Source organism: Chiloscyllium punctatum, chromosome 39 (assembly GCF_047496795.1).
Source record: "Chiloscyllium punctatum isolate Juve2018m chromosome 39, sChiPun1.3, whole genome shotgun sequence".
NCBI classification, from domain to species: Eukaryota; Metazoa; Chordata; class Chondrichthyes; order Orectolobiformes; family Hemiscylliidae; genus Chiloscyllium; species Chiloscyllium punctatum.
In genome coordinates this window covers 31,746,747-31,859,934 of record NC_092777.1, presented here as the reverse complement: position 1 = coordinate 31,859,934, position 113,188 = coordinate 31,746,747, and the positions used below count along the sequence as shown (strand labels likewise).

The following is a 113,188-nucleotide window of genomic DNA, read 5'->3' as shown; positions in this document are numbered from 1 at the left end:
TAACATGGTCTGAAGGAATGCCTGAGATCTAATGAAATGAGAGAAAAACAGGTGCTGGATATATTAAGGCTTAATTGGGTGCAAATTACATGTAAAATTATGGGAAGCCATTAATGGGGTGTGTGAATTTTATGGAGTGCGGTTAGTGCGATTAACAAAAATAAAACTCACTAAAAGTGTGGACTTGGACAATCTTCTATTGTTTAATTACCAGTCTGAATGAATTGACATATGGATATAAAACCATCAGCAAATCCAAAATAGAAATAGTGATAGATTTGAAGGGTAATCTTTGACTGCACGTAACACAGGAAAATCTGAAGGAGAAGGAAAGAAAGAGATGGGCAGGTGGATGTATCCAGCCCAAACCTAAGAGGTACTCTGGCATTTTCTCCAAACCTTTAGAAATGAAGTCACAATAACTAGGTGAGGACTGAGCAAGTACCTTGGACCCCCAAGCCTAGATCAGATATACTACATCAATTCTCATGATCTACCTCCCACACCCAATTGAATGCTCCAATGCCCAGGCCCAGGCCTTCAATTCCCTACAGTTCTCTAATAACCTCTTCTCAACCTCCCACATCGAGGCCACTATTTGACCTAGCACTAAAGTTTTTGATTTGGATGTTTAGGAGCTCACCAATATGCAGAGGTGGAGCTTGGAAATCATAAGCTGAGGGCCACTTCTCAAAAGCCTTCCATTGTCCTAGAATTTGCAAGTACAAATAGCAAAGAAAGTTAGCACCACCAAACCTGGGTTGGGCAGGCAAGTGCATCAGCCTAAGGAGGGGGCAGTCTCCAAGGTGTCTACAATATGATGAGGCCCTACAGAGGACAGTAATAGCCATACACTGCAGAAGAAATACACTTGTAGGATCCCTTATGTGTTAGCTCACTATTCCAATACATCTCTTTGCCCTAAACATTGCTGATTATTTCACACAAGACCAACAGCTTTGACCACTGAGGCCAGTGAAGAAATTCTCTGGAGAAAGGATGGCTCACTAACTGAGTTCCTTATAAATGCAATGTTCACTTTGCCTACAAACAGCGCAGCAGCTTCTCCAGTCAGGCCTTGCTCCATTGTGCATCATGTATGGAACAGGATGTCTCACCTCATATTGTGACAGTTTTATTAGGAATTAGACAGGGACTCAAGCAAAAAACATGTCATAGCATATATTAACAAACATGAGGCTTTATTTACAGAGAAATGACACCTATGCTATAGGCACGCTCTCAATAAGTTTTCTTTTTGATTCACTTACACGAGGAGTGCAGGTCCAGGTTCTGCTGCCTGCCAAACAGTATATTCTGTTGGCCTTACAGCTTTGGATACCTGTAGTGAGCTCAAAGACCCTCATCTCCCTGTGACCTTGCTATTGGTGATGAGGATCAATGGCTAGGATGATGGAGTGCAGATTTCTGACCCTGAGATTGCTGGACTGGGCTCTCCATGGAAACTGCTAATCTGTCCTTGGTCAGACGATTGCATGGCTGAGGCACAGGATCCCTGTGGTGTAGCTGCAGTCAGCAAAGCTCAAGGCTTTGAGTTTGATGCCTCTCACGTACCTCTCTACTGTTCCTATTTCTCCTTGCACAAGTTCCAGGTTTGCTGACACCAGAGGGCCTCTCCTGTCTGGGATTGAGACACCTGGTCTCCAGCCATTCTCCAAGTGACAGCAGTCCTTGGCATTTCCTCCCTGGCCAGTGAAGTGGTCTTCACTTTGATCAACTGACTCAAATATCCCTGTTGTACCAACAAAGATGTCTGTATTTGAGCAGGTGTGGCAGAATGCAGCCTTATGATGCTTTCTCTAGGACCTCTGAACTCTATTCCTTACAGAAGCTGGAGGCTCTGTCTTTCAGGACAGGCTGCTTGACTGCTGAGACCACGAGCATTCCACTTGTACATGCATGACATTAAAAAAAAGGTGTTGCAGCCAAAGAGTAAGGGTTGTATGCAATGAATGACACTGACAGTGGGGTTAATGTAAAAACTGCACTAGAATGAAGAATAGCATTTATAGTACATGGTTTGCAGGACATGGATGTCTCCATATCCCTATAGCAGTGGTCTCATCTTCTCTTGCGAGTTCCATGATTCTCTCCTTGTAGAGGGTGAGGAGCCTAACATTGGGCACCTCACTACCCACTTGGATCCTTTCTGCCTTATTGTGAACTGTTTATTCCTAGAATGAGACAAAGACAGTAATTGACAGAAATGAAAAGGGGTGGCACACCTGTTAATATTGGTACAGATGAGGAGAAGATGCTGAGGTCTCCTGAGTAAGTAGGCAGTGCATAGAGCATGAAGGGTCAGTAGTATGGGAGATAGGGGTGGGTAGGAATAAGTGAGGGTTGCAACAGTGAGGGTGACAGACCATGATGTGTAGAAGTGTCTCCAGCTGCAGTTCCTGTCTGACAGCTTGACAAATCTGGAGCTGCAGCTGGATTCACTTTGGAGCATCCGCGAGGCTGGGTGAATTGTGGATAACAGGTTCAGTATGTTGGTCACACCACAGTTAAAATTACTGAGGAAGAAAGGAAATAGGTGATGAACAGACAAAGGAAGAGTGGTAAAGCAAAGCAGGGGTCCCTGCGGTCATCCCCCTCCAAAACAAGTATACTGTTTTGGATACTGTTGGGGCAGATGGCTCACTAGGGGAATGTGGTAGCAGCCAGGTTCATGACACTGTGGCTGACTCTGCTGCACAGGAAGGCAGAAAAAGGAGTGGAAGAATTATAGTGATGGGGATTCAGTTGTAAGGGGAATAGATATGCGTTTCTGCAAGTGCAAATATGAGTCCACGATGATATGTGCCTCCCTGCTGCAAGGATCAAGGCTGTCTCGGAGCAGCTGCAGGACATTCTGGACAGTCAGCCAGCTGTCATGTGCATTTAGTCCCTAATGATATAGGTAAAAAAAACAGGAATGAGATCCTACAACCTGAATTTTTGGAGTTAGGAGTTAAAAAGTAGGACCTCGTAGGTATTAATCTCAGGATTGCTACAAGTGCCACGTGCTAGCCAGGGTAGGAATGGCAGGAAAGCTAAGATGAATACATGGTTTGATGGATGATGCAAATGGGAGGGACTTAAATTCCTTGGACATTGGTACCGGTTCTGGGGAAGGTGGGACCAGTCCAAATCGGATGGTCTGCACCTGGGCAGGACTGGAACCAATGTCCTCGGGGGAGTGTTTGCTGGTGCTATTGAGAGATTTTAAACTAACATGGCAGGGGAAACCACTGCAGGACGTCAGAGGAAAGTAAAATGGAGACAGAAACAAAGGACAGTAAGGAGAATACTGAAAGTGGAAGGCAGAGAAACCAAAGACAACAATCAAAAAGGATCACAATTCACAATGATTCTAAAAGGGCGATAAATGTCAAAAAAAAGAGACAGAAGGTTCTGTGTCTCAATGCAAGGAGCATGTGTAGTAAGGTGAATTAATTAATTGCGCAAACAGTGATTAATGGATATGATGTAATTGGAATCAGAGAGACTTGGCTCCAGGATTATTCAACTTTCAGGAAAGACAGATGGAAAGGAAAGGGAGATGGAGTAGCATTGCTGGTTAAGGAGTTTTTTGCACAATAGTAAGAGAGGACATAACCTTGGATGATGTGGAATCAGTACAAATGTAGCTGCGGAACCAAAGGTAAAAAATCATGGGAGTTGTGTACAGACCACGACAGTAGTTGTGATGTTGGGAGACTGTATCAAACAAGAAATTAGACATGCATGCAGTAAGGATGCAGCAATTATTATGGGTGACTTCAATCTACATATTGTTTGGATTAACCAAACTGGTAGCAATGCAGTGGAGGAGAATTTCCTGGAATGTCTGAGGGCTAGTTTCCTCAATCAATATGAGAGTGGTGCTGGAAAAGCACAGCAGGTCAGACAGCATCCTGATAAAGGGCTCCTGCCTGAAACATCAATTTTCCTGCTCCTCGGATGTTGCCTGACCTGCTGTGGTTTTCCAGCACCACTCTAATCTTGATTCTGATCTCCAGCATCTGCGGTCCTCACTTTCGCCTCCTCAATCAATATGTTGAGGAACCAACTAGACAGCAAGCCATCCTAGACTGGGTATTGTGTAAGGTGGGAGGATTAATTAGCAATATTGTGATGCAAAATCCTTTAGGGAAGAGTGACCATAATGTGGTAGAATTCTTCGTTAAGATGGAGAGTGAAACAATTAAACCTGAAACTAAGGTTCTGAACTTAAAGAAAGCTAATTTTGATGGTATGAGGCATGCATTGGCTAGGATAAACTGGCCAAAGATACTTAAGGGATTGACTATGAAGACATAATGGCAGACATTTAAAGAACACATGGATGAACTTCAACAGTTGTACATCCCTATCTGGCGTAAGAGTGAAATAGGGAAGGTGGTTCAACCATGGCTAACAAGGGAAATCAGGAACAATGTTAAAGCTAAAGAGGAGGCTTACAAGTTGACCAGAAAAAGCAGCAAACCCAAGGAATGGGAGAAATTTAAAACTCAGCAGAAGAGGATAAAGGGTTTAATTCAGAAAGGGAAAAATAGAACACGAAAGTAAGCTTGCAGAAAACATAAAAACTGACTGCAAAAGCTTCTATAAATATGTGAAGAAAAAAAAAGACTGGTGAAGACAAATCTAGTGAAGACAACACTACTATTATAGGACAAGCCAAACAGAGAACAGCCAGGGAATTCCTAGAGGCATGGCACTCATCCACAGATTCAATCAATAAGCACATCGATCTGGACCCAATATACCGACCACTGCAACGGACAGCTGGAACTGACAACCAGAAGCGACAGATTCAAACCACTACAAATGCTGGAGGAAAGATCACAGAAGCGCTTCACAGGAGGCTCCCAAGCACCGAGGATGTCACCTAGACAGGGGACGAAACATCTGCAACACAAATTCCCAGCTCAGCGAACAGAACCACAACAACAAATCTAGTTTCCTTGCAGTTAGATTAATTCATAATGGACAACAAAGAGATGGCAGACCAGTTGAAAAAATATTTTGGATATGTCTTCACTGAAGAGGACACAAATAATCTTCCAGAAATGCTAGGGGACAAATGGTCAAGTATGAAGGAGGAACTGAAGGAAATCCTTATTAGTCAGGAAATGGAATTGGGGAAATTGAAGGGATTAAAACCTAATAAGTCCCCAGGGCCTGATGCTCTGCATCCCAGACTACTTAAGGAAGTGACCCTGGAAATAGCACGTGCATTGGTGATCATTTGTAGCATTCTATAGACTTTGGAAGAGTTCAAATGGACTGGAGGGTAGCTAATGTAACTCCACACTTTAAAAAAGGAAGGAGAGAGAAAATAGGGAATTATAGGCCATTTAGCCTGACATCAGTGGTGGGGAAAATGCTGGAGTCAATCATTAAGGATGTACTAACTGAGCATTTGGAAAGCGGTGCCAGAACTTGTGCAAGTCAGCATGGATTCACTGACGGGAAATCATGCTTGAGAAATCTTATGGAATTTTTTGAGGATGTGACCAGTAGAGCAGACAATGGTGAATCAGTAGATGTTGTATATCTGGACTTTCAAAAGGCTTTTGATAAGGTTCCACACGAGATTAGAAAGCAAAATTAAAGCTCATGGTATCAGAGGTAATGTATTGACATGGATAGAAAATAGGTTAGCAGATGGGAAGCAGAGAGTTGGAATGAATGGTAGTGTAGCAAGCAGTGACAAGTGGGGTGCCGCAGTTTCCAGTGTTGAGACCTCAGCTGTTCACAATATACATTAATGATTTAGATGAAGGAATTGAATGCCATATCTCCAAATTTGCAGGTGACACTAAGCTAAGTGGCATGTGTGCTGTGAGGAAGGTGCTAAGAGGCTGCAGGGTAACTTGGACAGACTGGCTGAATGGGCAAATACTTGGCAAATGCAATATAATGTGGATAAATGTGAGGTCATCCACTTTGGTCACAAAAACAGGAAAACTGATTATCTGAATGGTGACAGTTTAGGAAAAGGTAAGGTGCAAAGAGACCTGGGTGCTATGGTGGAACAGTTGCGGAAGGTTGACAAGCAGGTGCCATGGTGAGGCCACACCTTGAGTATTGTGTGCCGTAATGGTCTCCTAGTCTGAGGAAGGACATTCTTAATATTGAGGGAGTCCAGTGAAGCTTCACCAGACTGCTTTCTGGGGATAGCAGGACTGACATATGAAGAAAGACTAGGTCGACTGGGCGTGTATTCACTGGAGTTTAGAAGAATGAGGGGGGATCTCAGAAACAACGAAATCCTGATGGGACTGAACAGGCTAGGTGGGAAGAATGTTCCCAATACTGGGGAAGTCCAGATCAAGGGGTTACAGTCCAAGAATAAGGGGTAAGCCATTCAGGACTGAGATGAGGAATGTCTTCACTCAGACAGCTGTGAACATGTGGAATTCTCCACCACAAGAGGCTGTGGGGCCAGTTCATCAGATGTATTGAAAAGGGAGCTGGACGTGGCCCTTGTGGTTAAAGGGATCAAGGGTAAGGAGAGAAAGCGGGAATGGGATACTGAGATTGCATGATTAGCCATGATTGTATTGATTAGTGGTGCAGGCTCAAAAGGCCAAATAGCCTTCTCCTGCATCTATTTTCTATGCTTCTGTGATCCTTGATCAGAAGTGGGCCAAGCAACAGGGATGGAGTGAGTGGGAGATAGCAGAGAGGGAACTTATCCTGATGGACCGGAGATGGTCGTTGTGGCATCTTAGGCTGCACTAATCCTGGTGGCAACCTCTCTCTGCCACACAGACACTTTCACACATTTCCAACACACCCTTCCACCTGGACTCGTTCTCTGGCATTTTACCTGCACATGATCCCTTCATTGAGAACTTGAGACTTGAAAGGGTTCAGAAAAGATTTACAAGGATGTTGCCAGGGTTGGAGAATTTGAGCTGTAGGGAGAGGTTGAATAGGCTAGGGCTGTTTTCCCTGGAGCGTCGGAGGCTGAGGGGTGACCTTATACAGGTTTATAAAATCATGGATAGGATAAATAGACAAAGTCTTTTCCCGGGGGTGGGGGAGTCCAGAACTAGAGCACAGAGGTTTAGGGTGAGAGGGGAAAGATACAAAAGAGACCTAAGGGGCAACTTTTTCACTCAGAGGGTGATACGTGTATGGAATGAGCTGCTAGAGGAAGTGGTAGAGGCTAGTACAATTTAAAAGGCATCTGGATGGGTATATGAATAGGAAGGGTTTGAGGGATATGGGCTGGGTACTGGCAAGGTGGGACTAAATTGGGTGGGATATCTGGTCGCCATGGACAAGTTGGACTGAAGGTTCTGTTTCCATGCTGTACATCTCTATGACTCTACTAGTCACCTTAATTTCACTGCTCCCCTTACCCTCTCTAACCTGTCTCCCTCTGAACTTGCTTTACTTTATTCTCCAAGTCCAAACTTGTCTTAGTTATCAAAACTGTCATTAAGGGTGGTGTTTTTACATGTGCTGACCTCTACTTTGCAGAGATTGAGCACCAACTCTCAGACATTTCCTTGAATATATTTAATATTTTGCTGGCCAGAGATGAAGTGTCAGATGACTGGAGGATAGCTAATGTGGTTCCTTTGTTCAAGAAGAACAGCAGAGATAGTCTAGGTAATTACAAACCAGTTAGTCTGGCATCAGTGGTAGAGAAACTATTTTTTAAAGTTCTGAAGGACAGGATTGCTGAACACTTGAAAAGGCAGGGATCAATCAGGAACAGTCAGCGCAGGTTCATTACAGAGTGATTCTGTCTAACTTGAGTTTTTTTGAAAAGGTGACAAAATACACTGATGAGGATAGTGCAGTTGCTCTGGTTTACATGGACTTCACCAAGGTCTTTGACAAGGTCCCACAGTGAAGGCTAGGCTAAAAGGCAAGAGCTCGTGGGATCCAAGGCAACTTGGCAAACTGGAACAAAAATTGATTTACAAATAGGAGGCAAAAAGCGATGGTGGAGGGTTATTTTTGTGATTGGAAACCTGTGATCAGCAGTATACCACTGGGATCAGTGCTGGGGCCCTTGCTGTTTTTGTACATTAAAAGCTTAGATGCAATTTAGTATAATTAGTATGTTTGCAGATGTCACAAAACTTTGGTGTTATTGATGGTGAGGAGGATGGTGTCAGGCTACAGTCTGATATTGATCAGCTGGCAAATTGAGCAGAGCAATGGCAGATGGAATTTAATCCTGATAAGTAAGAGGTGACACATTTTGAGAGGTTTAATCAGGAAAGGATAGGATCCAAGGGAATGCCATGGGACAAAGGCACTTTAGTGTACAAATCCATAGATCCCTGAAGGGATCAGTACAAGTAGAAGGCATAGAAAATACTTACCTTCATTAGCAAGGGAAGCAAGGAAGTCTTGTTAAAATTTTATAAAGCATGGTTAGACCACAGATGGAATACTGTGTGCGATTCTGGCTGCAACACTATTGGGAGGATATGGTTGCACTGGTGAGGATGCACAGGAGATTCACTAGTTTGTTGCCTGGAATGAAAAGTCTCTGTTATGAGGAGAGACTGCATAGGCTGGGTTTGTTTTCCTCAGAGCAGAGGATGCTGAGGGGGTTCTGATTTGAGATAAATAAAATAATGAGAGGCAGAGGGAGGGTAGATCATGAGAATCTTTTCCGCATGGCAGATGTATCTCAGACCAGAGGGCATAAATTTAAGGTGAGGAGTGAGTGGTTTAGAGGAGATATGTGAAAAATGTTTTTCACCCAGAGTGTGGTAGAATTATGTTATATGCTGCCTGAAAGAGTGGTGCGAGTAGATACTCTCACAATATTTGAGGAGCATCTGAATGAGTACCTAAAATGCCAGAGACTATGGACAATGTGCAGGCAAATGGGATTAGCATAGTTTAAGGTTTGTTAATTGGCATATACTGGTGGGCCATAGGGCCTGGTTCTGAGCTGTAGGTTCTGTGAATCTTATCTTCAGCTGGATCATGATCTCACCAATAAATATAAAGCTGTTATTTCCAGGACTGTCACTGACCTAATCTGCTCTGAAGAGCTCCCCGCCTGAATTGTCCTGCATCAGGAGGAAAAGAAGGTGGTCTTGCCCTATTAGGAAAGAAGGAGACCAGTGTTGCAATGAGATCAAGACATGAAATTAGTCTGGGTAGATATTTAAAAACGCAAGGGAAAGAAATTGTTTACCCTTCCCTTTGTCTAGAGTTAATTTTTAAAATGGCTTAAGCTGTTTCCAGTCCTGTAATAGTTCATAGTTTACCTAGAGTGTGGTAGAATTATGTTATATGCTGCCTGAAAGAGTGGTTTGTTTGTTTTTGTTGGAAATCGATTTAGATGGGGATAACGTATTAGTGTCTCCAGTGGTTTCAGGAAAACCTGTTGAATATGTTGATACTCAAATTGTACAAAAAAGTCTGAGTGACTTAAAAGAAAGTGGGAATTGATACTGTAATTAATTATGCATTCAAAAAGCCAGAAACTCAGGCTAATTTTAAAAAGGTATTTGAACATTAGGCTATCTTTTAAATTAGCTCTGGACAAAGAAATGGATGAACAATTTCTACAATCTCCCCATCAATATATTTTTATTCGGCAAATGTTCTGGAGAAAAATTAGCATCAGCTGCCAGCATCAGTGACTGTAGATGCTGGATCTCTAAGAATCCGTACCTTAAAAATGTTTTCAGCTTTTTTCAATTTGTAAAGACAATCAAAACAGATATATGAAACAGATATGCAGAGTTGCATGGGCTTGTGCATGATACAAAGTTTGCAAAATATTTGACATGAGGTGCCTGACAGCACCAGGAATTATAGTTCGATTCCAGCACATTCTCCACGTCTGTGTGGGTTTATCTGTGTACAGTACTCCAGTTTCTTGACGTGCAGGTTAGGTGAACTGGCCATACTAAATTGCCCATAGTGTTCAGGTATAATCAGGCTAGATGGATTAGCCATGGGAAATGCAGGATTACATGGGTGGGGTGGATCTGGGTGGGATACTTTTTGGAGAGTTCGTGTGGACTTGATGCACTGAATAGCCTGCTTCCACACTGAATGAATTTTAAGGAGATGTTGGTATGTTTTAGAAAGATTGCAGATAGACAGACACAGCAGATAAAATTCAATGTGGAGCAGTACAAAGTAATGCACTTTAAGAGGCAAATAACGCAAATTTGTCAATAAGGTACAAACAAGTTTGGAGAAGTACACTCTCTACTACTACCGCTCACAACATATATTTAACTCATATATGCACAGTTAGTGATATGCCTATTTACAGATTAAGTTACAATTAAAAAGAATCAATCAAGTTTCTGTAATGATTAACAGATTTATCAATTTATTATGAAAATAAGACATTTGACAAAGATGCAAAACTGAAATGAAATATTAAAAATTAAATGAAAATGTTATATGAAACTCCAAGACAATTCCAAATCACCACACTCCACAGTTATAAATTCAGACATATGATTTCCAGCTAACAATTCCAAACAGTTAGTTTAAGACATGTAATTTCCAGGAAGTGTCTGAAAAAAATGTGTTCAGTGACATTAATACAAACAGGCCCAGCTATCACCTTAAAACTTTAAGTGATCCAACTTTCACCAGCCTTTAAACAGAAATCGTCAGTAAATTAATAATGAAGAAGAGCTGGTGGCACAGTAAGTTGAAAGGATTCTTCAATGTACAATCGTTAGTTGGACTTATAAATACAGAAAGAGATTATAGAAACAGGAATCATGTTAGCACTGAAAAGAATCACTAAATTATGACCGATCTTCAACTGGAATACTTTGGGAAATTCTTTACAAAGTGACCAGAGAAGGTTCATCAGGATCTTACCAGGAATTCAGAGACAAGAGTGTGGTGCTGGAAAAGCACAGCAGGTCAGGCAGCGTCCGGGGAACAGGAGAGATATCATCAGGAATGAGCCAGGGATTCAGTTAAGAAGATCTCTTGAAACAAACTGTTGAAAATAAGAAAGTTAGGAGCTGATGATCTGGGTAACAGAGCCTTTTTTTTAAAGATGATGAAATATGATAACTCGATATGGAAGAAGCATTTCGTTGAATCAGGCGTTATAAATTTAAAACAAAAAAAAATCACATGTCGAAAGGGGAGAAATCTGGAAGCGATTTTATAATTTAGAAGGGGGTTAGAAAGTAGTTCAGGATAAGAAACTTACGGAGTTATGGATAAAAATCAATCGCAGATGAAACATCAAACAAGACTGCTTTTCTAAGGGCTAGTACATGTGCTATGGGCTGAACGGACCCCTTCCTCTTTTTCTGCTTGGCGCTGAGCTTTGTTGCTAGGTAACGAGTCAGGCAGGCGCATGAAGGGCAACTAAGGGTCTTGAGCACCTCATTCAAGATGGCGGCGACCGAAAACCGGAGGTTGGCATAAGATGGCGGCGGGTGGGAGCCCCTTGGTGATGGGGTCGGCGGGAAGGCTTAGGCGCTGCTGCCTCAATGCTTGGATACCCGGGTGAGTGTAGGACTCGGTTTCTGCCCAAAGCTGGGACCAGGAGAGCTGTCGGGGTCGGGAGTGGGGGTGTGACTTGGAGGGAATGGGGAGCAATATTGGTTTGGGAGACGGTAAAAGGGAGAATGGTTTTGGATGGGGGTTGGTTGAGGGGAAAGGGACTGGGGTGAGGTTTAGTGGGTGTGAGAGGGAATGCACGTAGGTGAGGTTGAGGATGGACGTTGGATGAAGGGGATGAGAAATGAGAGAACGTGTCAGACTACTGGGTGTTAAAGGAAATGGAGTGGGAGGTTACCGAATGTGGAAAGTTGTCAGTGGGTGGTTATGTTGTAGGAGGGATAGTGTGGAGCTGCATGGGAGATGGGAGAGGTGTCAGCACAGTGTGAGCAAGAAAAACATTAGGCTGGCCTGGAGATAAGCGGAGAATGTCGTGGTTGACCTGAAGGGGATATGGGGAGGTGTGTCAGGGTGGCGATGCTAGTTCCTGAAATGTAATTAATTTCTACTCCTTGCCCCTTCCCCCCCACCCCCCCAAAAAAAAGCTTGGTTCCTGTGCGTGGGTCTCGGTACAATCCTTATTACCTGGAACCTGAGGTAAACAAGGAGCAGCACCAGATCCCAGTTACTGAACTTGGCCCAGAGGAGACAGCGGCCCTGGAGCTCAGGACTACCCGACCCATAAAGGCAGCACTAAGTCATCAGAGCAGTAGTGTCTTTTATGACTTCTTGGTCAGGTTAGTGAATTGCCTGAGTGTTGCCCCAGTGCCTATCTTAGCCTCGTCTGATTATCTTGGTCTGTGCCAGTAGCTGTGAACACCTTCATGGTTAAAATGTTGATTCTCCTGCTCTTCGGATGCTGTCTGATCTACTGAGTTTTTCGAGCACCACACTTTTTGACTTTGATCTCCAGCATTTGCAGTCTGCACTTTCCCCTAGTTGAACACCTTTTGTGATGTAAACTGGAGAGATTGGTGTACTTGACACTGAGATAGTAGACCCTGAATTCATGATGCACCCTGTTGTAATATGGACAACAGAAACTGGATTGCAAATTTGTTCTGTTTGTTTTAAAAAGCACAAAAAGGCACATTTTAGACTAGAACTACAGGTTAAATATGTAGATTAATTTTATTTGCTGCTGAAAATTTGTTGCTGGAAAAGCGCAACAGGTCAGGCAGCATCCAAGGAACAGGAGAATCGACGTTTCGGGCATCAGCCCTTCTTCAGGAATTCCTGTGCTTTTCCAGCAACACATTTTCAGCTCTGATCTGCAGCCCTCACTTTCTCCTCGTAGATTAATTTTATTGTCATTCTAAGGAATTGATAATACTGTAAGTTACTGCCTTTGCAGCCTCGGGACAATAAAACTAAATGAGGCCTTTAAACCAACTGAATGTTCTTCTGCATTCTACTCTTTGTTAGCTTGAGGTAATCTAAAAGTCTGCTCATGTCCTAACTCTCACCAAGTCCTATTCACTCATCATCACTAGTGCTGAATGACCTACATTGGCTTGTGATTAAACAATTTCAATTTAAAAATGAATGCTTGTGTTTTCAAATCCCTCCATGGTCTCCTTTTTCTTTTCTATAAACTCCCAGAACCACAGCCTTCTCAAATACCTTCTTCAACTGTAGCCTTTTCATGCATCCTTGATGTTACTCAACAACTTGGTTTATGTAGCACCTTCAGCCCAAGTAAATGTCCCATGAGGCTTCCTAAGGACATTTTAGCCTGAGCTGCACCATAATAGTATAGATGAGAAATAGTGTTTGAGTGTCTGAGAATAACAGTTTATTGAGGTCGAAAGTATATGGGAGATAGTCATACAGCACAGAAATAGAACCTTCAGTCCAAGCTGCACATAATTCCAAACTAAACTAGTCCCACCTCAGTACTCCTAGCCTATATCCCTGCAAACCTTTCCTATTTATGTACTTCTCCAAATGCCTTTTAAATGTTGTAATTGTGCCCACATCTACCACTTCCTTAAGAAGTTCATTCCACATGTGTGCTGCCCTCCGTATAAAACAATTTGCCCATAACGTCTTTTTCTAAATCTCTCTCCTCTCACTTAAAAATGTACCCCCAGTCTTGAAATCCCTATCCTAAGGAAAAGATACCTACTATTAACCGGTTCTATACCCCTAATTTTTTCTATAAGGTCACCTCTCGATCGCCTTCGCTCCAGTGAAAAGTGTCCCAGCCTAATCAGCCTTTCTTTATAAATGAAACCTTCCATACCTAGTAAATCTCTTCTGAACCCTCTCCAGCTATTTAATAATATCCTTCCTATAACAGGGTGACATAAACAATACTGCAGAAGAGGCCTCACCAATGTCCTGTACTGCTTCAACATGACTTTCCTATACTCAAAGGACTGAGCAATGAAGACAAGCATGCTAAATGCCTTTTTAACCACCCTGTCGATTATGTGATTTGGAAAATGAGGACTGCAAATGCTGGAGATCAGAGTTGAGTCATGTGCTGCAAAAGTACAGCAGGTCAGGCAGCAACCAAGGAGCAAGGGAATCGACGTTTCAGGCATAAGCCCTTCATCAGGAATTTTTTTTTTCCTCCCCTGCTCCTTGGATACAGCCTGACCTACTGTGCTTTTCCAGCGCCACACTTTGACTGTCAATATGTGATGCAGACTTCAAAGAATAATGTACCTGAGCCCTAGGTCCCTCTGTTCTACAAAACCACCCAAGCATTAATTATATAGGTCCTACTCTTGTTTGCTGTACTAAAATGCAATATATGTCGTTTATCCATTTTGAACTACATCTGCCATATTTTCAGCTCATTGACCCATTTGATCAAGATCCCTTTGTAAATTAGAAAACTTTCTTCACTGTCTACAATGCCACCAACTTTGGTGTTGTCCGCAAACATACTAACCATGCCTTCTATATTCTCATCCAAACAAAAAACACCCAGAACCAATCCCTGTGGACAGGCCTCCAGTCCGGAAAACACTGTCTCCTGCCGTTAAGCCAATTATGTATCCAATTGGCAAGTTCATCCTGAATCCCATGTGACTTAACTTTACTAATTAGCCTACCATGTGGAAAACCTTGTCCAAGTAAGCAGAGTCTACTGCTCTGCCTTCATCAATCATTTTGGTAACTTTCTCAAAAACCTCAAATCAAGTTTGAGACATGATTTTCCTTGCAGAAAGCCATGCTGACTATCCCTAATCAATTTTTACTCAATGTCCATAAAGTCTGTTTTAAAATCACTTGCAACAATTTACCCGCAAATGAAGTCAGACCCACAGGTCTATAGACTTCTGGTTTCTTCTTACAACCCTTCTTAAACAAAGGCACAACATTAGCCACCCTCATCAGGAATCTCACCTCTAGTTCCTGAAGATACATATATTTCTGCAAGGGGTCTTGCAATTTCCTCCCTTACTTCCCACAATATTCTGGGATACATTCTATCAAATCCTGGAGGTTTATCCACTTTTAGTTTCTCTAAGACCTCCAGAACTTCCTCTTCTGTAATGTAAACTCTTTTAAAACATCAGAATTTATTTCCCTGTGTTCTTTAGCCTCCATTTCTTTCTCCAGTTAAAAACTGATGCAAAGTATTAATTTAGTATCCCTCCCATTTCCTGCGGTTCAACACAGACAACTTCCTTTACCTTTCAGAGGCCCTACTTCTCTCTAGTTATCCTCTTACTCTTAATGTACTTGTCGAATCTCTTTGAATTATCCTTAACCTATCTGCCAATGCTATCTCATCCCCTCTTTGCTTTCCTGATTTCTTTGTCTAGTTTTACAAGCATTTGTTCTCTTGTTTTTTTTCAATTTGACAGTACTCTTGAGAAAGTAACATTTTTTCTTACTATAAATGCTTTCAGCAAGTTCACCAACATGATGATGCTGAAAGGTCAGAAATTACTGTCCAGATCGATCATGAGCCAGGTAAAGTCTGCTTGTTCTTCTATCCGAAAAGCTGTAGGATTTGACCTATGATTCTGGGGAGGTATTGGGACTGTGAATAGGAATACAGAAAAGAATCTCTCTGGGAATGGGAACAAGGGAACATCAGTGATACCTTGATGAATGTTGGCATAATAGTTGTCACACAACCCTAAATAACACAATATATTACTACTTAAACCAAGATAGTTTATGTCCTTTATGTTGGACAGTGACATCTTCTCTGTCTGCATCCCTGTCCACTGCTATTTAATAGGGACTGGCCCCACCATTGGTGTACCCTGTTTTATATAATCTTTCCCTACCAGCACTTACCAGTGATATCCAGGGACAGACCTGCAACTCACAATTACATGTGTACACAATCTAAACTGTGGATAGGTCTCCTAGTCATGTAAATTGACCTCCTGTATTGTAACTTAATGAATTGGGAGTGTCAGATGTGCTGCTGCATAGTCACTGTTTTTGTGTTCATTTATCTCAGAGAAAAATGTCATGAACCTAGAAGCATTGAATAGGATTATCGATGTTATGGTCTAATGAGGCAGTTGTTTCCCTAGACTTTTGAATCAATTAAACGGAAGCAAATTGAAAGTTACCACAAAGCATCAGAGTCTGAGAAGGAGGCCATTGAATGTAATCCATACAAGATCTTCCACCAAGCTTTAGAAAACTGTAAACCTGTCATTGGGTTGACGAGCATACAACGTGGTGGCAAATCCTACCAGGTAAGACATGACAGCACTTTTCATCCTGTTTTTGTTTTGTATTGAATAAGCAGATCTTTACCTCACACTCTGTTCCCTATCTGCTGACATCAGCCCCACCTACCCAATTCTCTCTGGCAACAATCTGAAATCAAGCCGACCTGCTCACAACTTTGATGTTTGATCCCCAGATGAGCTTTCAATTCCATTCATGCTATTATTAAGATTGCCTACTTCCACCTATCATCAGAAACCTATGTACATGACTTTTTGAGATGCATTTAGAGCTGGTCTATAAAATCCATCTGTTGTAAACTTCTTGTATCTTATAGGTAGCAAACATAGATGACAAGAACAAGACTTGTTACATGATCAGTCAATCAAAGTGTGAATTTTTTTAAAAATCCATTATTCTCTGGCCTTGCTTGTCTTTCTCTACACAATCTCCTACAGCCTACAACCCTCCAAAATACCTATTAATAAAAGGCCATAACTAGGAGGTGGTGGCAATTCAGCTCCTGTTCTTTGGTGCATTAACACGCTTTCACCTGTTACTGTGTACAAAGATTATTTTTGGGAAGCTCATGGGTGAGACTTGTGGCTTCACTAGTGAACCAGCTCATCTTTATTTTGATACAGGTGCCAACACCTCTTACTGATAATCGCCGACGTTTCTTGGCCATGAAATGGTTAATTACTGAATGTCGTGAGAATCGGCACCGCCGCACTCATATGAATGAGAGATTGTCACAGGAGTTGCTTGCTGCATTTAACAATGAGGGTAATGTGATCAAAAGGAAGCATGATCTTCACAAAATGGCTGAAGCAAACAGAGCCTTTGCTCATTTTAGGTGGTGGTAAGGCTTTACAAGGGGAACTTAGGATCTGGGATTGTTCTATCTGAAGCAGCCTGCAAGCTAGCCTTGAAGGTAGAAGACAAAGATTCTACCTCCTACCCTTGACTTCATCTCATTTTCTTTTACTGTTGCACCAGAAAGTGAACATTGTAAAATAAATCTTCATCTTTGAAACTCTGTCCTGAGAATAAGTGGTTTTCTCTGCTCTCACCATAAAGGTTGAATGGATTGTGTGTTAATTCACATTACAAACTTCATTTACAACCCTAAAACACTAGCTAGCGGAAGAGTGTAGTCTGTTTAGTGCATAAATAAAGGCTGTGGATATAAAAACTGCTGTCAGATGCTTTCTATCCTCACTCACTAACAGTCATGCTCTTGTTGTTGTACGTATGCAGGTTATTAGTGAGAAAGGATGAATTAAAACTCCAATCTCAAGCAAACTTTTATTTGCATCACGAATCATTCCAATATACCAAATACAAAGTTCAAAATGCCAGAAGTGAGGCTGAAGTCACATGAAATACACAAACATACTCAATAACCACATCACAGGGAGGAACCACTTTCATGCCTTTCCCAGCAGGCCTGATGGTTGATGCACTCAGATGAAACAGTGAAATGTAAAGTGCTAGTCCAAAAACAGTAGGGCTCAAACTTTGCAGTTCATAATAAAATTAACATTTATTCAGTTCTGCAACTCCGATAAAGTAGTAAGTGGTGGGTTTATCCCAGAACAAGACTGGAGACCCCACCAGGTGGAATTTTTCTGGGTCGAAATGGTTGAGCAGGTGTTACAGGGCTGGGTGGGGGTTCTTCCTTCATTCCCTGGGCCACTTCTTGGTTTTCGGTTTCAAGGTTGCCTGAACAAAAAGCACAATTAAATAGAGAAACTACACACACCCCCTCCTTGGGCCAGAAATCAGCCAAAGCAAGTCTAAATAACTTACCATTAGATCATAGCATTGTAAAACAAGACATCTTTATTTTTTTTGAATGCTCAGTATTTAGAATGGGAACTGACTGCAGGCAGTTGAAACTTCCACTTGCAGCAGCTGGCTTCCTCAGCAGCTTGGAGAGGAACATCAATCTCAACTCAAGGATTCAAAGTTTGAGAGAAGATTTGTAGCTAGAGTGCTCATTATTGTGGTTCTGTTCGCCGAGCTGGGAATTTGTGTTGCAGACGTTTCGTCCCCTGTCTAGGTGACATCCTCTGTGCTTAGGAGCCTCACATGAAGCGCTTCTGATGTTTCCTCCGGCATCTGTAGTGGTTTGAATCTGCCGCTTCCGGTGGTCAGTTCCAGCTGTCCATTGCAGTGGTCAGTATATTGGGTCCAGGTCGATGTGCTTATTGATTGAATCTGTGGATGAGTGCCATGTCTCTAGGAATTCTCTGGCTGTTCTGTTTGGCTTGTCCTATAATAGTAGTGTTGTCCCAGTCAAACTCCTGTTGCTTGTTATCTGCGTGTGTGGCTACTAAAGATAGCTGGTCGTGTCGTTTCGTGGCTAGTAGGTGTTCATGGATGTGGATCATTAGCTGTCTTCCTGTTTGTCCTATGTAGTGTTTTGTGCACTCCTTGCATGAGATCCACTCACTCATCGACAGATTCAATCAATAAGCACATCGACCGGGACCCAATATACTGACCACTGCAACAGAGCTGGAACTGACAACCAGAAGCGGCAGATTTAAACCACTACAAATGGCGGAGGAAAGATCACAGAAGTGCTTCACAGGAGGTTCCCAAGCACTGAGGATGTCACCTAGACATGGGACAAAACATCTGCAACAAATTCCCAGCTTAGCGAACAGAACCACATCAACTCAAGAATGCCTAGGATATCAAGTATTCTGATGAGATGCTGAACTGGGTTTGCAGTTCAGACATATCAATCAGACCCTCCCTTAACAGAAAATTTCATAGTACTAGCACTACATCCAGTGCATTTCCACATTTTGCCCATTGGGGCAGGGACTGAGAAGAATGTTAACATTGTAGTGCAATAAGAAAATGTTGGAACTAACAAAGAAAAGGTAGCATATCACCAATCTTTCTGGTTACATCCTATGAAAACACTGCTTAAAGTGTGGTACCGGTAGTCAGCCTGAGTGGATCACCTCTCACAGCAGTACCTTAGATCTTGCATAATAATGTGGAATAGATTTGATCATTTAATGATGGACCTGTTCCACACAGTGCCCAATATATTGATCACACGTAAAAACAAAACACTAAACTTACCTACTGGATTTACCTACCTTAAATTCACCATCTCTTCCTCCTTTATGAGAATCAGTTGGTGGGCAGCTTAAAATCACTTATTACCAACCCCCTGAACTAAACCTTTCCATCACCCATTTCCCCTCCCTGAGCAGAACCAGAACTCCACAACCAAAAAAACCTTTGATTTCAGTTTATTCTGTTTCAGTTTAATGTAAATTACATTCAGAGACTATTAAATGAAGATGTATCCAGCTAAAAATCAGGGAGGTATGATAGTCTGCTATTGTACAAAGAAAGTTCTAAAGTGAAGCACAGGAATCAGTAGATTGTTCCTTGTATTATCAGCTGGAAAAGAATCATCACCTTTTTAATGTGGTCCTAAAGATGATCTCACACGAGACCAACAGTTAAACCTGGCACAGCTCAAGTGAGTGTAAACTGACCATGCAAGATTATACTCAACTGCTACTATAATGTCCAAATTTTTATTAACAATTCTAAGCAGCAGCCTGGAGGAGTACAACACAGGGGAATTACATAAATCAATTAAGTCAAATAGCACTAGCAAATAATTTTTTAGTCATGTTTCTCATCATTTATTCTCATTTCTTTCTAGCTGAGGTGTCTGGAAACATCATTTGTTGTCAGGGACTCAGCTGGTGAGTGTGCCTGTCATATTCTGGTTACTGCAAGGAGCATCAATTCATATTAATTAGGTTAATGCCTGTATTAAAATAGGAAACTATACATTATACAAAGAGGTTACATGATTACCCATCATCAACAAAAGTTACGACCTCCTCAGCATCTCCCCATACAGCAGAGGAAGTCTGTATCTTGGCTGGGATTTTGTATCGTATTTTGTTAATTGATTTACGGAAGAGGATATAGAACACCCAAAAAGGAAAAAGTGGCCAGTCAGCTCCTCTAAACTTTGCATTGTGTTGGTAATAAAAGGAGGTGCCCCAACCATCACCAGTGGCTATACACAGTTAAGGATTTTCCCTAAAGTTCCTGGCTTTTCCCAAGTTAGAGCAAATTTCATCTTATCTTGATGATATCTTATCTTAGGTCCAATTTAACTTTTGGTTAAACATAGTGCCCAAGCTATTATTGCTGGGAGGTTGTTTGGGAATTTGCTTCGCATTTCTACCATAGTTTTTAGTCAATTCAGATGTGGATTTTGGCCAAGTCTTGCCACAGATTGTTTGACTGAAGGTCAGGAATAGCTGAACATTTGCAGGTTACACAGTCAGAAATGACGACAAACTGAGGATTGTGAAAGATTGTTATCTATGCTGGCATATGGATAGATGAGGCAAATGCAATTCAGCATAGGAAAACATTTGGAAGTAGAAATGAACTTTTAAATGAAAGAGAGCATAAGCCATAATGTGCAGATGGCCAGTCATTAAAGATGGAAATACATCAATAAACTCAAAAAGACAAATTTAAAATCCTTGAATTCCTATTTTAATATTTCTTTGTTTTATACTTCATATCTTGAAGGTCTTGCAGTATGCCATAATTGTGTCCAATACCACTTAACTGTTCAAGGTATATAAAACAATGGAAAAGGTGCAGTGTCACATCACTAACATTATCAGTAAGGGATTATAGACAAGAAGAGTTGAAAGCCCAAGAAATATTAAAATAGGAATTCAAGGATTTAAGTTGGTCTTTGAATTTACTGATGTATTTCCATCTTTAATGACTGACTATCTGCACATCATGGCCTCTGCTCCCTTTCATTTAAAAGTTCACTCCTACTTCCAAATGTATTTGTTCCTATGCTGACCTGCATTTGCCTCATCTTTCCATATGCCAGCATATGTAACAATCTTTCACAATCCTCAGTTTGTCGTCATTTCTACTAACTGTCATCCTTAGTAAATATCACTGTAGTTCCATCAGTCTCAATTTGTGTTATTTCTCTCAAATGAATATCCAATTGAAATACTAAACTATATCAAAGAGAACGTAAAGCCAGTATCTCGAGCATGACTACAGCTTTTTTTTTTATAATTAATTCTGCCCTAATGTTTAGTGGAAGAAATCACACTGCTGGTAGCTGTGGAGAGAAGAAAAAAGATGTAAGGCAGCAAATTAGGCCTTTTACTAAACCATCTAACAAACCAGAGTAAATTTGATTAGGGGAATAAATTGATGACATCTCCAGCACCTGAATAGATCAATTACTTGTTTACTATATAATCACTTATCTCAAACCTTAAAATGAAGTGCAACTGTGGCTGCTAACTTGTTACAAAGTACTGCATGAGGGAGATTGGGTAATCTGTTCAAATAGCTAATTCAGTTAACAAATCTGCTTTCCCAATGACAAATCTAATGAAACAAAGTGCATCTTAAAATGGTGCATTGAAGCTGCAAAGTTATAAGAGTAAACTGCATTGGCTGTGGTCATGAGAGGAACAGAAGTTTAAGCCATTTTGCCCTTCAAACCTGTTCTACAATTTATCAAGATCACAGATCAGCAATAGTCCAAATGAACTTGTCCCATCTCTCAACAGCTATCTTTCAGCTATTACAAGGGGGCATAGCTTTAAATTAAGGGGGGGTAGATATAGGACGGATGTTAGGGGTAGGTTCTTCACTCAGCGAGTCGTAAGTTCATGGAATGCCCTGCCAGTAGCAGTAGTGGACGCTCCCTCTTTATGGGTATTTAAGCGGGCATTGGATAGGTATATGGAGGATAGTGGGTTAGTGTAGGTTAGGTGGGCTTTGATCGGCGCAACATCGAGGGCCGAAGGGCCTGTACTGCGCTGTATTCTTCTATGTTCTAACATCTAATGTCTAAGAAATATTAATCTGAGATACAGTCAACAATTTCACATTATTATATAGAGAGATTTCCAAGTGGCTATCACATTCTGTGTAGAAGTTAATTTAATTACTAAAATATTGCCCTGGGCTTTAAGATTCTGACCCCTAAATCTTAGATATCCCAATCAGCAGACAGTTTCTCCTAATCTACTTATTGGTTCCTAACAGGTTTGAAGATCTTATTTTTGCTGGACATTGTCAATTGATAAAATCCAACTTCAACATGAGTAAATTTTAGACAGCCTAGTGACTTCTGGCTTTTCAATTGCTTAAACAATTTAGCTGGTTCCATCTCCCTAACAAGGCCAATGCTTTCCTGCCACCGATTCAAAATGCAAACAACTGGAACAAGGAAGTCTCATTCTGCAGTTCATCAAAAGCAAAGCAAAATCTTTCCATTCTCAAACTTCAAAATCCAGGACAAACAGGAGACAAGTTCAAGTGTACAGTTTGTGCATGCATTTGTTACCTGACATTCCTACTGGTCAGTGCGAACTATAAGGAGAAAGAAAGGAAGTTAGCAAAAATGGCAGCATTTCCACAATTCTGAAATTTTTTCATGCAAGCTCCAGAAGTCTGAAAAGAAGTGTCAACCAGTTTGAGGAGTGGCTGTGGAAATCTTCAGAGGCCTTTTACAGAATTCTAGGCTTCTCTTTTTAGTCCAAGTAGCCTCATTTCTTCAGTTAGTGTTCATTTTTAATGACATAATTCAATTTAAATTGTACCAAATTATACCTGAATAAAAGATCATTGCCATATTGACAAGATGATAATCTAACTTGAAAAAGTTTTAAATCTTTGAAAATAGGTCATTAGCAAAAAAGTAATATTCTTCTTCAATGACACTTCAATAAAAGTATTCATCGTTGTCATCAAACCACTGCAACTCCTGCCTTGAAAGTCAAGGGCTGTAACACTCGATAGCATGTCTAATTTTTATTTTATTTAAAATCAATGTTCAGAAGCTAAAACCTGAACCCTATAGAAAAGTCATACACAAACAAACTAGGAAAGTTTGTAAAGAAAACATCTTAGATGTAAAATGAAAAGCAGTCACTTCAACTTCCAAAATTTAAAACAGTGGCTATTACTAACAAAAATTGTTCACAATGGACCCATTTCTGAATCAATGTTAAAATTAAATTACAACTCTACAACAATTTGGAATGAAATGCAAACCAATCCAAGTCTGATGTGAATGCCTTAAATATTTATCTACTTGACCCATAATGTGTCAAATCTAAATATTGATTAGGGTTGTCAACATATACAAATGATTGTGTTGTCTTTGTTGAACAGACAACAGATGTAGCATTTGGGATTACCCCAAACTGAAGTTTAGGAGAGGGGAAAGTACAGATCGTATAGATTTAACAGTCTTACACAGGTGATAAATCTAAAATAAACATAGTTAATTATACAAGGAAGGTGGTCCTACTTCAGTTAAAAGGAAATTGACAAGACCACATTGCAAATACTGTGTGCAGTTTGGGTCCACTTATTTTAGAAGTGAATTTAATTATCTTGATACCTCGGATGACGGGGGTTGTCTTATGAGGAAAGACTGGACAAATAGATAGTCTTCAGAACTCCAGTGGGAGCAGAGGGGTGAGTAGGTTTAGAAGATCCTGAACAATTTTGACAGTATGGATGTGAAAAGAATATTTCTTGGTTTATGGGTCAGTCCAGAATGAACAGACACTTAAAAATGAGGGATTGCCTTTTAAGGCAAGCAAGGAAATTTTCTCTCTCCCTACTCCCTGCTTTGGAATCCTCTGCTTCAAAAGATGGAGGTAGGGTCATTGAGTATTTTTCAAGGCAGCTGTAGATTGATTCTAATAAATGTTATGGGGGATAGATTGGAATGTGGAATTTGGAATACAGAGATTAGCCACGATCCTATTGAATGGCAGAGCAGACTTGACATGTTAATGTCTGATGATACCACAGTGCATATAGCAAATTAAATAGCAATTTTAAAAATAATAAATGCATTACACTAGGGAATATTCTTACTGGCTTAGTTTCCTCTCGTGTTCCTGACTTGCTCAAAATATTTGCATGCAAATTACTTTAATCTGAAATGAATTCTTCATTTCAACATGCAGCATTGCTAACATAAAAGTACTTTAAAAATCTTTTTTCAATTCCTTTACTTTGACATTTGCAGCATAAGCTTGAGTAAAGACCAATGTGTATTCTGTACCTTAAATTATGGCCTCCAAGTCAAATGACCTTGCGGTCATTCTAGGTCATTGTTTGGAAGATGCTGCTGGAACAACTTTAGTGAGTACTAATGATCTTGCAGATGGCATTCACAGCTACCATTGTACAAAGTTTGAGTATATTTAAGGTAGTGGGCCAATTGGTCCTATATATTAAATGAGGTTAGTGTTGTTGAAGCTGCACCAATCCAGGCAAATGTTCCATCACTTATGCCAAAGTGGAGAGGCACTTGCCAGAGATGTCCTAGCCTTTGACTTGCTCTTGTAAGGTGCCACATTAAATTATAAGGCTGGTTCTGTTTCTGTTCATTGTTAATCCCCAGGATATTGATAATGGTGCATTCAGTGACACCAATGCCACTGAACATCAAAATAGACAATGGTAAAATTTAGTATTGTTGAAATGGCACTTGATGAAAAGTAACATTTGCATTGTATCAGCTCAAGACAGTTTATTTTAACAAATGGTTTGCTGCACATGGATACAGGCCTCTTCAATACTCAAGGAAGTATGAATAGCAGTGTTGAATATAGTGTAAATTGTTAGTCAACATCCCTACCCATGAACGTATATGGGGAGAAGATTATTGACAAAGACGATAGGAGAAAGTGAGCACCACAAATGCTAGAGATCAGAATTGAAAAATACAGTGCTGGAAAAGCACACCTAGTCAGGCAGCATCCGAAGAGCAGGCGAATCAATATTGAGTATAAGCTCTTCATCAGGGAAGGAAGATGGACAAGTAGGACAGTTCAAGGGGGGGGGGGGGGGGGGGGTGATGGTGGGTTGGAAGATTGACTCTGGGACAGGTTGGGGTTGGGGACAGGCGGGGAATGAAGAAACCAGAAGATGATGTGTTTTTCCTCGAGGCATTGGGTGGCTGATGTTTGATTGTGGAGGACTTGCATGTCCCTAGCGGATTAAAAGCGGGAGTTAAAGTGTTTCAGCCACAGAGCAGTGGGATTTTTGTTTTTTTTTTTAAGTGTGTGCCCCAGGGATGTTCTCTGGGGTGTTATCAAGTAGGCATCCTGTCTCCCCACCGTACAGGAGACCATACAGAGCAACGGACACAGTAGATGATGTGTGAAAGTACAGGTAAATCGGTCAGATGTGTAAGGATCCTTTAGGGCTTTGGACAGTGGTGAGTAGGGAGGTCTGGGTACAGGGTTTGCACTTCTTATGGTGCCAGGAATGGAGGGTGGAGTGGTGGGAGCTGTGGACCTAACAAGGGAATGGTCTCTGTGGAACACAGATAGTGGTGAGGAGGGAAATATACCCGATGGTGGTGTCTGTTTGTAGGTGGCAGAATAGATAGAGGATGACGCATTGTCTCCAGAGGTTGGTGGGGTGGAACATAAAAGGACCGGGGTGGGTGGGGGTCTGTCCTTTTTGCGATTGGGGGTGGGGTTCAACAGCAGAGGTGCAGAAAGTGGAAGAGATGCACTGGAGGGGGGAAATTGCAATCCTTGAAGAAAGGAGCAATCTGGGATGTTCTGTGGAATTGGTCCTCCTTGGAGCAAATACAGCAGAGGCTTTGTGAGTAGGGGATTGTGTTTTTACAGGAAGCAGGGTAGAAGGAGGTGTAGTCCAGGTAGTTGAGGGAGTCTGTGGGGTGGAAGTAGATGTCTATGTGAGTCTTTTGCCACAAAGAAAGATGGAGGGGTCTAGGAATGGGAGGGGAGGTGTCAGAGATGGTCCAGGTGATCAGTTCAACCTCCTCACAGGTGCACTAGGTGGCACCAATACAGCGGAGGAAAAAAGGTGGGGGAATATGTCAGTGTAGCTGTAGACGTTGGACTGTTTCAAGTACCTAAAAAGGCAGGCATAGCTTGGGGCCATGCAGGTGCCCATGGCTGCTCTTTTGTCTGGAGAATGTGGGAGGATTTGAAGGCAAATGGTTGAGGGAGAGGACCAGTTCAGCCAAATTGGAAAAGTGGGTCAGTGGAAGGGTAGTGGTTGGGTCAGTGGGGGCAGAAGAAAGAGGGGGCTTGGAGACATTTGTCATGGCAGATGGATATGTACCAGGACTGGATGTCCATGGTGAAGAGGAGACATTGGGGCTAGGGAGACGGGAGGAGGAGGAGGAGGAGGATGATGGTGTCCTGAGCATGTGAGAGAAGTCCTGGGCCAAGGTGGGCAAGACAGTGTCAAAGTATGCAGAGATAAGTTCGGAGGGGTGGGGCAGGAGCAGACTCAGACAATGGATTGACCAGGGTAGTCAGGATTGAGAATTTTAGGGAGGTAGAACTGGATGGTGCAAGGTTCCTGGACTATGAAGTTGGAGGCTGTAGATGGGAGATCCCGAGGTGATACGGTTGTGGATGGTCTAGGGGATGATAGCTTGGTGGTGGCAGATGACATATCCAATTGGCTGAACTGGACTTCACCCTGAACAATTTCTCCTTTGAATCCTCCCATTTCCTCCAGACAGAAAGGAGTAGCCATGGGCACCTGCATAGGCCGCAGCCATGTCTGCCTCTTCGTTGGGTTCGTGGAACAGTCCATCTTCTGCAGCTACACCGGCACCATTCCCAACCTTTTCCTCTGCTACACCAATGACTACATCGATGCTCCAGTGAGGAGGCTGAGCAGTTTATCCACTTGAACACCTTCCACCCGGACTTCAAATTCCTCCCCATCTTGATTTCTGGCAACAGACTCAGCATGGACATCTACTTCAAAGCCACCAACTCCCACAACTACCTAGACTATGTCTCCTCCCACCCTCCTGTAAAAATGTTATCCCTTACTCAAGGCCTCTACTGCACCTGTTCCCAGAAGGAACAATTCCACCACAGAACATCCCAGATGACCTCCTTCAAGGCTGCACTTTCTCCTCCCATGTGGTCAGCAATGCCCTCCAGTGCATCTCCACTTCCTGCGCCTCTGCCCTTGAACCCCCATCCCTCCAATTGCAACAAGGACAGAACCCTCTAGTCCTCACCTTCCACCCCACCAATCTCCAGATACAACACATCATCTTCTGTCATTTCTACCACCTACGAACATCCTTCACCACCAGGGTGATATTTTCCTCCTCACCCTTATCTGCATTTGCAGAGACTATTCCCACCATGACAGCCCCCACCAACCCACTCCCGGCACCTTCCCTTGCTGCCACAAGTGCAAAGCCTGCATGAACAGTTCCCTACTCACCACCGTCCAAGGCCCCAAAGCATTCTTCCACAGACAGATTTACTTGTCCTTCCACACACCCAGTCTACTGTTTCTACAGCTGTGTGGTATCCTCTACACTGGGAAGACCGGATGCCTACTTGCAAAACATTTCAGAGATCATCTGTGGGATACCCAAACACTTCAATTCCCCCTCCCATTCCGTCAAGGACATTCAAGTCCCGGGCCACCTCCACTGCTAAACTCTAGCACCCCCTACGCCTGGAGGAAGATTGTTACATCTTCTGTCTTGGAACCCTCCAACCACACAGGATCAATGTGGATTTCACCAGTTTCTTCACTTCCCCTCCACCACCTTATCCCAGATCCTTGTACATGGTGTCCAACAGGATAGAAGTGCAAATGAATACTTTTTGTCAGTATTCACACTAGACAAAGACCGGAGGAGGAAACTGAGATACAGGCTACTAGCCTAGACAGGATTTAGATTGCAAGGAGATGTTAACAATTCTGGAAAGCCAGGGAGGAGATTGCCCAGCCTTTAGCTTCGATCTTTTTGTCATTATCTACAGGAATAAATGCCAAAAGACTGGAGGATAGCAAATGTTGTCTTTATGTTCAAGGGGAATAGAAACAACCCTGGTAATTATAGACCAGTGAGCCTTACTTGAGTTGTGGGTAAAGTGTTGGAAATGGTTACGAGAGATAAGATTTTATCATCTGGAAAGGAATAAATTGATTAGGGATAATCTCAGTTTTGAAGGGTAGGTAGTGCCTCACAAACCTTAGAGTTCTTTGAGAAGGTGACCAAACAGGTGAATGAGGTTAAAGTGGTTGGTGTGGTGTATATGGATTTCAGTAAGGCTTTAGATAAGGTTCCTTACAGTAGGCTATTGCACAAAATATGGAGGCATGAGATGGAGGGGTATTTAGCGGTTTGGATCATAAATTGGCTAGCTGAAAGACAATTGGATGGTAGTTGACAGGAGATGTTCCTCCTGGAGTTCAGTTATTAGTGGTTTCTTAGCTTTTATTGGTAGAGGGATTGAGTTTCCGAGCCATTAAGTAATGTTGCAGCTGTACAAAACTCTGATGCGGCCGCACTTGGAGCATTGCATACAGTTCTGGTCACCACATTATAGAAAGAATATGGAATCTTTGGAAAGGGTTCAGAGGAGATTTACTAGGATTGGGCCTGGTATGGAGGGAAGGTCTGAGGAAAGGCTGAGTGACTTGAGGCTGTTTTCATTAGAGGGAAGAAAGGCTGAGGGACTGGAGACTGTTTTTGTTAGCAAGAAGGTTGAGAGGTGACTCAATTGAGACAGAAGATAATCAGAAGGTTAGATCAGGTGGACAGTTACAGCCTTTTTCCTCAGATTGAGGGGTGATAGATATAGGACAGAGGTCAGAGGTAGTTTCTTTTCCCAGTAGTAGGGGGCAGGGCATTCCCTGCCCCCAACAGTCATAGACACATCAAGTTTAAGGGCATTTAAATAGTCATTGGATAAACATATGGATGAAAATGGAATGGTGCAGGTTAGATGGGCTTCAGATAGTTCAACAGGTTGGTGCAAAAAGCGAGGGCTGAAGGGCCTATACTACGCTGTAATGTTCTATGTTCAACCTTCTTGAACTGTCTGTCCATCGTCTTTACACTTATCTGCTCTACCCTACTTTCTGACCTAAAACCATCACCACCCCATCTCAATGTACCTATCACATTCCCAGCTACCTTCCCCCCTTCAATTTATCTCAGCCCCCTTAGGCCTCACCCTAATTCCTGATCAAGAGCTTGTGCTCGAAACATCAACTTGCTTGTTTTTGTACAGAATAGTTCTATTTCTTCCTAGAACTGTTTCATGATGGATCCAATTATAAATCAAGGCCAGACCTATACTCTTAAATGGTAAGATCATGGAAAGTGTTGCTGAACAAAGAAACCTTGGAGCGGAGGTAGACAGGATAGTGAAGGTGATGTTTGGTATGCTTTCCTTTATTGGTCAGTGCATGAGTATAGGAGTTGGGGCACGGACCCAGGTTCGATTCCAGCCTCAGGCAACTGTCTGTGTGGAATTTGGACGTTCTCCCAGTGTCTGCGTGGGTTTCCTCCAGGTGCTCCAGTTTTGTCTCACAATCCAAAGATGTGCAGTTCAGGTGGATTGGGAAATGGGTCTGGGTGGGTTACTCTTTGGAGGGTCAGTGTGGGCTTGTTGGACCAAAGGGCCTATTTCCACACTGTAGGGAGTTTAATCTAACTACCATACAAATATGGTGCACCACAAAACAGAGCAGTTTTAAAAGACATAGCGGCCCTTTTGAAATTATGGACACAGACTTGTCGGCGATATTAACCAAAGCTGTGGTATAACACTGGAAGTGAGATTGTATGGCACATGGGGCCCCAGCAGGGGGAAACTGGTGCAATAAGTGGTACTTCCAAGGTTGGGAGCTTCAGCAGAAATGCTGTGAATGAGCTAGAATGGTGTAATTTAATTTAAGTTCATTTGAATTCAACTTAAACTAAAAACTTTTAATTTGATTGGAGTTTAAGTAGATAAGTTTGTTCTGATATAATAATAAACTACCTACTATTCTTAGTACTGTGATATGACACTCTTGTACTACCTCTTTGTATTCTGGTTTTTTTAAAATATATAGTTGCTTTTGTAAAACATTTGAAAAACTTATTGAAATTTTTTTTTTAAAATGGCCAGCATGGATAAGATGGGCTGAATGACTTTCTTCAAATGAAGAGAGAGATTAAGTGATAAAAGGGGTTGATAGTATATGTCTTTTTTTCATCAAATTTCTTGATTTCCACTCCATCCCCTTACACCACCTCTATACAGGTGAGGTGCAAAATGACAGTAATAGAATTAGGTTAGTATTTCCACTAACTAAAGTTCAGTTTGGAGAAACTGAATGATCATAGTTAGGTTCACATGACCGGTCTTAAAAAATCTCTACTAGTCATGCTACACAAGCTCTTTACATTTGAGCTAGCCTGTGTAAAATTATTTTAATTCTGAAAAATGTTTATTAAATCTTAAATAGATTACAGCAGCTGCAGAATTAGTTAGCCTGGTATCCTTCAGGGAGAATAAGCATGAGTATGGGGGTAGCTGCAACATTGCAAGTAACAGAAATCTGTTTAATAAAAATAGATTTAAGCCCAGAGGGGTCCTGGTAATAAAAACTTCCAAAGTGTTTCCCAGGAATCTGTTTGACACTCACATGAAAATGATTGGATATTATCACTATTCTTTCTATCCAAAACTACAGAAACCAAGGTGGAATTACAGTACATGGTGCTAATTAGAACAAGTTCTGAACAAAGTGTGTATTGTGTTTAGAACAGTGTGTACACATTCTTCAATGATTGCACATGCATAATGGGCCACAGCTGCAGGTGTCAGCTCACACTATTGTAAAACGAAGGTCATTACAAGGGTTGAATCACTTCAGCCACCATTAGTTGAAGTATCAGTCCTCTTCTTTAAAAATGGTGTTTCATTGAAGTGGACACAAACATGAAAACAACAATCATACTGACACACTACCTGCCTTGAAACTGGTTGCTGTTTGTCAGCTCATGTTACACTTTGTATTACTGATCAGGATCTTATAGGCTGTCATGCTTGCTTTAGTTTCAAACTTGAGTGAATAAAAATATGAAAAAAAGTTATGGACAATCACAATAGGAATTAAAAATAGAGGCATTAAGTTACATCATGCATGAGAATGATGGCAATGAGCTTCATGCCCAAGTAAGCCAGTTTTCCAAAACAAAAAAGTATCAGTCCTGACAAAAGCTTCACACATTGAAGCATAAGATACATCAAGCAGGTTAGATATTTAACCAATCTGCTATTGAATCTAGGTGTAAAACATACAAAGGTGCTCAAAGATTACAAAGTCTGAAAAATAAAAATCAGGTGTATTACCAGTTATAGGGCAATGGCATAGTGGTGATTTTCACTGGACTAATAATCCAGAGCCCCATGTTAACATTGAGGACATGATTCAAATCCCATTATAGTCGATAGTGAAACTTTAATTCAATAAACCTGGGATTAAAACCTAGCCTAACAGCAATCACGCCACCAACCCACTGCTGTCAAATAGTTTTTAAAAAATTTTAAAAACCATCTACTTCACTAATGGCCTTCAGTGAAGGAAACCTGCTGTCCTTGCAGGTCTAGCCTACATGGGATTCATGGCTGACAACTGCATTCTGGGCAATTAGTTGGGAAATATATGCTGACACGACTGGAGATACATCCTTTTGTACATGGGATTTGGATATCAAATTCCAGATGTTAAATGAGTACAGTTCAGTATTGCTAATAGTACATATAAACCCCAACTACAAAAGGCCAGCCCTTCATTGACACCGGAGGGTTTTGAACTTGAATATTTCCTCTACTCTAGCAGAATTTATTTTTGCAACACAAAATATTCAGGGCAGCACTCTCCCTAAACCAGAATTTTTAAAAAAGTCAAAAAAATGGTTGCATCAGCTCATAAGCACCTTGTTGGGTTAGATGTGTATGATTAGGTTAGGCTGATTATTTCTCATGTTTTAAATTGTGGTGAAAGACAAACTGAAAAAGTGTATGAACCACAATTACATTAATAGCTGTAAATATCTGACCACTTGTCAGAATGTGCATTTAACGAGACTAGAGCCAGTATTCTTAAAATTACTGGTATGGTCACTGATGCAACCTTAAGACAGCATTAAGTCACTCAAGAATTTTTAGGTTCAGCAACGGAAGAGCGGTTTAAGGATCTAAACATGCAAAAGTCAGCAATTCCAGTCAAACTATTGTACAGCACAAGTAAATTTGTTCAACACATCAGCTCAGATCCAATGTCAGTTGCTTTTGTTACAAGCCCATGTATTTAATCATGGCCTTCACTATTGTGAAGAAGAACCCACTCCCCTATTTGGACTCCTACAATGCACTTATTTGCCATGTCCTAAAAAGAGGTGTTAATCTCTACACTTACTGCAAAATTCTACTTGCTCAATGTTTTATTGATTCAGTTCTCAGGTAGTCAACAGCCTCAAGTTTGAGGTAAATCAAGAAACAGTGGTTAAAAAAAAATCACTCTTGATCCTGCCCACATTAGATTATAGGAGACAAAGGTTCTCTTTCAATAAGAATAGTTAAGTCAGTTTAATTATTGTCATCTTAATGTAAAACAAACTTAATTTGGATCCAGTTCTTTCACTGGGGGAAAACTGCTTTTTCCCTCACTAACACTACACAATCCCTATGGACCCAGTGACAATAGGTTTAGTCATATAAAAAAAAAGGTACCAGGTTCACTGTTGGTCTTGATGTTGCTGAATTATAGAATCCACTATTGGCCTCAATGCATGGGGGGGGGGGGGGGGGGGGGGGGGGAAGGTGTCAGGGTGGTAATTTTAATATTTGACACCCACTTATTCAGGCTTGAAATGTACATGGATCATGACTTATTTCCTACAGACTGCCAATATTCATGAATGACTACCTGAGGAACAGGCAAAAGATGGCCAACATTTGAATTATGCAAAACACTGAATTACACCTTTCACAGAGTCTACAATACCTAGTTATAGTCAGAGCCCATTTTAAGCAGGTGTACACAACCTTCCTGCACTACTAAAAATAGTTTCAGCCTCAAGCCAATGTATTTGATGCATTCATAATGTTGGCTATTCCATTTAACAAACATATCTGAATAAATCCTGTTAAACTCAATTCAAGGATAGTATTTACTCAAGAAAAAAAAAAAGGCTCTCACATTTCACTGCATAGCTTTAGTCTTTTCAAGCTTTAAATCCTGCACGTTGTTGTAGAGCAAGATGAGAGCATAGTACTTGACAGCCATTGGAGTGCTATTCAAGGTTCAGTGATTGATAATATTCCTGTAGCAGGTTTCACAGGACAGGATGGATTTCTGCCTACTTGCAAGATCTTGGCATATAATAAAATTAATTCTTCTTAGGAACGGCAATGACTGGAACCAAGCTGGCATGCTTATGCAATGCAATGTGTAGATTAGTTTTACACCAAAAGAGCCAGTTAATCTGACAGAAGTCACACTTGCTATTCAATCAAGTTAGAACTACTTGAATTCAGCAAGTTATTGCAGAATGTTTAACAGTGACGTTAGCTCATCCAAAGCATTCAGCAGTCTACAGAACTAAGGTTGGGACAGTTAGCAGTACTGCACGATGAAAGCCAGTTAACAAAGATACCAGTTTAAGCTTGACCTTTAACCCACGCAGGACTATTTAATAAACAAATCACTAGCTTAATAGCTATTTTTGAACAAAGATCGAGGGGAGGTGAAAAAGAAAAATGGATGGAATATGCTCAATATTCCAGTTACCCTAAAATCTTACTTACATGAGTCTGGGCCCTTTTCATCTTTCCCAGTTGCGAAGTCCTAGATTTAAAAAATAAATCGTTAGCCTTAAAACAAAAATCAAGGTTACAGGCCAATTTAAAATTGTGAAAACCAACAGGTGTCAAAGGCTACTCAGTATGAAGTACATTGAGCAATTGAGCATATTTTAGGCACAATTAAGCTGCTTATGAACAAGTTGCTATGATATAATCCATATGTAAACATTGAGCTTCATGGGAGCAATGTGTCAGGAAGCCACTAATACTGTACCATTACAGAACAAGACCCCAGATGCTCAAAACACTAACATCTCAAGGAGGGGGAAGAAAAGGGGAGAATATATGAACAGCCAGTCACATCTCCTCAGGTGAAGGGAATGCTTGGAAGCCAGGAATAAAAATTGTGTACATAATTAAGGAATTAAGCACAAATTGTTTTAGGGGAATGATGCAACATTACCACAAGGCTTAGGCTCGAGGAAGCCAGTAGAATATCTGTGGTTAATGGCTATTCAATACAGTGATCAGAGTTGGTAGTAAAGGACTAATTAATCTATTGGGAGCACAGAGAATGTATAACTGTATTCCCAAAACAAAGGAAAACTATGGGATTAGAAACAAAATTGCATTTCTATAGAGCGTTTGTTTATCTCGTTCCAGAGCATCATTAACAATGGAATAATTCTGAAGCTTTAGGTCCTGCAAAAGTAATTTAGAGTTAAGTAGAAAATTTAAAAAGTAGGGCCTCCATGCTTGTAATCCCAGAATTACTCCATGTCACATGCGAGTGAGACCAAATAAGATAAAATTGAATGCATGGCTAAAGAGCTGGAAAAGGAAGTGGGGGGGGCTTCAAATATCTGGATCACTGGGATTTCTTCCAGGGCAGGAGGGACTTGAAGACAGATCATATCTAAACTGGAGGGGCACCAATAAGCCTTGCAGCGAGTTATGCTAGTGCCATTAAAGAGATTTCAAAATTGTGTGGCAGGGTGGGGGTGGGGTGTGCTGTTGATTACTACTCTGGTTCCAAACATGTGCAGTGATTAAGATAGGAGGTCAAGTCTAATTGGAGAACAGACAGTCCCACCATGTTCATTAATCTGTCGCTGAGTCTGAAAGTGTATTTATTTCAATACAACAGGCAAGGCCAATGAGCTTAAAGCCTGGATTAGTGCAATGTTGTAGCCGTTAAGAGAAGAGCAGGACAGGCATTTCAAGATTCCAGGGTTGAGGTGTTTCAGGCATGATAGAGGGGGATGTAAAAGGGGTGGGGGTATTGTACATTAAAGTGGATTTCACAATCACACTAGAGAGCTCATCCAGTGAGGCCATATGAGTAGAATTCAGGAATAAAGAAAGGTGCAATCACAATGGGATTATACTGTAGGCTATAGCCAGAAGGTAAAGGAACAGATGCGTAAGCAGATCGTGGGGAAAAAAAAATGCAAGAACAACTTGCTGTAGTGAGGCTATAGACTGAGTTCCCTTAGTGCCAGGGCTGAGATGGGGCAGAATAAGTTTGGCGCATACAGGAGGGTATTTCTTTCCTTAAAAAATACATATTGTACAACAGGGAAGTCTCCAACATCAGAACTCCCTCCGGATCCTTCGCTCCACACTTCATCCATTTTTCTAACACCTTCCACCCAGACCTCAAATTTACCTGGACCATCTCAAACTCTTCCCTACCCTTCCTAGACTTCTCCATTTCTATCTCGGGCGACCGACTCAACACAGACATTTACTATAAACCGACCGACTCCTGCAGCTACCTCGATTACACCTCCCCCCACCCTGCCCCCTGTAAAAACACCATCCCATATTCCCAATCCTCTGTCTCTGCTCCCAGGAGGACCAATTCCACTACCGAACAACTTAAATGGCCTCCTTCAAAAACCGCGATTTCCACTCCAATGTGTTTGACGATTCTGTCCACTGCATCTCCTCCACTTCCCGCACCTCCGCCCTTGAACCCCACCCCTCCAATTGCCACCAGGACAGAACCCCACTGGTCCTCACCTTCCTCCTCACTAACCTCCGGATACATTGTATCATCCTCCGTCATTTCCGTCACCTCCAGACAGACCAGGGATATATTTCCCTCCCCACCCCTATCTGCATTCAGGAGAGACCACTCCCTTCACGACTCCCTCATCAAGTCCACACCCCCCACCAATCCAACCTCCACTCCCGGCACCTTCCCCTGCAACCGCAAGAAGTGCAAAACTTGCACCCACACCTCCCTCAAAGGCTCCAATGGATCCTTCTAGATCTGTCGCAAATTCACCTGCACCTCCATACACATCATTTACTGTATCCGCTGCACCCGATGTGGTCTCCTCTACATTGGGGAGACAGGCCGCCTACTTGTGGAACGTTTCAGGGAACACCTCTGGGACACCCGCACCAACCAACCCAATCGCCCCGTGGCTGAACACTAACTCCCCCTCCCACTCCGCCAATGACATGCAGGTCCTTGGCCTCCTCCATCACGAGACCCTGGCCACACGACGCCTGGAGGAAGAGCGCCTCATCTGCCTAGGAACCCTCCAACCACACTGGATGAATTTAGATTTCTCCAGTTTCCTCATTTCCTCTCCCCCCACCTTATCTCAGTCCCAACCCTCAGACTCAGCACCGCCTTCTTGACCTGCAATCTTCTTCCTGACCTCTCTGCCCCCACCCTCTCTCCAGCCTATCACCCTCACCGCCTTCCACCTATTGTATTCCCAGCACCCCTCCCCCAAATTCCCTCCCCCCTACCTTTTATCCTTAGCCTGCTTGGCACACCAGCCTCAGTCCTGAAGGGCTTATTCCCGAAATGTCGATTCTCCTGCTCCTCTGATGCTGCGTTTTTCCAGCACCACATTTTTCAACAGGGAAAGGGACCACCCTAGACTTGTACTAGGGAAAAAGCCTAGCTAAGTGATTGAAGTTTCAGTGGGGGAGCATTTTGGAATAGTGAACATAATTCAGTGAGTTTTAAGATAGTTATGGAGAAGGTCCTCAGGTAGAAGTGTAATTGGGGAAGGTTAATTACAACAGTACTTGGCAGTAACTGGAGAAATTAGATTTGGGGGCATCTGTTAGAGGGTAAAATCAACATTTGACACGCAAGAATCTTTTGAAGACCAGTTGATCAGAATTCAGGACCAGCATGTTCTTGCAAGGATAAAAGAAATATGGCAAGATTTAGGAAACACTGATGACGAGATATTGAAAGATTAGTCAAAAAGAAAAAGGAGATATAAGATTTAGGAAACTAAAAATCAGACAAGAGCCTTGAAATATAATGGAAGCAGGAAAGAATTAAAATTTGGAATTAGGATGGCTAAAAGGGGCCAATGTCCTTGACAAGTAGGATTAAGGAGAATACAGAGGCATTTTATACATTTATAAAGGAGCAAGTGGGTTGCTAGGGAAACAATAAGTCCAGGGAGGGAATTTATGCTTTATGTCAGTGGTCATTCATGAAAACTTGGCATCAATATTCCACAAGGAGGACATGAATGATGGTAAGATTAGAGTGAGGCTGAGACCTTCAGAGATCTTGATATTCTCTTTAGTCACGAGGGGTTCCAGAAGACTGGAGAATAGCCAATGTTGTTCCTTTAAGAGGTGCAACAGGGATAGCCCAAGAAATTACAGGTTGTTGAGCCTCAGTAGTAGGTAATATCGAGATTTAGTGACAGGTTTACTTGTATTACTGAAAAAATGAACTCAGCACAGATAGTCAACTAAGATAGAGATGATTTCGTATAGTGGGGAGTGGCCTTGTCTCAAACTTTTTATTTAAGGAGGGTTTTGACAAAGTGATAAAGATGATTGATGACACTAGGGCAGTGGATGTTGTCTAAACAGACTTTACTAAAGCATTACAAAGCCCCTCACAATAGGCTGGTCCAAAAGATTAAGTCATGTGGGATCCAGTGAGTTGTTAAGTTGGATATAAGTGGGCTTGGTGGTTGTGGAGGGGTGCTTTTCTGATTCGAAGTCTGTGACCAGCAATGTTCTGAGAGGATCAGTGCAGAGACTCCTGTTGTTTCTAATTTCATATAAACGATTTGGATGAATATGTATGTGGAACAAGCAAGTTTGTACACAAGACAAACATTGGAGTTGTAGATAGGAAGGAATGTTGTCAAAGGGATGCATCAGGATATTGATCAATTGGAAAGTTGGGTGGAGAAATGGCAGACAGAATGTGATCTGGACAAGAGTGAAGCAATGCATTTTGGGAGATTAAATGCAAAACAAAAGTATACTCAATAGCAGCACCCTTAGGAGTATTGATATACAGAGGGATCTTGGGATCCATGTCCTGAAAATGGCAACACATGAGGATAAGATGGTAAAGAAGGCATAGAGCATGCTTGCCTTAGTCAGTCAGACCACAGCTTTGCCTGCCTCTTCATAGGATACATGAAACAGTCCATCTTCCACAGTTACACTGGCACCATCCCCCACCTTTTCCTTTGGTCGATTGATGACTGTATCAGCTCCCACGAGGAGGTTGAACACCAACTTCATGAACACCTTCCACCCTGACCTCAAGTTCACCTGGACCATCTCACAGCTCCCTCCCCTTCCTGCACCTGTTCATCTCTAGCAACAGACTCACCTGACATCTATTTCAAACCCACTGACTCAGCTATCTGAACTACACCTCCTCCCACCTACGAAAAACACTATCCCTTACTCCCAATTCCTCTGCCTCCACTGTATCTGCTCCCAAGAGAAGCAATTTCACTCCAGAACACCCCAAATGGCCTCCTATTTCAAAGACCATAATTTCCCCTCCCATATGAGCAACAACATCCTCCAGTGCATCTCCTCCACTGAACCCCACCCTTCAAACTGCAACAAGGATAGAACTCCCTTTGCCCTCACCTTCCACCCTACTCCTCTCCAGCTAATGCATTGTATCCTCCACCATTTCCACTACCTACAAATCAGACCCCAACACCAGCAATATATTTCCTTCCCCCACCCTTACTGGCATTCTGTAGAGACCACTGCCTCTGCAACTCCTAGTTAGGTCCAAGGCCAACCCACCCTCCACTCCTAGCAACTAACCCAACCTCCACTCCTAGCACCTCCTCTTGCCACCACAAGAGGTGTAAAACCTGCACCCACACCTGCACCCTCACCTTCATCCAAGGCCCCAAAAGGATCCTTCCACATTGAAACACCACATCTAATGTGTCCATTGCATGATGTGGTCTCCTCTACATTGGAGGGACAGGATGCCAACTCATGTAATGTTTCAGATAACATCTCTGGGACACACACCAAACCACCCCACCACCCTGCAAGTTCTGGGTTGCCTCCCCTGCCAAATCCAAGCCACCTGATGACTGGAAGATGTTTTGCCTTGGAACTCTCCAACCACATGGCATTAATGTCAACTTCACCAGTTTCCAAATCTCTCCTCATCCCATCTCCAACCCTCCAACTCAGCACCACCACAACTGTCTATCTTCCTTCCGACCTATCTGCTCCACCCTCCCTTTGGACCTATCCCTCACCAACTATCACCTTCTCAGCTACCTCACCCCTTCCAACCTAGTCCCCTTCCAACCTTCCCACCTCCCCCCGCAAGAACTTTCCAAATGAAGGGCTTATACCCTAACTGTTGGTTCTCCTGCTCCTCTGGTGCTGCCAGACCGGCTGTGCTTTCCCTGTGCCATACTCCAACTGATCTCCAGCATCTGCAGTTCTCACTTTCTTCATTAAGTTGAGTAATCACATTACAGCTTTATACAGCTGTAATTACACCATATTGACTATTATTTGCCATTCTGATCACCCCACTATTGCATGGATGTGGAGGCTTTAGAGGGTGCAAAAGAAGAGGTTTTCCAGGACATCTTTTTATGGATAAAACACTCCAATCCTTCCTTTCACTGAGTGTCAGAGACTGATAAAACCTGATGGACAGGGTGGTACTTGAGAGTGTGGTGCTGGAAAAGTCAATGTCCGAGGAGCAGGAGAATGGACGTTGGGGCTTATATCTGAAACATCATTTCTTCTGCTCCTCTGATGCTGCGTGACCTGCTGCGCTTTTCTAGCGCCACACAACTCTGGTCTCCAGCATCTGCAGTACTCACTTTCTCCTCCCAGACACAATGGATAGTCAGAATTGGTTTTCCAGATGAAACTGTCAGACTGTGAGGAATAGTTTTATGGGAGAGGTGGAAAATTTATTGATGGGCAGCATGGTGGCTCAGTGGTTAGCACTTGAGTTACAGCGTCAGGGACCCAGGTTCGATTCCAGCCTCGTGTGACTGTGTGGAATTTGCACTGTAGGGATACTATAAATGTCGTGTGAGGCAAGATTTTAAAAATGCTGAGTGTGCTGGATGCTTGGAACATGCTGCCATTAACAGTGTTTAAACGGCACTTGAACAGGAAGTGAATGTTGACCATGTGCAGGCAGAAAGGATCAGTACATAATAGTATCAAAGTTAGCACAGATGATTGGTTAAATGGCTTCTTCCTGTGCTATATTGTTTTATGTTCACTCATGTTATTCAGTTCTGCTGAATTTATATTAACACCCAAATGAAAATAAAAAAAGATTGCTACTTGCATGTTGGTAAAACAACAGTTCAATAATACACTAGTCCCATAGTAACTAACAGGAAATGGTATGCCACAGTCCAGTCAACTAGAGATAACTTCAATCCATCATGTAATACAAAAGAAATATTCTGCAGCAAAACAAGCTTAACATTACATCCAGATGGTACCTGAATAGTCTAAATGGTATTTACCAGAGTTTTGGGAGGAGTTTTTACAGTGTCAAAGATGCCACTTGTCTTGCCACCAGGTGGGTTCCTCCGTTGCTTTAGATCTGGTGTTTCAGTGGTAGCAGTTCCAAAGATTCCACTGCTCTTTCCACCTAGAAAAAATAAGAATAAAAACTGGACAGGATAAACAACAGGAACTAGGCAATAAAAAAACACTTCCATAATAGTCAAGCATATCTTAAGCACCAAAAAAAAACAAACAAGCTGGAATCAAGGAAAACATTTCCTTACTGGGTGATCAGTCACACAGTATCAAAAGCAAGAGTGTTTGACCAGGCAACAAATTACTTCAAAAGGTAGTTCTCAGAGATTCAGCTCTGATTAGAATTAGTTGCACTTGGTTTGGTATTTGGTAACAGTGATACTGTCATTTGCACACAGGTTTGTCTCATGTTCCTAGTGACCACCAGTGGAAAGAATCTGAAGTTTATCTCAGGACAGGAAGGAAGCAGAATAGGCTTTTGATATTTGTGCGTTAATGCAAACAACAATAGAATACATCAATAAAAACTTCAAAATGCCCAAAAGACAAATTGTACACAAAAGAACATATGAAACAGTAGACAGTTGCTCAAACTTATTCCACTTTCAGTGAGATCATGGCTGATGTGTCTCAATTCCTTATGAATTAGCAGAATGTACAGTAAACTGACTACAAAAGTCATTCAGACAAGGGTAGTTTTAAAAGGATGGTGCAGAGACCAGTTGTCCAACATTTAACCAAAAACTTTGGACTTCTGAAATAGAAGCAAGATTTAATTAATATAGGGCTGGACTACATCAAAACACAAGACGCTAGTAAGCATGAAGAATAGACATGGAACTGGCAAAAAGTAAGTAAGCATAGATCATGCATTTTGATAGGAAGAATAAGTGGCCACCTAATCCTTAGAAAAACTGGATCAAAAGACTGCTTCTAACAAAAAATATTTACCTAGTGTGGCATTAAGGAGCTCTAGCAATACTGAATTAAATAACTGACTGGTTGGAGCTTATCTTGCACAAAATATTGTCAAGATCACTGGAGTTCCACAAGGGGGTGTCCTAAACCCAATAACCTTCAACTACTTAAATTCCTGACTTTTACGAACTGTTGAATGCATAGTGTTCAGTAGAATTTGCAAGTCCTCATATCAAGCAGTCCACGTCAACATGCAGAAAACAAATTCAAGCTTGAGCTGATCAGCAAGCAACATTTGCATTTCAGTGCCTGACAATATTAAAAAAGGAGAATCTAACACTTTCCCCATTACATTTGGCAACATTAGCACCACTGAATCCCCACTATTAAGAGCCAAGAGGTTAGCATGGACCAGAAACTGATTTGAAATAGAAAAATATTATGGCAATAGAGCAATTTGGATGTCAAGAATTCTGAGCAGGAAACACTGCTGACTTCCCAAGGTCTATCTACCATCCATAAGGTGGCAGTCAGAGGTGTATTCATTTGCTGTTGCTACACTATAGGGACAAAAAACTGCAGATGCTGGAATCCAAGGTAGACAAGCAGGAAGGTGGAAGAACACAGCAAGCCAGGCAGCATCAGGAGACAGAGAAGTCAACATTTCAGGTTGAATCAGGACTGAGGGTGGGTATAAGGGGAGCTGCAGATAAGGGAGGTGTGGGTAGAGGGGTGGAACGTAAGGTAATGATAGGTGAAGACAAGTAGAGAGGATACAGCATGGTTGTTCAATGGGTGGAATGAATCCAGTTGGTGGCTAGAAGGAAGGGGTGCTGGAAATGGAGTCAACAAATAGTCCCTTGCCCAGATACTTTCCACCTCCATCTTCAACACTAACCACACCTTCCATCTCTTCAGTAACTTGCAATTCCCTGGCCCCCAGTACTTTATCTTCACTAGGGATATGCAGTCTTTATATATGTCCATACCCCACAAGGATGGCCTTCAGGCCCTCAGCATCTTCCCCTCAAAACAGACCCATCCAGTCCTCCAACACCCTCCTCTGCTTTGCTGAACTAGTCCTCACCCTCAATAACTTAACCTTCAACTAGAGGGTGGCAATGGGGTCTCTGATAGGTAGGTGTAGCTAGGGCCTCTTTGTTGGCTACATCAAACAGTCCCTCTTCAGTACCTACATAGGCACTGTGCCCCGACTCTTCTGCCATCACATCCTTGACTGCATCAGCACAGTACCTTGCATCCAGGCTGAACTAGAGCAGTACAGACCTCATCCACAACTTCCACCTGACCTTTAAAATTCACATGGTCTCACACCTCCCTTCCCTTTCTTGATCTCTCCATTTCCATCTCTGGTGGCAGTCTACAGAGACTTACTATAAACTGACAGACTCCCATAACTATCTGGACTACACCCCTCCCACCCAGTATAGAACATAGAACATTGCAGTGCAGTACAGTTCTGTCCTTCAGCCTTCGATGTTGTGTCTTCCCAATTCCTCCACTGCATCTGGTCTGACTAGAAGACATTCCACTCGCAAGCATCTCAAATGTCCACTTATTTTGAACATGTTTCCCCCTCTGTCATCCAGACCTCCACTGCTCTAAAACCCCTTGTCCTCACCTACCACCCCACTAGTCTCCGCATCCAAAAGCATTATCTTTAAACACTTCTGCCAACTCCAACTAGATGCCACCACCAAGACCATCTTCCCTTCCCCATCCCTCTCTGCCTTCCACAAAGACCATTTACTTTCACCAATCCTTGGTTTGTACCACTCTCCAACAACCCCAAGAAACCCAGTACCTTCCCCTGCACTTGTAAAAGATGTAAAACCTGTCAGGGATACCCCTCCCCTCCAAATAGGGCCCCAAACAGTCCTTCCATGTGAAAGAGTTTCACCTGCCTCTCCAACCTAGTTTAGTGTGTCAGGTGCTCCTGATGTGGTCCTCTCTAAATTGCAGAGAACAAACTTAAACTAAAGGCATGTTTTGCTAAGCATCTCAGCCAGGCTCACAAGGGCTGACCTGACCTCCTAGTAACTACCCATTTCAATTCACCTTCCCATTCCCCTCCAACAGAACTATCCTTGGCCTCCCCCACTGCCAGTGAACCAGACATTAAATTGGAGGGAAACCTTATCTACCGCCTAGGCAGCCTCCAGCCCAGAGGACTCCATTCTCCAATTTCAAAGTCCACCCCCAGCTCCATACCTCTGATTGACCCTTCCTTCCAGCCATCAATTGGATACATTCCTCCCAGCGACCAACCAGGCCATACCCTCTGTTCACCTATCCCTACCTGACCACTCTGCCCCTCTCCCTACCCAAAACCCTCCCAACAGCCATCCCCACTGCAGAAGAAAGGTTACACTCAACGTTGACTTCACCTCCTGATACTACTTGATTTGCTAGGTTCCTCCAGCTTGTCTGTGCACGATCAGGGAGCAGTGAATGGTTGCTACTGTATTCCAAGGCAGCCACATCTGGCCAAGTGTCTGCAGGTTGAGGAGCTCCAGCTCAGGGTGTGTGTGTGTGTGAGAGAAATCAAGTTATGATAGAAAAAGATAATCTAAAAAGAAAACCAGGTAATACAACAGGGTGGTGATTTGGATCATTGTAACAGTGTGGCAGGATAAGGCAAAACTAAAAACTTGACTGCATCAATTGTCAAGACCAAAAATGGTAAATAATACATTTGTAAAATAAGTCTTTTGGGGCTTTAGTTTTGGTACGTGCACATTAAAAAAAACAGTTCACCTGTTTTGTGCAACTAGAAATAAATGCATATTAACAGAGATCCATTAGAGAGACATGCCTGCAAGATGACAAAGGTTGAGACCTGAATATTCAGGAGGAAGTAGTGAAGAAGCTCTAAAGGTTACATTAGTACAATTGCAAGAGATTACCTTAGCTCTAGGAGGAGTGAAGGTGTAGAATCAGTGTAGATAAAAGGTCAGGTGTTACTTATGAAAGTAGTTTATAAGTTCCTTAAGTGGTTGTACCGTAGAATAGATTAGTAGAAATTGGATGTGTAAGAAAGGTTAAAAGCTATGGTGACTATTTTACATACTGATTGCACAAATCAAAGTGTCAAAAGGTAGCCTGGAAGGAGACTTCCTCAACTGTATTCAGGGCAATGAACAATAAGACAATCAGCATCCTCTTTGTAAAGAATACACAAGTGACAGCAGTCATAACATGGTAGAATTTCACCTGGAGATTGTAGGAGAGAAGCCCTAGTCTAAGACAAATACTTTAAAACCTGAAAAAAATGATAAAAAGGCTATGAAAGTAGAGTTCACGGACAGGAATTGGGAAATTAAGTTAAAAAAGATAAGCAATTGGAGCTGTAGTGACAGACCTTTGTGATAGAAGTCTGAAAAAAAAGACAAATCATCCATAGCGAAATAGGATGTCATGGACAGTATCAAAATGAGAAATTCAATACTGTACTTGTGTAGTTTGTGTTAGGATTAGTGGTAAGTCAGGACATTACAAGTTCGGAAAGTCTCCAAGGAATGACAAAAAAGTAAAGTTTGAGAAACCTAACATTGTAGAAACTTTGGACGGAGTAATAATGCAAATGTTGGTCCTCCAGAGAGGATGTCTAAGGGATTTACCATGAAGAACAAAGGAATGGCAGAGGCATTGAACAGGTATTTTGAGTTTGTCTTCACTATAAAGTAGAAGACTTAGAATACTCGCCAAAGCATGTTGCCTCCCTGGTGCCAGGATCAAGGATGTCTCAGAGGGTGCAGAATGCTCTCAAGTGACCAGCAAAAGGTCATTGTACACACTGGAACCAGCAACATAGGAAGGGAAAAGGATGAGATTCTGAAGGGAGGATATAGTGTGTTAGGCAGGAATTTAAAAGAGGAGATCAAGAGTAGTAATATCTGGATTACTCCCAGTGCTGCAAGCTAGTGAGGGTAGGGATAGGAGGATAGAGCAGATGAATGCATGGCTAAGGAGCTGGTGTATGGGATTCACATTTTGGATCATTGGAATCTCTTTTGGGGTAGAAGTGACCTGTACAAGAAGGACGGATTGCACCTGAATTGGTAGGGGCCAAATATACTGGCAGGGAGATTTGCTAGAGCTGCTCAGGTGGATTGAAACTTGTAAGGTCAGGGGTGGGACCCAGGAAGATAGCAAGGAAAGAGATCAGAGACTGGGACAGTTGAGAACAGAAGCAAGTCTAACAGTCAGGGCAGACAGGGACTAAGTAGAGAACAAGGAAGAATTGATAAATTAAACTGCATTTATTTCAATGCAAGAGGCCTAACAGGGAAGGCAGATGAACTCAGGGCATGGTTAGGAACATGGGACTGGGATATCATCGCAGTTACAGAAACATGGCTCAGGGATGGGCAGGACTGGCAGCTTAATATTCCAGGAAACAAATGATACAGGAAGGACAGAAAGGGAGGGGGTGGGGGCATTTTTGATGAGGGATCGCATTACAGCTGTGCTGAGGGAGGATATTCCCAGAAATACATCCAGGGAAGTTATTTGGGTGGAACTGAGAAATAAGAAACGGTGATCACCTTATTGGGATTATATTATAGACCCCCTAATACTCAGCAGAAAATTGAGAAAAACTTGTAAGGAGATTTCAGCTATCTGTAAGAATAATAGTGGGGTTATGGTAGGGGGTTTTAACTTTCCAAATAGACTGGGACTGCCATAGTGTTAAGGGTTTAGATGGAGAGGAATTTCTTAAGTGTGTACATGAAAATTTTGATGTATGTGGATGTACCTACTAGAGAAGATGCAAAACTTGACCTACACTTGGGAAATAAGGCAGGGCAGGTGACTGAGATGTCGGTTGGAGGGAACTTTATGGAACATAGAACAATACAGCACAGAACAGGCCCTTCAGCCCACGATGTTGTGCCGAACTTCTAACCTAGATTAAGCAGCCATCCATGTACCTATCCAAATGCCGCTTAAAGGTCGCCAATGATTCTGACTCTACCACTCCCACGGGCAGCGCATTCCATGCCCCCACTACTCTCTGGGTAAAGAACCCACCCCTGAAGTCGTGGTCCATATTGGCACCAATGACATAGGTAGGAGGAGTGCTGAGGATGTTAGACAGGCTTTTAGGGAGCTAGGTTGGAAGCTCAGAGTTAGAACGAACAGAGTTGTTGTCTCTGGTTTGTTACCCGTGCCACGTGATAGAGAGTCGAGGAATAGGGAGAGAGAAGAGTTAAATGCGTGGCTACAGGGATGGTGCAGGAGGGAGGGATTTCGGTACTTGGATAACTGGGGTTCTTTCTGGGGAAGGTGGGACCTCTATAAACAGGATGGTCTGCACCTGAACCTGAGGGGCACCAGTATCCTTGGGGGGAGGTTTGCTAGTGCTCTTGGGGGGGGGGGGGTTTAAACTAACTCTGCAGGGGCATGGGAACCCAGACTGTAGCTTTAGGGTGCAGGACCTGGAGTGTAGGGAGGTTAGGAATATGGCATCAATCTTAAAGGAGGGTGCCTGTAAACAGAAGAGTGGCTTGAAGTGTGTATACTTTAATGCCAGAAGTATACGAAATAAGGTAGGTGAACTCACAGCGTGGGTTGGTACCTGGGACTTCGATGTTGTGGCTATTACGGAGACGTGGCTAGATCAGGGACAGGATTGGCTGTTGCAGGTTCCAGGGTTTAAATGTTTTAGTAGGGTCAGAGGTGGGGGCAAAAGAGGGGGGGGGGGTGTGGCTTTGCTTGTCAAAGATAGTATTACAGCGGTGGAAAGGAAGATGGACGAAGATTTGCCATCTGAGGTAGTTTGGGTTGGAGGTTAGGAATAGGAGAGGTGAGGTCACCCTGTTAGGAGTCTTTTACAGGCCTCCTAATAGTCCTAGAATCATTGAAGAAAGGATTGCGAAGATGATTCAGGAGAAGAGTGACAGTAATAGGGTGATTGTTATGGGAGACTTTAACTTTCCTGATATTGATTGGGAAAGCTATAGCTCAAGTTCGTTAGATGGGTCAGTGTTTGTGCAATGTGTGCAGGAGAGTTTCCTGACACAATATGTAGATAAGCCAACAAGAGGTGAGGCCATACTGGATTTGGTTCTGGGTAACGAACCAGGCCAGGTATTAGAACTAGAGGTAGGTGAGCACTTTGGGGACAGTGACCACAATTCGGTGATTTTTACTCTAGTGATGGAGAGGGATAAGTGTGTACTACAGGGCAAGAGTTATAGCTGGGGGCAGGGAAATTATGATGCGTTGAGGCATGACTTAGGATGTGTGGATTGGAAAAGTAGATTCCAAGGCAAGAGCATAATTGATATGTGGAACTTGTTCAAGGAGCAACTATTGAGTGTCCTTGATAAGTACGTACCTATCAGGCAGGGAGGAAAGGGTCGTGTGAGGGAGCCGTGGTTTAATAAGGAGTTGGAATCCCTTGTTAAATGGAAGAGGGCGGCCTTTGTAAAGATGAGGCGTGAAGGTTCAATAGGGGCAATTGAGAGTTATAAGGTAGCCCGGAAGGACCTGAAGAGAGAGCTAAGAGCAGCAAGGAGGGGACATGAAAGGTCCTTAGTTGGTAGGATTAGGGAAAACCCTAAGGCTTTCTATAGGTATGTTAGGAATAAAAGAATGACTAGGGAAGGAATAGGTCCAATCAAGGATAGTAATGGGAAGTTGCATTGTGGAGGCTGAAGAGATTGGGGAGGCACTGAATGAATACTTTTCGTCAGTATTCACTCAGGAACAGGACATTGTTGTCGATATGAATACTGAGGCACGAATAAGTAGAATGGATGGCTTTGAGATATGTAGAGAAGAGGTGTTGGAAATTCTGGCAAGGGTGAAAATAGATAAGTCCCCTGGGCCTGATGGCATTTATCCTAGGATTCTCTGGGAAGCAATGGAGGAGATTGCAGAGCCATTGGCCTTGATTTTTGTGTCCTCTTTGTCGACAGGAGTAGTGCCAGAGGACTGGAGGCTAGCAAACGTGGTTCCCTTGTTCAAGAAGGGGAGTAGGGATAATCCTAGTAACTATAGGCCAGTGAGTCTCACTTCTGTTGTGGGCAAAGTCTTAGAGAGAATTGTAAGGGATAGGATTTATGCACATCTGGATAAGAATGATGTGATCAAGGAAAGTCAGCATGGTTTTGTGAAGGGCAGGTCGTGCCTCACAAACCTTATTGAATTCTTTGAGAAGGTGACTAAGGAGGTAGATGAGGGGAAAGCGGTAGATGTGGTATATATGGATTTTAGTAAGGCGTTTGATAAGGTCCCCCATGGTAGGCTACTGCAGAAAATACAGAGATATGGCATAGAGGGTGAGTTGGAGGTTTGGATTAGGAATTGGCTCTCTGGAAGAAGACAGAGGGTAGTAGTTGATGGCAAAGGTTCATCTTGGAGTCCCGTCACTAGCGGTGTTCCGCAAGGATCTGTTTTGGGACCATTGCTGTTTGTCATTTTTATAAATGACCTGGAGGAAGGGTTAGAAGGTTGGGTGAGCAAGTTTGCGGATGATACGAAAGTCGGAGGAGTTGTAGACAGTGAGGAAGGATATGGCAGGTTACAGCGGGATATAGAGAAGCTGCAGAGCTGGGCAGAAAGGTGGAAAATGGAGTTCAATGTAGCTAAGTGTGAAGTGATTCACTTTGGTAAGAGTAATAAAAAGATGGATTACTGGGCTAATGGTAGACTACTTGGTAGTGTGGAAGAGCAGAGGGATCTTGGTGTCCATGTACACAGATCTCTGAAAGTTGCCACCCAGGTAAATAGTGCAGTGAAGAAGGCATATGGCGTACTGGCTTTTATTGGTAGAGGAATTGAGTTCCGGAGTCCTGAGGTCATGCTGCAGTTGTATAAGACTCTGGTGCGGCCGCATCTGGAATATTGTGTGCAGTTTTGGTCGCCATACTATAGGAAGGATGTGGAGGCACTGGAACGGGTGCAGAGGAAGTTTACCAGGATGTTGCCTGGTATGGTAGGAAAATCCTATGAGGAAAGGCTGAGGCACTTGGGGTTGTTTTCATTGGAGAAAAGAAGGTTTAGGGGTGATTTGATAGAGGTGTACAAGATGATTAGGGGGTTAGATAGGGTTGACAGTGAGAACCTTTTTCCACGTATGGAGTCAGCTATTACAAGGGGGCATAGCTTTAAATTAAGGGGGGGTAGATATAGGACTGATGTTAGGGGTAGGTTCTTCACTCAGCGAGTCGTAAGTTCATGGAATGCCCTGCCAGTAGCAGTAGTGGACTCTCCCTCTTTATGGGTATTTAAGCGGGCATTGGATAGGTATATGGAGGATAGTGGGTTAGTGTAGGTTAGGTGGGCTTTGATCGGCGCAACATCGAGGGCTGAAGGGCCTGTACTGCGCTGTATTCTTCTATGTTCTATGTTCTATGTTCTGACATCTCCCCTATACCTTCCACCTTAAATTTATGTCCCCTTGTAACACTCTGTTGTACCCGGGGAAAAAGTTTCTGACTGTCTACTCTATCTATTCCTCTGATCATCTTATAAACCTCTATCAAGTCACCCCTCATCCTTCGCCGTTCCAACGAGAAAAGGCCGAGAACTCTCAACCTATCCTCGTACGACCTACTCTCCATTCCAGGCAACATCCTGGTAAGTCTTCTCTGCACCCTCTCCAAAGCTTCCACATCTTTCCTAAAGTGAGGCGACCAGAACTGCACGCAGTACTCCAACTGTGGCCTAACCAAAGTCCTGTACAGCTGCAACATCACTTCACGACTCTTGAATTCGATCCCTCTGCTAATGAACGATAATACTCCAGAGGCCTTCTTACAAACTCTATCCACCTGAGTGGCAACTTTCAAAGATCTATGTACATAGACCCCAAGATCCCTCTGTTCCTCCACCTGACTAAGAACCCGACCATTAACCCTGTATTCCGCATTCTTATTTGTTCTTCCAAAATGGACAACCTCACACTTGGCAGGGTTGAACTCCATCTGCCACTCCTCAGCCCAGCTCTGCATCATATCTAAGTCCCTCTGCAGCCGACAACAGCCCTCCTCACTGTCCACAACTCCACCTATCTTCGTATCATCTGCAAATTTACTGACCCACCCTTCGACTCCCTCATCTAAGTCATTAATAAAAACTTTGGGGACAGCGACCATAATTCTATTAGATTTAAAATAGTGATGGAAAAGGATGGACTAGATCTAAAAGTTGAAGTTCTAAATTGGAGGAAGGCTAATTTTGATGATAATAGACAAGAACTTTCAAAAGCTAATTGGGAGCAGATGTTCACACGTAAAGGGACAGCTGGAAAATGGGAAGCCTTCAGAAATGAGAGAGAGTCCAGAGACAGTATATTTCTGTTAGGGTGACAAGAAAGGCTGGTAGGTGTATGGACTGCTGAATGACTAAAGAAATTGGGAATCGGTTAAGAAACAGGAGGAAGCATATGTCAGGTATAGACAAGATAGATCAAGTGAATCCTTAGAGTAGTAAGGCAGTAGGAATATACTTCAGAGGTAAATTAGGAGGGCAAAAGATAACTTTGGTAATTAGGACGAAGAGATTCCAAAGGGATTTTACAAATACATTAAGGACAAAAGGATAGCTAGGAAGCAAATAGGGCCCCTCAAAAGATTAGCAAGGCAGCCTTTGTGTGGAGCTGCAGGAGATACTAAATGAGTATTTCGTATCAGTGTTTATTGTGGAAAAGGACATGGAATGTAGGGAAATAGACGGTGACATCTTGAAAAATGTCCATATTACAGAGGAAGTAGTGCTGGATGTCTTGAAATGCATGAAAGTGGATAAATCCTCAGGACCTGATCAGGTTTACCATAGAACTCTGTGGGAAGCGAGGGAAGTGATTGCTGGGCCCCTTGCTGAGATATTTGTATCATCAATAGTCACAGGTGAGGTGCTAGCCGACTGGAGGTTGGCTAATGTGGTACCATTATTTAAGAAAAGGTGAGAAGGAGAAGCCAGGGACCTATAGACCAGTGAGCCTGACATCAGTGGTTGCCAAGTTGTTGGAGGGAATCGTGAGGGACAGGATGTATTTGGAAAGGCAAGGGCTGGTCAGGGATAGTCAGCATAGTTTTGTGTGGGGGAAATCATGCCTCACAAGCTTGATTGAGTTTTTTTAAAGTAACAGACGATTGACGAGGGCAGAGTGGTGGAAGTGATAGATATGGACTTCAGTAAGAGTTGACAAAGTTCCCCATGGGAGACACGGTTAGATCTCATGGAATACAGGGAGAACTAGCCATTTGGATATAGAATGGGCTGAAAGATAGAAGTCAGAGGGTGGTGGTGGAGACTTGTTTTTCAGATTGGAGGCCTGCGACCAGTGGAGTAACACAAGGGTCTGAGCTGGGTCCACTAGTTTTCGTCATTTATATAAATGATTTGGATGTGAGCATGAGAGGTATGGTTAGTAAGTTTGCAGATGACACCAAAATTGGAGGTGTAGTGGACGACAAAGGAGGTGACCTCAGATTACAATGGGATCTTGATCAGACAGGGCAGTGGGCTGAGAAGTGGCAGATGGAGTTTAATTTAAATAAATGAGGGGCGGTACATTTTGGAAAAGCAAATCTTAGCAGGACGTATACACTTAATGGTAAGGTCCTAGGGAGTGTTCCTGAACAAAGAGACCTTGGAGTGCAGGTTCATAGCTCCTTGAAAGTGGAGTCACAGGTATATAGGATAGTGAAGGAGGAGTTTGGGATGCTTTCCCTTATTGGTCAGAGTATTGAGTACAGGAGTTGGGAGGTCATGTTGCAATTGTATGGGACATTGGTTAGGCCACTTCTGGAATATTGCATGCAGTTCTGGTCTCCATTCTATCAGAACTTGAAAGGGTTCAGAAAAGATTTACAAGAATGTTGCCAGGGTTGGAGGATTTGAGCTATAGGGAGAGGTTGAATGGGCTGGGGCTGATTCCCCTCGAGTGTCGGAGGCAGAGGAGTGACCTTATAGAGCTTTATATGACCTAAGGGGCAACGTTCTCACACAGAGGGTGGTACATGTATGGAATGAGTTGCCAGAGGAAATGGTGGAGGTTAGTACAATTGCAACATTTAAAAGGCATCTGGATAGGTATATGAATAGGAGGGTTGAGGGATATGGGCCAGGTACTGGCAGTTGGGACTAGATTGGTTGGGATATCTGGTCAGCATGGACGAGGAGGACCGAAAGGTCTGTTTCTGTGCTGTACATCTCTATGACTAACTCAAAACGAGGTGAAACAGAATGGGACTTATCACTACTACAGAGATACTAAGAAAATATTGACTTGATGGCCGTCAAGTCCCAGGACCTGAAGGCATGCATCCTAGGATTTTAACAATGACTACAAAGCTAATAGCAGAAATGGATATAATCATCCAAACTTCTTGAGATTTCTTCTAGAAGGGTCCCAGTGGTTTGGAAATCAGAAAATGACATGTTCATTCAAGAGGAGAAAAAAATAATAGCAGGAATAAATAAAAATCAGACTGCAGATGCTGAAATCTGAAATTAAAAAAACTGGAGAAATGCAACAGGTCTGGTAGCTTCTTTGGAGAAAGAAACAGAGCTAAGGTTTTAAATTCAATGACTCGTCAAACTCCAAATGTTTGAATAGCCTTTGAACATGAAATGTTAACTCAGTTTCTCTACACATATGCTGCAAGATCTGCTAAATTTCTCCAGCAATTTGCATTTACTACATCAAGAAACTATAAACCTGTCAGCTAAACATCTGACAGATAAGTTACGAGAAATAAATCTGGCGTTTATAGCAGAACCATTTAGAAAATAGTAAATGGGATTGGTTAGAGTCTGTGGTTGAGAAAGTATTTGATTCATTTCTTTAAAAAGACTGGTTAGGATGTGGGTGTCACTGGCTAGGCCAGTATTTATTGCTTTGAGAATAGGGTACTGACTGCTTTAATCTCTGAAATCCACGTGGTACAAGTAGACCAACAGTGCTCTTTAGAAAGAATTCTAGGATCTTGAAAACAACAGTGAATGAATGGCAAAGTAGTTCCACATAGGACTAGTGTCAGGTTTCAAGTAGGTTTGAGTACAGAGTAGAGAAGTCATGCTTCATTATGTAGAAGCTTGGTTTGACCATATATGGAGTAGTGAGCACACTCTTAGTACATTCACCAAACATGTTTTAGGAAGACAGGACTGAGCTAGGAAGAGAGAGTAGCCAGCTGGGCCTATATTCTTAGCATTTTGAAGAACAAGAAATGAACATATTGAAACTTACTAAATATTTAGAAAAGGACAAACAGTAGATGTAGGCTAGATGTTTCCCAGATTGTAGAGTCTAGAATCAGGTGCACAATTTGAAAATAAGGGAGTTGCCACTTAGATAAGAGGAGAGACATTTTAAAACTCAAAAGGGTTGGGAAACTTTGTTTCCACAGCTCTGATCGAGAATTCCAGTGTCTAGGTTCAGGTACAGATCAATAGATTTCAGATTTCTGGTGGTGTACAATTTATGGGGGATAGGGTTTATAAAAGGCTTTGAAGTGTTCAAACAGCCATGATTACACTGAATGGAAGGGCAAGCTGAATGGTCTACTCCTGTTTGTAGGTTTCTATTTTACTACTTTATTCTGGTTCTGGTTCTCCATTCTATCGGAACTTTAAAGGGATCAGAAAAGATTTACAAGGATGTTGCCAATTTATTTTGCCAAATCACTTAACCAATCACTGAAATCTTGACAACAATTGCCCACCTATCTTTGTGTCATCAGCAAAATTTGGTTACTGTACATTGTGCTTCCATCCAAGTTATTGGTGGATTGTAATAAGATTGGTCTCAGTATCCTATATGAACCCCACACCAGCTTCTGGTCACATTTTTGACAGGAAAAACCATGTAATAACCCATACAAAAAATAGTTTAAAGTTTTGACTTCGAAGCGGATTTTATACACTACAATCTCAGTTTACCAAACAGGCCTCATTTCAACTCCAAATCCAACTTCCTCCAGACTTTTTCAAATCTGTAGATTACAGATAGTGGAGGATCATGACAAATGCATGTACAATTTGGTACATGGGCCCTCCACCATCAGGTGTAATTCTCACTCAAGAAAAATTTTTAAAGAGAAGAGGACTATTGTCAACATGCAAGGTAGAAATTCAATAATCTGGCATTTTAGCCAGCCGTTAGAAACTGAGCCCAGCAAACTTTGCAGCTGGCTTGGCCACCAACTTCTTTAGAGGACCATTTAATTCTCAGTTTCACAGTCACACCTGTTCAGATAATGCAGCTTTCTATACAAAGGCTTTCAATGCTTTCTTTTTCCTTGGTCAAGGATGAATCTCAGTTTGGTTGACAGGAACCTCAAGCAGGCCTGATCTATTTCAGATCATTCTGTTCTCACCCCATTATTTCCTCCCAGATTCACAATAGGTTGTTCACAGAAGTCAATTATTATGGTGCAGGAGGCAGTCATTTGGCCCATGCCTTCACCAGCTCTTCAAACAAACACCATTATGCCTGTATCTCATGCTCCCCCACTCCACCCATACACTATTTTATTAAAATAATCAAAAGCCCTCTAATGCCTCAGTTGAACCTGTCTCCACATTGCAATTACATAGCCTAACTACTCAAAAGTTTCCCCCTTGCTTCTGTTATTTAATCTGTCCTGCCTTGTACCCCATCACAAACCTCCTTTTTGATCTTATCCCTCATTACTCCACTCAACTATTTAGACTTCGAAGCGGATTTTATACACTACAATCTCAGTTTACCAAACAGGCCTCATTTCAACTCCAAATCCAACTTCCTCCAAGATTGGCGAGTCAATCTGAAAAGTTAATTTCCCCCCCTCCAAATGGATTCTGCCTGACTCACGGTTTCCAGCATTTTTATTTTTAATTTCAGATTTCCAGTATCTGCAATATTTTGCTTTTGCATTATATACTGTACTGCACCTGGTGGATTGCTTCTTCTAGCCACAGGCTGGTTTTCTACTGGTGGTCCAAAGATATTCGATGCAGTCTTGTTTGAACGAGGATGGACCGGTTTAACATTTTCCTCCACCCCAAATGAGATACTGGATCCACCACCAGGAGGCTGCAACACTCTGCTTGCAAAATGAAAAACAAACTTCTGTGAACCTTAAACCCGCACAACATCAAAATCAGCTATTGAATACTCCAAAGGGTATTGGTATTCAGCCAATCGTCCAAAACAAAGATGTCACATTACATTTAGCATCTTGAAAAACAATACCTGGTTACAAAGGACACTATTAAAGAAAGCCTTTTCACAATGACAGATCACATCTTCAGTGTTCTACACATTAGACTTCCATATAAAAAAAACCCAGGACAAAATATTTTTGCTTGTGCTGTTCAAAAGATTTAAACTAACTTGTAGGGGAGTACATAGAAAAATAAGTTCACAAGGGATTGGGAGAGAAGGAAGTTCTAGAAATATTTAAATAGGAAGGCACAAATAGAGTCAGATTGAGAGAGGTTAAATTAAGTTTACAAGACATGTGTAAGTATGTAAAGTTACTTACTAAGGTTGCTGAACTGCAGGCACAACCAACCACAAGGGAATATTTTGTTCAGCAATAGTGGCTGAAAGCCAAAGGAGCAGGACTGCACAGGAGCTGACAATTTGACTTCAATGATGGGGAAAACTTCTCGAAACAGTAATTCAGAACAAAATTAATAGTCTCAGATAAATTCATGTAAACTAAAGAAAGCCATTATTGATTTCTTAATGTAAAATGTATTTAACTACCTTACTGAAATCTTTGAAATAACAGAGGGTCAAGAAGGGCAGTGACTTTGATGTGGAAGACATTGAGTTTAACATCTTAACCACTCTCCATGTCAGAGATTGTGATGGAAGCAACATGGGGTTTTCAACAGAAAACATTTTCTGAGCTGCAGGGAAACAAGGGGGCATGGAACTAGACATGGTGCTCTTGTAGAGAAGCACAGCTGCAATGGCCTTCTCAGTGCTGTAACCATTCTATGGTTGCAACTATATTAAAGCAACTATATTGGGCGGCACGGTGGCACAGTGGTTAGCACTGCTGCCTCACAGTGCCAGAGATCCGGGTTCAATTCCCGCCTCAGGCGACTGACTGTGTGGAGTTTGCACATTCTCCCAGTGTCTGCGTGGGTTTCCTCCGGGTGCTCCGGTTTCCTCCCACAGTCCAAAGATGTGCAGGTCAGGTGAATTGGCCATACTAAAATTGCCCGTAGTGTTAGGTAAGGGGTAGATGTAGGGGTATGGGTGGGTTACGCTTCGGCGGGGCGGTGTGGACTTGTTGGGCCGAAGGGCCTGTTTCCACACTAAGGAATCTAATCTAATCTAAAGTATATTTTGTGTCACTGTTGTAAAGACTGGAATAGCTATCATAACAGCATTTTGGGCCAGACAGTATGAGAGATTGGAAGCTAGTACAAAAAATGAGCTCTACTCAAAAGAGTCAAATTATCTGTATCATAATAATTCTGATTCTTCATTCATGACATATGGGCACTGTTCAAGTCCTGCTGTATGTTGGGACAAAGCTTATTATGAGAAGTCCCAACAGAACTGAAAATTGCAGCAAGGCAATCTCAAGACAACAGTAAGAAGTGACTTATTAAACCACTTAAATCCACCTGAAAACCCTCCCAAATGCTCTGTCAAAGAGTTCAAAGACTTTGAACCAGCAACAAATAAATGGCAATGAAGTTCCAAGTCAGAAACGTACAAAATTTGGAGGAGAACTTGAAGGTGGTTAGCCTATGCTATCCAAGAAGGCTTTTTAAGTAGCTGCAGTGTATTGTGTTGATGCTACATTCTACAGCCAGACAGCAACAGTGGTGAATAGCTAGGTGGCAGATGGGCACCTATGAAGAGGCTACTTGAATTGTGTTACAACTACATTCATCCAAACAAGTGATGCATTTCTTCCTGCCTCTTGACTGGTGTCATAGGGCAATCACAGAAAACCCACAAAGGAGTCAGGTGGAGAGCCACAGCACAACTCCTAACCTCTGATCAGTTCCTGCATTCACAGCATTCATTTAATCATACAGTCAGATGTACAGCATGGAAACAGACCCTTTGGTCCAACTCCATGCCAACCAGATATCCCAACCCAATCTAGTCACACCTGCCAGCACCCGGCCCATATCCCTCCAAACCCTTCCTATTCATTTACCCATCCAAATGGATCTTAAATGTTGCAATTGTACCTGCCTCCACCACATCCTCTGGCAGCTCATTCCATACACGTACCACCCTCTGTGAAAAAGTTGCCCCTCAGGTCTCTTTTGTATCTTTCCGCTCTCACCCTAAACCTATGCCCTCTAGTTCTGGACTCCCCGACCCCAGAGAGGAGACTTTGTCTATTTATCCTGTCCCTCATGATTTTATAAGCCTCTATAAAGGTAACCCCTCAGCCTCCAACGCTCCAGGGAAAACAGCCCCAGCCTATTCAACCTCTGCCTATAGCTCAAATCCCCCAACCCTGGCAACATCCTTGTAAATCTTTTCTGAACCGTTTCAAGTTTTACAACATCTTTCCAATTAGGAGACCAGAACTGCACACAATATTCCAACAGTGGCCTAACCAATGTCCTGTACAGCCACAACATGACCTCCCAACTCCTGTACTCAATGCTCTGACCAATAAAGAAAAGCATACCAAACGCCTTCTTCACTGTCCTACCTACCTGCGACTCTACTTTCAAGGAGCTATGAACGTGCACTGCAAGGTCTCTTTGTTCAGCAACACTCCCTAGGACCTTACCATTAAGTGTGGACTAGTCTAAGGATTAGCCATTGAATATAAAAAGATGGAATGAAATTCTTAGTCATTGTCTGGTTTTGAGAAATTGTTGAATATTTCTCAGTCCAAGCTAGAAACTAGCCCAACTTGCATGATGCCAGATTGATTCCCAAAGTTGGGAATCAAACTGAACATGGGGAAATCAGAGAGCATGGCCACTTTTAATCTTCTTTTGATAGCAAGGTCAACAGTTGGGCCTCAAGCACTGTCCTGACAGTGAATGACTACTAAACCAAAACTATCTGGTTAGTGATATTTTTAAGGTAGATATTATGACACTCCTTGAACAGGTGAAACTTGAATCCAGGCTTTCTGACCCAGAAATGGGTCACTACCACTGTGCCACAAGAACACTTACTATTAAGTCATATGCTTGGTCAGCATCCAACCAGTGAAGAGTTCTTCCACCGTTGGCCGCAGATTTCCTTAGACCTCAAAAACTTACTTTAGCTCCTTGATGAGAAAGGCAGTCACGCTCAACTCAAATTCACTTCTTCCACCCATATTTGGACAAATATAACAAGTTTTGAAACAGAGCAATCCTGAGAATCCAAACTGAACTGACATTTTTAGTCAGTCTCAGCTGTTGCTCAATTTGCAGAAGACATTACTCATGGTGAGGAATTTCTGCCATGGATTACGTAACTAGTCAACCCAAGTCTCAAATTGGTAGGTATCTGAGAATGTGGGAAGAGGTGTCCAACAAGATAGGGGGAATTCAGTTCAGGATTTGCTTCCTTTTCTTTGTTTCACTGCCACATTAAGACTAGATGCAGGTAAAGCCTGCCTAATTGCGCACAGCCAGTTTTAAGGGTGGCCAGCACAGATTCCCATCTTCAGAAACACTACATTTGCAACCAAAGCATTGGGAAACACTTATCTTTCTTATTTTGTTTCCCTTTAATATTACAGAAGCCAATATAATCAGTCCAGCCTTAGTGTCTGGATCTTGAATAGTAAAAACTAATGGCCACTTCAGCTAATCATTTAATTCTCCATTCAAAGTCACAAGAAAACACTTATCGATTAAAAGATTCCTATATGTGAGGCATTTTAAACAAAAGTATATTTAAAATGAATGGCCATTATTGACAGAGACAACAGGCAAATGCCCAACCACACCCTCTACTTTGCAGCAGCAGTGTTTTATGTTCCAGACTAACACCAGAGGCTGAGCATTCAATCTAAACTCTGACATATCTGCAACATATGCACATGTATATGTGAAGACAAATATTTAAGCAAGCTCATCAGATTGCAAATAAAGATGGATTGAGGTCCCCAGTGCTTGCGCATGGCTCAGGCAACATCAAGCCAGACAAAGGGTTACATCCAAACAAACAGTCTCTTCTTTACACACACAGATAGTCTGTGCATTTCAATACAAGATCATGGTACAATTTTCAGGCCAGTTTAAACATCTGAAACTAGCCTTAACTATCATTACCTTCTGCTCTTATAAGAAAAGGTTGAGGTTCCTGCCACTGATCAATGGCACCGAAACAGGTATGTATTGAAGAACTATAGAAAGATAGCTGAAGACTGCCAACTTCCTTTGATTAAGAATGAAAGGACGACCCACCCATGGTTCTGATCAAGATTATTTCACAAGGACAGATACCATTTTACCCTTTGTAACAACATGCAATATTGCTGATTTTGTCATTCAAAGTCCCCTGGAATTTCTGATTCACCAATGTACAACTAGAACAACCAAGACCTTTGGAGGCATTCCAAGATGTACAGACCATCATAACCATGCAGCTGTCTTTTTACACTTACCCAAACCCTTAGTAAGCAAAGAATACTGCTCAAAGAGATAAAACAAAGGGCTCGTTTTGGCCAATTAAAACATTGCTGCAGCACTGTATCAAGATGCGCTGGCATCCTGTAGTAGCTGGCAGTGGACTCATCCATTATGTCCACTGTCTAATGTGAAGTGACAGAAACTCGCGTGCACTGCGCCTGCTTCAGACAACCAAGGAGCAATAAAAAACGCCCATACATCACAGGAGCCACTGATGCCAAGAGGGGCAACACCCAAAGCTTCAGATCCTACCCCGGGGGGAGAATAGTGTGGGTGGGTGGTGGCAGCGGTGGAGATGCCCAGAAAGGCAGCACATCAGGTTGGAAACCTTGCTGGTAAGGGATGGGAGGCTAGTGGTGGTAAGGTACAACTTGCCCAGTTGCGAAAGGTGTGGACTTTAAGGAGACAACACTCAAAAGGTAAAGACCCTCCCCGAGGGCCGGGGGGGGAATACCTCAGGATATAGATTCTGTCCCAGGCTGACAGGACAAGAAACAACTGCCAAGGGTTCCGACCCTCTCCGCGGCAGGAGGAGACTGAGGCGGTATTCTCCCGTCTCTCCCCTGAACCCAGATCCCACCCTGAGCACCAAACCTAGTCCTTTGTCTGAACGATTCACATCGAACCGGGCGGAGGGCTCCCGCGGTGGAAATGCTGCCGCCGCCCCTCAACACCCCGTCTGTTATAACGGCACGTAACGGTCCCCGGAATACCTGGAGCTGCTACGGCCTGTGGAGTCCAGGCCTTGGTATGTAGTGGTTGTAGTCATTTCAGACGCCGGTTATTGCCGTTTCCCCCACTTCTCGCAGTCCGTAACTATAAAAGCAACGGCTTCGAACTCCTCAGTCTCTCGCGGCGAACCCGAGTCCTCGCTGCAGTTTTATTTATAAACCGGCAGGTAAACCCAGCCCTTGCTGATTGCCCATTGGTACAAATCCCGGACATCTCTGGCGCCCATTGGTAACCATGACAAACGTCCCTCATGCCATTGGCGAAAGGAGCTGCCAATCACGCCCAGAAGGCGGAACGTCCCCACTGAGTGACACATTCAGCGGGCTTTGTTTGAGTTGAGGTGACGTAATGCAAGAGCCAAGCCAGAGGCAAAGGAGGGGCAAAGCTAGTCGTGAGCAGTTAAAATTGGGGGAAAAAAGGGCAAAACTGGAAGGAAGAGTAAAACTAAAAGGAGATAAAATTCGATGAAAGAGGGCAAAACAGGGACAGAGGTTGGTTGTAAACAAAGCAGCGCTATTAATCGCGCAACCCAGACAGGGAACCCCACTATCACTTGTATCCAACGCTTAAAGAGGAGATGAGATAAGGCTGCAAGAAATGGCGAGATATTTCTCCTTAGAAATATACAAAATAGGAGCATAAGTAGATGATCAGCGATATGAATAAAAGAAATATCCAAGTATACAGCAATGCTGACTGATGAGTTCTTAAAATTCCGTTCCTGCAGCTATGCCCAGCTGATATGAGCCAAAAGGATAGCGACTAGAGAACACAAAAGAAATTGCATCAACACCAATACAAGTATAGTACAAAAAACAATACTGTGAACGTTGGAAGTCAGAAATAATACCCAAAAAATGCTGGTTAGGATAACAAAGAAATTCGTGAGCATATAGAGAAAATGGTGTTAGTGACAGACAGGTGGCACTTGAAGTTCAATGAAAAGCTGCATTTTGATAAGGAGAACATACAAAGACAATACCTAGTAGGGTACAACTCTAAAAGAGGTACAGAAGCAGAGGGACCTGAGCGTACTTGTACAAAAGTCATTGATGTTGACCAAACATGTTGAGAGAAAGTTACTCCTATGGTAAGTTAAGTTTTATTAACAGAGACATAACGTATAGAGAAAAGTTATATTTTTAAGAGCTCTTTTGAGACTTTGTGAAGGGCTATTCTTGATCTCTTGGGGGCTACCTCTTTGATTTTCTGGAACTTTTTTCAGCCTCAAATAACTCATTTATTAGTGATGCAATCTTGTACTAATACCTTCTGCACTTGTGTTGACATATATATTTGGACTCTCAAGCAGAAATATATTAAATTATCATTTTCCATTAAACTTAAAACCACAACTCAAGAATAGCACTAATTTCCTAGAAACACTATTTAAACTAGCATAAAAGACAGAACAAAAATCTTCTTGAGAAGATTTGTAGCTTAAGTTGTGAAATGATATCACCCACCTCAGCAAACCAGGACACATTAATAGCAAGCAGGACAGAACACCAATGCTTCACCAGAGGTGCACTGATGTTACCTAGTATGGTGATGAAACATCTGCAAACAAACCTACCAGCTCAGCGGGCAGGTCAACAACCTCAAAATCCTCTCCCACCTTCCATGCCCCCAAATTAAATCTCACACAAACAGCCATCACTCTAATATACCTTCCAGACGTAGTGAGGTCACAATTAATGCATTTCCATCAAAAATACACAAAGCTGCAACATTTTAATCAGACAGATCCTACCCTTTTTGGTATATCCCAAATTTCAATGACTGTGTTCATTATAATAGCATCCATTACGTTATTCTTCATGCAGCTCCTGAATTTATTTTTTATAATTTATTTTACAGAATTGGAACTGTTGGAGATTGGAAGAACCCTTTTCTTGTGTTTCAGAATTAACAGTTTGACTCCATCTACCAGGAGAGAATGGTGGACTCCCCTCTGAAAGTTGACTATGATGTTGTTAAGAATCCTACTTCTCTAAGTAATATTAACATGTTGAAAATGTTGTATCAAGTATAATTTCCCTATTAAAAAGGGAGAGGTGGAAAAATAGAGAACTAAAAACAATTAGAAATAAATTGTAGGGAAACTGAAATTTATTGATGGGCATGTGGTATGAGAACAATTAGATTAAGGAATCTTGTGGTGCAGTTATTGTATCCCTACCTCTGAGACAGGAGACCTGTCCCAACTGTTCCAGAAGTATATAACATCTCTGAAAAGGTTTATTAAAAAATATCTATTAAGGCAATTGGATTAGGAGCTCTTGTACTGCAATAATAGTGTCCCAACCCTGTACCAAGAAGCTTGGGTTCATACTCCACCAATTCCAGAGGTAATAAATGTCTTAACAGCATGATTAGAAAATATCTATTAAAGCTATTGGGGGTTTTTGTGGAAATGGTAGTGTCCCTTCTCTAAGCCAAGAGGCCTTATTCAAATTTCACCAGTTCCAGGGATGTGTAATAGCATCACTGAACAGGTTGGTAAAGAAAATATTCATTACTGCAATTGGGTCAATTGTGATATAATTAGACAAAACATCAACATTAATTGACAAAAAGCAAATTCTGTTCAGAGTTTTGTTATAGGCTCTATCTAATAGGGTAGAAAAGGATGTAGAAAAGGTAGAAAAGGGTAGATGTAATGTATCTGGATTTTCAAAAATCTTTGGAATAGATGTCACTCAGATGCCTGATGTGGATGTGCCGGTGTTGGACTGGGGTAGACAAAGTTAAAAATCACACTACACCAGGTTAGAGTCCAAAAAGTTTACTTTGAAATACTAGGTTTCAGAGTGCTGTTCCTTCATCAGGTAATTAGTGGAGTGGGATCATAAGATAGAATTTATAACAATTAAAGTGATATATTGAACAAAAGCTTGTAACACAATTTGGATTCATTGGATTCTCAGTAGTTCCTTGAAAGTGCATCACAGGTGATCAGGGTGTTAAGTGTTTGGTATACTTGGTCTCATTGCTCAGACCTTTAAATATAGGGGTTGGAACATCATATTGCAATCGTGCAAGATGTGGGTAAGATCACTTTGGATGACTGTGTTCAATTCTGGTTGCCCTGCTATAGGGAGGGTATTATTAAATTGGCAAGGTTGCAGAAAAGATTTACAAGGATGTTACCAGGACTGAAGGGTTCAAGTTATCGAGGCTGGAACATCTTTCACTGGAGTGTAGAAAGTTGAGGGGTGATCTTACAGAGATTTATAAAATCACGAAGGGCACAAATAGGGTGAATAGCAAAGGCTTCTCCCTAGGGTCAAAAAGTTCAAAACTAGAGGGCATAATTTTTAGGTGAGAGGAGAAAGATTTAAAAGGGACCTGAGGGGCAACCTTTTCACACAGGGTAATTCACATATGGAATGAATTACCAGAGTAAGTGTACAAATACAGTTACCACATTTAAAAGATATTTGGACAGGTACATGAATAGGAATGGGCCAAATGCAGGCAAGCTTGGGAAACCTGGACGGCATGGACATGTTGGATCAAAAGTTTTGTTTCAATGCAATATGACTCTAAAGATTCCACACTGATTTGCAAAAAAAATCATTATTCCAATAATTTCAAGTTCCAACTGCAAAGTTATTCTGAATTTGTTTTTGTGATGATCATATAAAGTGCTTTATGAAAATCCAATACACTACATCTACCAATTTCCATTTATCTCTCCTACAAATTAAATCTATAGAAGAATCTCAAATCAGTGGAATTTGCACATTCTCCACAGGTCTACATGGATTTCCTCCAGCTGCTCCAGTTTCCTTCCAGAGTCCAAAGGTGCGCAATTAGGTTGATTGGCTATGCTAAATTGCCCTGTCGTGTCCAGAGATGTGTTGGTGAGATGAATTAGCTTTGGTAAATGTAGGGTTCAGGGTTTAGGGGGTAGGGTGCAGCAGGGCTGGTTCTGGGTGGGTCGCTCTTTGGAGGGCCAGTGCTTCTTTCCACACTGAGGGGTTCAGTAAAACAAAACTGTTAATTTTCTGATTTTCCAAGTGCATTGTAAGATTTTCTTAATAATAGGAAAAAATACCTATCTCACTCTGTTTTGAATAGCAATGTTAAGACTGATAAAAACTGTGAGCTTCAACCTAAGAATTAAGTCCAACAGGTCTGTGGCCAAATTTTGATTTCAGACAATGTATTGCAGAGATTTTAAAACTGGCCCCAACATCTTGAAGCAAATGGAACAAGATGAGCCAGAACTACTGCATAGAAACATTCTCTTCAAGAAAGTATTAGGGCAGGGTGTGGTTAGGCTCCACATTCTCCAAATCTACCATTTCTGATAAGAAAAAATGGGCTTAAGAGAATGAGAAACTTTGTCAGTCATGGCTCAGTGATTCCACTAATGCCAGAGTTAGAAGATTGTGAATTCCAGAAGGGACTTGATCATAACATCGAGTTGATACATCAATTCTTAAAGGTGTTGTCTTTTGGATGTGATATTGAACAGTGTTCCATATGTGTGTAATAGTTTCTAAAGCATATCTGGAAAGAGAAGCAGATTCATTTCTGGTGCCCTGGCCATTATTTATCTCTCATTCCTATATTTAACTTAATTGCATGAAAGGCCCTTGGGAGAGACTTGTAGGATAATGAATGGAACTCTAAATGCAAGTTCTTCCTTTTAATTTGCTGAAAAAAACTATATATACTAGAATAATAAATCAGATTGGCTTCAGCAGCACTTCTGATTTCATTTGGAGGGGAACCACTGGAAGTATATTGATAAGCACCAATTGAACTGGTCTGAAATATGGATACTGGTTAATAAAGCATCTTTATGGTGAGCAGCACCACAAACAAGAGTGCACAGTACTTTTCCCTTAATTTGTTTATCATCCTTTGAGATCTGCTCAAACTCAATCCTTGGTCTGCAGATTCCGATCACCTGCTGGTGCCTCACCAGTTCGCTATTCATTATATGCCAATGCAGTCAGCTAATGGCCAAGTCTGACCCAAACCTTGCTGGATATTGACAAACACATTACTAACATGTCAGAACTGAAGCAACAAATAATTTAGTCGTGATTTAAACATTTCAAATTATGATATTTCCATATCATTTAGTGGCTGTCATTTAGTGCTGTATTGGAAGTGGGGCACCATTAATTCAGTGATCGTAATACTGACTGAGCCAAGTTAATGTATTAATAGCAGAAGATAAAGGACAGTTTTCTTCAAATGTGCCGACTGGGGAGTCAGCAGGGTTGAGAAAGGATCCTTCAGGTGCCTGGTTAATTGACCGAGTGATAGGAAAACAGCCTGAAGGACCTCGCACATTGCCCACCCTGGTCTTTGGTACAGTTTGTGATGCAGATGGTCTCACCCATGAAGAATTCTGGTCGTGGCATGACACAGATTGCAGATTAAACCCAGAACTTTACTGCTTCATTAAGTATTAATTACTTTAACCAGTTGTAGTAGAATCACATTACAAAGCATAAAAAACGAGATGCTAAACATAACAGTTTAGTTTTTAATTGTTTTAATAAGGAATTTATGAAACAAGAGACACACAAGGAAAACAAAATGAAGGAACCCATCTTCTGACCTATTTTACACTACTTTAATACAGCACCAAGAATGCTTTGTGGGTCTACAACAATACAAATTGTATAAAATAATGGGTTTGTCCTTACACTGATACAGGAAATGGCAACCATTGAGCGAGCTATGCCAGTTCAAACCACTGAAAACAATGAAATGAATAATTTATCTTATTACAAATTTTTAAAAGCTACATTAGGAGCCAAACACAAACAGATAGAATAAAAAAATAGTTTGCTAAAATGGATTTTTGGGAATTAGAAATCTGGTTTGGTCGAGTATTCCTACTGTTGCAGACTTCAGTAAAAACCATTTGATTCCGATTGTTCTGTATAAACTGGTCATTTTTATTATTTAAAATCAAATGTAATAAGGTTAACCAGCAAACAATAAAAGCTCTTATGAAGGTGTATGTGGATGTAAAATATTCTACAAATGTTTTCCAAATTGCTGCTGAGAGTAACTTGCTGCTTTGTCAGAAGCGCTGATGATCTATGGATAATCAGACAATTACATGGAGAGTGTCAGCAGTCAGTACTGGCCCCCAGTCTGCTGCTGGAATACATCAATTGTGTCCTCATCTTCCATCTCCAACTGCAATACAAAACAACCGTTAGAAAAATACACCATCAATATAGGGTAACATTTGCACTGCTGAAATTGGAAATTACTGGTGAGTTTTATTTTCCCCCATTTTCTCTCATTTTCATATTCAACACAAAGTTTGAGTGTGAGTGAAGGCAAAAAGGTCAGAAATTTTATTGTGACGATGAATCATGTAGACATTACATCACAATAGACAATAGGTGCAGGAGTAGGCCATTCTGCCCTTCGAACCTGCACCGCCATTCAATATGATCATGGCTGATCATCCTTAATCAGTATCCTGTTCCTACCTTATCTCCATAACCCTTGATTCCACAATCCTTGAGAGCTCTATCCAACTCTTTCTTAAATGAATCCAGAGACTGGACCTCCACTGCCCTCTGGGGCAGAGCATCCACACAGCCACCACTCTCTGGGTGAAGAAGTTTCTCCTCATCTCTGTCCTAAATGGTCTACCATTAATGGCCTACCATCTATCTTTAAGCTGTGTCCTTGGTTCGGCATTCATCCATCAGCGGAAACATGTTTTCTGCCTCCAGAGTGTCCAATCCTTTCATAATCGTATATGTCTCAATCAGATCCCCTCTCAGTCTTCTAAACTCAAGGGTATACAAGCCTTGTTGCTCCAGTCTTTCAGTGTAAGGTAATCCCGCCATTCCAGGAATTGACCTCGTGAACCTACGCTGCACTCCCTCAATAGCCAGAATGTCTTTCCTCAAACTTGGAGACCAGAACTGCACACAGTACTCCAGGTGTGGTCTCACCAGGGCCCTGTACAGCTGCAGAAGAACCTCTTTGCTTCTATACTCAATCCCTCTTGTTATGAAGGCCAGCATGCTATTAGCCTTCTTCACTACCTGCTGTACCTGCATGCTTACCTTCATTGACTGGTGTACAAGAACACCAGATCTCTCTGTACTGCCCCTTTACCTAAATTGATTCCATTTAGGTAGTAATCTGCCTTCCTGTTCTTGCCACCAAAGTGGATAACCATACATTTATCCACATTAAACTGCACCTGCCATGCATCTGACCACTCACCTAACTTGTCCAGGTCACCCTGTGATCTCCGAACATCCTCATCACATTTCACCCTGCCACCCAGCTTAGTATCATCAGCAAATTTGCTAATGTTATTGCTAATACCATCTTCTATATCATTAACATATATTGTAAAAAGCTGCGGTCCCAGCACTGATCCCTGCAGTACCCCACTGGTCACTGTCTGCCATTCCGAAATGGAGCCGTTTATCACTACTCTTTGTTTCCTATCAGCCAACCAACTTTCAATCCAAGTTAGTACTTTGCCCCCAATACCATGCACCCTAATTTTGCTCACTAACCTCCTATGTGGGACTTTATCAAAAGCTTTCTGAAAGTCCAGGTACACTACATCTACTGGATCTCCCTCGTCCATCTTCAGAGTTACATCCTCAAAAAATTCCAGAAGATTAGTCCATAAGACCATAAGACATAGGAGTGGAAGTAAGGCCATTCGGCCCATCGAGTCCACTCCGCCATTCAATCATGGCTGATGCGCATTTCAGCTCCACTTGCCAGCGTTCTCCCCGTAGCCCTTAATTCCTCTAGACAACAAGAACCTATCAATCTCGGCCTTGAAGACATTTAGCGTCCCGGCTTCCACTGCACTCCGTGGCAATGAATTCCACAGGCCCACCACTCTCTGGCTGAAGAAATGTCTCCGCATTTCCGTTCTGAAATGACCCCCTCTAATTCTAAGGCTGTGTCCACGGGTCCTAGTCTCCTCGCCTAACAGAAACAATTTTCTAGCATCCACCTTTTCAAAGCCATGTATTATTTTGTACGTCTCTATTAGATCTCCCCTTAATCTTCTAAACTCCAACGAATACAACCCCAGTATCCTCAGCCGTTCCTCATATGCTAGACCTGTCATTCCAGGGATCATCCGTGTGAATCTCCGCTGGACACGTTCCAGTGCCAGTATGTCCTTCCTGAGGTGTGGGGACCAAAACTGGACACAGTACTCCAAATGGGGCCTAACCAGAGCTTTATAAAGTCTTAGTAGTACATCTCTGCTTTTATATTCCAACCCTCTTGAGATAAGAGACAACATTGCATTCGCTTTCTTAATCACAGACTCAACCTGCATGTTTACCTTTAGAGAATCCTCGACTAGCACTCCCAGATCCCTTTGTGCTTTGGCTTTATTAAGTTTCTCACCATTTAGAAAGTAGTCCATTCCTATATTCTTTTTGCCAAAGTGCAAGACCTCGCACTTGCTCACGTTAAATTCCATCAGCCATTTCCTGGACCACTCTCCCAACCTGTCTAGATCCTTCTGTAGCCTCCCCACTTCCTCAGTACTACCTGCCTGTCTACCTAACTTTGTATCATCGGCAAACTTCGCTAGAATGCCCCCGGTTCCCTCATCCAAATCATTAATATATAATGCGAACAGCTGTGGCCCCAGCACCGAACCCTGCGGGACACCGCTCGTCACCGGCTGCCATTCTGAAAAAGAACCTTTTATCCCAACTCTCTGCCTTCTGTTAGACAGCCAATCCTCAATCCATCCCAGCAGCTCACCTCGAACACCATGGGCCCTCACCTTGCTCAGCAGTCTCCCGTGTGGCACCTTATCAAAGGCCTTTTGAAAGTCCAGATAGACCACATCCACTGGGTTCCCCTGGTCTAACCTACTTGTTACCTCTTCAAAAAATTCCAACAGGTTTGTCAGGCATGACCTCCCTTTACTAAATCCATGTTGACTTGTTCTAATCAGACTCTGCTCTTCCAAGAATTTAGAAACCTCATCCTTAATGATGGATTCTAGAATTTTACCAACAACCGAGGTTAAGCTGATTGGCCTATAATTTTCCATCTTTTGCCTTGATCCTTTCTTGAACAAGGGGGTTACTACAGCCATCTTCCAATCGTCCGGGACCTTTCCTGACTCCAGTGACTCTTGAAAGATCTCAACCAATGCCTCTGCTATTTCCTCAGCAACCTCTCTCAGAACTCTAGGGTGTATCCCATCGGGGCCAGGAGATTTATCAATTTTAAGACTTTTTAACTTTTCTAGCACTATCTCTTTCGTAATGGCAACCATACTCAACTCAGCCCGGTGACACCCTTTAATTTTTGGGATATTACTCCTGTCTTCCACTGTGAAAACTGACGCAAAGTACTTGTTAAGTTCTCCTGCTATTTCCTTATCTCCCATCACTAGGCTCCCTGCATCAGTTTGAAGTGGCCCAATGTCTACTTTTGCCTGTCGTTTGTTTCTTATGTACTGAAAGAAACTTTTACTATTATTTCTAATATTACTGGCTAGCCTACCTTCATATTTGATCCTCTCATTTCTTATTACGCTCTTTGTTATCCTCTGTTTGCTTTTGTATCCTTCCCAATCTTCTGATTTCCCACTGTTCTTAGCCACTTTATAGGATCTCTCTTTTTCTTTAATACATTTCCTGACTTCCTTTGTCAGCCAAGGTTGTCTAATCCCTCCCCGGTTAATCTTTCTTTTCTTGGGAATGAACCTCTGTACAGTGTCCTCAATTATACCTACAAACTCCTGCGATTTTTGCTCTAGTGTCTTCCCGGTTAGCCTCTGCTTCCAGTCTATTTTAGTCAGTTCCTCTCTCATGCCCTCATAATTACCTTTATTCAACTGTAACACCATTACATCAGATTTCGCCTTCTCCCTTTCAAACTCCAGACTGAACTCTACCATATTATGGTCGCTACTTCCTAAGGGTTCCCTTACTTTAAGATCTTTTCTAGAGTCTGGTTCATTGCAAAGCACTAGGTCCAGAATAGCCTGCTCTCTTGTGGGCTCCATGACTAGCTGTTCCAAAAAGCCATCCTGTAAGCATTCCATGAATTCCCTTTCTTTAGATCCACTAGCAACATTATTTACCCAGTCCACCTGCATATTGAAGTCACCCATGATCAATGTAACCTTGCCTTTCTGACATGCCTTCTCTATTTCCCGGTACATGTTGCATGCTTAGTCAAGCATGATTTCCCCTTCATAAATCCATGCTGACTCTGACCTATCCTGTTACTACTATCCAGATGTGTTGTAATTTCATCCTTTATAATAGATTCCAGCATCTTTCCCACCACTGAGGTTAGACTAACTGAGGTCACAGAGCAGAAGAACTAGAAAATCATAGCACTTTTTAGAATTAGTATTGAAATGTGGCTGTCACTTATTGCTGTACTGGAATTGGAGTACCAATAATTCAGTGACAGCACCACTGACTGAGTCAAGTTAATTCATTAATAGCAGAAGGAAAATGATATTCTGTTTCTTTCAAATGTGCTGATTGTAGAGTCAGCAAGGTAGAAACTCTAGCTTTTCCCTTTGTTTAGCTTGTATTATTGTCAAAACTGTGGGCCAATGCAATTGTACTGAAGTCCCCTCAGTATTCTTACTATTTTTTGGCAATCTATTTTTCTATTTGCTCACGGGATTTGGGCATCACTGGCTGGGTCAGTATTTACTGCCCATCCCCAACTACCCTTCAAAAGGTGGTGGGGTGAGGCACCTTCTTGAACTACTGCAGTCAACAGACAGTAGTACACCGGCAGTGCTGTTAGCGTTAAGATTTTGACCTAAAAGCAGTGAAGGAACAATGATATAGCTCCAAGTCAGGATGTATGAATTGGGGGGGAAATTCGAGATGACAATGCTCCAGTGCATCTGTTTCCCTTCTCCTCCTAGGTGGCAGAGGTAGTGGGTTCAGAAGATGCTGTTCAAAAAGCAATGGAGAGTTGCTACAGTGCATCATTAGGAAGGTACACACTGTTCCACTACACACTGGAGTTGGATGAAGTGAGTAAATATTTAAGCAACCACTTTGTCCTGGATGTTGTCAAGCTTCTTGAGTGTTGTTGGAGCTGCATTAATCTAGGCAAATGGAAATTATTCCATCACACTCCTTTTTAGCCTTGTAGATGGCAGACAGGCTTTGAGGGATCAGGATTTGGAGTATTTGCCCCAGGCTTCCTAGGCTCTCAACCTCATCTGCTGCCACAGTATTTATATGGCTAGTCAAGTTCAGTTTTTATGTTAGTGTAAACTCCAGAAAATTAGTAATGGAGGATTCAGTAATGGCAACATGTTTGAATGTCAAAGGAATAGGGTTAGATTCTTGCTTGTTGGAAACGATCATTACTAAGCTCTTGTGGCAACAAAATTACTTATTGGCTTTAGCCCAGATGCTGTCCAGATCTTGCTGCATATGGATAGAATATCTGAGGATTAATGAACTGTGCTGCACATTGGTGTTGATGGTCACATATCCCCACTTCTGACCTTATAATGGAAGGAGTTCATTGATGAAGCAGCTGAAGATGACTGCGGCCGGATCACTATTCTGAAGAACTCCTCCACTGATGTCATGTGACTGAGACAATTGACATCTAACAACCATGCCATCTTCCTGCAGGGTATGTATATCTCTAAGCAATAACATATATCTCTAACTTTCTCCATGATTTTTACGGACTCTTTTGTCCTTGATGCCATATTTAGTCAAACACCTCCTTGCTGTCATGCTCAGTCACCCTCACCTCTAGAATTCAGCTTTTTAATCCATGTTTGGACCAAGGCTTCAATGAGCTGGATGGCTCCCGCAGAACCTAAACTGAATGTCAGTGAGCAGGTTATTGCTGAGCAAATACAATTTCATAGTCAACAACCTCTTTCCATCACTGCCGATGACTTAAAGTAAACTGATGGGGCAGTAATTGGCCAGGCTAGATTTTCACTGCTTTTTGAGCATAGGACCTACTTGGGTAATATGCCACATTGTCATGCAAATACAGTCAGAGAGTCTTTACAGCAGGGAATGAGGTCCTTCAGCTCATTGTGTCCACACCAGTCATCAGACATCCAGCTATTTTAATTCCATTTTTCAGTACTTGACCAATAGCCTTGTTTGCTACAGAATTTCAAGTGCTCATCGAAATAGTCGTTACATGCCGTGTGTGTTCCGGCCTCAACAGCACGTTCAGGCAGTGAGTTTCAGATACAAACAATCCTTTGGATGAAAAGGCTTTTCCTCTAATTCCCTCAAAACCTTCTGCTGCTTATCTTAAAAAATTTACCTGCTGGTTACTGACCACTATCCTGAGCAGGAAGATTTCTGCCTAACTATCCTGTCTGTGCTCCTCAGAACTTTATACTCTTCAATCAGATCTCTCTAAAGAAAATTTACTGCTCTAAGGAAAACAAGCATAGACTATTTAGTCTCTTTTCGTAATTTAATCACTCCAGCCCAGACAACACCCTGGTGAATTACTTGTGCAACCTCTTTAGTGGAATGACATCCCTCCTTTGGTGTAGTAACCAGAACTGCTTACAGTAGTTCAGCTGTGGCCAAACTAATGTTATATACAGCTCCATAATAACCACCTTAATCTTGTATTCAATGCATTTACTAATGAAGACAAATATCCCTTATGCTTTCTTAATCACCTGAAGTACCTGTCTTGATGCCTTCAAAGATCTATGGACATGAACACCTAAGTCCCTCTGATCCTATGTATTTCACAAGTCCTACCATTCAATATTTTGTTAGTCCCCTCAAAAATCCAGACCACATTTTTCAGGAAGTAAGTTCTATTTGCCACTGTTCAGCCCATCCATATACTCCAATAGTCCAAGGCTTTTATCCTCACTATTTACCATACTACCTATTTTCCTGACATCTGCGAACTTACTGATTGAATCTCCAACATTCATGTCTTGATAATTAAAATATACAACAAAAAGCAAAGGATCCAGGAGTGAACATAGTGTTAATGCTTCTGGATACAGGCTTCTAGGCACAAAAAACACACTTCAACACTGTTTCTTAAGCCAATTTTGGAGCATGGCAACATTCCAGTAAATCTTCTCTGCACACTCTTCAAAACAATAACATCCAGTGTGGTGACCAGAAATGCACATAGTACACTAGTTGTGGCCTCACCAGTATCGTATACAGTTTCATCATTATATCTCTATTTTTTATATCCCTTCTGTACGTCTTGTAAAGGAGAGCATTCCATATAGCTTTTTAAAACCTTATCAACCTGCACTGCTACCTGTAGGGACCTGTGAACTTACACACCAAGATTTCTCAATAACCCTCTCAGTATATTCCCATTTACTTTGTGTTCCCTTTCACTATTTGACCTCCCCAAATGCATTACCTCATACATGTCAGAGCTGAACTCCATTTGCCACTTTCCTGCGCACTCCAACTCATTTATATCATTTTGGAGCTTAAAGCTATCCTCCATAATATCCACGACATGGACAATTTTTGTGTCAACTGCAAATTTCTTACTTCATCCACTTGCCCATCTTCATTTCCCAAACGTAAACCCAGAATTTTGTCTCCTCTCTTTTTGTTAGTCAGATGTATATGGAAACAGACCCTTTGGTCCAACCTGTCCCTGCTAACCGGATATCCCAACCTAAACTAGTCCCATTTGCCAGCATGTGGCCCATGTCCCTCTAAACCCTTTCTATTCACATATCCATCCAGATGCCTTTTAAATGTTGTAATTGTGCCAGTCTCCACTACTTCCCCAGGCAGCTCATTCCACACACGCACAACTCTCTGCATGAAGATGTTGCTCCTCAGGTCCCTTTTATGTAGAGTCATAGAGTTGTACAGCATGGAAACAGATCCTTCAGTCCAACCCATCCATGCCAACCAGATATCCCAACCGAATCTGGTCCCACCTGCCAGCACTGGCCCATATCCCTCCAAACCCTTCCTATTCATATACCCATCCAGATGCCTTTATAAATTATGCAATTGTACCAGCCTCCACCACTTCCTCTGGCAGCTCATTCCATACACGTACCACCCTTTTGTCAAAAAGTTGCCCCATAGGTCCCTTTTATATCTTTCCCCTCTCACCCAAAATTATGTCCTCTAGTTCTGGACTCCTCATCCCAGGGAAAAGACATTGCCTGTTTATCCTATCTGTGCCCCTCATGATTTTATAAACCTGTATAATGTCACCCTTCAGCCTCGGATTCTCCAGGGGAAAACAACCACAGCCTATTCAGCCTCTCCCTATAGCTCAAATCCTCCAACCCTGCCAACATCCTTGTAAATCTTTTCTGAACCCTTTCAAATTTCACATCCTTCGATAGGAAAGAGACCAGAACTGCACACGATGTGGAAAAAAAAATTCCTTGACAGAGTACATGAATGTTTCACCCTCAATGCCCCTTATGTCGGTTCACCCATATTATGCCCCAGTTGATATCAGGATAGTTAAAGTCTCCTATTATCATTGCCCTCTTATTCCTCAAGGCAGAAATCAAATATATATGTTCCTCCATTTGCCTCTCACTATTTGAGAGTCTATAGTGTACTCTTAGTGGTATGTAGGTCCCTTTTTCATTTCTAAACACAACTCAAAGTCTCATTTGCTAACCCATTTAGTATATCATCCTTTCTCACATCTACAACTGATTCTTTAATCAATATACTACCCCACCCATCCTGCCTGAAAACTCTATATCCAGGGATATTGAGCTACCAACTTTGCCCCTCCTTTAACTAGGTGTCTATTATAGCAACTACATCATGCTGCCATGTGTTTATCTGTGCCCTTAGTTCATCTATCTTGTTTGCAATACTCCTTACATTGAAGTATAAACAGCTCAACCCTGTCAATTTTCTTTGCTGGACATTTTTTAATCCTTGCTTCTTTTGTCTTTCCAAGTCACGGACTACATCACTACCTCCCTTTTCCTGATCCGATCAGAGTCTGACCCATCTAAGCATACATTTTGGTTCCCAACACCTTGCTATACTAGTTTAAATGTTTTCCCTTTGAGTATTTATCCATTTTTCCTCTGAAATGTACGACTCAAAATTCTTTGATCACCCTATCAGGCATGCCAGGTCACAATAACTTGACATAAAAAAAAAGTTCTTTTTCCATTTATCGTGTTCCCCAATGCTCTAGATTTGTGCCCTTTGGCTCCTGAACCTTTAGTCACTGGCAATGTTTATCTTCTTTATCATTCAAGCAAAACTCAATGATTTGAGAATCTCTATTAAACACCTCACTAATTCTCTCTGTTCTAAGCTAAACATCTATAGTTTCCTCAGACATTTCCATATGACCAAAATCTCCAGTATCATACTCGTAAATCTCTTTTTCACCTTTAGAAGCTCTTAATATCTGGCCTATGAAGTGATGTGCAAAACACATCAATTCAGCCTTAGCTAGTGTTTTAAAAAAATTAACATAGCATTTTATTTTGTGGATGCTATTAACAAATACATCACGTAACACTTCCCTGAATTAAATATCACCTGCCATATGTCTGCCTGTCCTCCAGAAGTCTTTATTATCCTCCAGACTATTTATTACATCTCTCAATTTTATATCACCTGCAACCTTTTAAATCATGCCCCCTCATATCAAGCCTGGGTTATTAATATATCAAAAAGAGCAGTCCTCCCAATATCTAGAAATCAACACTACTTATTTCCCTCCGGTCTAAAAAAACGAGCCATTTAACACTGTGTTCCGCTGGGTCCCTTAGCCAATTTTCTATTAACACCATCGATGCCCCTTTATTTCCATGGGCTTTTATTTTACTAATTAGTCTACTGTGCTGTACTTTACCACATTTCTTTTGAAAGTCCATATGCACATCAACTACGTACACTCAAACTCTCTTTATGACAAGGACTCCAAGATGCAAGATATATACAAGCTATACTGTCTTTCAGTTATTAGTTCATACTCTTCCAAATTCATTTTTTCAGATTGTCATGCACAAACGTTTTTCTTCACTGTTAGGCTGACGGACCTGTAGTTGCCAGATTTATCATCTTCCCCTTTTGCGAAGAATTTTTCATTCATTTGCAACTCGATTTCCCATAGTAACCTACAATGAAATCCATCTACACTAAGAGCAACCTTTTTTTTTCTCTCTCCCTTTCTCAATCAGGAGTAATTTTAATTGCTCTTGCTAACTTTCTGATATGCTAACCAGCAGAGAACCTGGACTGAACTTGCGACTAAACATATCTATACTGTTCAGTACCATCCATGCACCTTATATTTTTGCAGTTATAAAATTATATGAAATTAATGACTCTATAGAACTAGATATACCTTTGTCCAACAGCCTGAGAGTTTAAAAGTCCACCTACTTACCACTGGTGTTTTATAGTTACCACTTTTATTCTAGCTAGAAAGTCACGTTATACTATAAAACTGCAATAAAATACCACAATCGTGATTACATTCATATGCCTCCACAAAGCACTCTAAAAACAAAAGTTACTGTGTTCCTAGACTTCTGAGAGTGGTACCAATGGACTTCTGTTCCAGGAATTAGTAATGGATAAAACTAACAGAAATATCCTACTTGGGCTACACTTCACTAACTACAGTGGTGAGTGAATGGCGTGAAGAAGCAGACTATCCAGCCACCCATTTAGCAGACGTGCAGGCTATTACAGCTCCATAGCTGTGACTAAGTACATTACGAAATTAAAGGAACAAGGATGACTGATATCTGGAAGTATAATTGCAACATGCCCCAGGATTCTACATTTTTCCACTCTGGCATCTTACGCTAGGGCCAGGTCATACCTGTGCTGGTGTGTCTGTTTCATTAATTGGCTGTCCATCAAATCGGAACCTGATTTGTCGAATTGCCAAACCCTAGAAAAAGAATAATAATTAAAGAAACGAAAGTGCCAAAAATGTATAGAAATCAGTAGTTAAGCTGTTGTACATTGTGATTAATAGCAGACAAAAGGACCAAAGCTTCTCAATAACTACATAATTGGTTTTCCTGGAGCTGTTCTGTAATACAACATGACAGGACATTGAATCCTACCTACTGCATTCCACACAACAGAGTGGCCAATTTCAATAATGTCTGTAGATAATTCCCCACAAGGTTGTCTTATAAAAATAACAATGGCAAGCTCTGCTGATTCATTTCTCTGCAGGAACTCAGACAAAGGTCTGTGAATAGGTTCATCATTCAAGTATTGCAGTCAGTCCAGGTTTATGACAGGTAACAGATGTAAATGGTAAGCATACTGAGAAACAACTTATTTTTCAAAAATGAGCTGACAGGCTTGCTTAACATTTAAATAAAAAATACCCTCACCTCAGGGGATGTGGTCTGTCTAGGACACAGTTATCATCCAATGTGGTTTCTCACACACAAGTTATTTGCTCAACATTGATGGCAGTCATTCAAGTTCCATCAGAATCAAGTTCCATCCTGTGCATATTCAAAGACCCACACACATATACACTACACTTGCACACGACTCACTAGCAGTAATCTGGGGCAAAGTCCCTTGCTAATTTCTTCCTAGCTAAATCAAAATCATATAGACTAACTAGAAAACATTTTTGTTTCAAAAATCTAGCAACTGAAAATCTCACAGCTCACACTCCTTCTCACAATGTATTATCTCAGCTAAAATTGTGCAATTTAATGAAGGTGCTGTCAAAACCTGAGTCTTCCTCCTACCAAGAAGTTTAATATAACCTGCGGGTATTACTTATCCACTAACAGACAAAGACCTGAATTTATTTATCCAATTAGCATAAGAACTCTCAGTCAATAACTGTTTGATCACATACTATCTTGGCTCCACATTCAACAAGATCTTACTGCTGATAACCTCAGTGCAACAATTTTAAAACATACTCAGGCCACAGGCTCCCTTTCATGGGCAAGCTTTACAGTTTTTAGACATGGCATTCAGCATCAATCCTGTCTCTCAAATAATACCAGCCTTGTAGATTCTCAAGTTCTCATACCTGACGTTCACAGTATGCTTTCATCAGTTTGCTTAGAGGTGTATGCTTTTTGATTTTGAACTGCACAACGGAACCATCTTGGCCTGCCACCTTCAGGTTAATATGGTCATTTTCTGATTTCAGTACGTCCTGTGGAGTAAAAAAGGACGAACATGAACAAGAGTGGAATCGCACAGATGGAATCACACAAAACAGATACTTGCAACCACAATTGCTAACAGTTACTAATCATGGATGCAATTACATTGTTGAACTGCAGTATCCCCACTTGATCTGGTAAAGTCTTTTTATAACTAAATCAAGTGAAGTTACAATTGTCCTATCTGTTGGATTAGAACACAAGACAGTATTAGTGCAAGGAGCTAATTATCTTGGCCTGCGTCAAATAGAAATTTAACTCAAAAGGATGTGAATCTTGGGAATTTTCTCACTAAAACACTCATTGTTGAGCACACTTAAAATGGATTTTTGCTATCAAGAAAGCAAGGGAATTGTGAAGGAGATAGGGAAAAGGGATTCCGATTGAAAGATCAGCAACAATCTTACTGAATGGCAGAGCAGACTCTAAGCTCATATGATCAATTCCTGTTCTGAGGGTTCTTGTTCTTTATTATAGTTCTAGAGATACTAAACAAGTCTTTTGCATTGATGTTTACTGTGGAGAAGGATATTGGAAGATACAGAAAGTGGGAAATAAATAGTGACATCTGAACAATGTCCATATTATAGAGCTGGTGGTGCTGGACATCTTAAAATGCATAAAGTGGGTAAATGCCAGGGACCTGATCAGGTGTACCCAAGAACTCTGAGAAGTGAGGAAAGAGATTGCTGGGCCCCTTGCTGAGATATTTGTATCATCGATAGTCACAAGTGAGGTGCCAGAAGACTGAAGGTTGGCTTATGTTGTGTCACAATTTAAGAAAGGTGGTAAGGAAAAGCCAAGGAACTATAGACTGCTAAAAGCGTGACATCGGTGGTAGGCAAGTTATAGAATCATAGAAACACAGGAAATCCTGAAGGACAGGATTCACATGTATTTTGACTGACTTGGGATAGTCAACATGGTTTGGTGTATGGAAAATCATATTTCACTAACTTGACTGAGTTTTTTTTTGAAGTAATGAAGAATATTGATGAGAGCAGATGTAATCGTTATGGACTTCAATAAGGGTTTCGACAAGGTTCCTTATGGTAGACTGGTTAGCAAGGTTGGGTCACATGGAATACAGGAAGAAATAGCTATTTGGAGACAGAACTGCCTCAAACGTAAAAGGTAGAGGTAACGGTGGACGATTTTAGACTGGAGCCTATAACCAGCGATATGCCACAAGAATTGGTGCTTTCTGACATTTATGTAAATGATTTGGATGTGTGAACATGGGAGGTATGGTTGGTAAGTTTGCAGATGACACCAAAATTGGAGGTGTACTGGGCAGCAGAGAAGATTACCTCAGAGTACAATGGGATGGGCCAAGGAGCAACAGATGTAGTTTAGATTAGATTAGATTACTTACAGTGCGGAAACAGGCCCTTCGGCCCAACAAGTCCACACCGCCCCGCCGAAGCGTAACCCACCCATACCCCTACCCCTACATCTCCATCTATATCTACATCTACCCCTTACCTAACACTACGGGCAATTTAGCATGGCCAATTCACCTGACCTGCACATCTTTGGACTGTGGGAGGAAACCGGAGTACCCGGAGGAAACCCACGCAGACACGGGGAGAACGTGCAAACTCCACACAGTCAGTCGCCTGAGGCGGGATTAATTTAGATAAATGTGAGGTGCTGCATTTTGGAAAGGCAAATCAGGGCAGGACTTATACACTTAATGGTAAGGTCCTAGGGAATATTGCTGAACAAAGAGACCTTGGAATGCAGGGTCATGGTCCCTTGAAAGTAGAGTCGCAGGTTAACAGGATAGTGAAGAAGGCATTGGTATGCTTTCCTTTATTGGTTAGAGTATGGAGTACAGAGGTTGGCAGATCATGTTGCAGATGTACAGAATGTTGGTAAGGCCAATTTTAGAAAATTGTGTGCAATTCTAGTCTCCTTCCGATACAAAGCATGTTGTGAAGCTTGAAAGGGTTCAGAAAAAATTTACAGGGATGTTGCTAGGGTGGGAGGGTTTGAGCTATCGGGAGAGGGCTGAATAGTCAGGGGCTATTTTCCCTGGAGCATTGGTGGCTGAAGTATGACCTTAGAGGTTTATAAAATGAAGGTGTATGGATAGGGTAAATAGACAAGGTGTTTTCACCAAGGTGGGGGAGTCCAAAACTAGAGAGCATAGGTTAAAGTGAGAGGGGAAAAGATTTAAAAGGGACCCAAGGGCAACTTTTTCAGGCAGAGGGTGGTGCATACAGTATATGGAATGAGCTACCAAAGGAGGAGGAGGAGGCTGGTACAATTACGACATCCAAAAGGCCTCTGGATGGGTATATGAATCTGAAGGGTTGAGGGGGATATGGGCCAAATTGGAGTGGATTTATTTATGGTATCTGGTTAGCACAGACAAGTTGAATTAAAGGGTCGGTTTCTGTGTTGTATATCTCGATAACTCTAGTTGGGAAAAACAGCAGAGTCTACATAGACAGAAATCTCACTATGAAGCGTTCTGAACTTTTCACCCAAGTGAAATGTGAAAAGTATCCAACTTTATAGCAAATGCAGATTATACTTGACTTTTTTTTCACAAGAATGGAAAGACAGCATTTTGAGCTATGTAACAAAGAGATACAGTACTGGGCAGCACAGGTCTGTCACCGTACAAAAATGAATCTGTCACGACAGTTTTAGTGAGCATCATCATCAGTGACAGGATCAACTAGAGAAACTAATTAAATGGCTCTGACAAACATATCGCTTTTGTGGCTCATTCCCAGAAGCAGGTTTGTACATTTACTCAATGACTGACAATAAAAGCTACCCATTTTATGCCTTCATGACGTGGGCATTACTGACATGGTCAACATTTACTGCCCACCCTTAATTATCCTCAAGAGGGTAGTGGTTAGCTATCTTTTTGACCTGCAGCAGTTCATACGGCATAGGCATTCTCACAATGGTCTTACAGGATGACAATTCCAGGATTTTAATTCAGTAGTTTAGATTTGGCAGCACACAGGGTGAATATGATGTCAATCAAGCAAGCTGTTGTGTTTTAGATAGTGTTGTAGCTGTATTCAGCGAAGCAAGTGAAGAGTATTCATATATAATCCTAATGGATGCCTTGTAGATCATGTCAAGTCATGGGACATCTAGAGACAAGTCACTTGCATGAACCTCTGACCTGATTGAAGCATTTTTGTGGTAAAGCCAGGGTGAATACTGGTTAAAAGTATCCTCCAAAATGTTGATGGTAAAGTGATAGTAATACCATTCAATGTCAAGTGGAGATAGTTAAATTCTCTCTTGCAAGAAACAGAATATAGTTATAGCATGCTTACAGCACAGAGGGCCATCATTTGTCCTGTTGTTTCCATTTGTCTTTCTGAATGAAAGACTTTTGTCTTTTTACAATCCTCAATGCTCTTCCTCATGAATAATAATTCAGTTCAATCTTGTATAGGTCTGGCTATTGTTTACATAGAACATAGAAGAATACAGCGCAGTACAGGCCCTTCGGCCCTCGATGTTGCGCTGATCAAAGCCCACCTAACCTACACTAACCCACTATCCTCCATATACCTATCCAATGCCCGCTTAAATACCCATAAAGAGGGAGAGTCCACCACTGCTACTGGCAGGGCATTCCATGAACACTTGTTATGCGCAAAAAATAGTTACCACTAATCAGCTCAAGCTTAAATATTGTTCAGGTCATGCTACATATTGACATGGCTGAGAAATCACAAGTGGCACTGAACATTACTGATTGTACAAAGACACCCATAGTTCTGACCTGACAATGCATGGAAGGACCTTGTATATTTGTGCCAAAGTTACTACCTGCACTAATGCCTTGGAAATTAGTTGAATGATCTTCTACAATCTCATCCATCTTTCTTTATCATGGGTATGATGCCAATCAATGGACAGATTTTCCCAGATTCCCACCAAATGAAATTTTGCTCAGTTACTTTGACACCAGAGTCAGTCAAATTGATATCAAGGCATTCACTTTGAACTCACTTCTATAATTCAGCTATTTGTCCATATTTAGACAGGAGGGTGGTGAACAGTGATCACAAGTTTGAAGAAGAACTGCTTGATAAATCAATGACACCTTCCATTGTCTTTATGATGATTGAGAATAGACTGAAGGGGTAGCAATAGCTAGATTGGATGACATCATCATCATTGAATCACCCACTGTCAACATACTGGGTGTTAACTTTGAACAGAGACTGAACTGTATCAGCCATGTAAGATACTTAGCTAGAGGAACAGGTCAGAGGCTATGAATTCTGTGGAAAATAATTAAATTCTTATCTGCTCTGTGCATGGCCAACATCTACAAGCACAAATCAGCAATGTGATGGAATACTCTACACTGGCCTGGATGAATGCAACTCCAACAATACTCAAGAAGCTCCATCCCATTTAGAATAAAACAATCCACTTGTCAAGCACTTCATCCATCACTTTCAATTTTTACTCTGTTCACCATCAATGGCAGCAGTGCAAGTTATTACAAGATGCTTTGCAGCAAGGGCTGCAGAGGGACAAGACAATGTGCATATGGAACAATGGGAATAACAACACCCAAAGTTCTCATTACACACAAACTATTGTGAACTATGTTTGGAATGATGTCACCATACATCCGCTGTCATTAAGCCAAAATCCTGGATTTCTCTTCCCAACAGCTCAATGGGTGTACCTATGCCACAAGACTAGCAGAGGTTGAAGAATACAGGTCACTACCACCTTCTCAAGAGCAAACAGACATGGACATTAAATGCTCGCCTTTCTACTGATGCTTCCATGTCAAAAACCAATTTTTAAAATCTCTTATTTTCATAGTGATCACTGCAGAAAGATGTACAGCAAACTTTGTTTGAACTGGCGCCTTATTAATCGGCACGCTCGATAAACCAGCAAAAATTATATATGTTAAATACTGGAAGTTTACTGTTTTTTTGCTATGTCTGTGATGTCAGATTAATCAGCTGAGGACACGAATGAAAAGGCTCTCAGCTGCTATGTTTTATTTCAGGCAAAGCTACATTCGTATTTATGTGATTTATGCTGTAAATAAAGTATAACACCCTGCATTATGTTTCTATTACTAAGTGTGTGTTTTTACACTGATTATGTGGATCTCTTGATAAACTGGAATAGTTGATCAATCATCACACTCTTGGTCCATTAGATGCCGGATAATAAAAAGTTTGCCGTATTTTATTTCATGTCAGCCCTAGTACCCTCAAGAGTGATGGTGCACCAATATTGGAAATGTCAGTCAAAGTATCATGTATTACCCAAGACACAGAGCATAGAGCTGATAGGACCTTTCTAAACAGTACTTCAAATATCAATACAGCTAAACTAGGAAACCATATTTAACACTACAATATCCAGAACATACAAATTTGAAACAAAAATGATCGGTTACCTCTTTGGATGTACTCATCTTCATAGAGCTTAGTGTCCCAATATGTAATAAATCATTTGAGGTTGGAGAACAATTACAGAAATGAAAAGGTGAAAATTATGTTACTGAGCTACTTGTAGAAAACTCCTTAATGAATTCTCAGTCAGTAATCAACAGCTATATGGCAACCCTTCTAGGGCAAGTATGCTCTTCCTTAGGTGGCAATATCAAAACACACGTCGGTTGTGACTTCACCAATGCCCTGCATAACTATACTACAATTTATTATACACCAAAGCCTTTGTAACAAAAACTATCACATTTTGTAACAATTTGATAGTTACAAAATATTTACCACTCAATTTTTACCCAAAATATTTCCATACACAACCTCCTTAAATCCTCTATGTTGGTTACTTTCCCTCCTAACTTTTGTCAGCAGATTTTAATTCACACTCAGCCTCAAAGCCATTATCAGTTCAGATTGACAACTGCTGAGGTCCAAGTATTGATTCTTGTGATATCATTAGTTATAGCTTGCCAAACTGAAGATGTTCTATTTATTCTTTGATTCTTCGTCTAACCAATTCTTAATCGACATTTATATGTTAGCCTCCACTGAGTTCTAATTTAGTCTAATAATCTGTTGTGTGGAACTCATCAAATGCTTTTTGAAAATCCAAATATCCTACCCCCACAGGATTCCCCCACTGATCTTGCTAGTTAAATGTTCATAAAATACAAATACATAAACCATACTGACTTTGGTTAGTTATATTATAATTTTCTATGTGTCTTGGCACCACATTCCTAAATGTGGATTCAAGCATTTTGCCTAATGATTAGATTAGATTACTTACAGTGTGGAAACAGGCCCTTCAGCCCAACAAGCAAACACTAACCCTCCAAACAGCAACCCACCCAGACCCATTCCCCTACATTTACCCCTTCACCTAACACTACGGGCAATTTTTAGCATGGCCAATTCACCTCACCTGCACATTTTTGGACTGTGTGAGGAAACCGCAGCACCTGGGGAAAACCCACGCAGCCACAGGGAGAATGTGCAAACTCCACACAGACAGTTGCCTGAGGTGGGAATTGAACCCGGGTCTCTGGCGCTGTGAGGCAGCAGTGCTAACCACTGTGCCATGTTTGGCTAACAGACATACAACTCTCCATTTTCTCTCTTTATTACTTCTTAAATTGTGAAATCATGTTAGCTATCTCACAACTCTTGGAAACTGTTTACAAATCAGGTTTTTTGGAAGAGCAAAACCAATGCATCCACTGTCTCTGCAGCAACCTATTAAAACTCCAGACACAGGTCACTAGTTCCATGAAATATGTCACAACTTTGTCCCATTAATTTCTTCATCAAATCATAACGGCACAGGTGGCGGCCATTCAGTTCGTCAAGTCCATATTTCAGTACTATTTGTTTACATATGTGGGAATTCTTCAAATTCCCCTCTCTTATTAGATCATCGGTTCCCCACTATCTTTGAAATTTTAAACTGCTTTCTGTCCTGAAGATCAGTACCAAAAGGAATAGGACTTTCCACCATTCCACATAATGGTTACTGTCTCTGCCAGTTTCATATTCCCCACCGTAACTTTACCAGTCTCTAATTTTGATGGACCCATATTTAATCTTACAAATCTATGTAAAGGTGAATCATGTTGAACAAACCTAATTGCACTGTTCAATGAAGTAATAGATGGTAATATGATTATGATCACATTATGATTGAGATGTTGGACTTTCGTAACGTATTGAATAAATGACTACCTATTAGACATGTTAACGAAATCAAAACTTGTGGGATTTAAATAAGCAATATCATCAAATATTTGAAATCAACTAAACAACAGAAAGGAGTTAACAGTATTTATTTTCAGACTGGAAGGCAATTTCTAGTTGGGTCCCTGAGAGGGGAGCTTGGAGACTACTGCTGTTTTTGATACATGTTACTATCCTAGATTTCAATAGTAAGTGCATAAAGACAGCAGATGATACAATTTATAAATTAACAAGCAATGAGGAGGATGGGAGCAGATAAACAAGTGAAACTGAATATATACAAGAGATGATTTTGAATGAAGTGCAAAGGGGTGCATTTTGGTCAGAAGACAGAAGCAACATAAATCAAATGGTATAATTTTAAGGGAGTGCAGGAAGGGAGAGGAGAGATGAGAGTTCACAAACTTGCTTAGATGATATGACAAATTGACAAGGCATAAAATACCCTGGGCTCTATAAACAGAAGCATGATGTATAAAAATAAATAAGTTATGCTCTACCTTTAGGTCTCAGGTGGAGCATGATATGCAATTCGAGGCACCACACAAAAGAATACTGTTAGGCTTTGGAGAGGACGCAGAAATTTATTGAAATGTGGTTTCAGTTACATGGCAAGAAGTTAAAATTGTTAACCTTTGCTATTCTAAGGAGAAAGAGAACTTTGTAAGCACTATTCAGTATTATACAGGATTGTGATAACAGCAAGGAAGGACAAATTGTTTCTATTCGTATAGCTGTCAACATAAGAATATAAGAAATAGGAGGAGTAGGCCACCTGACCCGGAGAACCCGCTCCACCATTCAATAAGATCATGGCAGATCTTTTCAAGGCCTCAGTTCCACTTACCCACCCTCTCACTATAAACCTTAATTCCTTTACTATTCAAAAAAATTATCTATCCTTGCTTTGAAAACATTCAATGAGGAAGCCTCAACTACTTCACTAGACAGGGATTTCCACAGATTCACCACACTTTGGGTGAAGAAATTCCTCAATCCAGTCCTTAATCTGCTCCCCCTAATTTTGAGGCTATGCCCTCTTGTTACTAGTTTCACCCACCAGAAGGAACAACCACCCTGCTTCTATCTTCTCTATTCCCTTCATCATTTTATATGTTTCTATAAGATTCTCCCCTCACTCTTCTAAATTCAAATGAATATAATCCCAGTCTACTCAGTCTCTCCTCATAAGCCAACCCTCACAATCCTTTGCACCACCTGCAGTGGCAGCATATCTTTTCTCAAGTAAGGGAACCAAAACAGCACAGTCTTCCAGGTGTGGCCTCACCAGCACCCAATACTGCTGCAAATTACCTCCCTGCTTTTAAACTCAATCCTCTAGCAATGAAGGACAAACTTCAATTTGCATTCTTGATTATCTATTGCACCTGCAAACCAACCTTCTACGATTCATGCTCAAGGATACTCCGGTCCCTCTGAATAGCAGCACGCCACAATTTTTTACCGTTCAAATAATAGTCCTTTTTACTGTGATTCCAACCAAAACAAATGACTTCACATTTATCAACATTACACTCCATCTGCCAAACCATAAGACAATGAAGCAGAAATTAGGCCACACAGCCCATTGAGTCTGCTCTGCCATTCAAATTATAGCTGCTAAGTTTCTCAACCTCATTCTCCCACTTTCTCCCTGTAACCCTTGATCCCCTTGACAATCAAGAACTTATCTACCTCGGTCTTAAACAGACTCAATAAGCTGGCATCCACAGCGTTCTGCGGCAATGAATTCCACAGATTCACCATTCTCTGGCTGAAGAAGTTTCTCCTTATCTCTGTTCTAAAAGGTCTCCCCTTTACTCTAAGGCTGTGCCCTCGGGTCCAAGTCTCTCCCATCAATGGAAACATTTTCCCAATATCCACTGTGTCAAGGCCATTCAGTATTTCATAAATTTCAATTAGATCCCCCCCTCATCCTTCTAAACTCCATCAAGTATAATCCCAGAGTCCTCAAACATTCCTCATAAGCTTTAAGCTTTTCATTCCTGGGAGCATTCTCGTGAACCTCCTCTGAACCCACTACAGGGGCAATACATCCTTCCTGAGAAATGGGGCCCAAAACTGCACAATACTCCAAATGTGGTCTGATCAAACCTTTGCCCACTCACACTATCGATATTCCTCTGCACACTATGCACTACCACTCATCTTCGTGTCATCTGCAAACTTTGACACATGGTCCCCAACTCCAAATCATTTATGTAAATTGCAAACAATTGCAATCCCAACACTAATCCCTGCGGCATACCACTAGTCACTGATCGGCAATTATAAAAACACTCACTTATCCCCACTCTTTGCTTCCTGTTAATTAACCAATCCTATATCCATGCTAATGCATTGCCCATAAAGCCATGAATAATGAGAGGGAAAAAAATTTAAGATAACTGAAGGGGGCATGGGTCAAGCAATGAGTTTCTTTTATACAGAGCTGGGTTCTAGTGGTGAAAGCAGATTCAAGAAGGAATTTGAGCAAAGTTAAGCTTTCTGGGGAGAAATAACAAGAGAGTAAAACTTATTGGACAGCTCTCTCAAACAGCCAGTACAGCAACAATGGGCCAATTGGTTTGTTTCCTTCTGTAGTACCACACCTCTAGGCCAAACAGTTGCATTTCTTATTATGTAAATAAATAAATTAGCCAAGATCCATTCAGCAAGGTCCTATAAATAGCAAAGAGACGCACTGGGACAGTAATAGAGGTTTACAGTACAGTAAAAGGTCCTCTGGCCCAATGAGTCTATGCTGGTCAAAAACCATCCCACTATGCTAATCCCATTTTCTAGATCTTGATCGTTAGCCTTGTTTGCCTTGGCATCACTAGTGTACATCTAAATACTTAAATGTTATGAGGGTTTCTGCCCTTCCAGGCAATGAGTCCTAAATTCCTACCACCCTATTAGTGGGAGGGGTGAGCAGAGAGAAACACCAACCGTCATCTTTGGAGTTCACCATAGGTAGCAGGGACAAAAGTAGACCATTCAACCCAGTGAGTTTGGTCCATCATTTAATTAAACCATGGTTGGTCATCTACCTCAAAGCCTTTGCTGTCGTACGCTCATATCACTTAATGTTATTGAATATCTAGTTATCTATCGATAGCTGTTTTGAACACAGAACCACAGAAAGAGTCCATTTATTGCGTAGTGTCAGCACCAGCTGAACAAACTAGATGCCCATACTAATCTCATTTTTGGTCTGTCAGTCTGCACAGACTTGGTCTGTAGCGTTGCGCATTACAATACTCGAGGTGCAGATATGCACATTGGGGTAGAGATTTCAAAAGATTCACCACCTTCAGTGTTAAACAGTCTATCCTTTATTCTGAGATTTTGGACCTGGATCTAGACTCATATTCAGGGGTAACATCTTATCTACATCCACCCTGTCATGCTCTGTAAGTACTGTAGAAGTTTCTATGAGATCATCGCGCATTCACAAAACCCTCAAAGCCCCAGTTTCCTCAGTTTCTAAGACAATCTCACCATCTGGGGATTAGTCTGACAAACCTCTATTGCACACCCTCTACACCCTTAGATAAGCAGACCAAAACTGGACACAATACTCCAAGCACAGTCTCAAAAGGCTCTAACCAATTGCAGCAAGACATGTTTGCTTCTGTACTCAAATTCCTATGTAATGAAGGCCTGCATATCATCAGCATTGCTCTTTCATTCTTCCTTTTCTCTTGTGCAGCAGAGCCACCTATGGTGCCATGGACTTCACTATGACTGCACTCCTTCCTCACCAGTATCCAAAAGAGAAAGAAGTTAGCAGCAGAGATTATTTCAGCAACTCCTGATCTCCCACCTTGATTCTTTTAGACAGACTGATAGTCACGCTTTCCCTTTCTGACTCCATATTCTTAAACAATCATGAAATCACTTACAGAGGTCATAGTCACAAAACACAGAAATAAATCCTTCGGTCCAACCAGTCCATGCCGAACATAAGCCCAAACTAATCTCACCTACCTGCTCCTGGTGCATATCCCTCCAAACCATTCCTACTCATTTACTTAACTAAATATCTTTTAAAAGTTGGAACTGCAGCCACATGCAGCACTTCCTCTGGAAATTTATTCCACACATGAACCACTGTCAAAAAAAAAATGCTTATGTCATTTTAAATTTTTTCTCTTCGCACCTTAAAAATATGGTCTCTAGTCTTGAAACCCCCCACCCTAGGGAAAAGACCTGTCATTCAGTTTATCTATACCCCTCGTTATTTTATAAACCTCTCTAAGGTCACATCTCAACCTCCTATGCTCCAGTGGAAAAAGGTCTCGTCCTACCCATCTTCTCCTTATAACTCAAATCCTCCATTCCCAACATCATCCTGTAAATCTCTTCTGAACTCCCTTAGGCTAAATAATATCCTTCCTATAACTGGGCAACCAGAACTGGACAAAATATTCTAGATAAATCCTCAACATAATGTCCCACTCCTACATTCAAAGGTCTGAGCAATGGAGGCAAGCATCCTTAATGCCTTCTGAACCATTTTATCTATATGCGATGTCAACTTCAAAGAATTACGTACTTGAACCCCTGGGTCTCTGTTCTGCAACATTGCCCAAGACTCTGCTTTTAATTATATAAGTCTTATCTTTGTTTTGTTTTACTGAAAATGTAATGCTTTACATTTATCCAAATTAAAATCCATTTGCCACTCTTCAGTCCACTGATCCAATTGATCAAGATCTCTGTCATTTTAGACAACCTTCTTCTTTGAAAACCTACTAATTTTGGTGTCATCTGCAAACTTACTAATCATGCCTTCTATATTCTCATCTAAATCATTTATATAAATGACAAACAAAAGTTGACCTAGCATTGATCCTTGTGGAACACACGTCTGGTCACAGGTCTCCAGTCAGAAAAACAATCTGCCACGATCTCCTGTTAGCCAATTTTGTACCCAGTTGCCATGCTCACCCTGAATCCCATGTCATAGAATCATAGAGATGTACAACATGGAAACAGACCCTTCGGTCCATGCCGACCAGATATCTGGACACCTGCCAGCACCCGGCCCATATCCCTCCAAACCCTTCCTATTCGTTTACCCATTCAAATGTCTCTTAAATGTTTCAATTGTTCCAGCCACCACCACTCCCTCTGGCAGCTCATTCCATACACGTACCACCCTGTGTGTGAAAAAGTTGTCCTGTAGGCCTCTTTTATATCTTTCCCCTCTCACCCTAAACCTATGCCCTCTAGTTCTGGACTCCCCAACCCCAGGGAAAAGACTTTGCCTAATTACCCTATCCATGCCCCTCATGATTTTGTAAACCTCTAAGGTCACCCCTCAGTCTCCGATGCTCCAGGGAAAACAGCCCCAGCCTGTTGAGCCTCTCCCTACAGTTCAAAACCTCCAACCCTGGCAACATCCTTGTAAGTCTTTTCTGAACCCTTTCAGGTTTCACAACATCTTTCCGATAAGGAGACCAGAACTGCATGCAATATTCCAACTGTGGCCTAACCAATGTCCTGTACAGCCACAACATGACCTCCCAACACCTGTACTCAATACCCTGACCAATAAAGGAAAGCACACCAAACGCCTTCTTCACTGTCCTACCTACCTGCAACTCCACTTTCAAGGAGCTATGAACTTGCATTCCAAGGTCTCTTTGTTCATCAACACTCCCTAGGACCTTACCATTAAGTGTATAAGTCCTGCTAAGATTTGCTTTCCCAAAATGCAGCACCTCGCATTTATCTGAATTAAACTCCATCTGCCACTTCTCAGACCATTGGCCCATCTGGTCCAGATCCTGTTGTAATCTGAGGTAACCCTCTTGGCTGTCCACTACACCTCCAATTTTGGTGTCATCTGCAAACTTACTAACTGTACCTCTTATGTTTGCATCCAAATCATTTATGTAAATGACAAAAAGTAGAGGACCAAGCACCGATCCTTGTGGCACTCCACTGGTCACAGGCCTCCAGTCTGAAAACCAACCCTACACCACCAACCCGTCTTCTACCTTTGAGCCACTTCTGTATCCAAATGGCTAGTTCTCCCTGTATTCTGTGAGATCTAACCTTGCTAATCAGTCTCCCATGGGGAACCTTGTTGAACGCCTTACTGAAGTCCATACAGATCACATCTACCGCTCTGCCCTCACCAATCTTCTTTGTTACTTCTTCAAAAAACTCAATCAAGTTTATGAGACATGATTTCCCATGCACAAAGCCATGTTGACTATCCCTAATCAGCCCTTGCCTTTCCAAATATATGTACATCCTGTCCCTCAGGATTCCCTCCAACAACAATGTGCAGGTCAGGTGAATTGGCCATGCTAAATTGCCCATAGCGTTAGGTGCATTAGTCAGAGGGAAATGTGTCTGTGTGGGTTACTCTTCAGAGGGTCGGTGTGGACTTGTTGGGCCGAAGGGCCTGTTTCCACACTGTAGGGAATCTAATCTAATCAAAAAAATCTTGCCCACTGGTCTGTCGTTCCTTGGCTTGTCTTTACCACCCTTCTTAAACAGTGGCAGCACGTTAGCCAACTTCCAGTACCTCACTTGTGACTATCGATGATACAAATATCTCAGTAAAAAGCCCGGCAATCATTTCTCTAGCTTCCCACAGAGTTCTAGGTACACCTGATCAGGTCCTGGGGATTTATCCACCTTTATGTGTTTCAAGACATCCAGCACTTCCTCCTCTGTAATGTGGATTTTACAAGATATCACCATCTATTTCCCTACATTCTATATCTTCGATATACTTTTCCACAGTAAATACTGATGCAAAATACTCATTTAGTATCTCCCCCATTTTCTGCAGCTCCACACAAAGGCCGCCTTGCTGATCTTTGAGGGGCCTAGTTACCCTTTTGTCCTTAATGTATTTTTAAAAACTATTTGGATTCTCCTTAATTCTATTTGCCAAAGCTATCTCATGTCCCCGTTTTGCCCTCCTGATTTCCCAATTAAGTATAGTCCTACTGCCTTTATACTCTTCTAAGGATTCACTCGATCTATCCTGTCTATACCTTACATATGCTTCCTTCTTTTTCTTAATCAAATCCTCAATTTCTTTAGTCATCCAGCATTCCCTATACCTACCTGCCTTTCCTTTCACCCTGACAGGAATATATTTTCTCTGGATTCTGGTTATCTCATTTCTGAAGGCTTCCCATTTTCCAGCCGTCCCTTTACCTGCGAACATCTGCCCCCAATCAGCTTTCTAAAGTTCTTGCCTAATACCGTCAAAATTGGCCTTTCTCCAATTTAGAACTTCAACTGTTAGATCTGGTCTATCCTTTTCCATCATTATTTTAAATCTAATAGAATTATGGTCGCTGGCCCCAAAGTGCTCCCCCACTGACACCTCAGTCACCCGCCCTGCCTTATTTCCCAAGAGTAGGTCAAGGTTTGCACCTTCTCTAGTAGGTACATCCACATACTGAATCAGAAAATTTTCATGTACACACTTAAGAAATTCCTCTCCATCTAAACCCTTAACAGTATGGCAGTCCCAGTCTATGTTTGGAAAGTTAAAACCCCCTACCATAACCACCCTTATTCTTACAGATAGCTGAGATCTCCTTACAAGTTTGTTTCTCAATTTCCCTCTGAATATTAGGGAGTCTATAATACAATCCCAGTAAGGTTATCATCCCTTTCTTATTTCTCAGTTCCACCCAAATAACTTCCCTGGATGTATTTCTGGGAATACCCTCCCTCAGCACAGCTGTAATTGTATCCTGGAACATTAAGCTGCCAGTCCTGCCCATCCCTGAGCCATGTTTCTGTAATCATTATAATAATCCAGTCCCATGTTCCTAACCATGCCCTGAGTTCATCTGCCTTCCCTGTTAGGCCTCTTGCATTGAAATAAATGCAGTTTACTTTATTAGTCCTACCTTGTCCCTGCCTGCCCTGACCCGCTTCTGTACTCAACTGTACCAGTCTCAGATTGATCTCTTTCCTCACTATCTCCCTCTACAAACACTGCCCCAGGTTAAATTAATAGTTATGGCTTATATTTTAAGTTTAATCAAGAGACATATCTCCAAAAACATAGAATCAAGAAAGAACCCACTCTACTCACTACTGCAGATTCTCTGTAGGCTACACTTAAAACAACGATTAACTTATCTGATTCTGTGCTGTGAACTCCACCCAACAGTTCCTCCAAGATCAGCTGTGAATTTCGCTGTTTGTTAATTTTCCCAGATGCACTCCAATGTCCAACGATACACAAATTCAAACAGCAAAGACATTAACTGTGCAGGTTCTCTCTCTCTCTCCTGCAATGACCTCACCATGTGCTTCCTTTGTCTGTTCTTCTCTGTTTTAAAAATGCTGTTGTTTTGACTTTTCTTTCCAAAGTTCCAAAACAACACAACAGCATATAAACAGTAATTGCTGCTCCTGGAATTCGAGGAAATTACTTCCAGCACCTAAAATATCTCAAAAAAGGAGCAGCTGTTACAGTCAGAAATTTTTCCTGTCCTCCCCCATGTGATCTATCTTTACTAATTAGTCTACCATGTGGATTCTTGTCGAAGGATTTACTAAAGTCAATGTAAAGAATGTCTACTGCTCCGCTCTCGGCGATCTTCTTAGTTACTTCCTCAAAAAACTCATCAAATTTGACAGACAATTTCCCTCGCACAAAACCATGCTGACTGTCCCTAATCGTTCCATGTCTCTCCAAATGCATAAAAATCCATCTTTCAGAATCATAAGACCATAAGACATAGGAGTGGAAGTAAGGCCATTCGGCCCATCGAGTCCACTCCGCCACTGAATCATGGCTGATGCGCATTTCAGCTCCACTTACCAGCGTTCTCCCTGTAGCCCTTAATTCCTCTAGACAACAAGAATCTATCAATCTTGGCCTTGAAGACATTTAGCGTCCCGGCTTCCACTGCACTCCGTGGCAATGAATTCCACAGGCCCACCACTCTCTGGCTGAAGAAATGTCTCCGCATTTCTGTTCTGAAATGACCCCCTCTAATTCTAAGGCTAGTCTCCTCGTCTAATGGAAACAATTTCCTAGCATCCACCTTTTCCAAGCCATGTATTATTTTGTACGTCTCTATTAAGTCTCCCCTTAATCTTCTAAACTCCAACGAATACAATCCCAGTATCCTCAGCCGTTCCTCATATGCTAAACCTGTCATTCCAGGGATCATCCGTGTGAATCTCCGCTGGACATGTTCCAGTGCCAGTATATCCTTCCTGAGGTGTGGGGACCAAAACTGGACACAGTACTCCAAATGGGGCCTAACCAGAGCTTTATAAAGTCTTAGTAGTACATCTCTGCTTTTATATTCCAACCCTCTTGAGATAAGAGACAACATTGCATTCGCTTTCTTAATCACGGACTCAACCTGCATGTTTACCTTTAGAGAATCCTCGACTAGCACTCCCAGATCCCTTTGTGCTTTGGCTTTATTAATTTTCTCACCATTTAGAAAGTAGTCCATGCTTTTATTCTTTTTGCCAAAGTGCAAGACCTCGCACTTGCTCACGTTAAATTCCATCAGCCATTTCCTGGACCACTCTCCCAACCTGTCTAGATCCTTCTGTAGCCTCCCCACTTCCACAGTACTACCTGCCTGTCCACCTAACTTCGTATCATCGGCAAACTTCGCTAGAATGCCCCCGGTTCCCTCATCCAAATCATTAATATATAATGCGAACAGCTGTGGCCCCAGCACCGAACCCTGCGGGACACCGCTCGTCACCGGCTGCCATTCTGAAAAAGAACCTTTTATCCCAACTCTCTGCCTTCTGTTAGACAGCCAATCCTCAATCCATCCCAGCAGCTCACCTCGAACACCATGGGCCCTCAGCAGCCTCCCGTGTGGCACCTTATCAAAGGCCTTTTGAAAGTCTAGATAGACCACATCCACTGGGTTTCCCTGGTCTAACCTACTTGTTACCTCTTCAAAAAATTCCAACAGGTTTGTCAGGCATGACCTCCCTTTACTAAATCCATGTTGACTTGTTCTAATCAGACCCTGCTCTTCCAAGAATTTAGAAACCTCATCCTTAATGAGGGATTCTAGAATTTTACCAACAACTGAGGTTAAGCTGATTGGCCTATAATTTTCCATCTTTTGCCTTGATCCTTTCTTGAACAAGGGGGTTACAACAGCCATCTTCCAATCATCCGGGACCTTTCCTGACTCCAGTGACTCTTGAAAGATCTCAACCAATGCCTCTGCTATTTCCTCAGCCACCTCTCTCAGAACTCTAGGGTGTATCCCATCGGGGCCAGGAGATTTATCAATTTTAAGACTTTTTAACTTTTCGAGCACTATCTCTTTCGTAATGGCAATCATACTCAACTCAGCCCCGTGACACCCTTTAATTTTTGGGATATTACTCATGTCTTCCACTGTGAAAACTGACGCAAAGTACTTTTTAAGTTCTCCTGCTATTTCCTTATCTCCCATCACTAGGCTTCCTGCATCAGTTTGAAGTGGCCCAATGTCTACTTTTGCCTGTCGTTTGTTTCTTATGTATTGAAAGAAACTTTTACTATTATTTCTAATATTACTGGCTAGCCTACCTTCATATTTGATCCTCTCATTTCTTATTACACTCTTTGTTATCCTCTGTTTGCTTTTGTATCCTTCCCAATCTTCTGATTTCCCACTGTTCTTAGCCACTTTATAGGATCTCTTTTTCTTTAATACATTTCCTGACTTCCTTTGTCAGCCAAGGTTGTCTAATCCCTCCCCGGTTAATCTTTCTTTTCTTGGGAATGAACCTCTGTACAGTGTCCTCAATTATACCTACAAACTCCTGCCATTTTTGCTCTACTGTCTTCCCGGTTAGCCTCTGCTTCCAGTCTATTTTAGTCAGTTCCTCTCTCATGCCCTCATAATTACCTTTATTCAACTGTAACACCATTACATCACTTCCAACAACTTACCTATCACCAAAATCAGACTCTCAGGTCTATAATTCCCAGGTTTCTCCTTACATTGCTTCTTAAACACACATTAGCCACTCTCCAGCCATTGGCACATCATCCGTATTTATATGTGATACGGATATTTCTGCAAAGAGCCCCACAATTTCCTCCCTAAGCTCCCACAAAATCTTGGAATACACTAGATCTGGTCCTGGAGATTTATCCATCTTTATATTTTCTAACACCACCAACACTTCCTCTTCTGTAATGTGAACTGTTTCCAAAACATCAATATTTATTTCCCTTGAGCTCTCTAGCCTCCATTTCTTTCTCCACAGTAAAAACTGATGCAATATATTCATTTAATATCTTTTCCATCTCCTGAGGTTCAACACAAAGGTAACATCTTTACTCTGTAAGGAGCCATACTCTCTCTAATTGTTCTCTTGCTCTTAACATGTCTGTTGAATCTCTTTGGATTATCCCTAAACCTATTTGCCAAGTCTATGTCATATCCTCTCCTTGCCTTCCTGATCTCCCTCTTAAGAATGTCCCTACACTGTTTATACTGTTCAAGAGGTTCATTTGAACCCTGCTGTTTATATCTAATATATGATTCTTTTTTATTCTTGACTAGAACCTCAATATCTTTATTCATCCATTGTTCTCTAATCCCACCATCTTCACCTTTTAATCAAACAGGAATACACCGACTCTGAACTCTCACGATTGCACTTTTGAAAACCTCACACATCCCTTTATTTGATAACAGTCTACACCAATCAAGTTTGAAAGTTATTCCATACCATTAAAATTGGCCTCACTTCAATTAAAAGTTTTATTTTTTTATGGAAGGCTTGCCCTTTTCCATAACTTTTGGACAAATAAAATTATGATCACAAACCCAAAATGTTCCCCTATCGTCACTTGCCCTATCTTATTACCTAAAAAGAAGGTCAAGTGTTGCTCCTTCTCTAATAGGAAAATTTACATATTGATAAAGAAACTTTTCTTGAATATACTTTACAATTTCTTCACCATCCAAACCTTTAACACTATGGTAGCCCCAGTCAATGTTTGGAAATTAAAAATTGCCTTTTATCACAACCTTTTAATTTTTCCATATATCTGAGATCTCTTTACATATTTGTTCTTCAGTTTCCCTCTAACTATTGGGAGGTCTATAGTACAATTCAATCAAAGTGATCATTCCCTTTTTACTTCTAATTTCAATCCATATATTTTCACTGGATTATTTTTCAGAAGTATCTTCTCTACAACACTACCCAAGGCCATCTGCTGTACCAAAACAAATAGCTCGCATTTATCCAAATTGAATTCCCTCCGTCATTTTTCAGCCCTTTGACCCATTTGATTAAGATCCCTTTGTAATCTTAGGAAACCTTCTTCACTGTCTACTATGCCACCGATTTTGGTGTTGTCTACAAACGTACTAACTATGCCATCTCCTGAGGTTCAACACAAAGGTAACATCTTTAATCTGTAAGGAGCCATACTCTCTCTAATTGTTCTCTTGCTCTTAACATGTCTGTTGAATCTCTTTGGATTATCCCTAAACCTATTTGCCAAGTCTATGTCATATCCTCTCCTTGCCTCCAAGAGGACCCAGAACCCGATTCCTGTGGAACACTGCTGTGACAGGCCTCCTGTCCGAAAAGCAATCTTCCACTGCCATTAAGCCGCTTCCTTAAGCCTGTTGTTCATTTAGTTCATTGACTCGTAGAGAGATAAGGCTCCAGTCAGTGCTTGAGTTTTGAGACCTGAATCTCAAGCCTGTGTAGCCAGTGACTCTTCCTGAACAAGTGTCCAGGATACATGGTGTGTCAGTGACTTTCTACAAGCACAAGGTGTACATTCCACTCAGCCAAGCGTTTGTGTTCAATTTTCCTTGCAATAAATTATAACATTCTGTTAGTTTCCAAGTTATTTGTCCCACTTGCACACAAACCTTTTTCAATTCATGCATTAGGATACCCAGATCCTGCTGCATCTCAAAGCTCTGCAATCATTCAGATAATGTGCTTTAACAATCTCCCTGCAAAATGGACAATTCATATTTTCCCACATTGTTCTTCACTTGTTACATCTTTGCCCACTCCCTTGTTAAAATGATGAAAAAGCTGGTGCAGACACAATGGGCCAAATGGTCTCCATCTACATCACAACAATTATGCAATTCCATCGATCATAGATTAGATTCCCTATAGTATGGAAACAGGCCCTTCTGCCCAACAAGTCAACACTGTCCCTCTGAACAGTAACCCACCCAGACCCATTTCCTTACCCTATATATACCCCTGACTAATGCATCTAACACTAAGGACAAGTTAGCATAGCCAATTCATCACGACCAGCACATATTTGGATTCTGGGAGGAAACTGAAGCACCCGAAAGAAACCCACACAGACATAGGGAGAATGTGCAAAATCCACACAGACAGTCACCTGGGGCGGGAATTGAACCCGGGTCCCTGACTCTTGTCAGGCAGCAGTGCTAACCACTGAGCCACCATGCCTCCCCCTTGGCCTCATGACCTCTCCACAACTTACTCCCTACCTTTCAGTCATCAATAAATTTAGCAACCAAACCTTCCATTGCTTCATCTAAACCACTTATGTGAATTGTAAATAGTCTAAGTCCCAGCACTGATCCCTGTAGCACACCATTATTTCATTTTGCCAACCTGAAAAAGATCAATTAATCCCTAATTTCTGCTTCCTGGTACCAACCTTTGATCGATATACACTGAGCTTTTACATCTGTATTAATCTTTGATATGTCACTTCATCAAATACCTTTTAAAATCATTCGCAGTACATCCATCATAGAGTCAGAAAGTCACAGAGATGTACAGCATGGAAATAGACCCCTCGGTCCAACTTGTCCACGCCGACTAGATATCCAACCCTATCTAGTTCCACCTGCCAGCACCCGGCCCATATCCCTCCAAACCCTTCCTGTCCATATATCCACCCAGGTGCCTTTTGAATATTGCAATTGTACTAGCCTCCACCACTTCATTTGGCAGCTTATTCCATACACGTACCACCCATTGCATGGGAAAGCTGCCCCTTAGGTCTCTTTTATATCTTTCCCCTCTCACCCTAAAGCTATGTCCTCTAGTTCTGGAATTCTCCACCCCAGGGAAAAGACTATTTATCATAACCATGCCCCTCATAATTCTGTAAACCTCTAAGGTCAGCCTGCAGCCTCCAATGCTCCAGGGAAAACAGCCCTAGCCTATTCAATCTCTCCCTACAGCTCAAAACCTCCAACCCTAGCAACATCCTTGTAAGTCTTTTCTGAACCCTTTCAAGTTTCACAACATCTTTCCATTAGAAGGAGACCAGAACTGCATGCAATGTTCCAACAGTGGCCTAACCAATGTCTTGTACAGCCGCAACATGACCTCCCAACTCCTGTACTCAGTACCCTGACCAATAAAGGAAAGCATATCAAACACCTTCTTCACTGTCCTACCTATCTGCAACTCCACTTTGAAGGAGCTATGAACCTGCATTCCAAGGTCTCTTTGTTCAGCAATACTCCCTAGGACCTTACCGTTAAGTGTATAAGTCCTGCTAAGATTTGCTTTCCCAAAATGCAGCACCTCATACTTATCTAAATTAAACTCCACTGCCACTTCTCAACCCATTGGCCATCTGATCAAGATCCCATTGTAATCGGGGGTAATGTTCTTCGCTGCCCACTACATCTCCAATTTTGGTGTCATCTGCAAACTTACTAACTATACCTCTCATGCTCACATCCAAATCATTTATCTCAACGATTAAAAGTAGTGGACCTAGCAGCGATCCTTGTGGCATTCCACTGGTCACAGGCAGGAGAAAGTGAGGACTGCAGATGCTGGAGATCAGAGCTGAAAATGCGCAGGTCAGGCAGCATCCAAGGAGCAGGAGAATCGACGTTTCGGGCATGAGCCCTTCTTCAGGAATCATTCCTGAAGGGCTCATGCCCGAAACGTCAATTCTCCTGCTCCTTGGATGCTGCCTGACCTGCTGCGCTTTTCCAGCAACACATTTTCAGCACTGGTCACAGATCTCCAGTACCACCCCCCCCCCCCCCCCCCCCCCCCCCCCCCCCCCCATGTCCAAGGCCCCAAAGGAGCCTTCCACATCCATCAAAGCTTCACCTGCATTTTCACACATGTCATTTACTACATCCGTTGCTCCCGATGCGGTTTCCTCTACATTGGGGAGACTGGACGCCTACTCACAGAGCACTTCAGAGAACATCTCCGGGATACCTGCACAAATCAATCTCACTGCCCCATGGCCGAACATTTCAACTCCCCCTCACACTCTGCCAAGGACATGAAGGCCCTGGGCCTCCTCCATCGCCACTCCCTTACCACCCGACACCTGGAGGGAAAACGACTCATCTTCCACCTTGGAACCCTTCAACTCCATGGCATCAATGTGAACTTCACCAGTTTCTTCATTTGCCCTCCCCCTACCTTACCCCAGTTCCAACTTTCCAGCTCAGCACCATCCTCATGACCTGACAAAACCTGCCAATCTTCCTTCCCACCTATCCACTCCGCCATCCTCTCCAACCTACCACCTTTACCCATCTCCATCCCACTGCACTTTCAGCTATCTACCCTCCAGCCCCACCCCCTTCCCATTTATCTCTCCACCCCCCCCCCCCCCCCGAGGCTCCCAGCTTCATTCCTGATGAAGGGCTTTTGCCCAAAACATCAATTTTCCTGCTTCTCGGATGCTGCCTGACCTGCTGTGCTTTTCCAGCACTACTGTAATCTTGACATCCATCAGGACCTGGACACTTGTCAGCAAATGGCTCCAACAATTTACTCAATACTATTTTGTGAGCAATTAGAACTTTCTCAAGTTCTTCCCTTCCTTGCACCTCTTGATTTGTACCTGCCTCTGGATGTTCCTTGTATAGAAAAGTAATGCAAAATATCTGTTTAATTCACCTGCCTTTGTTTTCACATTATCAACTCTCCAAACACTTTCTATGGAACTAATGCTCACTTTTAAAAACTCTTTTTAAATATGTATTGAAACTTTTATATTTCTGGCTAGCATTCTCTTGTGCACTAATTTTCTCCTTTTTCTAAGTTTTTAGATTTTTTGTTTTATATATTGTCCAATCTTTCAACCTGGAATCTGTCTTTGCACAGATGTAATCATATTTCCCACAATTCTTTAAGAATTATAATATCTTTAACTTTGAGTCCAATTTTCCATTTTCAGAATGGATACAAGCAACAACAGCACAGACCTAGCCACAATTGGGATAACTGGGTAAACTGAAGTCCACCTGGAGATCATAGGGCTGAAACTAACTTATCTTCTGGGTATAAGACGAACCAGACCTGAACAGGAACATATTCAGAGCTGAAGATAAAGAGACAGCAAGGTTCAGGATCTATCACTTACTTTCTGGAGCCAAGAGGAGCCAGACTCACAATAGCATACCTTTCCTGGAGACTTGGCTAAATTTGCAAAATGTCAAAGAGTGACATCACAGGAAAGTTGAGATTGGTTGCTGGGCAGCTGCTTTTGAGGACTGTAATCCAGTAATTTTGAAAAACAAATTTTTAAACTAGCGTAGGGACAACAATTTTGTAGGTAGAAGAACTTCTATTTTTTGCTAATCTACAGTTGTTGATAATAGTAGTAGAATATAGTCGGCATGGACAGGTTGGACTGAAGGGTCTGTTTCCATGCTGTACTATGACTCTAAAGTAATTTACAATTTTCATGTTAAAACATGACAGGACAGATCAGTAAAATGGAATGCCTATTCTGAGACATGTGAGGAGTTACAGATATTTCTTATGACCAAGGTGAGTCCATGCACAGGAAGTGTCACTGGTTACACCAGCTTGAGCTGTGAGTTTCAGAGTTCAAACAGCAGCTAGAGTCACTAAGGTACATTCGTGAGGCAGAGAACTACACGATGGAGCATTCTGAGGGCTGGTCACATTGCTAGTTAGGGGAAAGCAAGTAGATAGGGAATGAGCGACTGCCAGACAGTCCTAGAGAAACAGGCATGTACTGTCGGAAGCCCTAAAGGTTATGCTCACTCATTGGCATTCTGGACACCAGTAAGGACAATGGAGCTTTGCAGGAGTGTAGCAAGAGAAAGCTTATGGTGTCACGGGTGGCCCAGCTGTAGAAAAATGGTGGAAAAAAAGTGAAACGGACATCCTAATCAGGGATTTATTAATGGGAACAGACAGACGAGAGTTTCTGCAGCTGTCAATATAACAGTAGAATGGCTTGTTGCCTTCTGGTAGTTAGATGAAGAATGTAATAGAATGGCTGCAGGACATTGGTTTGGGGGAAGGCAAATCGTCAGAGGCTGTGGCCCACACTGACATAAGTCGGAAGAGTCATGCGACCCTGCAATTACAATTTAGGAAGCCAGGCAGAAAATTTGCAAGCAGTCATTTCTGGATTACTTGCAGTACCACATGCAAGTGTGTTTAGAAATAGCAAGTTCAGACAGTTGAATGAACAGATAGTCCAAGAAGGAAAGCTTCAGATTCCGGGGACACTGAGATTAGCTGGAGGAGATAGCACTGAACAAGCCAGATGGGTTGTATCTAAACTTAGCATGTTCTTTGTGGGCATTTTGCTGGTACAGTTGGAGAGGGTATAGTCTAACTTACCAATGGTGTGGGAACCAGAAGAGACTACTTGAAATTAATAAGAGAATGCATGAAATGCTGAGAGATGCAGATAGCACTAAAATGGAAATATTTAGTTAATAGGAGTCTGAGTCAGGGAAAAAGCACTGAAGTCTATATCATGGTTACACTGTATGTATGTGAATATAGAAAGCATGATTAAAAAGATTGGAGAGTTACAACCACGGATTGCCTAGATGGATTATAATATTGTCATGATAACAGAGAGTTGATTCGAGGAAAGGCAGATCTGGACGTTAAATACCCTGGTGACAAAGTGTTCAGAAACAAATGGAAAAGAAGGAGTGGTACTGCTTTTGGTTGAAGAGAACATTGCTGTACTGGAGAAAAAGGATGTTTCAGAGTTCACGGACAGAATCAATTTGGCTACGGCTAAGGACTAAGAAGGCTGCACTAATATTGCTCGGTATCAGATACTAACCACCAGCTAATGGGTAGAATATAGAGGAACATGTCTGCAAGGAAATGGCAGAGGCACATAAACATCATAGAGTAGTTATAATTGGGGGGGGCTTTATCACTGCACATATAGGGCGTGTTAGTGGTAGTTTAAGGGGTAGCAAGGGATAAATGCAGCAAACTATGTTCAGGGAAATTCCATACAATGGTATGTATCCTGTCGAACAAAAAAAGGAGGCACCACTGGACCTGATTCTTCACAATGAGGTAGGTCAAGTAAACCAAACAACTGTGAAGGATCACAGGGGGCAGAGATCATTGGTGGGCGGCACGGTGGCACAGTGGTTAGCACTGCTGCCTCACAGCGCCAGAGATCCGGGTTCAATTCCCGCCTCAGGCGACTAACTGTGTGGAGTTTGCACGTTCTCCCCGTGTCTGCGTGGGTTTTCTCCGGGTGCTCCGGTTTCCTCCCACAGTCCAAAGATGTGCAGGTCAGGTGAATTGGCCATGCTAAATTGCCCGTAGTGTTAGGTAAGGGGTAAATGTAGGGGTATGGGTGGGTTGCGCTTCGGCGGGGCGGTGTGGACTTGTTGGGCCGAAGGGTCTGTTTCCACACGGTAAGTAATCTAATCTAATCTAATCATACTAGAATGACAGTATAAAGGGACATTGGTCAATCCAGAGGAAAAATAAATCAAACAAACAGTCAACAGCTACCTTCAATGGAGCAAGAACTGGACCACACAGATTGGAACAAAGGGGTGGCAGGAGAAACATTTGCTGAACAATGGCCTACATTCCAACAGTAGATGGTTTATGCACATTCAAGATATATTCCCTCAAAAGGAAAAGATGGAACAAAAAATTCAGTTTCCTGGATAGCAAAAATAATAAAAATTAAGTTAAAGGAAATGTGCTTTAACTTTTAGAGTTAAAGCAAGTGTCAGGTATTAAAACAACAAAGAACCAAATCGAATGCAGAAGATTCTGAAGCAAGATGAAAATGCACAAAAAGCAAAGAGTGATTATAATAAAAGACTGGCAGCTAACAGATTGGGAAATCCCAAAACCTTCTATAATCGCATCAACAGGAAAAGAGTAAACGAGTGCATATTTGGAACGAGCATGGAGATTTATACCTGGAGGCAAGGGTTGTGGCTGGGGCATTAAATCATGTAGTCCCTGCAGCGTGGAAGCAGGCCGTTCAACTCAGTAAATCTACATCGAACCTCCAAACAACATCTCACCTAAATCCACACACCTATCCTCGTAACCCTGTATTTCCCATAGCTAACCCATTAATCTCTGGACAATTTAGCACATCCAATCAACCTAACCTGCACATCTTTGTGTGAGGAAACCGGAACACCTGAAGGAAACTCATGCAGACATGGGGAGAAGGTATAAACTCCACACAGAGTCAACTGAGAGTGGACCTGAACCTGATTCCTTGGATCCATGAGACAATAGTGCTAACCACTGAGCCATCATGCCATTCTTTTTTGCTAAAAATAAATCAGCAGCTGAATGAACATTTTGCATTGGTCTTTACCTCGAAGTCAAATGCTGCCTAAATCATGGTGACAGAGGGGGAAGCTCAGTCACTAGAAGGGTTCAAAATTAACATGGTGGAATTATTGTATATGCTGTTAGCACTTAAAGTTCATAAAGCACTGGATAAAATAGATCAATGACACTGAAGAAAGGGAAATTGTAATTTGCAGAGGCACTAGTCATAATCTGAAGGGATAGTACTTTTGTGAAGAAGTGCAAACATGTTCAAGAAAACTTGTAAAGATAGGCCCAATAATTACAAAAACAGTCAGCTTAATTTTGGTGGTAGGAAACCTTAAAGACAATTATTCAGGAGAGAAATAACAGTCACGTGGAAAATGTGGGTTGATTTGGAAAAGTCAGCATGGATTTGTTGATGAAAATCATATCAACTAACTCATGAGGTTTTTTTTTGAAGGGGTAACAGAAGAGGTTGTTGATGGCAAGACTGTTGCTGTGGTGTACTGGGACTTCCAGATAGTATTTGATGCCACACAACAGACTTGTGAGGAAAGCCATCACTTACGGAATGAAAGGGACAATAATAATGTGGATACAAAATTGGCTGAGGGATATGAAACAGGCAGTAATAAGAACAGGAGCAGGAATTGGTAACTCAGCCCCTTGAGCCTGCTCCACCATTTGATACAATCATCTGGGCTTCAATTCCACTTTCCTGTCTGTTCTCCATAACACTTCAGTTCATTACTAATAAAAAGAAGCTGTACATCTCCTCCTTAAGTTTATTCAATGTTCCAACATTTACGATATTTTGGGGTAGTGAATTCCAGATTCACAATCTTTTAAGAGAAGTACTTTCTCATCTGACAAAGTTTACCCTAAAACAATGACCATTCTATATTGTTCCACATGAGGAAACATCTTTTCTACAACACAAATTCCTGGAAAAACTCAGGTCTGGCAGCATCTATCAAGAGAAAGCAGAATTAACATTTCAAGTCCAGTGACCCTTCTTCAGAACATCCTTTCTATGTCTACTTTGTCAATTGCTTTCAGCATCTTATATACCCCAATTAGATTTCCTCTCATTCTCAAACTCCACACAGCATTGGCCAAAACTTGTCAATCTCTCTTCATAAGAAAAACCCTTCTTCTCTGGAATCCATCCAGTGAATTCCTCGCAACTACCTCCAATTCAATTACATCTGTATTAAAGTAAGGGGACCAAAGTTATATATAATACTGCTGGTGTTGTCTCACTCATACTTTGTAGAGTTGCATTAACACTGCCATAGTTATATTTTATTGCTTTTGTAATAAATGCTCAACTTTCATTTGCCTTTCTTATTATCTGCTGCACCTGCACACTAATTTTCTGTGACTCGTACACAAGGACAGCTAGATTCCGTTGTATCAAAGCTCTCTGAAGTTTTTATTCATTGAGATATTAGGTTGCCTTTCTATTCCTCTGACAAAAATGGATAAACTGTCATTTATCCATGCTGAAAAACGTGTTGCTGGAAAAGCGTAGCAGGTCAGGCAGCATCCAAGGAGGAGAATTGACGTTTCGGGCATAAGCCCTTCTTCATGTTAAACTTCATCTGCCATTTGGTCCATTTACTTAATCTATCTACTTGTAAATTTATTTTTTCTTTATTGCAACTTATTTTCCCACCTATCTTATTGTCAATTGCAAATGTGGCAATAGCACTTTCTAGCTATACATCCAAGTCATTAATGTAAATTGTAAATAATTGGGGCATGAGGACCAAACCCTGCGGCACTCCACTGGTTACGTTTTGCCAACTAGAAAACAACCTAGTTATCCTGACTCTGCTTTCTGTTGGTTAGCCAATCCACTAAAGCTAATAAATTACCCCTAAACGCATGTCATCTTACCTTATGTATTAAACTTGTGTGTGACACCTCATCAAATGCCTTCTGGAAGTCCAAAAATACTATAACTACAGGATTGCCATTATCCATATTGCTTGTTACATCTTCAAAGCACTCTAGCAAATTGGTCAAACATGATTTACTATTCATAAAGCCATGCTGACTCTGACAGATTCTATTTTGACTTTCCAAATGTCCTGTTATTATGTCCTTAATAATGGATTCTCACAATTATCCAACAAAACATACTGAACTAACTGGTCAAGGGGAGAAAGTTTCCGACTTTCTGCCTCCTTCCCTTTTCAAAGAATGGTATTATATTCAGATTTTTACAAACCACTGGAAGCTTTCCTGCGTCCAGGGAATTTTGGAATGTTATAATCAATGGATCAACCATCGTTGCTGCCACTGGTTTTAGGACCCTATGGTAGAGGGCATCATGCTCTGGGAATTGTCGGCCTTTGATTTCAATAATTTGCTCAACACTTTTGCCATAATGGCAGTTAAATGGTATTTTTTGGGCTGGAAGTAGATTTATAGGGGAGCTCCCCAGAATTTGTTACTGAGATCCTTGCTTTTCCTGATTTATATACATGTCTTAGATCTTGTTATGGAGGGGATTATTTCAAAGTCACGAATAACACAAAACTTGAAGAATTATAAATTGAGAGAATGACAGTACTGAACTTCAAAACAACATTGATAGGCTGTCAGAGTGGATGGATAGATGGCAAATAGGTGGACAACTATGAGGTGGTACACTTTTGGTACACAGATGTATAAAATAAGGATGTTACTTTAAAGAGTCTGCAGAAGTAGAGAGAACTGGATTTAAAAAAAGAATTGCAGATGCTGGAAATATGAAACGAAATCAGAAATTGCAGGAAAAACACAGCAGGTCAGCCAGCATCTGTGGAGCGAAAGCAGAGTTAACGTTTCGAGTCTAGTGACCCTTCTTCATTGGACTCAAAACATTAACTCTGCTTTCACTCCACAGATGCTGGCTAACCTGCTGTGTTTTTCCAGCAATTTCAGTATACATGTACATTAGTCATTGAAGGTAGCAGATTAGGTACAGAGCTGTTAATAAAGCATACAGTATTCTAGGCTTCATTAACAGGGGCACACAATACAAAAGCAAGGTGATAATGATGAACTTGTACAAGTTGTTGGACCTCATCTGGAGTAGCGTGCGCTATTCTGGGCACCATTCTCTCGGAAGAACGTGAATACATTGAACAGACTGCAGAAGAGGCTTACAAGAATGATTCCAGATATGGGACACTTCAGTTCAGAATGAGCTTGGAGAATTTAGGACTATTTTCCCAGGAGAGAAGGCTAAGACGAGATTTGATAGAAGTTCTCAAAATCATGAGGTGTCTGATGAACTGTTCCCATTCAAATGGATTGAAAACTAGATGGGACGGTTGCTTTGCAAAAGAAGTAAATGTAAAGTGAGAAAACTCTCTCACACAGCACGTAATTAAGGACTGGAATGCATTGCCTGCAAGTGTAGTGGAGGCAGGTTTGATTGAGACTTTAAAACAGCATTGCTTATATTTAAACAATTACCTAATCTTGTGTAGGGTTACAAGGAAAAGACTAGAGACTGGCACAAATTTAAGATTCTCAGAGATCTGTTCTAGACACAAAGGACCAAATGGCTTCTATCTACAATATAAACATTCTACAAAGTTGCTGGGATTGAATTTCCCGCACATTTATATTTAATTATCCTCCATTCGCTACATTTTGTGCATGCTTCTCCCTTTATCAAGACAGCATGCTGTAGTTTTGGCTGAGAGGTCTGTTTGTTTTAGACCACAGAGATCTTGACAATTAAACATAGACTGTTTCACAGAAAACAAAGTATTTGTTGGTTGATTTTAAGTTACCTCACTGCCGACGTTTCTATCGCTGTGGTTGACGATGATACTAATATTCACTTTAATTCAAATTTTTAGCATTCATTAAAATGTTCCCTCTTTATTCTGTTTCTGGTCAATTATTTCCCCTCTTATAAAGTAGATGACCTTTTGTGAGAACTGAACACTGACCTGAAATGTTATTGCTTCTCTACCCACAGACCTGGTGTTTCCAGTATTTACGAGGTAACTGGACTCGAAATGTTAACTCTGCTTTCGCTCCACAGATGCTGGCTGACCTGCTGTGTTTTTCCAGCAATTTCTGATTTCGTTTCATATATTTCCAGCATCTGCAATATTTTGTTTTTGTTTGGAACATTTCTATCTGCGCCTTCGCTGGGGTCAATTAAAGGTACAGACTGGATTGAATCTGATCTTTATGGCTCAGCTTCTCATAAAAGATAAACTCACAGCAGTACAGGGTCCAAAAAGTATCTTTCAAGTATAAGGACACAAACACTAAAAAGGAAATATATTGTGCAAATTATGTATTTGCATTAAGACTCCTAATCTCATTTGTCTACCCACAGGTGACATTTCAACATCCAAAGTGCATGAAGACATCACAACATCTGTTCTTTACCAACTAATAAATTTCTCACTTGTACCTGTGTGTACATGACTCAGCTATAAACAAAGTTCAGTTTGCGACAACTCCATCATAAACTCAGGTGTTCCTGTATCTGGTAAGAAATAAACCCATCACAATGGATTATATAATTTTGTGTTGCCTCCACATGGCAGTGGAGGCACTGAAATGCTCCCAGCAAACCATCAGTGAGAGAAATTTGTCTTCCTTCCACATATCTTCAATTTGCTGACCGGCAATAGATGTTTTCCATCTCTGCTTAAGACAGCAAATTAGCACATATGTCATCATATTGATATCACAATCTTGCCTCGAGTTTTTATAGTCATATTATGTTTTACACACTATAGACATATAGTGGAGTTTTTCTCCCAAAAGACTTGCATTTTATACTGCAATTTTTCTCAATCACTGGATGTCCTTATGGCACGTTACAGCCAACTTTTGAAGAGTAGTCACAGCTGAAAAGTGAGTACCAATCTGTGCACAACAAGCTTCCACAAACTGCAATATGGTAATGGGCAGGTAATTTGTTTTGGCGATGGTAATTAAGAAATAAATATTGGCTATGCAGCCCTTCTTTAAAATAGATTTTATTCTTTAAAAAAATCTTTTACATTCACCTGGGAGGTAGGTGGCACTGGTACATTGGTACGACAGCAATGAAATAAAACACAATGTAGCTTCACTACTAAATACTAATATATAGCCACACTATTAAAAACTGATCAGTATTGCAAAGATATAGCTGACCATATGCATTATGGTACAGCATGGGCATTACATATTAATGTATAACTTGGTCATTTTATCGATCAGGCTTGTCTTGCATGGGAATTCTGGATGGTTATTATTTTAAAAACGCAGAGAGGTGAACATGGTTTTGGGCTCTCCCTCATCATGCTCGACACGCCTTCAGCGCAGGGATTGGGACCTCACTCAGTACTAGAACTGACCAGCCCGCCTGAATGATTGGGCCAGCGAGACCCAGGCCTTAGGCCTGGGCTCCAGCCGCTCCGAATATGGCGGCAAAATTTCAAACAGGGCCGAACGAGGGAGGGAGCGGCCTCGGGCCAAACAACCGAATCCTGAGGGCCGGGAAACTGAGAGCGACAGGAGGAAGGCGGGAATCCGACTGCTAAGCCCGGAGCCGACTCATGCTGCCCCGTTACCTTAGGCTTCTCGTCCGCCATTGTGTCTTCTCGCCCGCGTCTCCTCGGCACAAAGAGTCAGAAAGAGGGAGCAGGAGAATCGGGGAGGGGAGGCGAACGCGCGCCCCCGATGCATCTCGTCCGCGCGCACGCAAAGCGGCAGCGGGTGACGTGCGCGTCCTCGCGGACCAGTCTCTCCCAACTGATTGGTGGATGGACTGGGAAAGGGGCAGAATCCAAGTACGCGTTCTCGTTGAGATGGGCACGTGACCGTGAGGCGCCCGTTCTGACTACGTCAGTGGGTGCGCGTGCCCGGACGGTTGGAAGGATGGGGGTTGGGGGCTTTAGGTCAGAGGGTGGAGGAGGGGAGAGATGCACTGGGTTAGAGGAAGGGTAAAGGGAAGAGAAGGATGCGGTGAGTGGGTTAGAGAGGGAAGAAGGGGGATGTGGTGGGGGTGTGTGTGATAAGGCAGAGGGTCGAAGAAGGGGGGTTGGGCTGGATAAAGCAATTTCCCCCCACTATTTTACAGGGAATTACCATTCTATTCATTGATGTTAGTGTCTTGTCATTCTCAAACCTGAAGCACGAAGAACTCTCAAATTCCTTCAATCCTTACGATTTAGAGAATCGAGGTGATATTATAACCAATGCATTCCAAATAAGATTGCATCCAAAACAGCGCAATTGACTGCATTTGTGCTTGAACTTTCATTACTGAGCTAAAGCTTCTTGAGATGAGTACAATTCCCTTGGCTTGATCAATATTGCCCTCTTCTATGTCTGTGTAATGCACCATTTCAAAAACTTGGTTGATGTGTTTAGAATATATAATTGTTTAATGATATTTAAAGTTGCAAATAAAACATCCTGTTATTCGTTCTTCAGGCATTCCTGGGATTTGTTCTTTAGTTAGAGTTCTGAATTCCTGTCATCTTTCAAAACCGTTAAAGTTGTCTCTATAATGTAATAAAATCAAAATACTATAGAAGCTGAAGATCTAAAGTAAAAGAAAATGCAGGAGACACACAGCAGATCTGGTAGCGTCCATGGAGAGAGAAACTGACTTAATTTTCAAGTCTGATACAACTTACTTAGAAAAGTTCTGAGGAACAGACATATCAGACTCAACATGAAATCTAATGAATGTTTCTGTCATCACTCCTTTTGATTTTGATCTCTGTTCCAAACTGAACTGATGAATTAACTCTCTGTTCATTCTGTCCAATCTCTGTTTGGGTGGCACGGTGGCACAGTGGTTAGCACTGCTGCCTCACAGCGCCAGAGACCTGGGTTCAATTCCTGCCTCAGGCAACTGACTGTGTGGAGTTTGCACATTCTCCCCGTGTCTGCGTGGGTTTCCTCCGGGTGCTCCATTTTCTTCCCACAGTCCAAAGATGTACACGTCAGGTGAAGTGGCCATAGTGTTAGGTAAGGGGTAGATGTAGGGGCATGGGTAGGTTGCGCTTCGGCGGGGCGGTGTGGACTTGTTGGGCCGAAGGGCCTGTTTCCATACTGTAAGTAATCTAATCTAATCTAATCTGAACTGACACTTGCACTCCATATCTGAATGGTCTTTAAATGCTATTACTGTTACCAATGTCAAAATCACTCATTTCTTTGTATTATTATTGAATGTTCCATTTGTGTCATGAAAACTGCTGGGAATGAATGCCTTCGTAGGAATATATTGACTATTCGAATGTGTTTATTTTTGAAATTTAAATCCAGTTAATATCAGTTGTCTATACATGTTCAAAACCTGTCCAATAATTTAAAGATTTAATTGATTTGTTGTCATGTGTACTTAAGTACAGTGAAAAACTTTGTTTGCGAGCAATACAGGTACATCATAT

General features: G+C 41.7%; 3 protein-coding genes and 1 long non-coding RNA gene across 6 annotated transcripts; 1 reads left to right on the top strand and 3 right to left on the bottom strand.

Moving 5' to 3' along the window:
- Nucleotides 1-216: 216 nt before the first annotated feature.
- On the bottom strand, nt 217-11,305 carry LOC140463923 (uncharacterized). Of its 2 annotated transcripts, XR_011954819.1 has the most exons (4): nt 11,195-11,305; nt 10,852-10,975; nt 9,027-9,094; nt 217-2,195 (listed from the first exon to the last, which is right to left on the bottom strand). It is a non-coding gene; the product is annotated as an uncharacterized lncRNA (long non-coding RNA). The 2 variants fall into 2 exon arrangements; XR_011954818.1 differs by lacking the exon at nt 11,195-11,305 and having other exon boundaries at nt 10,852-11,188.
- A 49-nt stretch (nt 11,306-11,354) lies between these two features.
- On the top strand, nt 11,355-17,182 carry mrps7 (mitochondrial ribosomal protein S7). The gene is made up of 5 exons (XM_072558401.1): nt 11,355-11,496; nt 12,036-12,227; nt 15,360-15,423; nt 16,002-16,169; nt 16,788-17,182. Exons 1-5 carry the CDS (start codon nt 11,417-11,419, stop codon nt 17,007-17,009), a joined length of 726 nt encoding a protein of 241 aa, XP_072414502.1. The 5' UTR covers nt 11,355-11,416; the 3' UTR covers nt 17,010-17,182.
- A 255-nt stretch (nt 17,183-17,437) lies between these two features.
- jpt1b (Jupiter microtubule associated homolog 1b) lies at nt 17,438-61,038 on the bottom strand. Of its 2 annotated transcripts, none has more exons than XM_072558402.1 (5): nt 60,860-61,038; nt 55,470-55,624; nt 40,619-40,746; nt 33,840-33,879; nt 17,438-17,868 (listed from the first exon to the last, which is right to left on the bottom strand). In XM_072558402.1, exons 1-5 carry the CDS (start codon nt 60,913-60,915, stop codon nt 17,732-17,734), a joined length of 516 nt encoding a protein of 171 aa, XP_072414503.1. In that variant the 5' UTR covers nt 60,916-61,038; the 3' UTR covers nt 17,438-17,731. The 2 variants fall into 2 exon arrangements, with proteins under 2 accessions (XP_072414503.1, XP_072414504.1); XM_072558403.1 differs by having other exon boundaries at nt 55,470-55,621; nt 60,860-61,029.
- A 5,344-nt stretch (nt 61,039-66,382) lies between these two features.
- LOC140463917 (small ubiquitin-related modifier 3) lies at nt 66,383-111,509 on the bottom strand. Its single transcript, XM_072558394.1, has 4 exons — nt 111,356-111,509; nt 78,882-79,010; nt 77,688-77,759; nt 66,383-67,055 (listed from the first exon to the last, which is right to left on the bottom strand). Exons 1-4 carry the CDS (start codon nt 111,374-111,376, stop codon nt 66,993-66,995), a joined length of 285 nt encoding a protein of 94 aa, XP_072414495.1. The 5' UTR covers nt 111,377-111,509; the 3' UTR covers nt 66,383-66,992.
- Between the last annotated feature and the right edge of the window lie 1,679 nt (nt 111,510-113,188).

Coding starts and splice junctions, on each gene's coding strand:
- mrps7 (XM_072558401.1), top strand. CDS start 11,417: ATGGCGGCGGGTGGGAGCCCCTTGGTGATGGGGTCGGCGGGAAGGCTT. Junction 11,497..12,035: donor CTCAATGCTTGGATACCCGG/GTGAGTGTAGGA, acceptor CCCAAAAAAAAG/CTTGGTTCCTGTGCGTGGGT. Junction 12,228..15,359: donor TTTTATGACTTCTTGGTCAG/GTTAGTGAATTG, acceptor AAATGCTTTCAG/CAAGTTCACCAACATGATGA.
- jpt1b (XM_072558402.1), bottom strand. CDS start 60,915: ATGACTACAACCACTACATACCAAGGCCTGGACTCCACAGGCCGTAGC. Junction 40,747..55,469: donor TAGAAGAAGCAATCCACCAG/GTGCAGTACAGT, acceptor TATTTTTTCTAG/GTGGAAAGAGCAGTGGAATC. Junction 33,880..40,618: donor AAACTCCTCCCAAAACTCTG/GTAAATACCATT, acceptor TTTTAAATCTAG/GACTTCGCAACTGGGAAAGA.
- LOC140463917 (XM_072558394.1), bottom strand. CDS start 111,376: ATGGCGGACGAGAAGCCTAAG. Junction 79,011..111,355: donor TGGCGGACGAGAAGCCTAAG/GTAACGGGGCAG, acceptor TTTACTCCACAG/GACGTACTGAAATCAGAAAA. Junction 77,760..78,881: donor AAGCATACTGTGAACGTCAG/GTATGAGAACTT, acceptor TTCTTTTTCTAG/GGTTTGGCAATTCGACAAAT.